Consider the following 144,179-nt stretch of genomic DNA (forward strand, 5'->3'; position numbering starts at 1 on the left):
CAAACCTATAACATCATCGCTATTACATTTTAAACCATCAAAATGTACACATTGACATTGCATTTTACACATTTACACATAATTATTTTATTGCATTTACTGTCATCTCACTACAACATAACATCATCATTACAAACATGTAACATCATTGCTGTTACATCTTCAACCGTCACAATTTACACATAATCGATATTGCATTTTACACATTTACCCATTATTTTATTTGGATTTTCATATCTGTTACATTTGCAAAAAAAAACAAAAAAAAAACATCATTTTTTACACATAATTGACACATATTGCATCTTACACATTTACACATACTTGGTATTTCATTGCATTCCATATTTCCATCATCTCACTACACATTTATTCACAATTATTGGCATTATTAAAATTTAATTATAATATCTTGTTTTTGTGTGTGTTGTATTAGGCCTAGGTGAATAAGAAAGTGCATTGTAGGCTACTGCATTATTAAAAACTGCAGTAAGCCGTGTCTTTAGATACTCTGGAAATCCAGAGTTCTCGCAAAAGCACAATTCTGGCAATAAGTGATGCACGTTACTTTTACCCCTTGCATCGCGAGGAACCAATCACAATCGGTGTATTTGATATAGGCGGGCCATGAGGCGAGCTAAACAGGGCCATGAAGCGAGCTAAACAAACAACTGCAATGAATCATGTCAGTAAACATTGGTCATAGTGTTATCCAATTGTGTGCAGTGAGATTTTCAAATGTATGCTTGGTGTGACCCCTCGAGTTGGGCCATTTTCATTATTCGTGGCCAGACCCTTAATCTAGATTACCAGGGTCTGGATTTTCAGGCTAGTTTTTAGATGTGGCAGGGTGTCAAACTTTAGTCTTTTTAATCAAAATCTTTCATAAGGCGTTGTCTTTGTTGTCCTTAAGCATTTAAACAACACAACACTGGATAACGGTAAAGCTCAAAAGCAGGACAAAAAGACTACTGATCAAGTGCACCCACTATTTGATAGTTTATTTTTAAATTAACAAGGGCAAACATAATTCAAATAATTTGAGATGAGTGGTTAATCAATGACACATATTCTCCTGCTCTGCTGACTAAAGAACACCAAGAACATCAACCTGAGAAACAGCAGCGGTGGAGAAAACACAGGCTGAGACAGGAAAACAGGAAGTTGGTCACCAGCTGCAGCCAGGTGGAGGCGGAAAAAGTATTCGACACAGAGGCTGAGAAATAAGAACAGGCGGAGGCGTTTAAAGTAGTCTACACAGAGGCCAACAAACGACAACATGAATTGGACGAGTGGTTAATAATGACAAAGTACCAAATTGTTATTTTGTGATAGCCAGATTGGGTCCGTATTCTTATTTAGTAGACTGATATACGCAAACTGGAGTGAGTTATTTTTAGCATTCTCCTTTATTTATAAAAAATAAGATAGGATATTGACTACTGCATTATCCCTATAGTGTTTTATTTTTAATCTTAAGTAGATTTTTTTATCATCATCAATTCATCATTAAAATCATTAAAAACCTCAATATCATTAAAAACGTATTGCACTTTCTGACTTCCTTAGTCAATTTGCAAACACCTAGTAGTCTACAGTACCCTACACAAATAGGCAACTACTCCTTAGTTGCTATATTATTTTTTTTTACAAAGGATCAAGGTGTGTATCCTTTAGTCTTCTCAGTGCAGCAAAAACCACTAGCCTACAACACATTTCAATCATTAAAGATACCTTGCAGGGAGTGTGCCACACAAAGGCTTTGGCAAACTAACACATTTCAATTTCACCAGTTTGTAGATTAGAGTCTTGTTCACAGTGACACTACTTCACAGACTTTAATTGTCCACTTATTAGATTAGGCTACTCTTACACGTGCAATAGCACTCTTCTCCGTGCAATAGCACTCTTCTCCAAGTAGCCCTGGCTGGAAGTAGTGTAAAGCCATCCTTTGTACTTTATCATCCATATGATAGAGGGCGCTGTAGCTCTGAACGTTGGCGAATCTAACGTTACTCGAATCGGAGAAGCAGAAACGCAAACATGGCTGCGAACGGTAAAGCTGGCAAACCAGGGAAACCTGGAAAGGAATCCCAGCCGCTGATAATTGCTAAAACTCCTGCAGAGGAGCAACGATTGAAATTGGAAAGACTGATGCGCAATCCTGTAAGATGTTATGTTTTGATTGTGACCTAGAGAATCGTTTTTTCATTGAACGCGTTAGCATAACTAACGTTAGCAACTTGCGTTAACTCACCTCCCCAGTCATAATAATAACCACTGCTTTGTTTCTTTCCTTTCTTCTTTTTGTTTAAGGACAAACCTGCACCTATTCCAGAGAGGCCAAAAGATTGGAATCCTCGTGCTCCTCCAGAGTTTGTTCGGGATGTGATGGGTAAGCGCAACACTGACTAACTGGTGGCCCATAGAACAATCAGAACCTGTTGGATATAACGTCAACATTTGCCCTAACGTTACTTGATTCATTGGTTATCCAGGTCATTGCTTAGCTGGGATAATGTGATGTTAGATGAATAAGCAGTCCAATAAGTCTTTAAGCAGTTCAACACCCTATGCTATGTTGTGTTGTGTTGTGTAGCGTCAATGTTACACGAAAAGCAAAGAACACAGACCTTATTTCGTATCCCATCTGGCGTGATGCTTTGTTAACGTTAGAGCTACCAAAATACAAATTGTTCCTCAGTTCATATATATCTGTGTCTCTGTTGGAACAGTCAACTGTGCAGCGAAATTGGGTTTCTACATCTGATAAAGTGCATTTCGAGTAAAACAATATCAATAAAAAACAACAATGAACAGAACACAGGCAATGACAGTGAAAGTGGTGTTGTAATACATAAATACATACATACAATAGAGAGGGGTAAGACAGGCAGTCAATTGTCATCTGTTGATAGATATCCCATCTGTTTTTTTTTCTAGGCTCCAGTGCTGGTGCTGGCAGTGGAGAGTTTCATGTGTACAGACATTTGCGCCGACGAGAATACCAGCGACAGGATCACCTGGACCGAATGTCTGAACATGTGAGCTCTTTAACACTGTTTCTTTCTCTCAAGATTTTGCTTTTTTTAACATTAAGCATGCTGTAATATCTGATCTGTATGTCAATAAACAACATTCTCACTGTAACATTGCAATAAGGCAATTGAAAGGACATTTTATCTCTCTAATATAAATTATGGATTTTATAGCAAAAACTGGATGAGGACTATCAGGACAAAATAAAGGAAAACCAGCAAGCTGCTGAGGAAAGAACAGCCAAGCGTCGTAAGAAAAGGTATGAAAGGAGTTTCTTTTTTTTCTTTGTTTTTTACCTAGTTACACTAAATTATCAGCAACTTGTTGGTATCAAACATCCGCATCTCACTGCCTCGACACAGGGGTGCCTCAGGGTTTGGTACTGGGGCCCCTTCCCTTTGCCATGTACACCACCTTGCTGGGCCCACTTGCATGGCTTCTCACTGCTATACAGATGATGCCCAACTCTGTCTGTCATTCCCGCCTCCCGATGAGTCCATGGTCTTGACATGGATCTCGGAATGTCTCTCTGACATATTCGCATGGATGAAGGATCATCAACACCTCCAACTTAACCTCTCGAAAACCAAACTGCTGGGCTTCCCAGCCAAACATACTATACATCACAACATTTCGCTTCTGTCGCCCGATCGTGCCACTTTGCGCTATTCCGTTTAAAGAAAAACCAGGTTGCACCTAACCAAACACGCCATCGAGCTTTTGATATAGATCATGGTTATCTCTCATGTTGCGCCCTCCCGGCTTATGCCTTGTAACTGCTACAGATTATCCAGAACGCGGTGGTGAGTCTGGTTTTCAAAAAAAAAGGCCATCTTAGCATCAATTTATGTTACTCCTTGACCGCTACGTTCCTCCATGGATCATTGTCTGGCACTGTCACCTCTACACACAACAATCCAGACTTAATTTGCAGATCCCCGATAGTGGAATAATCCACCAAGTGCTACCAGAGCAGTGGCATTCCTCTTTATCTTTAAGGAGCTCTTGAAGACCCAACTCTTCATAGAGGACCTCCTCCCCTAACACATCTCACGTCCCAACACGCCTAACGTGCACTTCACATGCACTTCTTTTCTTCCACATCCTTCTACCTCCTCTCTCTACCGCTATCTCTTTCAACCACACCTTGACTACTTAAAACGTCTGCATTCCTCTTGTAGTCTCTTGGTGTTTGTAAAGCAGTATTAATTGTTATATAAGGTCTCCTTTGCAATTTAGGTTGAATGTTATTCCTCATTTTGTAAGTCGCTTTGACTAAAAGCATCTGCTCGATGAGCACATGGCTGTCTGTTTGGATGCGTTGAAATGTTTTTCAGCCACTAGAGTGTGCTGTTTAGTACTGTAAATAGTGTTATGCTGAATAACTGCACTGTGTAGGCTAAATGGTATGTTTGTGCATTGGAATAAAAATCCTTAAAATAGGCAAAACATATGTTTTTTTGTTTTGTAGGGAAAAGCTTAAACAGAAGAAACTGATGGCAAAGAAAGCCAAACAAGAGAGCAATAAAACTGAAGGTAAGAGACTTGATACTCTTGAGAGTGAATAATATTAAGTGTGCAGGGCGAGGGTGAGAGTGAGAGCAGCTGCCTTTCCCCTTTTACTTCAAATGGGTATATTATGCAGGCAAATGCTGTTAAACATTTCTAGTGAAAGACCACTTTGTTGAACCACATATTGACTGTAGCGAACCATATAAGAGAAATGTTTTGTTATCTCGTAGGTGTCCTCATTTGCATAAAGACTACTCCTTGCATTTAATTTACAGTTTTGCCTGATCTATACAATTTCACCATAGACTTTTATATAGCTGTCTGGTTCTGTAAAGGTCACTCTGAGTGCTCATGCTGGTGTGTTTTGATACACAGACTCCGAGAGTGAATCCTCCAATGATAATGAAAAGGAAGTGGAGGGGGCTGAGGATGATGCCGAAGTTCCAAGCTTTGTCATGGGGAAGAGGTGATTGGTCCAGACCAGACCACCAGACGGCCCCCACCAAGTCGTAAGCGACATCCCCAACACGATCTACCCACGCAGGACCACAATTCCCTTTTTTGTACCTTTGGTTATGGAAGCTGGTTGTGTTGTTAAATGAAAGATCTGCTTGACTGTTGGAGGTGTAGAATGGTGCATTGTCTTAGCTTTGATACTTTGTCAGGACGGAAATTAATGTTAGCCTGCTGTGGGTTTAAAAGAAAAACGACTCTTCTTTAATTAGGGGGGATTACAGATCTGTTGATGGTGAGGATGAGTGAATGAAATATTGTCTAGGTGTTACTTGCATACAGAAAACTCCCATTTTGATTTGTATTTTTATAGTGATTGTGTGTACATATTTTTTAATAAAATGTAAAGACATAAACTGTTGATTAACTTTCCGTTAATATTTTCACACGGTTAAATTTAACTCATTGTCTTCTTTGCAGGAGGAGCATGTTTGTATGTTTAACATACATAGTTAAAATTCCATATAGAATGCACTGCAGACTTCCTGTAGAACAAGACTGCATAGCAATAGGAGGAATCTGCACTCATATTTCCACTACTTACATGTCTGTTATGACATGAATGTCCTGAATGTTCTGCTATATTAGGCATTGTGCTGCAATCCTATTTTGCTGTTACAGAGCAGTAGGGTATTAAGCCTCCCGTCGTTTAGAGGCTTAATGGATGATGTCATTCTTGTAAAGGTTGTACCAAATGTAAAATTTAAAAACAACTTTCTTCCGGATCTGTTTACTTTTCGTGGGATTTAAGCCTCCAAATGCCCTTTTACCCTTTCCATTATGTGAGCCAGCCAGATTGTGAAGTAATAATCATTTGAGAGAGCATGCAATCTGACACAGTTAACGCTAGTGCCAGAATCAGAGCAGACTCCGAGGATGCTGAAAACAAACGTCACTCAGGCCGTGCAGCATGCCAGGCTTTTGTTCGTTTAGCGCACTGATTGAATGACGCTTTGTGTCTGACTTCCAATGACTCCTCACCTGTTCCAGAAGACCTTAATGGAGCTTGACATTGCACTTGCTGTCATTTTTTGTAGAGAATATTACAAACAGTGTTAGGAAGGTTACTTTTAAAATGTATTCCACTACAGAATACAAAATGTATTTTGTAACATATTCCGATAGATTACTTAAAGTGAGTAACCTATTTTGAATATTTTGGATTACATCAGCATTGTATTATATTTGTTTGCAGTGGATGAATCATGCAGTCATGTGAAGTTTGGTGAAGTCGAGACCCATAGTATCAACAACCTACAACCTGCTTTATAGTGAGGATGGTTTGATATACAGTATAAGCCTGTTTGCTATGAAACACTGTTAATGTCCTTGTGTCAAAGAACCTACAACAGATATGTTTTGTCTGCAAATAGGCTAAAAGGCTACCAAATCCCAACAAGTATACACTTGCTGAAAGCAGCACACTTATTGTTCTTCTTAAGTTTTCTTATTCCTGTAAGCCCAATTTTTCGTCAGCTCCTGCTCCTAGACCTTTTGAGATATCGCCACCGGTCCAACTCTAGAACGTCCGGCCGGAACCGTTGTAGTGTGGAAATTGAAAAGGATGTCACTGACCCTTGTCATTCTTCCGCCATATTGGATTGAATAGAAAGCTAAACTAAAGTTTCACAGGTCACAAATTTGGTCCGAACTTCACGAAACTTGACGTACATGATCCTTGGACCAAGCCTCACAAAAGTTACAGAAAGGATTTTTGATTTTTAGAAGCGTTTGCCCGTCACAGCCAAACAAAATCGGCGGCGAAGCTCCGAAACAGGAAGTCGTCCATATCTCAGGAACACTGTCACATATCGATACCAAATTTTGTATATTAACTCGGGACTCCAATGTGAGGGTGCATAAGCTAAAAAAAAAAAAAGAAATATTCCAAAAGTTTCCATCATTTTGCAAATCACCCACAGGTATTTGGTAACGCACACCATTTACCTTTGCACCATTCACCTTCTATCACAATGCCTTCCAAGTATGCTCAATACCTCTGGGAAGCCACAATGTCTCCGGGCAACCTTGCCCAATCATGAAATCCTTAGCCTCGTGAGACCATCCTGATCTCGCGAGCTTCAGGGTTTCACTCGCAGATCAGTCTGGATACTTTCCGTTAAAGAAAATTTGGAGCAGTTCACCAAACGAACGTCCAATCAGCGTTGGCTTTGAGGCGGGTTGAGGTGTGACGCAACGAACAACATGACGGCATCCACAGAGATGAGCATAGCTATCGCGCAAGTTTTATTCAAATTAGAAAGTATTCCTGGGTAAACTGTGAAGCTATGAGTCTCAGCCATGCAGCTGGGAGGAATGAATGACACAGACATCCTCCACGGCTGATTCCAGTTCATAATGGAGGAATATACTATCTTCAGAAGTGTAGGGCCTACCGTGAAAACTTGATGGGAATTGTCGTTGATTAGGTTCATAAATGGTAAGTTAAAACATCTTAACGTTTGTCACGTTACCTAACTTAATTGTATGTTAAACGGCATAGACCTCTCCAGAATAAGTCCCGCCTCCGTAACTTCCGTATCCATCCAACTAACGGGCGTGGATTGTCTATGGGGAATAACATGGCGTTTCGAAATATCATACCGGTAAAACATCTGTAGGTAGCGAAGTTGAAAAAGCTGGTGGGCAGATTGGCCTACACATTTCTGCGATATAGTTTCCACTGGATTTTTTGATTGTCGGTGCCGTTTAAGTAGTATACTATAGACTATACTACTCAAACGGCACCGAAAATCAAAAAATCCAGTGGAAACTAGATGGCAGAAGTGTGTAGGCCAATCTGCCCAGCAGCTTTTTCTACTTTGTCACCTACAGAGTTTGACAGTACGATCTTTCAAAACGCCATGTTATTTCCCATAGACAATCCACGCCCGGAAGTTGGATGGATACGGAAGTTAGGAGGCGGGATATATTCTGGAGAGGTCTATTAGAAGAATACTTTGTTCATCTAATTGGTTGATTTGGCCCGTCGATAACCAACAAAGGTGGTGATAGACAGATGGTTTATCCAATCAGCTAACCAGTATGTCCGCCCCTTCCCAAAAGTTCTTCAATGAAAAGTTCCCAGATGGATATGCGGAGTCAGGTTATGTGGATATGGCGGAGTCAGGTTATGAAATCCTTGCTCTGCCATGGGATAGTATGCGCCATATGACCTGAAATAGCAAGGCGAACAGTAGCTATAGAGTGGTGACGTCCCGCCCCTTCCGTTTGCCTCCATGGGACCTATCTTTCAAAAAAATTTGAACGGCAGTCTATGGCGAAAAATAAATTATTTTCTGGTCCCGGTTGACTTGTGCCTTGAATTACCCATATGATGTTTGTCCATTTTAAAGACACATTTTCATGTAAAGACATTTGCAGTTTGTTTCGTAACTATTGAATTACAACATTGTGAAAGATCGTAATTCCAATGACTACAAACCCATCAGTCGCGCTAGTGACGTTAGCTCATTCACAGCCACACTAGATTGTACAAGCATACCAGCAACAGGTCTTAATTGGGCTTTCCTTGCCGAAGAAAATACCATGAGTCAGAGGATTAAACTCATCAGGTAAGTTGTATTCGTCCATAGACTGTACATTACATACTGTTAAGTGACATAGCAGGCAGCAAGATGCAACCGTTAACTAGCATAACAGCTCTTATCGTTTCATTACGTTGGTGACGTACATCGTTCGAGACGAGAGATGTAGTCCACTGAGTGGATTCGCACAAAACCAACATAACTTTTGAAGTGTATCGAACAACAGTACTTTCTTGACGTGAAAAATTATCTTTTAAATTCACACACATCATATGTGAAATTTGTGGCACAATTCAAACTGGACCAAAAAATAATTGTTATCTCTCCATTAACTCCCGTTCATAATTTTTTGAAAGATAGGTCCCATGGACCGGAAGTAGAAGGGGCGGGACTTCACCACTCTATATATAGCTTACATAATAGAGTTGTTTTCACATTGATAGTATTCAAATTAAATTTTTCATTATTGTTAAATATCACGATGGGAGAGTATTATTAAAAATGTTACAAGTATGCAAATGCATATGTTTACGGGCATTTAGGTTTTACGGTGTTGTTTTGTTATAAAGACATGCAAGGCATTCTGGGCCGTAATGAACAGTGGTCGGCAGCACTCCATAGGCTACGTATTAATATGAATAGGTATTTCTGTAAACCTAGGGACAATAAACAGCTATCTCTGTTACAAAAACGAGCTGGTAATCGCTCATTGAAGAGGGAACTATGATAAAAAGATTGTTTTCCTAAAAGCCTAGCAACGGAGCGTTCAGAGCAAAGATTCTAGAACAGAGCTTCAGAGAGACACGTTTTGAGTTCGTGGCCAAGTACCTAAAATATCGGTTTCCATGTGTTTTTGCTGGATGGCGTGCTTCCTTTATGAAAGTAAGTGTTTTATAGAGTTACAGACATAATGAGTCATGTTGTAGTGGCCAACATAAATGTGCCCCTTCTGTTATTAGAATGCTAAGCGGAGATTTAAAATCATTAATTTCTTGTGTGGCTAGAAGCTAGCTAGCTATGTCATAGGGAGGAGATGTTGCTTAGCGTAATGCCATGGTCATTTGATATGAGATGCTTGTACTCGTAAATTCGCCACTCATAACTTTAGGACTCCTGTTTTGTTTTACTAAGAGTAATTCAGGAAGCATTTTAGACCTAAAAGTAGCGCCTGAGTCTGTGACAGCTTAAGCGAGAACTCCTAATAAGACCGATTCACAAACAATGTTTTGTGGTGGCATTTCACGTCGCGATGTTTTGAAATGCGTCTAACAATCACGAGGGAACAATTTTGCATTGTAGGCATAACTAAGGGATGCAGTAACACCACCAACAACAACCAAAACTAGCCTACTCATTGTTTACATGTACATTAAATGTAACGTTTCATTGTGAATCAAATTAAAAGATTCTCCTCTTTGCAAACGTTGGCATAGGCATATGGTGACAGATTAATTTAATAATGTTGCTGCGTGAATCACGGTAAGCGCGAATGAAGTGGCCACTTCTTAATGGGACTCACTGTATGGAAGTAGGCTAAGTAAAATAGAGATGTTTAAAATAAGATAAAGTTAGGATATGCCCGAGATAACTGGCCTTTGGCCATAGCAACCATCCATTTAGAACGACTGGCCTTCATAGCAACCAAGGATCTTAGCTGTGATTCATGTAGCTACAGTATGCATGCAATGTGATGCAAAGTATAGAAAGGTGATGAAATATACAGAGACAGGTCAAGAAATATAGTGCAATGTAGACAGTAGTATACAGTTGATTTACAGAAGGTGGTTTAGAATATGAATTAAATATAAATATGTGCAGTGTATTAGCAGTTATCTCATACAATAAGTAGAATAATGTATGTAGACGTAGCAGTAACATTATAATAGTAGAAATAATAATATAGATATATGCAGTGTATTAACAGAATATAATAAAACTGAATAAATATGGATATTCAATATGACAAATATATAACAGATATGTACATAACATACAGCTATGTGCAGTGTGGAAATAGTGTCATTGTAGTGCAGAAACAACATTATAAGAGTAGTAAGAATAAGTCTATGTGCAGGATGAATAGTATAAAGATCAGTAGAATAACTATGTATAAATGTAATTACAGTAGGTCTATGTACATTTGTAAATAAATAGAAAACTATGGGTGAGAGGGATAAATTCATTTTATTTAATCGTAAAAGTAAATTGTATTCAATTAAATTGCAATTAAAAATCTTTCCAGTAGGCTTTAATGTCATGCAAAAAGTACAACCAAAGCTGAGCTTGATCACCTAGAACGTCTAAAGAACCAGAACTTAAGTGTAGTTTTTTGCTGGGTCCCAGGCCATGTTGGTCTGAGGGGAAATGAGAAAGCGGACAGTGCTGCTAAGCAAGCCCTCAATGAAGAAGTCACAGAATGTCAAATCCCTGCCCCAGACCTTAAACCTATACTGAACTCTTACATCTCAGATAAGTGGCAATCTGAATGGGATTAATGTACCAACAACAAGCAAGGAATGTGAATTTTGGCACATTTTCATGATCCACTGGGTCGTTATGGGCCACACAAAATACGGTGGCCTATTCCTATTGTGGCTATTAGAGACATGCGTTCATGAGTATCCAGCTACATTCAATGAGTTAAGTAAAATACATTCACACACACACACAAAACATCACTAATGTTGTGGACATTCCTTTATTCTGAGATACATCAATAGGCTCTCAAAACAATCCCAAACAGACATACGGTCTTTATAGAGCAAATCCATATAGATTATTTGTCAAATAAACCAGTAAAACAGAATTAGGGGATGGAATATATAACATTCACACTCATAGCTCATATTTTTAAAATAAATCAGTGAAAAAGTATCCTGACAAACAAGCAGCATTTTAATGCCTTAGTCATATTTCATAATTTCAAAATTTTCTCTAGGTTACCTGATAGCCCAGTTTGAGAGGTGCAAGACGCGTGACATTATTTATTTTTGCAGCCAATCACACTGTTGTTTTATTTTATTGATTTGATTTTAGTCATAGAAGCTAAATTCAAAGGCAGGCCACAGGTAAAATCCAACGAACCACATTCACCCCGCAAGGCAATAGTTGAATAGAGCTTTTGAGGTATTGCCACTGCTCCAACACTGAAAGGCACTGTTAGAATGCTTGGATCAAGCCAGGTTCAGCATAGCGTATGCCACTGTCTGCTCACGTTGGTGACTGGACCAGGGCAAGCACACTTTCGCAGTTCCCGCCGGAAATGCAGTCTAGTTTTTAATGAAATTCAATAGCACAAGGGGAGTTAACATGCCTTTTTGCAGAACACTCTTAAATAACATGAACCTATGCTAGCCTAAAACATGCTGGCTCAATATTTGCCTAGAATCTATACGAAAACTAATTTTACATTCTACATTCCCTGAGAGGTTTTTCATTTAGGCTATCAATATAAACAGAGGGAAAGAGAAAGCTGAGCAGTACATAGGTTACATGGTGTGGTTAAAGAAAATATTTGAGTTTGATTTGACCTACATGTTATAATGATTTAAAATGTAATCCTTTAAATGTATCAATGTAACTGTATTCCGAATACCACCCTATTTAAGTACAGTTACTCATATTTTGTATTTTATATGTAATCCAGAATACATGTATTCCATTACTTCCCAACACTGATTACAAAAACAAAGGTAGTGGGTTGTCAGAAATCCTTATACAAGGCTTAAATGGTAAATGGGCCTGGAAGAATTATAAAGTAGAATCTGTCTTCTGAGGCATACTCTAGTACAAAAATGTATTTTCAGTATTTCAAAATAATTACTAGGCCTGTGACATTGTCACACATTCCCAGAGTTGAAAAAAAGGAACCAGTTGTTCATCTAACCTGCATGTCTTGGCTTGTTTTGTTTTGTCACTTGCTCATATCTAAGGCATAGCCTATTTTATCGAAAACACAGACATTGCGTAAGTTACACCTGTAGCATCAATAATCAAACTATTGAAGTATGTCTTGTTCTGTGGAGAGGATGAAAATAGTAATGGCATATTTTAAAGGCGGTGTCTCTACAGAAGAAATAAAAAAGGATGATGTATTGTACATGATCTGCTTAAAAGACTGAGGGCTTTCTTTTTAGCCATCCTCATATAAAAGCTGCTTTACCATGTCCTATTTGATGGACATACTCATAGCTTTTCAATGCAAATAGAGATGATGTTATTCAATTTCCTGTCTGTAATGCCATTGGCGTGAAATGCAGTCTCTCAGGCGTCGATAGAATAGAGAACAGTAAAAAGTGTTGTGGCCATTCAGCTCTATCTATTTGATCTATTTCTCTCCCTTTTTGGAAGGGCCAGCAGATCTTTGACACAAAAGTTCACAGTATCCTATACACCATCCTACATAGGATTAGGATATCTACAATGGTTCCCACATAACAGGTTCAGATACACGCCTTTAGATCACACTTCCCACCCTACCCTGGCAATGTGCATGTTGTTTTGATGGGATGGGCTGGGATCTTATACCCACTGTGCAGTTGACTGGTTTGATCACTTTAGCTAGAGCTGAGACTTGTAAAACAGACTGGTATCGAAAGATTGGCTGTACTTTGCAAATAACATGAAGATCAGTTACATAGTGGCAGCCTTCCTAATAACATTCCTTGGACCGGGAAAAAGTAAGTGTTTTTTGTGACAGTGATTTGTCTAGAAATCTATATACTGTAACCTATGTAAGAAAGGAGAAATTTTACTTGAAAATTATGCAGCTCTGGATACAAGGTATTAATTAGTGGACTTTATCATTCTTAAGTAATCAATCTCTTTTTACAAATAAAAATTATAAATAGCGCATACAATTGTTTATTAAACACATGTGAAACTGATTTTTAGATGACATGATGAAACGTTGAGAGTGAGGGACAAGACAGGGCATGCAACACTGTGCACCTGTCCCCACCCAGATATGGCTGGACAAGCTACTAAGCAGCAGCTCAGGAGCAGGATCGAGAGATCTCTTTATGATTTATGAAATTATTTACAAAGACAAGAATTTTACAAGAAGATGAGCCATTAACATACACACAGCTCTGCACCATTTTCCTCATGAATGGATGCTGACAAATTCTTTCAGCATGACACCCTTTCATACATTGTGGTAGGAGAACAGGAGATTTTAATTGTGCAATTGTGATTCCCAAGCACAATATGCTGATATGAATCTTATGTTGTACTGTATGTAAAATGAAATGAACATTTCTGTCTTTTAAGATAGGCCTACATACTGTATGTCACAGTTAGCTCTCCACTTTATAAGCTAAGGGCTTTTCTTTCATGTTTTGGTTGAAACATAAAAATAATGCTGTTTACTCAAACTTCTCGTTCATTTCTTTAAATCATCAATATTTTACAGGTGAGACAGTTGAACATGCCCCCATTGTCACTCCCCTAAACTATGTAGGGAAGATCACCACAGACACAGTCATATTGTCAACACCACAATGCTACTTTGGAATCCCAACCAACTCATCTTGCAACCAGACTGACTGTGAGATCTGGTTGGTGCCTGCACTGAACTCCTGTAAGTTTTCAAATAAACCCAGAGAAGCACTGAGTTTATGTATTTTACAAATAGGCCTATCTATCTCATAACTCTTTTTTTTTTTGTCAGCAATCAACAATTTTGATGCAGATCAAACAAACCCTGATCTTTTGAGCCTGTCCCCTTATCCCACTGCATTCACTGCCAACGGCTCAAAGAACTATTTCCTGACTAAAGTGGGACTCCTGAAAGATTTCCTGTGTTCATCTGCATCTGCTAGAGACTCTGGAAGCACTTATTTCAGAGTGGGATCAGAGGGAAGCTGTACCACTACTAACTGCAATGGAGTGCTACCTGATGGCTCCACTGTGAAGTACAGTATGACACACACACCCTGATTCATTTTGTGTTTGTGATGTGAATATATGTGACACATTTTTGAAACATCTTTGGTGTAACGGTCCTCCTCCACCACCAGGAGACCCTATATATTAAACCAGATATTAAACATCTTTTCTTTCTCATTTCAGTTTTAAGTATCTCGTTCTTGATCCTGCCAACAAGGCGGTTTTATCTGAGACAAAGTGGTCTGATGACATCTCTCTGTACACCTGTAAGAGCCTCTAATGACCCCTTTAGCACTCCCATGCTGCCGTGCAGGGGAATTGAAGGCTTTAAATGAGGCTCTCTCGTTTGGATTTCCAGCGCAGAATCCTGATGCCATCGATGACAGCCTTCCTGGAAGATCCGCTGCAATGGTGGTCATCACAGCAATCCTGTCTATTGCTATGTTTCTCCTCCTGGTGTTACTCGTGACCATGCTCATCTTAGCTTTGTGAGTCATTCCCCTCATGGCATTTGATTTTATACTGGAGACACGACAAATGCAAATAGTTGTCATTCCGATACTGTGATTGAAGTCAGCCTTTGTTTGTTGCCTTTTCAGGTGCTGGGGTGAGAAGGAGCCAATCCAAGCTCTAGGATCCCTGCGCATTCAACAGTATGACACTCATCACTTTAAGGACCCAGCTCCCCATGTTAACCCATCTTATGAGCATGACCAGAGAGGCCACCCTATATTCAACGTGCCCAGTCCCATTAAGCTTCAGGAATTTGATTAATAAATCATGATGTGTAGCCAATAATTCAAGTATGTCGTATGAATAGATCTACAGTATACCACAAGATTATTTTGGTGAGGAGGAGACTTATTAAAGAATGCTTTTGTTAAATGTTAGAACATTCCCTTAGACACTTTTAAACAAATCTACATTTGATGTAAAATGACAAAATAGAGCATGTACTAAAAAATAAAGGCATGACCAAAGAGATTGGACCAGGTAGGCCTACTAACTGTTGTATCTCTTAGTGCATGCCAAAAATCTTTTTTAAAATGACTCTGGTAAATTGCTCAGTTACAGGAATAAATGTATGTTTGGTATGGATTGGATCCCGGTTCAGTATTTTTATGCCACACCCAATTTGCATGTGTATCAGATGTAATGCTTTCCTCACGAAACACTAGACTCATGACTTGCTTTTTCTAACCAGACTGCCTTTTCTGTTTCTGTTTCTGTTTTTTTTTTTTTTTTACCAAAATATTAAACTAAACTCTAAATGATATCCACATGGGATACATAGAATTGTTCCTCTTTGAAACAGTGGCATGACTCAATTGTTATCCCCAAATATTTGACTATGCTCTTCCAATTTATGGTAAATATGAAGCCAGAGTTCCTTACCCTCGATGACTTCATTTCCCGTGAACCTACAGTACCAGATGCGTCATCCTTCAATCTGGCCAATACAATTCCGAACTGTGTGAGGCAGTCAGTCAATCTAGTATAAACATATCCGCGAAGCCCTTTAGCCACGAATTGAGTGTATAGTGGTCTACATAGAGGGGTAGTATTTTCAGAAGCGGAATAGTTGGCAGTGGCACGTAGCCTAAATGTCGTGAGTAGGCTACGGGTTGTCAGGGAAGTTGGTCGAGACCTAAACGCGCCAGAAACAATCAGCAATGAAAACGTCAAAACGTTGTATCAGGGCTGCTACGATTCTCACAGCTGTCAACGCCTGTTGATATCGCATGACAATTTAATTGAACCTTTCCTGAACCTGTGGATTTAGACAATGGCAAAGCGAAGTACTTTATTTATAAGAATTGTGGAGGGCAAAAACTTGCCAATAAAAGACATGTAAGTATTTTTGCTATTTAATTTCTTAAAAGAGAAAAAGCTTTTCTTTAAGTAACATAACTGTCATTTCCCTCTTGAATAATAATTTTGCCATTCAGGTAGCATGAAATGTCAGTACATGTGAAATATTTAAAATTGGCTGACTGATTGCTTGACTCTGACAGTCTTTGACGAAATTCAAAACAATTATATTGAGTCAGGTGTATTATTTTTGTAAATAAGCGCTAACTAAGTTGATGAGCAGCCAGTCAGCTTTTATTAGGCTATTATTGAAACAGTTGAATAATGTTGTAGACCAGTTCATTTGAGTGCAATAACAACAGCACATCAGTCCTCCAAGGTAGGCTACAGTAGTGATTTATTATTATTGTGCTGTCTTTCTTATTTATATTTTCTTAGTATTTTGTTAATACTTGTCTTAGTAGTTTCTTCGTATTATTATCGACTATTCCAGCTATGAGGCATTTAGGTTATGGGTTTGTTTTCCTCTACTATCTGTGCTTTCTATAAACACGCTATATTTCTTACACATCACACAGATGGTTAATCTGAGGGATTTACAGCATGGGGTACCATAATACCTCTGCAAACATGCTATATGTTTTGCGTCTGCCATAATTCTGTTGTGGCATCAATGACGCACGCATGTTCCTACATTCTCCCTTCACGGGTGTGTGAAAAAAAAAAATCCATTTGGGCAATAGTTTTGTTCCCATTCCGTGACAGCTGGAATTCGATTGCAAGATTTGCCTGTTCCAATGCTGCCACCCCATTTTAAAGCCTGTAGGTTAGTTGGGGTGCTACTTCTGTGGAATTTTTATGGTAATGTGCTAATCATGATAGGGACACCTGTCTGCTCATGAAAGAAATGCTCTTGTAAATAATTTTATGGCTGCTGTGATGTGAGCATTGATGTTAAATGAGAGAAACTCCTTCAATCAGGACAGCAGTGTGAGAGTAGTCTAAAATTGATCAAAGATAGATAGATAGGCTACTGGAAATTTCATCACATCTATGCTTATTAATAAATGAAAATGTCTATTATGTGCATACTGATAGGCTCTTCTTTAAAATTTGATGACACATTTCTCCATATTAAATCTCGATTGGGGTGCAGACACCTTCCAGCAGCATCCATGCAAATAAAAAAGGGTCTCCCTTCATTTGCATAATCATCAATTTCTGGGAAATGACATTTGATTAGAGGTAAGTAGGCATGAAAACGCCATCGGACCATGTTGCTTCGTGGAGGCGTGACTCAGTGAGCAGAAGGCACTGCTTCTCAGTCTGAGGAGCAGATTGTTTGCCCTAACAGCCTAGTAACTATGGCAAGCTGCGCAAACACAACATGCTGCCACCATGCACACTTTCACCATGCTAACCCTGGAATTCTGGGCCATTTATGGCCCAGAATTCTGGTTGATGGCACAGCAACTGGAGGATATTGGTGTATTGTCATCTTGAAAGGCTTGTGATAAGGGCCAGAGGCTGAACTCGGATGAGCCAGACTGAGGCTGTGTTTGTAAGCAGGTATAGCCCAGATAATGGCACTCTCTCTGTGCATTTACTTTTTTTTTGTCTTTGTCGTTCGTGCTATCGCCATTCTGCAGGTGGTGTGTGCAGACGAGTACGTGGTTCAACTGCCAAGCCACTACGCTATTTGATGTAGCACCTGATTCTGACAGCCCCAGGTTTCCCTATTACACTGATAACAACAGGCAAAGATGAATCACCCAGAGTCCTACTCTTCTTTTTTTCTTTTTTCCTTTTTTTTTGAACAGACGTGACTAGTAAATGCTGGCACTATGTGTCACTTCTCCTGAGTCTACATGAGGATTTTATTGGAAAAAAATCCCTCCTCCTGTTTTTAATTTGCTGTTATTTTGTTGGTGACTAATGCAAAAGGGTCCATTTTCCTGTCTGATTTGATGGATCGTGAATAAGTCTGAGCATTTGCTGTGCTACGTGATGACAGCCCATAATAAGGGTGTGCATGTTGAACTGAGCTTTAAATAACTTATGAGATGCAAGTTTGTTTGGTTTACCTGGCTTATGCAAAAAAAACCTCTTTAAATTATAATAGAAATGACCTGTCAAGCCTCTGTAAATATTGTCCTTCAATATCTAGTATGGTTTTTCTGATTTTCAATCTTCTAGCAAATTACACTCGCAACACAAGAAAGAGGAAAATGCAATTATGCACATCCTATTGGAATGTGCAAGTAATTTCTAGGTTCATCACAGGCTAAGGAACAAAAGCTTTAGCCCAATGAACAACTATGGGAATTGCTTCTTTTTTTGCCTTTCAGCCAGGCTTCACCAAGGCCATTTGCTGAATACTCTTTTGTGCTGGGCTGGTAGTAATGATTTGTCCTCATGGTTTATATGAAAGATTAGTGTGTGAACAGCAAATAGCCTAGATGCATGTTCCTCTCTCTCTATTGGCAAGTAGACCTTTTCAACAAAGTCGCCGAAGGCCAAACATGTGGGCGGAATAAAGAGAATACACATCAACAGCTGATGGGTGATGCTGAGGTGCTGACTATTTGTTGGCAGTGTGGTTGCGCTTAAAAGGGACACGTGTGATTGGCTCACTGGGGGCCGCCGGTGAGGTCTGCCTTGTGTGTCTGGAGCCTCTGTCCTTTTGAACTGTGGAGTCGCAAAGGCTGCATGAGAGATGCCTTTATCCACAATCTGCCCTTTTGGCGCAGGCTTTGACACCCCAGGAAGAGGCATGCCGATGCCATGGCCTATGGGATGAAAGGGACGGCGCGTTTTTCACCACCAGGGGAAGAAAAGGGAATCTACCCCCTCTTTTTTCACGTTTCATGTGCCTGCCAATGGCAGAGAGCAGCAATGTTAATTAATTGCAGCGGTCCAGTGGTCCGTGGTGTAACCATGGAGTTTTGAATGGAATGGTATCACCACCAGTGATTTGATTGGGACACCTAGAATCCGATTGGAGAATTAGGTGAAGAATAATTAGTTTCATAATGATATTGTCTCTTATAGTCTTATTTTGTATCTATTGTATAATGGCTTTGTTTTTTTGTTTTGTTTTGTTTTTTTCTCATAGAACTGGAAGCAGTGATCCATACTGCATTGTCAGAATTGACAATGAGGCCATTATCAGGTAGGGATGCAGAGTCCTCTCCATGAAAGCATTCTAACTGCCACAAGGTTACATTGTGATAATTCCCTTACTTTAATGACTTGATTATCATAATTCTTTTGGGTATTCTATTTGCTGCACATTGGCTTGGCAAGCCATGTGAAGATTCACTCTGTGTTAAATCAATTGGAACTGAACATAAGCAGAACATTAAGGGTATGTTTAGGAAAGCGGAGATGTTCAGATAATGCAAAGATTTTCAGTGTCGAGACATGCACACACACAGTGAGCACCAGGAAATGCATTGTAAATAGTCTCATACGAAAATTGACACAAACAAGCAGATGTCAATCAGAATAAAATCATGCATTTTAGTATTATAGATCAACTACAACTCTCTGGTGGAGTCCATGTAAAGTATGGGAATAACCTAACTGCATTGACTAGATGTGTGTCTGTTTTTGGAAGCCTTTGTGTGTGCAATACCTGATTGAATGCTGCCTCATGTAGTTAATATTTTCCTGCCTAACTGCCCTGTCTGTGATTCTGACTTGACCTAAAAGCTAACAAGTTGAATAAAGCCCTTCACCTGAAGTCTGTGACAATCTTTCTAGGGTCTGAGGCTGTACTTTGGAGTAAACATGATGCAGCCTTGGTCCCGTAATCCCTCAGACGCTTTGTATTCAATGTAGGCCTCGGGTTAAAAATTAATCTGAAAATGAAAGGAAAATAGGCACTGAACGGACCAGTTTGTTAGACGAACCTCTTAAACAGTTCATTTGAGTTTCCTTCTCAACCATTTCACCTTTTTTGCTATTTCAGGGATGTCATATTTCTTGAGATGCAGTTTGTCAATCTCCACCATAAATAAAAGTGTAGAACAAAAACTTCAGCCATCAGTTAGTCATATGGTATTATTAGTGAAAGGAAGTGGGCTGTGGCAAGACCATTCTCTGTTTTTGCCTGGCCCTAATCTCGTCAGTGACAACGACTCCTGTGACATCCTATTAAAGTGAAATGGATCGTCTAATTTTCTTCTCATTACCCAAAGAGAGTGGCCAATATTCACTATTGGATATTTCCACCCCCCTCTCCCACAGAACAGCAACAATATGGAAGACTCTGTCTCCCTTCTGGGGAGAGGAGTACAATGTTCACCTTCCCCCTTCATTCCACACCGTGTCATTCTATGTGCTTGATGAAGATTCTCTCAGGTAAATATCCATGTTACACTGTATGTTATACTATACCATACTTTACTATAGTATAGTATAGTATACTGTACTCTACAACACAACACAACACAACACAACACAACACAACACTGTAATGTAGGCTATCTTGTGTTATTGATGATTGCTATGATGGTACATGATGTTTAGCCTAGATGAAGAAGAACAAGATGGAGATCAGTTGCATGACTTTGCTGGTCTGGGCTAACCAAGGACATGTTGTGTTTCCTCAGTCGTGATGATGTCATCGGCAAGGTGTCTATTAGCAAGGAGGCCCTCGCTGCAAAACCACAAGGTAGGAGGACACTTCCTGGTTTTGGTTTTGTGTATTACTGAAGTGGATTACATCACATTGCCACAGCTGACATGCCTCTCAACTGATCTCAGCACTGATAGAAAGGGCATGCCAGCCCACAGCAGACAGTATTACTACATTGGGGAATTCCAAAGTTTGTTCAGATGGATATCATCCTTTAAGAATATATCCTGAGGATGTGCTGGAACAGATAACACCTTTTTTGGGAGATTTGTGAGTGCATGCTATTTTCATCCCATGCCCCCCCCCCCCCCCTGGACTGGCCCCTTGGTCCAGTACATCAGATTTGTACTAGCTCCTTGTATCTACTGACCCAGAAAAGTCACTTTTACGCAAAACTGTTAATGTATGACATTGTAATAAACTTCCTCTTTATTTTAGTAGCCTCACATGCTTAGCTTCATCCGGTAACATCGCATGTCAGCTGAGCTTACTCGTGATGGTGACTGGTGGAAAAACTGCAGGCCAGTGACTGGCCAATCAGCTTGCCTGACATGCTCTTTTACCTCCCCGGCCAGCGGGCCATTGCTTATGTTGAACCCTGCCCATCATGCACTTGTGCTGCTCATAGGCAACAAGACCACTCTGTGTGTGCCATTTACACTTGATCCTTTGAGTTCCCTTTGCACCTTGGGTGTTTCTCTTGATAGACTCTGAGTCATACACACACACACACACACACACACACACACACACACACACACACGCACACACACACACACACACACACACACACACACACACACACACACACATGCACAGACAAAAAAAACATGAGTGGGAGCTAATGCAGAGGTTTGGGGTGACAAACCAAAGGGGTTGAGTCAGCCAGCACCATGGCACGTCAATTATGGTGGCGACACGAACGAGCGCAGGGAAAGATCTTACTCCCAGTTGATCCCACGCAGAGATGATAAATGCCCCTCGTGTGTCCAATTTATCGAAGGTTGGCGAAGTCAGGTCACGGTGGAGTGAAATCATGGGGCTGCTCCTGTGGTGTACGTGGGAAGTGCACATGTGGATCGTGTCTGCCCTTTGTGGATAATTGCACTGGAGAGAGTCCAGGGACTTACTCTTGTCAGATGATATTCTCTCATCGTTATCTCTTATGTCTGCTCACACTAAAAAAATAGAATGCAAAGAATTTCCAGGAGGAAAAATGCTATTCTGTGTCATGTCAGGTGATTTAACCATTTGGGCCGTGTGCTTGAAGGAAGTTGGTCCAGTGTGTATTGATTCTGGACTTTGATTGTGGATTATGTTTAATGATATAGAGATCATTGTGGAGTTCAGTTGTCTGACAGGGTATCTTCTTAAGGAAGTCCCGTGTATAAAACAAACAGCACAAGAGTTGCAGGTGTGATCACTGAGACAGGGCAAAGCCTTGTTATTCACTTTCAGACTCAGCAAGCTGCCTGTGTGAGTGTGTGTGTGTGTGTGTGTGTGTGTGTGTGTGTGTGTGTGCGTGTGTGTGTGTATGTGTCTGTGTGTTTGCACCTTTGGGAGCATTGGTGTGTGTGTGTGTGTGTGTGTGTGTGTGTGTGTGTGTGTGTGTGTTAGTGTGTATGTGTGTGTGTGTGTGTGTGTGTGTGTGTGTGTGTGTGCATGTGTCTGTGTTTGGGAGCATTGGTGCGTGTGTGTGTGGGTATGTGCCTCTACTCCACATTTTTTGTCCATACAGTAGATCGATCATGTTTTCCCTGCTTTGTGTCCAGTGTCCTATCATTTGTGTCATTCTTTATTGTTGGTAGATTTGTTTATAAGTCTACAGTTGCTAGTGAGGCTTCTACCCACTTTGGTCCAAAGATGGTTGTTTCCGCAAATTAAATAAAATATCCAAAATGTCCTGTATATCCTGTATGTCCAAATGCAGCAGAATATCTTTGTTTCCTTGTGAGTGAGAGCTTCTCTCTTCAGGCCGTGCCCTGCGGCCTATGATGTCTGGCAGCTGTAGGAACTTAAAATTGTCTAGGGATTGTTTCAGAAATGAAGTCTCAGTCAGCCAGGAGTTAAGTCAGAAATCTCAGAGAGCTTTATTCACGAATCCGGAGGCCTACGTCGTGTTGCTAACAGACGCAGTCTGATGTTACAAACAGGGAAACACTTTTTATACTTCACTGTATCTCTTATGTCTGCTCACGCTAAAAAAATAGAATGCAAAGAATTTCCAGGAGGAAAAATGCTAATCTGTGTCATGTCAGGTGATTTAACCATTTGGGCCGTGTGCTTGAAGGAAGTTGGTCCAGTGTGTATTGATTCTGGACTTTGATTGTGGATTATGTTTAATGATATAGAGATCATTGTGGAGTTCAGTTGTCTGACAGGGTATCTTCTTAAGGAAGTCCCGTGTATAAAACAAACAGCACAAGAGTTGCAGGTGTGATCACTGAGACAGGGCAAAGCCTTGTTATTCACTTTCAGACTCAGCAAGCTGCCTGTGTGAGTGTGTGTGTGTGTGTGTGTGTGTGTGTGTGTGTGTGTGTGCGTGTGTGTGTGTATGTGTCTGTGTGTTTGCACCTTTGGGAGCATTGGTGTGTGTGTGTGTGTGTGTGTGTGTGTGTGTGTGTGTGTGTGTGTTAGTGTGTATGTGTGTGTGTGTGTGTGTGTGTGTGTGTGTGTGTGCATGTGTCTGTGTTTGGGAGCATTGGTGCGTGTGTGTGTGGGTATGTGCCTCTACTCCACATTTTTTGTCCATACAGTAGATCGATCATGTTTTCCCTGCTTTGTGTCCAGTGTCCTATCATTTGTGTCATTCTTTATTGTTGGTAGATTTGTTTATAAGTCTACAGTTGCTAGTGAGGCTTCTACCCACTTTGGTCCAAAGATGGTTGTTTCCGCAAATTAAATAAAATATCCAAAATGTCCTGTATATCCTGTATGTCCAAATGCAGCAGAATATCTTTGTTTCCTTGTGAGTGAGAGCTTCTCTCTTCAGGCCGTGCCCTGCGGCCTATGATGTCTGGCAGCTGTAGGAACTTAAAATTGTCTAGGGATTGTTTCAGAAATGAAGTCTCAGTCAGCCAGGAGTTAAGTCAGAAATCTCAGAGAGCTTTATTCACGAATCCGGAGGCCTACGTCGTGTTGCTAACAGACGCAGTCTGATGTTACAAACAGGGAAACACTTTTTATACTTCACTGTATCTCTTATGTCTGCTCACGCTAAAAAAATAGAATGCAAAGAATTTCCAGGAGGAAAAATGCTAATCTGTGTCATGTCAGGTGATTTAACCATTTGGGCCGTGTGCTTGAAGGAAGTTGGTCCAGTGTGTATTGATTCTGGACTTTGATTGTGGATTATGTTTAATGATATAGAGATCATTGTGGAGTTCAGTTGTCTGACAGGGTATCTTCTTAAGGAAGTCCCGTGTATAAAACAAACAGCACAAGAGTTGCAGGTGTGATCACTGAGACAGGGCAAAGCCTTGTTATTCACTTTCAGACTCAGCTCTAGTTGGCATAGCCCTGTTGTAGGTCTATGGAGTGTGACAGATGGACATGATATCTGTCCTGCTGAGCATACGCTTTCCACCTATGCTTTATGATGCAGTGATTTTGTTTGAGCTTCCTACTTAACTGTCTGTAATGACACTGCTATTGGTTTACTACACCCTGGTCATGTTTTGTGTGTCATCGTACATTGCAATGACACCAAAATCTGAGAAACTTACTCTAATATAGATATTCAGAAACATGATATAAGATTAAATGGGTCAGCCAAGCCATAGTTGCACTGAAATGTTGAAATGTAACAGTGATTTGATGTTGCCACGCACAATCCCAAATGACATTGGTTGGCAGCAAGCTGGTAAAAATCCCTCTCTGGTTTCTAAAACTGCCCTAAGTCAGCCAGACTTTCTTTTTCCATATTAGTTTGTGGGAACACTGGCTTGGCTGGACAGAGTCTATTTTTGGCCTTCACAACAGGGCAATAAAACACAGCGGTCCTCAATAAGATGTACCCTTGAATACTAACCAGAGCGAAAAGTACTCCACTAAAGTTTCTACAACACTACTCTGATACAACCAGCACAACAAGAAATTGTGTATTGGCTACATTAGTAGGGTGTTTAGCTCATGCCCATGGTCAAAAGGAATCTGTATATAGGCTACTTTACATGCATACAGTACCTTATATAATGAATATATTCTAAAATTTCCCTCAGGATGAATAGAGTATCTATCTATCTATCTATCTATCTATCTATCTATCTATCTATCTAAATACAAAATGTATCTGTGTGTTCATCAGCTCTATTAGATGATAATCTAGGTGCTGCTGTCCGTATGGAGATAGACCTGTGTGTAGAGTAAATGTGCAGATTGATCTGAAGATAAGCTGTTGAAAAAGCATCAGAGGAATTAATTCTATTACATTAAGCCACACAAAGCCAGACTTAGAGTCATGGGATATGATAGGGCAGATTTGTCTCATCGATATTCTCTCTCACATACACTGGTGTGTGTGTGTGTGTGTGTGTGTGTATGTTTATGTGTTTGTGGTTTGCATTTCCAGAGTGAGATAGCATTTGTGTTTGTGTGAGAGTGCATGTACCTTTTTATTGACCTCTGCAGTGTCCATGCACATAGCAGGTTACATGTTTGGTGACTAAAGCTGGTGCACTCGTTTGCCTGTGTGCCTCTGGTGCAGGTGTAGACGGCTGGCTGAACCTGACGGAGATTGACCCTGATGAGGAGGTGCAGGGCGAGATACATCTCCACATATCTGTGCTCGGGGACGGAGACGTACCGACAAGACTCCGCTGTCAGGTCATGGAAGCCAGGTGGGTACAATTACCTGTCAAAGAGCCAAAGAATTTACACCATGTTATTTAACTGTATGACATTAGGGGTCTACTCATGGAGGGTTGTTCATTTGGGATTATTCTGTACTTTGGGCTGATACCAGAAAGTAATATGTAACACAAACAATCAGTCATTAATAAGGCTAAAATAATTACTGGCAGTTTTGGGTGGAAATGTTCATAGTCACAGTTAGTCAACAGAATGATTTTAGTCATGCCTTGTGCTTGTGTAGATGTCACATTCCTTCTACATTCCACAGTAAACATTCCTTCTACATTCCACAGTAAACATGCATTGACTCGACCTGTGTCTTGTACTTGGAATGCTTCTCTCTTGCAGAGATCTTGCCAAAAAGGACCGTAATGGGGCCTCAGATCCTTTTGTCCGTGTCAGATACAATGGAAAAACACATGAAAGTGCGGTAAGAGTGTGGTTACCTGCCCAGTGCCCAACCACAGACAGACATACATAGACACACACACAATCACCAATGCACCCAAACGTACACACACCATAAAGACACTCACACCCACACACACACACCCACACACACACACACACACACACACACACCATAATGCTCCCAATTGTGCACACACACTGACACATACAGACACACGCACACACACACACACACACGCACACACACACGCACACACACACCAATGCTCCCAATTGTGCAGACACACACACACACACACATACACACACACACACACACACACACACACAAACACACACACCAATGCTCCCAATTGTGCGCACACACACACACACACACACACACACACACACACACACACACACACACACACACACACACACACACACACACACACACACACACACACATATGGCAAACGTAGCTGAAACATATGCTGTGAAATCTCTCCGTAGGTGGTGAAGAAGACGCGATATCCCCGGTGGAACGAGAGCTTTGAGTTTGAGCTGGAGGATGCCACTGCTGACTCTCCTCTCAGCGTGGAGGTCTGGGACTGGGACCTCGTCAGCAGGAACGACTTCCTGGGGAAGGTGACTCATCAAAAACATCTCCTTTTAGAACAAAGCTGCCTGCGTGAGTGTGTGTGTGTGTGTGTGTGTGTGTGTGTGTGTGTGTGTGTGTGTGTGTGTGTGTGTGTGCGTGTGTGTGTGTATGTGTCTGTGTGTTTGCACCTTTGGGAGCATTGGTGTGTGTGTGTGTGTGTGTGTGTGTGTGTGTGTGTGTGTGTGTGTGTGTGTGTATGTGTGTGTGTGTGTGTGTGTGTGTGTATGTGTGTGTGTGTGTGTGTGTGTGTGTATGTGTGTGTGTGTGTGTGTGTGTGCGTGTGTGTGTGTATGTGTCTGTGTGTTTGCACCTTTGGGAGCATTGGTGTGTGTGTGTGTGTGTGTGTGTGTGTGTGTGTGTGTGTTAGTGTGTATGTGTGTGTGTGTGTGTGTGTGTGTGTGTGTGTGCATGTGTCTGTGTTTGGGAGCATTGGTGCGTGTGTGTGTGGGTATGTGCCTCTACTCCACATTTTTTGTCCATACAGTAGATCATGTTTTCCCTGCTTTGTGTCCAGTGTCCTATCATTTGTGTCATTCTTTATTGTTGGTAGATTTGTTTATAAGTCTACAGTTGCTAGTGAGGCTTCTACCCACTTTGGTCCAAAGATGGTTGTTTCCGCAAATTAAATAAAATATCCAAAATGTCCTGTATATCCTGTATGTCCAAATGCAGCAGAATATCTTTGTTTCCTTGTGAGTGAGAGCTTCTCTCTTCAGGCCGTGCCCTGCGGCCTATGATGTCTGGCAGCTCACGTCCTCGTCATTTATCTGTAATAAGATTGTTTTGACATTTTATTGCAACAATTTAATGTTGTGTATAACTTCTCGCTCAAAGGTTCTGTTCAACATCAACAGACTGCAGTCTGCCCAGCAGGAAGAAGGATGGTTTCGGCTGGGGCCAGACAAACCCAAACACAGCCAGCACGAGTGAGTATCCACGAGTGGGCTCGCAAAAGTGCACCACTAAAGCACCCATTACGCTTCATTAGGAGACGGAAGAGTCCCAGGCTATTTCTCAGGCCATTTTCATTCTTCACAAGCTTACTTAACCTATTTGAGCAGAGAGAGGAGCAAATTTGAAATGGTGATGTGAGAGTGCCATGGGAAACTCTTACATGGAGAGTGGTAGAAATAAAAGGCTTAGTTTCTCTTTGTCGTACTAGGGCTGTCTGTATTCTTCTGTGTTATTTTCTGATCAGAGTGAGAGTGCGCATCGGAAGATTTAACTTTAAATCCCGTTGGAGGATTGGTTAGTGTATAAAATGGAGAACAAAAGACACAAAATGGGATAAAAGATGTTATTCAAGGCTCAGCTCAGAAATGGCAGATAAGTGAGGAAAGTCCAGCCACAGTGAATGCGCAGCTTATCTTGAAACCAAAAAAAGATGCATATCTCTCACAAGCCTCACCTCCATCATGATGTGGGTTAGATGCCAGATCTGCCCCACGTCCCTGGAGCTGGTTGTGGTGGAAGATGACGGCCTGTGGATGGGATGGGATGGATGGCTACCTTAGCCGGGGTTTTTGTGCGTGGACTTGTGTGTGCATCTGTTGTGGCCCATGTGCTGACAGGAAGTGCTAATCCTTTCCCCCATCTAAATCCCTGGATTTTTTTCCCCTCCTCTCTCTCTCTCTCTCTCTCTTTCTCTCTCTCGTCTCTCATAAAAGATAATTTGGCCATGTGGATTCGCAGTGGGGATTAGTGAGGAAAGAGTGAGGAGTGGGATAGAAGGCTTATGTAAATACTCCCAAAGTTCTGACCGGAGGATGGATGGATGGGTGCTGCCGTGGGCTGTGGTGCTATGGCAGGACATGACAAAAGGGTGACTCGCCAGTTGAACTGGATTAAACGAGATGCTGTGGGTCAGTTTGGGTTGGCCCTGAGTAGAATGTGAAGCACTAAACCAAAAGATCATTCATGTTTTTCCGGACGTTGTCATGAAAGAAGACAGTTCTTACTCTCTCTCTCTCTCTCTGTCTCTGGTATAAAAGTAAGTGTCTGTGTCAGCATTTGTTCCCTTTTTTAGTGTAGTGTATGAGCCATGACCCCTAACTGACTGACAACTGATAATGTAAGTTCATTGAATTGAAACAAATATTTCAGATGAAGAGCAAAACATATTCATTATTCGTTATTGTATTTTATCCATTCACGTGGTTTAGCCTCACGGCAAAGAAAAGCTGTGTTTCCCCATAACCATGTTGCTCAGCAAAGGTTGTAGGATTACATTTACAGCATACATTGACACACAAATCCATGTGACGGGGAGATTAAAAAGACCTGTCCTTTTACTTTGACAAACCACCTCATCACTTACCTCTTCTGCCCCTCTGCACCACCCCTGCAAACTGCCTTATTGAAATCTCCAGTGTTTGTGTCATTCAGTCAGTGATTTCCTGACCTTTTTGTGAAACAGCAAGCGTACTTGCAAACAATTGAAAGATTAATTTTCTGTTGAAGTAATGCTATTTGTTTTGGTTATATGCTACTTGTTTTTTGTCAGTTCTATGTTGGAAAGAAATCAAGAACTATAGAAATTAAAATTTAATTAATTAACCTTAGTGAGGATTATAAGGATACTTCTGTATTTTCAGTATAATTCGCCAAAACAAACCGAATGAAAGGTCATAATGGGTTCGTGGAATTCTGGGTGTTTTGAGGGGATCTGTGAGTGACTTAACTTCATTTCTCATTTTGGGGGGGCGCCCACTTTTCCGGTGGCTCATTCAGTAGATCTTGCAAATGAAGCCCCTGTAATCCCACTCCGCATGGGTGATCCCTTCTGTGTGAATGAATCAAGCTGCCGTTGTTTTCGTTTTTTTTCACCCACTCTCATTTCTCCTTTTTTCCCTCCCTTCCTGTTACCGTCTTCTTTTCTGATTGGATTTTTGACGGGCCACCATCTGTCGCTGGAGATTCTGTGGTATTTGCTATTAGTTGCCTCTCTGACCTGAAGACCTGAAGTGCTCCTCTCCCTAAAAGGAGCCAAAAAGATGCATATACTGTAGCATGCAGGGGCTTGTCAGACAAAGGCCAGGGATTCCTTTTAATTCTGGCCCTGAGCACTGAAGTATCAGACAAATGCGAAGCTAAATTGCGAAGGAATATTGGATAGCTCAAATGTAGACGTAATAGCAGGAAATTGATTTACATGATATGCCACACCAAAACAGGAAGTAGATGTAACTTGGTGTTGCTTGCTTTGATCAGCTTTAAATTATGCATGGCTACTAATTAGCCACCCCTGATTGTAATGTCACAGATAACCTAAAATGTGGAATAGGAATGCATCACAACTCACAAATCCAATCTGTGTGCTGTCACTGCACGATGGTCCAGAATCTTAAGTCTTGATATGTGAATTGATGTAATTAGGGTAGTGTAGGTAAGATAGCAAAATAGGTGTGGTAGTTCTGCCTAACGCATCAAACCATGAATTTCAATCGTCACAGTGCACTGACCATAAGGCTGCCTGCATGTGAATAATGTGTGCATCTTTCAGCATCATCTGGTCAACACAAAAACACAAAAACAACACTTCCAACCTCTGCAAGCTCAAGGCATTTTGGGAATACATAAAATGTAAGTGCATTTAGCACAAACATCAGATGAGTATGCTTTGCTTGATGTCAAAATGTCATCATGGGTTGCAGAACAGCAAGTGCAAGGACCCATTAACGGGGCTTGCGAGTATACTATTTTATATTGTTGTAAAGCTACAGGAAGAGACTGGTTTATTTAGACACTGGGGAGTAATGTCTGAGGTTTGAGTTTATAGATCTCTTGCCTGCGCACATATTTTAATGAAATGAATGTGAGGGCGAAGGAACTTTCCTACCGTCACGCAGAGACCACATTAAGGGGGTGTTTTGGTCTTGGGTTGTGTGCCTCCGCGCGACTGCCCCTGCTGTCATTTTGTTTGTTCCATTATATGAGCCCAATAAAACGGGCCGACCCACCCAGCCTAATGAAGCCGTTGGTGCCATTTGGATTTTATGAGGCATTTGCACAGGATGGTGGCTAGAGTGGAGCCATCCGAGCGGAACTGGTGGTCAGCCACTGTGTGCTGACTGGACGGAATAGTGCGGCAGCATTTTTGCTCAAGTTATTTTCTGGAGAAAAAAGGCGGCTTCTCTAAACAGCCATAGTCAGAAGGCCTCAGTTTACAGTGTCCTAGAAAGGGTTGTTTGTCATTGTGAATTCCAGTGTATTGTGTGTTAGATTTCTCAGTAGTAATGACAGTCAGTATTGTTTTTTTTGTGTCTGCCCTAAAAATGTGCGGGTAAACCAGTGTTAATGCATTCCCTTCCTGTTAGTAAGTTAGTAAGGCTGATAAGCATCTTTACACAGGGTGACTCTCTGTTATGGGATTTGGAATGAAGATCCAAAGCACAAGTCACATGCTCAGAGGTTCCTTCAGTGTGTGTTTTTCCCAATGAGGGTTAGTATGGCTTCCTCATGATGATGAAGCATGATTAAAAAACGCCTTGCGCATTGAGTCTGGGACTGCTGGCTTGAGTCTGGTGATGTTGGCATCTGGTGTCATCCTCTCTGCCCCAGGGGGACGCTAGGCTCTTTGCGGCTGCAGCTCCGACTCAGAGATGAAACGGTCCTGCCCTCCAGCCATTACCAGCCACTCACAGAGCTATTGTGTCAGTCCGTGGGCTCCCATGTTAATGTGAGTCTAGCTTTAATTTTAATTAATGTAAAATAAACGTAAAACTAATATATAAACTCATTATTTTCATTATTTATATTTGATATTGTTATTGATATTATTGTTATTATTACTATTATGCTTAATGTAGACTTTTTCAGCTTAAGAAAACTGTTCATTTTAACTTTTGTAATACTAATACTTTAACTTTTGTAATACTTTTGTCCAAAGCGACTTACATATTCTGTAAGTCGCTTTGGACAAAAGCATCTGCAAACTACTGTAAGCAGAACCATAATTAGATCTAAGTGAAGATTTTGACTTGCTTTGGGGACATTCCAGGGCAACTGGCCAGACTTGATCATGCTCATCGATGAGACCACCACAGCTGAGAGTCGACAGGAAGTGGCCAACAATTTGGTCAAGCTCTTCCTGGGTCAGGGCCTGCTGAAGGAGTTCTTGGATGTTCTCTTTAAACTCGAGCTGGACAAGACCAGTAAGTAAGCAAGTACAGAATACTCACCCTCCCTTGTCTTGAGAATCTTCTCCAATGATCATGAGGATGTCAGAGGTATCTGTGACCAAAGGCTTGCCAGATTCTTCTCTATTCATTTGTTGATAAATGGTTGAGAGTCATTGGATATGCATGACATGCAACCTTATTATCATGCTCTATGCGACCACTGATGGCACCCTTCACTTCACTCATTAAAACGGCCTTAACATTCCTGATGTTCGCAGTCCTAGCCGCCAGTAATTGTGAAATATTTCAATCCACTCACATCAACTCTCCATGGGCCCTAATGTATTTGGCGGGCAAAGTGCAAAGTCTGACAGCAAGTAAAGTTCTCGTGCTTGAAATACAGCTAGTAAGTAAGGAAATAAGTAAGTAATTTTAATTTCTATAGCACATTTACATCCAAAGTGCTTCGCAATAAAAGAAAAAGACTCCAACACCAACTACAACTGACATCTCCAGACAAAAAAAAACAAAACATAACGTACCTCCAGACAGAAACAGACATAATACAAACAGGATCGCCATCTGCAGTTCCCACAGGCTCAAAGGCCGTGTGGCATATGGGACTATTGAGCTGAATCAGTGTTTACACTTCAGTGCCTCACACCATGATGTCAAACTAGCTGATTAGCTGATTAACTAGCTAACTAACTGATTTTGTGTAGACGTTTATTTAGACTTGTTAAGACTGTGCACTTTGCCCATCATTCAAATGAGGACCCCATATGTTTCTGATGTATGATGCTACACAGGTGTTGTGAAAGTGGCTTTATTTGTTCCTTTGATCCTCATTATTCTCCCTGATGAGCATGTTGATGCAACCCTTTCTCAATCAAAACTCAATCAGAATGCAACTCGTTTTTACTTTCCCATCTCTTCTCTCCCAGCTGAGCCAAACACATTATTTCGGAGCAACTCCTTGGCATCCAAGTCCATGGAGTCCTTTTTAAAGGTTGGTATTATTCATCACGATCAAGTGTGTTTTTCAGAGCTGGTTTTACTTGGCTGAGCTCACGGGTGGCTCATAATTCTCCTTGCTTGCTTCTCATAGGTAGCAGGCATGCAGTATTTGCACAGACTCCTGGGCCCCACTATAAACAGGATTTTTGAGGAGAAGAAATATGTGGAGCTCGACCCCAACAAAGTGGAACTAAGGGAAGCTGGGTAGGAGTGGGACTCTCAGTCGTGCATGCGGCATGATTGAATATTGCATGCGGCTGCGGAGGTTTTTGTACTTCTTGAGGTTTTTGTCGAAGTTTGCGAAGTTCTGGTGCTAAAGAGCAAAAACATTAAAGGCGGAATTGGGTGTTTTTCATCTTTCTAGGGCAGATAGCTGGCACTGAAAGCTTTGTTACTGAGAAACTTGTCAGTCTTTGGCAGCTGCTCAGTGGTATTGTTTGCAGTCTCAAACTCCCTCCAAACAGTGCCAAAATAACAGACATATACTATCAGTTTGGAGTGTATATTTTGAACGAGCAGCATTTTTTGGGAGCAGGGCATTGGGATTGTTGGGCTTTAAATGGATGTGTCATTGAACCTCATTCAGTTCCATTAAGAACCTGCTAATGTGTCTTAAGATTCTCAGCAGTGCAGTTATCCGCTCCATTATACCATGAATGACTGTAGATTATGGGGGGTTACTGTATAGATTGAGAACACTGACCTGCTGATGTAATGCAGTGGGATTAAATGTGGGACTAAAATCCAATTTTTTATAACTTATAGTTATGGCATAGGATATTTTTCTGAAAAGAAACTTGACTAATGTGTTTGTGTGTGTGTGTGTGTGCTTGAAATGTGTGTGTGTGTGTGTGTGTGTGTTTTTGCATCTACATGTATGCATTTTACAGGTGCACAGGGCTTCACCGAACGCAGACTGAGGCTGATATTATCCAGCAGAGCACCACACACCTGCAGTCCTACCTCTCGGAGCTCCTGAACGCCATCTTACAGTCAGCCACGTACTGTCCCCTGGTCCTTTGCCAGGTTTTCAGGCAGCTTTACCAGCGTGTGCAAGCTCGCTTCCCTGACCCAGAGTACAGGGTGAGGAGCTCTTTACCCGACAGCTCAGATTTCATTTCAGTTGAAATAATGGAATATATGCTCTGTATGCCTAGTTATGACACTATAAAACTGTAATGTATCACTTTAATGATATAATATATAACATCATGTAATATAGTACTATAATAATAAAACAAAGGTCTTGTGTAAATCCACAGTGTTTTTGTCGTGCCACCATAAAGAGTGTCACGTTTAACAATAACATCCTTTGACACGCGCTTGTGAGCTTCCTGCTCTGAGCTCTTGGTGTGTCTGCGTTTGCAGAAGGTGAAGTTCATCGCTGTGACGAGCTTCCTGTGTCTGCGCTTCATCTCGCCGGCCATCATGTCGCCGAAGCTCTTCCACCTCCGGGACAAGCACGCCGACGCTCGGACCAGCCGCACCCTCCTCCTCCTGGCCAAAGTAGCCACTTCTCCTACATTCATCCTTTTATTACAATGGTCATTTACCAGACAGTTTGATTTTGGCATGTAGTATTTTAATTTTGCAGTAAAGTTGTAGTAGTACACAGTTTTAGCAGTAGTAGTAGTAGTCTAGTTTTTCTTCCTCTTAAATGTACCTTCTCAAATCAGACAAACTCTCAGAGCCCACAAAAAAAAAACACTTCTTTTTTTCATTTCTCTGCTGCACAGGCCATTCAGATGATTGCGAACCTGGACACCCTGGCCTGCTGCTCCAAAGAGCCGTGGATGAACCCCCTGCAGCCAACGGTCCAGCAGGGCATTGCCCAGCTCAAGGACTTCATCACCAGGCTAGTCAGCTGTGATGATGCTGAGGGTGAGTCACAGGCTCCGCACCGGAACAGCTTTATGATATATCACATCAGGCCTCTGATTGGCTCCCGTGGGAGAGGTGCCAACTCCCTCACGACCTTAGAATCCATTTCATGCGTGTGTACATGTCTGACACACCTCCTTCGCTCAGTAAATATTTAACTTTCGTCAACCTCAGCAGCCGCTCTGGAAAGGTGGGAAAAATAAACCTGCTCACAGCAGCTGGTGGTGATTCGGTTGTTTGTGGGTGTTTCAGACCTTGGTCTGCAGGAGAGGATGAGTCTCCAGTGCGGCACCATGGAGAAGGAGGGCTACCTGCTGCTGCACAGGACCAAAGACAAGTGCATGCCCATGACGTCGCCTTTCAAGAAATACTTTGTGACGCTCAGCAAAGACACCCTGTCTTACGCCAGGACCCAGCACTCCAAGGTGGCCATGTGGTTGAAAAGATGCACCAAAACTCACTGAACTCCCTGCACAAATATACAATTTGATCTTACATATAAAATATTAAAATGCATCTCCATTCATATTTATGTAATTATACTGTATAATCTGTTCCCGAAAATATCCAAAAATGTCTCATAATTATGTTCATTCTTGTATGTGGGTCAGCACTAAGATATTTATAAGGCAATGCTGCAACAATATTATCATATTACACAAACGTTGGAGCCTAATTTGTCACTGAAGACCTCCTTCTCTCCTGTTTGGATGGTGCAGAAGAGCTCGTTCATCTCTCTGCCCAAGATCAGAGCTGTGGAGAAGGTGGAGGAGAAGAGCTTCGGGAGCGCCAATGTCATGCAGATCATCTCCTCAGATGACACTGGCCAGCTGGAGACTCTCTACCTGGACTGCAAGGTGAGATACACCTTCAACAATTAAGGAGCAAGGAGATTGATGCTGTTATAGACCCTGTTGTAAATCTCTCTCTCTCTCTCTCTCTCTCTCCTTCTAGAGTGTGAATGAACTGAATCACTGGCTCTCTGCCTTGAGGAAAGCCTGCAGTCACAACACGGACACTATGAGCTCTTACCACCCTGGGGTCTACAAGGCAGACAGATGGAGCTGCTGCCACCAAAAGGACAAAGCTGGTACTACAAGTTGGATAATACAATGCTGATGCTGCTTTCTCAGAACTATTGATTTGTCCTTCTCAGTTCACCCCCTCTGTCTTTCTCACACACCTACACACACACACACACACACACACACACACACACACACACACACACACACACACACACACACACACTAGCCTGGACACGTCTACCTAGATATCTTTTCAGGGAGATACTAGTCTGAAACACCATAGTTCACTAACGTTTCCATTGGTCGGCAGATTACAGTTTCGAAATGGAAAGTGTAAACGCCTGCAAACATCACAAATTACAGTCGGAAGAATGTGTACATTTATTTACAGCAAAAGTAGGCCCACATACATTGTTTCCTGACTGCCAATACTGTTTAGTGTCAGTTTGTAAAGTTTAGGCAAAGTAGGAAGTAATGTTATGAATCCCCGAATAATGTGATTGGTTAGGCTGGACTAATGATTTTAAAGTTAGGTCCTGATGCAAGTGTTTGAAAGGAATCCCTATCGTGAGTGACCACACTCTATTCACTTCAAGAATGAGTTTTGTTTACCAGGCTACACACACACACACACACACACACACACACACACACAGAGAGAGAGAGAGAGATACAACTTGTATGCATACACACATATAGTATATGTATGAGAAGGCAGGTTTGTGAGGGTTATAAGTGAAGATGAAATGACTGCTGTTATCAGAGAATACATTATAAATGTCATAATATAAATGAAATATGAATGTCTTTACAGACACAGGTTGTGACAAAACAAAACACGGAGTCACACTACAGGAGTGGTACGACCCTTTGGATCCAGATTTGGAGTCTCAGCTTATTTACAGACATCTGCTTGGGGTTCAACAAGTCATGAAGTAAGGCACGAGTTTTGTCCTCATGGAAATATTATTAGTCATTTTAGAGTCATATATGGAAAGAATTGTAATTCATGTTGCACTGTATCTGCATTTTGTTTTTGTCTCTCAGGGAAAAATATTTAGAACTAAATAAGTTACATGAAAATGAAGAGGAGCAACCTGAAAAAGGTAAACTATAAAAAATCTTCCACTATGTATGTCATGACATCCCATGTGAACAACTGTATGTGTTTGTTACTACAATAATGCCACTGCACATTTTTCTGATGTCATCTGGTTGCTGAGTCACATTCAAATGAGTTAACGGTCATATTCAAAATTAAAAGACCACTGCAAATTTGAACATGACCGTCAACTCATTTGAATGACACTGAGCAACTGTAGGATGACATCAGAAAATGTTGGTCTGAGTGGTCTCTTCATTTTTTCCAGAGCTGTATTTCAGGATTTGCAAAGAGGGCCGTTGTTGGACATGATCATCTTGCTCTCTGTTTCAGGCCAGAAGAAAACAGATGGAGTAATGCGATTCTTCAGTGTTCTTCAGGACCTACATAACTCACATTTGGCAGTGGAGGAGGAGGAACGCTCAAAGAATAAGAACAATTTCCTTTTAGAATTGCAGACATAAGAAAGACCCCACACTGCAGAGATGCATTCACACACAGGGCAGACCTCACCTAATCGTCACAATACTTCTAAAAGGGGCATGTAGCTTCATTTTGAAGGTGCATTTTGACATAATGGTATCGTGGTTTGGTTGCAGGCAGAGTAAGTTATTATCAGTTTTAATCTGATTCTAATAATGTTATGCTTCATCATCTCCATGTAATCACCAAAAGAGTGTTTGAAATACTATATGCAGGATCCCTTTAATAGAAGCAGCAGTGTTGGTACTTGGTGCATTAAGCAGTATTTATGAAGGATGATGTTTTGTTTCATTATAAAGACTAAGGTGTAGAGCACATTAATAATATCCAGTGCAATCGCCAGTTTAAATTGCCAATTAGAAAAAACTTTATTTTTATAGTTACGTTATTTGATGGCAGCTCTTATTTTCATTTTTATTCCATTATCACATGAGGCTAATTCTTTCTATGGAAGATGTAGATGTTATCATTTTTACTTGTGTATAAATGTGTCTCAAGTAAGTTTGTAGATGTCTTATGTTGTGTTTAGTTTTTGTGTTTCAATTCAATTTAATTGTATCATTTGTTATTTTTATATTTATTATGCTAAAAGCATTGTCCAAGTAAACATTTGATTCTTTGACATGTTTGCCATTAAACACTGATGTTTACAGATTGTGGAAGCAATGAATAACAGTCATTTTGTTGTGTTATTCTGTGTAGATAATGTCCGCAGCTTAAGTATTATCATAGTATTGATGATACCAACAACATGTTGATGATTCTTGGACCTTTAAACATTTTGAAAGATGTACTCAACCCATTGTCTTTGTCATTCTCTGTGACAAGTCTGTTTTCTGTTCTTTTTTATGTCCAAATATTATATGTATAAAGATTTGTATTGTGGACTTCTTAATAGTAAACAGTGTGAGCATTTTCTATCATTGATTTGTCATATGGCTGTATAATACTGAAAACAATAAAAAAAGTAGTTTGGTGCATGTGGATAGTTCTTTCTTCATCCTGCCACTAGGTGTCGCTGTAGCTTTCTCTTGCAGTGTAACATTGGGAACAGGGGCAAAGAAGTTTGGACTGATTAAACAGATTAGTAGGATTGAGTTCCACTCTAAGTAAACTGAGACCACCCACAGTTTATCACATATGGTCATGCTCACTGCCCTGTCATTGAATCCCTTACATACCAGTACTTTGGCTTAAGCCTTTATTCTCTATTATCTAGGCTACTATTTAGAGTTGGGGGATCAGAGTGTGAAGTTAACACTACACTATACAATGGCTCAAACAGTAAAAATGGAACACATACTCAGAGAAGAGGGTCAGCATTTTTGAGATAATTTGATTTAACTCAGAAATGTAATTATGGGGTATCAAATGACTAAGCACAGTTTTCCTTGACAGTAAATCGTTATAAAATTAACGCCATACCAGTGGTACAATGGATTCTTATAGCACAACATATGAGAAATGTTTTTATAGTGTATATAACATTGTGAATAGTGTAGATAACATTGTGAAGAAGATTGGTTGGATTTATAGTTCAAATGTCTTTCTGCCTGTTTAGCGCCTGGGAAGATTCCAGTTTCCTGTTTTGTTTTAAACGCTCCCTGAAATATGAGAAGCCCACACTTTCCCAAAGTCCTTTCCAAGTTTCTGTCCAGATCTTTGTTCACATTAAATTGTCTGTCTAATAACAAACTTTTTTTCAGAACAGCATAGCTAGCAGTGGTATCCTTTCCACTTATGTGTTACATTCTAATGTCACATTATATTGTCACTATCATTAGGAAATAAAACATTCTCTTCACACACATTCATACACACACACGCACACATTTAGCCTAACTTTGAGACATTAACTTTCAGATCTTTCTTTCAGATATGGTAGGCTTTTAGTGCAGCTGCATCATAATAGTGATAGCTGAGGCACTTGTTCCCAGTCACTGACTGCCATGATAACAGAGTCATAATTAGACTATCTGCATCACCTTTTCTGCATGCTTTGCTGATATCCACAGCCTGGCAACCCTTACCTATTCTCATGTCCATGTTAACCAACACACATTTAACAGCTCTTGTGCTTCATAGTGGCCATAACCATCCAGGAACTAAGCCTCCTGCCATAATTTGCCATTTGTTGTATCATTCCCTTGAATTAAACGCCTCAAATCTTTGAAATCCTCTGAACATCCCCTTATAGAATGAAGTGTGGACTCAGAACAGTTCAAAGTACAAGTCTCTGCCCAGAGTGCTGATATTTTTCATGGGACTATCATCCACAGCATAATGTTTGCACTTTCTCCTTGGGTAAATAGAAAAAATCATAACTGTCTGCTCTAGACATCAGGTCACTAGGATATAGCCCAATTTCTTTGACAAAATAATGGTTTCATTGGTATCTATTATTTTATCAAAACCGAACCTTGCCTGGGCTAGGCCTACTCTCAAAATCCACAATAGGCGTCTTTATTTGGCAGTCTAACGTTCTTTACGCATCAGATATTAAACTAAAAGTGTCATTGGCAGGAATATGCATATAGCCTACATTTCAAGGCAACTAGGCCTATACAGGAAGTCTTCCCCCAAAGCGTCGGAAAGTTGCCAGTGATTTCCTCTGCCGCTCCCCCGCACAGTCCTCGTTGCTCTCGCTGTCTTTTGTCTGGTTATGCTGAGCCCTGGGAAAGGGGCCGAGTATCGTTGCGCTTTAGGCAAAAAATAGGGTACCTCCTCCCCCTCTATTCAGTAAACCACATGCTAGCAGTAGTGAAAGCGCTCTAAATCCAAGGTAACATGGCCCTACACTGCCGAAATGCTTTAACGGAAATCAGCACACCCTAAGAAAACAGAGGACGTGGCCTTAGGAATGGTAGACATCAGTTTAGTACAATCGCATCTAGACCAGACCCCTAGACGACATTTATCTAGACCGCGTTCCTAAAATGACCCGGCATCTCCGTCGCCTTTCTACTGCGGCTCGCATCCTGCTCCACTCCTCCTCTCAGTTATAGCTCAGCATCCATATTTTTCGCATCCCTGTGTGTGAATGTAGGGAGTGGCAGACCACATCTATCTCAAGCCCGGGGATTCAGGGGACTATTTCATTTTGGAAGATTAAAGTTAGTCGGCGACTACCTTTTACATTACCGAACGTGGACTTTGTAAGGTAAGAATGCTTTTGTTGTATCTCCATCGCAGGCTATTTGAGACATCTGTCAGGGCCAAGTAAAAACGAAGACCACGCTGCAGTACATAGCTAAAACAATAGAACAAGATTTGCGATGTAGAAAGGGTTACTTCTATACGTAACTGTGTCGTGTAGAGACATGATAATGATTTTTGTTAAATGATTTTTGTCATATTTGATCAAATCTGAATCTCGGTTTGATGAAAGGGTCGTTTTGAGGTCTCTAAGCAAGTAACGTTCGCCAGACGGCGTAACACAACAGACATCTCCAACCTTAATGTAAACTGTAACAAGTTTCACGGCATAAGATAGAATTGCATCAAAGTCATTCACATTAACCACTTGAACAATAATTCCAACAAGGCTCGTGTTTTGTTTTTGCCTATAAAGATGACAGACGGTCATGTCCTAAATACGCTTTAAATGAAAGCTTATGATAGCATACATTTTCCTCAAGCCCACCAGAAGAAAGCTTTCACTATTTCATCCAGCTGTAGTGTAGGGTATGATCTTATGGGCGTGAGTCATAATATGAGTCATTTATTCACATCCGTTAGCTACTCTTGTTTGTTTTGTCTCCTGATGCTTCATCACAATTAGGTAGGCTACTGCTGGTGTTATCCTCCAGTGGGGGTTTTAGTGCCCCGTATTGTGCAATGAGCTTTTGGAAGTCCAGTGTTTGTGGTCATTCTGATCATGGTCAGGCTTTCCCATATACATTAATACAAACCCAGGGGAATTAAAAAATGTAGTGTGTGTTAAAGTATGAAACAAATAAATATGTATGCATAAAATTTCCTTCAAGTCCAACATCAGTGGCCTTCCATAACCAATATGGTGAAGAAGAGGGTGTTTGTGTATCTTAAATAACCAACCATTCTGTATCAGCTGAACTTGCTTAATGAAACACACCTTCTCAGTCCTGCAGGTATAATGGGGACACTCCATTGCTATACCCGCATCTAGTGCCTCAGCAAAAGCCTTTGGTTTTTGGGAATTTGCTGCCTATCAGCCAAGCACCATGAACATGTTGAAGTCAAGTGGACTGAAGATTCCTGGCAGGGGTCCAAAGCACTCCAGCCCTGTGGGACGAACCACTGCTGGGTCCTCTTCCGGTCCTGCTGCACAAAAAGACAGTAAGTCTGTTTTCCCCACAGGCGCCTAGAAAGGAGTGTTTTTCCAACATAGTTACCATGATTCAGCTAATCCAGCAGTGGTCCTCTTGCATGTTTCCATTGCATGGAAGGTTTCAAATGTGCCTGCTGTGTAAGAACAACAACACACACGTGAAAGTATTAAGAGTGAGACAGTTGGTTCTGTGCCTGTTGTTCTACTTGTTTATTTGGACGCATCAAGAGATTAGGAATCCTAATTCCACCAAAATATAGATAAAAAAACAATGTTTCATGTGGAGTAGACCAGAGGACTTTGTGGATTATCACATTACTGTAATTTCTGAGTGCCTCTTAGGAAAAGCCAGTTGCCAGTTATTTTGGGCAAACTTTTATGTGGGCATGTATTCCAGTTCATGCACCATGCATCATTAAATTCTTAGTTAGCCTAATACCTATACCCTTCCAAGCAATAAAAAGCACCCTAAAAGCAGTAATTAAGGAATTCCCATTCCAATGTGTATGGACTTAGCAGGCAGAGTGTATAAAGTGCACAGCAGCTTATTTAATGCCCTAGTCTTAGATTTCTGACCCCAGGACACAGACACGTGTTAAACTACCACAGGACAGGGTAATCTCCACTGGGCTTGCAGTGCTCTGCTCACGGCCAGCAGCAGTAAGAGTCAGACTGTAGTTTGTTATTTGCATTAGTTTGTGTGTCAACCAGAAGGGTGTTATGGTTCAAGCTGTCTGTGGAATGCACTGAGGGAAAAAAGGAACTCAGGAAGTGAAGTCACACTAAGTGAAAAGCAAGCAGTGCAAGAATGCTTGGAGCTTTATGCAGCCAGTTAAATGAGCGTAACCCTTGTTGTTGATTAAGATATCTTAGGTCCACAATCTACAGAATACATCTGTGGGGAGCTGAGTACTTGATATAAGTATGTGGTTGGTTAGTATACATTATGTAGATATTGCAATGCAGAAACTTCAGAATTTGAATGTCTTGCCTAATGAAGTGTCCTTTGGAACCAAGATAGATCTGCACACTGTAATGCTATGGAAATTCACACTGTGTAAATACTACACTATTCTATTGAGATTATTAAGTAATAACTAGTCTACTATCTAATGCACCTTATTTGGAAGATACTGAACTACTGCTGAATGCAACCACTTACCAAAGTTGCATTGTTTTTGCATATTGTAACGGAGAAAAAAGACTCCGGGTCATAGAGGAACACTGCAAGAAAGAAAGAAGAGACAGAGAGGGTAGAAAGGAAGTGTACTGAGTGTTTGTTTGAGTGAGTGTCCTTTTGCAGAAGGGAGGCGGCATTAAGAGCTGTGCTGGGGTCATTGTGCTGGTGCTGGTGAATAGTGGAATTCTGATGGGTGGGAGGTGGCGACGAGGCACAATTGTGAAGTGAGGCCTGTGTTCTTCTCCTTCCTCCTGCCTCCCTCTCTCTCCCTCGCTCGCTCCCTTTACCCAGATCTGCTGTTGCCCTGGTAACGCGGCCACTTGGGCAAGCAACACGGCAGGCCTTCGGTTCTCGCTCGTCACTGGGCCGGGACATCTCGAATGGGGCTTCTCTTGTAGTGGCTCAGTGACGTGGCCGCGAGCCAGACTGACCCCAGCTCACACACGAGTTGCAGGAATGCAAACATACTACACATCTAGTTGTAAACATACATTTTATAGCTTTCTGGTTGTCCTTTTAATGGGTGTGGCAGATTAGAAAGGGAGGAAGTGGTTTACGTTCTCTGAGGATAGCATATACAGAAATGTATAGGATGTGTAAATACATGTCTTTCCAGGATCAAGATGAGTTGTCTGAATTTATGAAATGTGTCAGTCAAAGCTTGACATCTCCAATCCTTTCAGTGATCTTATCATTATGAACACAGTGTCCCCATCATATGCCCCAACCACGCTTTATCATCCATCTGTCCCTTTCCAATAATGACCTACATTAGACAATTTCTACCTGAAGTTTTTATGGCCCTGCTTGTGAGTACAGCTCTTGGAAGGTTAACAAGCTCCACGTGTTTTGATAGAGTTGCAGCCATCAAGATGAGCCTGGGTTCTTTTGTCTGTGGTTTTGTTTGCATCTACAATGCTGTCTATCGGCCGCAGAACATATGGGAGCAATTGGGGCACAAAAGCTGTCCTTAGTCCCCCTCCCCCAGTCCTGGCCAACCCTGGCACCAACCACATCAACCCACACACTGAGCTGTGAGGGCAGCAGACCACATGCTAATTCAGCTGTGTTGCTCTCGCACTTTGCTGGGGAAAAAACTCGCCGTGAAATAGTGTCATATGTCATACACATAGTATTAAGCTGTGTAGTCAATGTTTGACACATGTGTCTGTTATCCTGAATTTCCCCTCGGGGATCAATAAAGTATCTATCTATCTATCTATGTGTCTGTTATAGAATCAACATGATTTGGATATGAATCCTCCTATATAATTGAGTTTTTGAGGATGTTTTGCAGGTGTCAGCTTCATTGCAACTGTTCTAGTTTTGATACAGGATTTGAATTGTTTGAATTGTATACACACACATCCACACATTTGTGTTATATGGTTAAGTTGGAAAGTAGTTTTAGTTTTTTTTTTGTTGGCAAATTTGTTATACTATGCCTTCCTCTCTCATTCTCTATGTCCTCACTTGACTCTTTGTAGATGTGTGGGTGGTGGTAGATTTTTAATGTAGAACAGCACTAAATGAGAAACTAGGTGAAGTTCATTTTAGTCCTCAAATGTAACTTTTTTACCAGTTCTGAACATTATATCTGAACTCATTAGATGTGTGTTCCACCTCATCTGCGTGCCGTCTGTGCTGAAGTTTGGCAGTTTGGCTGACCCATGTCCCTCTCTCTGCAGACCCCCCCCACAAGCCCACCACACCGACACCCAGCAACGCCTCAGACAAGTCCAGCTCCAAAGCCTCGGAGGTCGGCGACGACGTCTTGGGGGACTTTGTGGTCGGCGAACGGGTGTGGGTCAATGGCGTCAAGCCTGGCGTCATCGCGTACCTCGGCGAGACGCAGTTTGCGCCGGGCCAGTGGGCCGGGGTGGTCCTAAACGATCTGGTCGGCAAGAACGACGGCTCTGTCGGTGGCGTGCGCTACTTCGAATGCCAGGCCCTGCAGGGCATCTTCACCCGGCCCTCTAAGCTCACACGGCAGCCGACGGGCGACGGGGGCGATGGCCATGCCGGGGACGCCCTCACGGCCCAGAACCTCCAGAATCTCCACGGCGCCGTGGTCAACGCTGCCGGCCGGCCGGTCATGCCCCTGAGAGAGGGCGTGCTCAACAGCAAGACGGGCAACGAGTCCGGCTCCAATATGTCCGACAGCGGCTCGGTCAAGAAAGGGGGTGACAAGGATCTCAGAGTGGGAGACCGTGTGCTGGTAAGTACTGTGGGTATTGTAGATTAATTACCAAAATAGATCATGTCGCTTATATAGTCAATATTTACCGTGCCAGCACCATGATTAATGGTAGTGAGGACACTGACGTTCTAACTACGTCCTGGATTTCTCGCTCTGGCAAAGGAATTTCATTAAGTATGTCTGCTCCACCATATACCCTGATTGGCCTTGGGTCAAATTGCTTTCCATTTAGTACAGCACTGGCTAAAAGCTTTCCAAGCAGTCAATATTGTAAATCAAAGTGGATTACCGTCACAGACCTCCAACCAGTGTCAGTCCATGGAACAACAGTGTCCAAGGCCCCATCCTTCTCTTCAAGTACTTGCAGTGCCCTTTAGTGATCATAAATATGTAAAATGCATCAGTATACAGTTAGTTCCCAAGGCTGCACCAGTGGTCGTACAGAATGACCCTGCAGGAACTTTTTTAGTAGAACTATTTGTTATGCATTGCATGCTCATGAATTTGACATGCTTCCAAAATGTGAGTTTATTTAATGCCACAACAATGCCACAAAGGTTTTTTTCTGTTTTTTTTTTACCATTATAGGTATAATTTTGCAGGGAAATTCAGCTCAATGAAAACATCTAATCAGAGGACCTCTGATGCAGTTTTACTTTTCAAATATTCACATTTCACAAGTAGAAACATTTTAGATCATTAAAAAAAACAGTTCCCTTGTAATCATTAGTGTCCTGTGCATTGCAATCACTAGGGTTACCAGAGCTGCATTAGTAATCAATCCGTGAAGCTGTGTTCCAACAGTGCCACAAGAAGGTGGTTTGTTTATCTCACATAGCAGCACAAACATTGGCCCAGTCCCACACAACGCCCTGACAAGGTGTCACTTAAATATCACCAATCCACCATTAGGTGTTTGTAATTAATGTGTCTTTTTTCCTGTGTTTTGTGCTGCCACTCATGTGAGATATAGATTTGGTGCTGGGAGAGAGAGGGATGGAGGGAGAGAGAGGGATGGAGGGAGAGAGAGGGGTGGAGGGAGAGGGGTACCATGCCAGAGGAGAATGCTGTTCAGCCCCATTAGGGGGGATTTTTTCCCCTTGGCCAATTCCCCATTGCTTCTGTCTTCTACCAGTATCCTATTACCATGAGCATGCTGTCAGATACGAAGGACTCCTCAATGTCATCGAGCTCCATGTAGTCGAAATCCAGAGTATTGCTTTTTCCATCTGTCCACCACCACATAACATAATCTCACTGGAGAGAGAGAGAGAGAGCTAGCTGTGGCAGCCCTAGGAAAGCAAGTATCTGCGAAAGCATTGCCCTTCTGCAGATTGAGATGAAGTCATTTTAAAGATGCTTTCTCAGACAGATGCTTTGTCACCTCCTGCACAGACCTCAGTAGAGTGATCTGAACAAAGTAGAGTTTCACATCTTACTAGCATCCTCACTAGTCTTCATCACTGTCCATCTGCACTATAAAGCTGTAAAAAAGAGGTTGTATAGACCCCCCCAATAAAACAGCCAGCTGAGCTGATGCTCCACATTTTCCACCTGGGTTATGTGTGCATGGCCATAGGCTCTACAGGCTGTTAGCTCGGTATTGAGCCCCTGTCTTGGCCAGCAAGGCCTCTGGATTTCCCTCAGCCACCCCTCAGTCATGCAGACAGCCAGTCAGCTGGATTGAGTGCGAGCCAAATGAGAGAGAGAGAGAGAGAGAAAAGGAGAGAGAGAGAGGGGGAGGGAGGGAGCAAGGGAGGGAGGGAGAGAGAAAGACAGAGAAAGGGAGAGAGACAGGGAGAGAGAGAGACAGAGAGAGAGGGAGAGATAAAAAGAGAGAGAGCAAGAGATGATGGGCGGCAAATCCCCTGTGTGGCAGCAGCAGCAGCCATGTGAGGGGAGAGGCGTCTGACTCAGCCCTCTCTCTCGCCCACAGGAGCCGGCCTGCTAGCTCAGAGGCTACACGACCACTGGGAGATAAGGCAGGAGGGGGGGGGGGGGGTGTAGTGTGTGTGTGGTTTTGGTGGGGGAGTTGTGAAGGCATGGTTGGGAAAAGATAAATGACAGTCAGTCATTTAGAATTATCAGCGCATGAAACCGCGAGATTCACTTTCTCCACTTCCTTGACTTCCTGGTTTCTCTAGACCTTCTGTTTATGGAAGACTGTCTGGTCTGTCTGTGTGTAGCGTTAAGTGGGGACAGGCGGAGTGAGGTCAGCAACTGTGAGGCGCCAAGGCTGAGCGTCCTCCTCACGCCTGTTTTTCTTATCGCCACTCTCTGGAGTTAGCGTGCGCGGGAGAATGGTCTGCCACGTCGGACGAGTCCCACGCTCTTGCTCGCCGGCAGGCAGGCAGGGAGGCAGGCAGGCCGGCAGATGTAGCTGTTGTGTCAGCGCCTCGGCACTGAGGCACACGCGTCTGTCGTCTCGAGGCCAGACAGCGGCGCGGCGCGTGGAATGGAACGGATCATCTCTGTGCAGACATTTACAGCCTTCCACATCAACAAACTCCCTTGGCCGGGCGCGAGGAAGGGAGGAAGGGAGGGAGGGAGGGAAGGAGATGGGAAGGAGATGGGATGTCTTTGCTCAAGGCCGATTGTGAACGGGCGGGACTTTTAAGGGCAGAGTTCTCCTGCTCATGACTCGCGGGTCCGCCCAATGAAAAGCGCATCTGTGTGGACTCCTCCACACACACACACACACACACACACACACACACACACACACACACACACACACACACACACAGAGCCTCAGTCTCAGATGAGCAGCGCAGTGCAGGCGCTGCAGGGGCTGAAGGCCCCCTCACAAAAGGGCCACTGTTTCAGGGCCCCGTCCGGAGGATATGACACCGGGCACAGTGTGTGACGGCAACCGTGAGCCTCATGTAATGAGAGAAGTGCACAGAATGGCGTTTGTTTGGCGGGTAAGAAAAAGACGAAGTGACAAGGATGGATTCTCTAGGTAATGGGCTTCCCACTGATCCCCGTTCAGTTGTTTGATGAATGAGCATGGCGTCTGATGAATGCGCTCAGGTTCAGAGTATGCCCCTGGGACGCACGACGCCTTTTCATTATTCCCCTGTCTTTTGTACTTCTGTCTCATATGACCTGTGAACACCATTGTTTTCACACATTACCGCAGGTGAGCATAACAGTCCCATCTGAGGGTTAGATGTAATACACATCTGCATTTTTAATTCTATTGGAATGTCACTGTCAGTATTGAATTTGGTCCTGGATGTTTAAATGCACATCTGCCATGATGTACTTTTGTCTTTGATGTCATATCTCCCTGAGCTCTGGAACTACTAATAATGACTTTGGAAATGTAGTTATTATAATATAGACCACAGAACACATTTTTGATCATTATCAACCAGCAATTACTGCTTCACAAACTCTGCCAACAGAGTACAATGCCTATCATATCACAGCAGTGTTCCATGACTAAGTATTTTGCAACTTCTACAAACCTTACAGCATAGCATGTAGTGCCGCTTCATCAATCAAAAGATTGGCTCGATCTGGACCAGAGGTTATCCTTCCCCTCCGAGATCAAAGTAGACTATGGAGTTTCATTCCATACAGCCAGAGTTTGGATTGCTATCGGAATAGCAGTCTCTGGTTTGATGCAATGCATTATTTAGTAGCGCAGTCATTCATGTGATCTCCTCGGAAACCACGCACTTTGCGCATGGAAAAAAAAACCCGCACCCGACCCCCTTAACTGCTTCAAGGTGGTCTTTTGTGTGTACGTGTGCCCTCAAACCTGCTTCCAATCTGTCTGATCTCGCTAGTGTAACTGGCAATGACCTCCATTCCCTGAGTATGTAGGCCACGTCTGCCGTCGCAGTCACGCACAATTAGATGAGTGACAATGCGGTGGACTCCAATGCCACAGTGGTGGGTCGAGAGGGTGGTCGCCCTCATGCTCATTCCAAACATCTCCTCTCCTCTCGCCCCTCTCACTGTCCTCTAACCATCAATCAGCAGTTCTCACCTCCGCTCGCCAAGTCCCGCTTTTGTGCTTTTGTGTGTTAGTCACGCAACCCACATCATAGTACAAAATTAGCATTGATCTACTTCTTCCATTGATACACTATCTATATCCTAACTATAGAGAGGTGTCTGGATTAGTCATATGCACTGACAGATAGGCTGATTTGGAGGTAATTACGCAGATAACCCCCCCCCCCCTCTCCCCGTGTTCAGGTCGGAGGCACTAAAACCGGAGTGGTGCGCTACGTGGGGGAGACTGACTTTGCCAAGGGCGAATGGTGCGGCGTGGAGCTGGACGAGCCACTGGGGAAGAACGATGGAGCCGTGGCAGGGACCAGGTAGGCAGCCGCTTCCTCTCGGTGCCACGGCACAAATGACTGCAGTGTCCTGGTGTATTTTTAAACCCATCTCCTACATGTGTGTCATCATCCAAATGGGCTCCGATTAAACTAGCTTCTTTAATGTAGTTGGTGCGAAAGGTTATTCAACGCTCAAACGTTGCTGTTTTCAAATTTCATGAAAAATATAAGAGCAGTCTGTTTTCACAGTTGAATTGATTTCAATTCAGGTCATTGTTTCAAAGCTTTGATGGCACCTAAAAGTGAACCAAACATAATTGCACAGAGAGTGTTTCTAAATGTTTTCTGAACAAATGCAGTAGGATTTAGCACTCCAGGTCAGGCACTTTGAATTGCCCACAACAAAGACCTTCACTGTCTTCATTGAAACAATAACAACAGTGGTTTTCTTTTTTACTACAGTACATCTTTGTGAATTTGGGTCTTCTCCCCCCCAATCTGACGCAGGTATTTCCAGTGCCAGGCTAAGTTCGGGCTCTTCGCTCCCATCCACAAGGTGATCCGCATTGGCTTCCCCTCCACGAGCCCGGCCAAGGCCAAGAAGAGCAAGCGCGTGGCCATGGGCGTGTCGTCGCTGGCGCACAGCCCCAGCAGCTCGTCCATCAGCTCCGTCAGTTCGGTGGCCTCCTCTGTGGGCAGGCCCAGTCGCACCGGCCTGGTGAGAGAGACGTGCGCGCGCGCTCGCTCGCTGAGCTCCCTTACGAGACCAGTGGCGACCGTTCGGCCCGAGACGTGGGGGAAGGAGGGAGGGGAGGGAGCTTGGGGGGGGGGGGGGGGGTCCTTTGGCTGGACTGTCAGTCAGAGCTGTTCTTGAAGTAGTGATTAAATGTTGTGCCGTAAGGTCTTCAGCGGTTCTCCTTAAGGACCTGTCTGGGTACAAGACTTCACTACAGTCAACTTCAGTCAAAGTTTTACATTATGTCTAATTGAGCTGTGAAATATGCCATTGGGTACTTTGTTCTCACTGTTGCCAGGATTTGTATGGATACGTTTGAATATACATACAACAATGGGCACGAGTGAGGTATCGTTAATCTAATATACACTGAGTGCAAATGCGAATACAAATACCCCAAAGGAAAGCTCAATTGTACATAATAGCACTTGCTTGGACATTGATGCTGTACCGAGGTCCTTCAGGAGGAATGCAGCTTGTAGCATAAGCTGTCTTCGTGAGCCTTAAGTGAACTATCACAGCGCTGACACACAAGTGCTGTTGATCTGATTTGTCTGGGCTGTGTCCTCAGCTGACAGAGACGTCGTCACGCTACGCCCGCAAGATCTCGGGCACCACGGCTCTCCAGGAGGCGCTGAAGGAGAAGCAGCAGCACATCGAGCAGCTCCTGGCCGAGAGGGACCTGGAGCGGGCCGAGGTCGCCAAGGCAACCAGCCACATCTGCGAGGTGGAGAAGGAGCTGAGCGCGCTCAAAGCCCAGCACCTGCAGGTGTGTCACTCGTCGACCTGTCACAAGCTGTGCACATCATCTCTCTCTCTCTCTCTCTCTCTCTCTCTCTCTCTCTCTCTCTCTCTCTCTCTCACACACACAGACACACACACACACACACACACACACACACAGAGTTTTTATACGGAGCAGGATGTGAGGAACAGGAGGGGAGATGGGAGAGGGTAAAGGGGGTTAGAGAGGTACTGTTTGAAGTCGCATTGCAGTGTTAACCATCGTCACTATCTGTTTTGAATACAGGTTTTGCCTAGAATGTGTAAAATGAATGATGTGTGTCAGATTTGATAAGGTCATTGTGTTTTGTATTCTCAGTACGCTGCTGAGGTAGAGGGTAATCTGCAACAAGTGAGAACATTACTGGCCACCACTCAAAAGGACAAACTAGAACTCGCTAATCAGCTGGAAGAAGAAAAAAGGTAACAGTAGCCCATTTCATGCCTTTACATGAATAATCCGTCTTAGTATTTTGCCAAGATACATCTGTTAGTATACATTATTGCCGCTAGAGGAGACATATGTCCCTTTTCCAGAGCATAGCCTGAAGATGGTTAAAAAAGCTCAAATATTTGTGGGCTCTGGTAGGCTTCAGTGGTCTGTCTGGAATGGAATGATTTAAAAACACATTTAACCAGGAAGTGTGCGTTTCAAAATGACACTGACACTGGTTCTAGAGTTTGAATTGTAGACTATATTTGGGGAAGATGAGATACATTTTTAATGCAGAGACCAACATTAAGAGTAATACATTTGTCCTTATTAAATTACTGCTCTACCAGACGTTGGAACTCTAAAACTATTTTTTTGCATCCCTGAAGAGTGCAATACTAGCATTCATCAGCCAGACAATTACTTTATGTTACAGTGAGGTTGGTTTTGGAGGTGTTTTCCTGGCACCTAGTGGTGTGTTTGTCTTACTACAGGAAAGTTGAAGATCTCCAGTTCAGAGTGGAAGAGGAATCCATAACCAAAGGAGACCTAGAGGTATTTTTTTTTTTTTGAAGAATGATATTCTGACATGACGCATGCTTTTTAAACAGACTAATAGAGTTTAATTTAGTGCAAGACCTCTAATGCATTAAGTACTGTTCATTTAGTGCTAGTTCATCAGTGCGTTTGATGAAAGAGACATCTGTCGAGGAACTTCTCTCAACAGGTATTCTGAAAATGGCCACATGAAAGGCAGGCAACAGGGTTGAGGTTTTTCACATCTTTTCAATGTTTTTTCATCTCTCTCTTTCAAGTCAGCCTCTCTCAAACTGTCTGCCGAATGCTTTAAAGACACTGCAGAGAATCTCTGAAATTTAATTGAGTTACATTTCCCCTTTCTGTATGTGTGTGTGTCTCTCTCTCTCTTCCTTTCTCTCTCTCTCTCTCTTTCTCTCCTGTCCCCCTTTTCCCCTGTCCCTGTCTCTCTCGTCTCTTAGACACAGACGAAACTGGAGCATGCCCGTATACGGCAGCTCGAGCAGAGTCTGCTGTTTGAAAAGTCAAAAGCAGAGAAGCTGCAGAAAGAGTTAGAGGAGACAATGGTAACATAGGAAGCCACTCGAGAGCCCCCCCCCCCCCCCCCCGTCTGCCTGTGGTCATCACCCCTCCGCACCCTCCCTCTCACTTAGCTGTGGCCTCCTCTCTGAAAAACACTAGTCCTGCTTGCACCTGACTGGTACCGAGTTTGAGGTCTCCATACTTCAGTTCCAATCTTTCACCCTAACTGCTAAGAGGAGTGACAGGTTCAGAGCACCTCCAAGATGTCAAATCAGATGTTCTCTTTACATGTCCTGTGATTTGATGCTTTTTGCTCAGTATTCTGCACCCCAAGAAGAAAGATATCTTTTAACGCCTCTTACAACAGTATGTTCAAACCAGTATATCTGTCTGTATAGTAAGAACGAAAACCTTGATGCATCAGTAGATACGAATATAACAGTAACTGCAGTATTGGAGACCTCTCTGAACTCTGACCCCACTTAGAATGCCACATTCAACTAGGGTTGAGTTGCACTCTTCATCTGCAGAGCCATTTCTTCGTTCTTTTTGTTTTTAATCATTACATTTGAACGCTAGTCCATGTAGACCACTGGAGCTGTTTGCCTGTTTGTAGCCACTGTGTCCTCTCTCCCTCCTTCCTTCCCCTCTGTCCCGTGTCATCCAACATACCCTCCCCCAGTGAGCCTGTGTGTCAGCTTGAGTTATCCTCAGTGCCCCTCCACACAGCAAGTGTTTCAGGCACAAAAGAAGCCTTCACGGGGTGGATTTCGCACCACATTAGCTTATTAGTGCTGTGCTAAACCAGAGCAAAGCATACCAACACAAAGAGATAAGTGTGTGCTCCAATGGGTGCTAATAAGAGAAACTGAACTTTAGATCAGAGGCACCACTGTCTAGAAGGCCTGATCTGATCGTTGTAAGTGAGTGGGTTTTTGCATTGTAAGGCTTAAGGCCTGGTTAGAGAAACAAGCTCTTGAAGGTATGCCATTTGTCAACAGGGCAGATGCAGACTCCCATCACCCTTGAGGTTGGGTAAGAGAATCCAGGTGAAACGAGAATCACTCTCTAATCTTCTCCAAAACTTCAGTGTGTTCTGTGCTTTCTTGATGGCCACTGGGTCATTTCTGACTAAGTGCCTTTTCCCCCCTGTCTAAAGTAGCATAGCCTCTGAATGCCTCTTGAGGATCTTCTGATTTGGTATGCTGTCAAACAGAAACTGTCAAATACAGCAATCAAACAATCAATCCAGAGAGCGCACATTTGTGTGGATGCTCAATGGGATCTTTCTAACTAACAAAGTGTGTCTTCGATCTTCTCTGACAAGAGTGCAATCCTGTGTTTTTCCAAATGGTGTGTAATGATTCTACTTCATGGCTTCGGTATGCTTATAGTGGTTTGTGTGTGTTTCTGTCCTCTGGACTCCCTAAGAGCTGTGACATCTCATATTGCCTGGCTGCTTGTAGAGGAAAACAATGTAGATGAATGGCTGCCTTGTTTTCCCATCTGCCATCTCTCATAGGTTGCTTTATGTCTGCTGACTGAAGGAATGCGTTCTCTTTCACTTTATAATAAGAGCATCTCTTCCAGACTGCTCTATTTTGGGAGTAGACTCTTCCTAGCTCTAGGGGGGCTACCCTCTCACCTTATTAACCAGTTAGTTAATAGTTAAATAATGAAACAGGACAATAAAATGTGTCCAGAGTGGATAGTAGCCCCCCTCAGCCAGGAAGTTGGGTCTGGGTCCGGCTGTTTGTGACCACAAGGCACTGATGTATGGTTTTTTTTTGGCGAGTATGGGTGACCTCTGTGTCCTTCTCAGCAAACCACAGTGGAGGAGAAGACTCGGGTGGGGCAGCTGGAGGAGGAGCTGGCTCTGCGCAAGGCCGAGGTGGAGGAGCTGAGGGCGCGGCTGCAGAGAAGCGTGGAGGAGGCGTCCGGCCTGGCCGGGACCGAGGTGTCCTCCTCCCTCTCGGACGGCGGGGCGGGCCTGAGCACCGAGGCGCTGGTCCTGCGCGAGCAGCTGCTGTCGGCGGGCCGCGAGCACCGCGAGGAGAGCAGCCAGCTGCGCGAGCGCTACGAGGTGGCGCTGACCGCCAGCCAGCGCGAGGCCGAGCGCCTCAAGTCCACCGGCGAGCGGCAGGCGCAGGAGATCGCCGAGCTGCGCCAGCGGCTCCAGCAGGCCACGCGCGAGAACATGGAGATGATGGACGGCTGGAAGGCCAAGCTGGACGGGCTGGTGGGCGACCACCAGCGGGCGCTGGAGGAGCTCAAGGCCTCGGTGACGGGGGAGCGGCGCGACGGGGCAGCCGAGGGTCAGGGCGAGGGCGGCGTGGGCGGTCCCACCGCCGCACCTGAGGTGAGGCTGGCCATGGAGAGCCTGCGCATGGAGCAGCAGCTGGAGATGGAGAACCTGAAGGCCAAGCACGAGATCGAAGTGGCCGTGCTGGCCAAGGAGCGCGAGGACTTCCGCACGCGCCTCCAGGAGCTCCGCGACCAGCTGGACGAGAGCGACGAGAACTGGAGGATCCAGGCGGACGCTAAGAGCGGCCAGCACGCGCTGGAGCTCAAGGAGGCCGCCGAGAAGCAACAGAAGGCCGAGCAGAGGCTCAACGAGCTGGAGAAGGCCCACGAGGAGCAGGCCCGTGCCAGCCAACTCCTGAAGGAGAGGCTGGAGCTGGCTGAGAAGAAGATGGTGGACTACGAGGCTCTGCAGAAAGCAGAAGCTCAGAGCCGCGCTGAGCTGCTGACCCTTGAGGAGAAGCTAAGAGTGAGCGAAAACAGACTGCAAGCCATAGAGGCTGACCGCACCACCCAAGACGCCAATGTGAGTAACATACCCTCAGTACCTTACACCCCTTACTGTGCACCCCTTACTGTGTACCCCTTATTGGACCCTGGTGTGTACAGTGTGTGGTATGGATATCCCATACAGCTTAAGTATCAGCGGAAAATAGAGAATATAATGACTGATTTTGCTCGCTTTTCTCTTCCCAGGTGATAGAGGAGACTGATAATGCAGAGGAGAAGATTAAATTAAAGCAGACTATGGAAGGTAACACGGGGCTCCAGTTAATGAATGCATCACCACAGTCCTCTAAAGCGTCTGTAGATAATGTATTCCGAGACAGTAATATATGGATGGGAAGATTAAAAGAGACATCCAAGACTTATGTTTATATCGTTATCCCTTCTGAACCACTGGGGTTTGGAGGGAATAAAAGTCTTGATGAAACTAATGGTTTTGTAATGAAATTGTTTTTGTATCAAGCGTTGTTTGTTTTTAACCACTTCTCACAGAAACCGTGGAGAAACTTACAAAAAGAGAAAAAGAAGTCTCAACTCTTTCGACCCAAGTGGATGCTCTTCAGTCACAAATTACTGGTAACTGATTCATTGGTAATTTCTTTGTGAGCGAGAGTTTTCGGTTAAGAAATTTTAGAGAGAACGAAACTGTCTGTGACAACGTACAACTACAACTCTTGCTCACATCTGCATTGTGTTTCTTTGCAACAGCCTTGGAAAGCAAAGTCCGTTTAGGGGAGAAGAAGGTCGACGCAGTTCTCAAAGACAAGTTGCGTGTGGAGGCTGAGCTGGAGTCGATGACCAAGAAGTCCCATGATGCTTCAGGACAGCTTGTCATCATTAGCCAGGAGCTCCTGAAGAAAGAGAGGTGGAGGACACTAAAAAACAGCGATGACTTGTTGGCTGACTCCTCAATCCATCTCTTTGGAACATGTTAGCTGTCCAGAATGGAATTCACAATATATGCAATGTCAGCAACCTTGATAGAGAGCTCAGCCTAATAACATGCACTTACACTGGTCCATTCATTTGATCAGTTTCAATCCACTTTGTGTGAAAGCAGATTAAGGTAATGAGAGCAATTAGACTGATTAGAACTGAGTCTAAAAGCTCTTTAACCACTCAGGCCAGTGCAGTGTCTTAGCTGAGGTGGCCTCTCCCTCTGGTAATGGGCCTGGACATGCCCTTCTTGCTAACAGTAAAACTCCATCAGAACAGTGGCAGTATAGAATATTCAGGAAAGCATTTGGGGGTGAGATGGAATACTACTAATGTGAATAAAAAGGATACCTTTAGGACAGTATTTACACCTTTTATTTGGTGTACTCAACTAAAGTTACAGTCCATGATGTTGACACAAAAAGTTCTTGATATTTGAGCTCAATAGCCAATCAAAGAGCAACCCTCAACACTTACAATCTGTGATGCTGACAAAAAGTTCTTGATATTTGAGCTCAACAGCGAATCAAAGAGCAACCTTCAACACTTACAATCTACGATGCTGATAAAAAGTTCTTGATATTTGAGCTCAGTAACCAAACAAAGTGCAACCCTCCATAGCCAATCAAAGTGCAAACAACATTTGTCCCTTTGCATCAGGAGCCTGAATGAGCTGCGAGTGTTACTGCTGGAGTCCCCCCGCCACTCGCCCGGAGTGGACCGCGACCTGAGCAGGGAGGTGCACAAAGCCGAGTGGAAAGTGAAGGAGCAGAAGCTACAGGACGACATCAAGACCCTGCGGGAAAAACTGCTGCTGCTGGTGAGATGGGTCACTTGTGTTGTGATCCCCACACCTTTTCTCCACACTCTGCATTCTCTACACAAATAGAGGAAAAGTTCTCATACAAAGTACAGTACAGGAAGGAATTAAGTAAATAGGTTAAAGGGACACCAGGCAACGTTTTCATGTTAATTACTCATCTTCGTAAGTCGGTATATGGTTAAATGACTCATTACAGGGCGAATGAAGACTCTCTCGCCCGCCCCTACTGCCTGTAGGAAGAATATCCCGCTTGCAAGTTCAGTGTATTGCACCCGCCGACCGAAGCAGGATCAGTTTACATCCTGCATCCACAGCACAGAGGCAGGCTAACGAAACGCTAGAGATTGTTGCAAACGTGTGTATAATGGCAGATCCGGCGAAGAAGCAGCGAAAACCCTTGACGGAAGATGCAAAGAAAAGGAAAAGAGCTTCAGACCGAGCGAGGGGGACTTTCGTAGAGAAAAAGCATTAGGCTTGCCTGGTGTCCCTTTAAGTGTGACATTTCTGTGAATAGACAAACATATTTGTATTATACGTGTGTTTAAATGTGATGTACATGTTAGGGGTTAGAGGATGAAAAACAAACATGGCGATGTATGATTTCTAACACACCTGCCGTTGTATTATTAACTTGCGTACACTCACCTGTCTCTTGTTGCCAGGGTCGAGAGAAGGCGTCCCCAGATCACCGCAGGTACTCCATGATGGACCCGTCGCAGTCGGAGACGGAGGTGGCCCGTCTGCGGCAGAGGCTGCTGAGCACGGAGGATGCCCTGAGGAACGCCCTGGACCACAACCAGCAGGTGGACCAGCTCGTGGAGGCCATGCGCACACGCCCAGACAAGGGCCAGGTAACATATACAGCACAATCACATCACACAATCACCGGCACAGTGACAAAACAGACATGTAATATGTTTCTCTATATTGTTGTTACATCATGTAATATATTTCCTCATATTGTTGTTATAGTTATGCATTTGCGTATTGCACATTGCATTGGTATGACCATTCTTGTGTATTCATTTCCAATAGGCCTATGGTGGTGCAAATTCAGCCAATGGTATTCATCAACAAGACACATCTCTCTCACCAGAGGTAAGGCACACACTATCAATCTGATATAAGTGACTCATAGATTGATCCAATGTGTATAATGCATTCTGGAAATAAGTTTAGGAAATGCTTAATGTCTTTGTATTTGAATCTCTTCTTCCTATGCAGTTTTCCTGATCTGTTGTATATCAACATTGAATATGATGCCAAGACTGTTTTTTTCCCTCAGGATCAACACTGATAAAGGAGGAAAGGAGGCCAAACTGATTGTTTTGGAAACTGAGGAGGTACATTGTAAAGAAGAAGCAGCCAGTTTGAAGCCTAGACTTCGTACTAACGCTCCACTGGACACATGATTTTTGTTTTCAGTTTACAGTTAACACCAAATCGACGACTAGCTGTCTCAATAAACAATCCAAAGCATCGTAATGAACACCTAATATGCCCCTTGAGAGACGAGACAGAGGTGATGCGGTCACGGTACGATCCTGCTGTTACCTGTAGACTACCTCCTACATGGACAATGTTGATGTTTTAAAGTGAAAGAAATTGGTCAAAATATGACAAGAGCTGTTGACAAAATATGCCAGAGACAGACCTTGGTTTGGCTTCAACAGAAAGAACACATGTGTAACCGGGATGATTGATAATTAGCCTCTATTGAAACTTGTTTAATTTATTGGCAATGTTTTTGTATGAGACCGATTACAAAGAAAGTTACATTAGAGCAAAGAAGGGAGCCCTGTTACATATAGTTTCAAGGAACTGAGGTACATGTTTATCACTTAAGTAGCATACACATGAATACAAATAAAAACAGTCTGCAGGATTTGGTCAAGGCTAGAGTTGTGCTTTCCCAGTATTTGGATCTGTGTTAAAAACTGTATCTACACAATTCAACTCAACATCTGTGTGCAGAAATGCCAAATATATGCTACTCATTCAAGTCACAGTAATCTAGCTGTAATGAACTCCATGGACATACTTCAGTGGGTGTACGTATGGCTACAGTTATAAGTTTCATATAAATGGGAAAATATTGAGACCAATTTTACATTACAGAAGGGAGATAAACTGTAGAAGTACTTTCTTTCTTACTGTAACTGCTATGACAAGAGGATGTGGGCATCAGTGTCATAGTCAGGTATCTGGTATAATCTGGTATGAAATGTATAGGCTGAAGTAGAAAACCATCCGCCATCTGGCTCTGTTTGCAACCTCCAACCCAAATATACAGAATCTATGTATTCAGTCTTCCAAATGTTAGTATCTCAAATTCAGCAAGAGTCCATAGCTTTCAGACCATTACTATATTTACAGTCAACAATTAGTGGGTATTTGGTCTTTGGAGAACTTTCTATAGGCACTGTATGGGCAGAGCTATTACGACTGGGGAAAATTCTCTGAAGATGATAGGGCTGGCCCCAGGCTTTGGAATTGAAGAATCAAAATGTCATTGAACTTGAAATATTGCCTTTTCTCAGTTGGGGAAAAAAATCTTCATACTCTTGATTGCTGTAATGTCATTAAATATTAACAATATGGACGTAAGGTTGTGTTTATTGTATTATTTATTATTATTATTATTATTATTATTTTATTATTTGTTTAAATTGGCAGCCAGATTGGTATTTATTATCCCATTCGTTGGCTTTTTCCACAGGACTGGAGAAGCCAATAAGCATCTTAAGGGAATACAAAACGGAGTCTCTTTCCCAATTGCAATTCTGTACACTGATAAACTGCTGAAGTACAACATGAGTGCAAAGGAGTAGCATACAAAAGTGCAAAAATGAACCCAACTACAATAGAATCAATAAAGAATATAAGTTAAAGCAAACTCTTTGTGCATTGCCACACATACTCACACACCACAACAACATTTTACCCAAAGAAATTGAGTAAAGGGCTAAACTACTAAAATAGACATATTAGTTGCTTACTCTGCTAGTCTGTCTGTGCTTGTTATGGTTGGTCACAGGGCTAAAGAAAGATTTCTGGCAGCTTTTTTCCATTTATTTGAAGTCTGGAGAGTTAACTGAGGCTACCATATATATATATATATATATATATATGTGTGTGTGTGGGAGGTCACACACCTGTTGTCTGGAACAATGAAAATAATTATTTTCAATCAACTAGAACAAGATTTGAAGTGGTGGGCTGGTTATGCCACTCAAGTTTAGTAAGTAGGCTAGGCCTAGTGGATATCTGTGATGTGCATCCGGTCACTGACTTTCTTAGGGGAACATTTCTGAGAGGAGATTGGATTCTAAGTTTAGAGTGAAATGTCACAGGAATTAATCTAGCTGTGTCAGGCAATGAAGTACCTACCTTTATTGTGAGCCTTTTTGCCTAACCTGTAGGCTACAGCCTAAATTGGATACATGCAATTCACCTATTATAGTAATTAAAAAATAGCCTAATGTGCACATCACCTAGCCTACATTTTGAAAGAAGACCATTGTGTGGAAACTGGATCATGAGGTACTCAACCAATTTGCTGACAATATACTCATAATAATGCATCTTTTTTTTTGTTGGCCCATAAGGAAGGCTGAGTCCATAGAGGTGGCTATGGACTATCATCATATGTTTAAATCAAACAATATGTTATTCACAATCTTCATCAATGTTTATCACTTACCATGTCTTTTTTCTAACAGCAAGTTTCCCTCTGGATTTCCAGAGGTTCCTAATCCTATATGTAAATTACAGCCAATAGATGCTGTTGTTGAGTTGGGCTGGGATTAGCAGAGGCGAATGAGTTTCAATTTTACTGGATTACAGAACAAAGAAAGGGGAAAGGGGACACAGTCCACTGTTAAAGAAAAGAGAAAGAAACGGGAAAAGAGGAAATATAGGCGTATCGATATTATTACCTTAAACGTATACATAATGCATCGAAATCAGAAGATATATGAACTCGTGAACGATATTTTATAGATGGGAGTTTCACCCAGCAGCTACCATTGGATTAAACGGAGAATAAACCTATTCCGGGATTGACGGCATAAGGAAATTATAACGATAACTGAAGGTAAGAAATGAGTAATGCTTTCATTTTGAAGTTGTTTAATCTTTTATGCAAACATATATTCCTTGACACGTGACTTTTTGTGGATTGTCGAATTTTGAAATTACAGATTATAATTCTAGGGGGAGGCGTGTTGCTATTTGCTAAGTAGCTAGCCAGCTAATATTTGTGGGTTAGCTTGCAACCGAGCTGGCTAATTTAGGAATTAACGTTAACTTCACAGGCTCATCTGTCAAAACGCCTCTTGTAGAAACCATTCAGTTAGTTAATTGTGTTGCAGAATAGGTCAAATTGAAAATTAATTATTTATTTAACATTTTATCGCTGTCAAGAGTTTTCTACACTCCAACGCTTGACCAATGACTGTCTTTTCGTAATGCAGGAAACAACGCAATATAATTTGCACTTAGCCAGTTACGTTTCACTGTAACGTTACCAGGAGTGGGCTACTACAATTTATAACTCGAGACTCGGACACCGTAGTCTATACAGTATAAACTGTGTACACCACTGTAATAGTTTACGAGACTTTTGGTCAGCCTTAGAAGGTCATGTTTACAATGTCAAATGAAGCTAGCTGATTGCTAGGTTAGCTATCATTCCTTCGGTGGTCGACTGCTAACCATTGACAAATTACAGCAAACACATAGAGTCTAGAAGCTAAACATCGCAAGCCAGGGCTATCTCTTTTATAGCCAGAACAGAAGTAACGTTGCCGAATATCCCAGACGCTGTAAACAGATGTAGACAGCTAAGTACCTAGATATACCTAGAGTCTTCTGAAATGAAACACTTTCATTTGTTAAATGGACAAAGCAAGATCATTAGCTTGATTGATGAAACAATGCAACATGTTATTATCTGGTTGCAAAGCAAGTAGAATCTAGCTACTGCACAAACGTTCCAAACCATATCCAGATTAAGATCAGGGACACCTCAGTAATTTGACATTTTGTCCGACCAGCTGTGTGAAGTAGGGTACATATGCCCGTCGTGCTTTGTGCTGCCTTACAATATTACATGTCTTCAAACTGGGGAATGCTGTGCTAAACTTGTTGAATATGGTTGTAATTTGATATTCTTTCCCACCTGAAAGTATCAAGTAAAATAATTTTGCTGAAACATGACTTTGAGGGCATTGCCCCTGTGTAATTGGCTCGAGGACAGATTTAGATTGATTTATGCTGATGTAGGAAATTGAGGTAAAGGCTGTCAAATTGAAAAACAGTCAGAGGCCTTCTTTGATAAATCTAAAGAAATAAAAAGATTAAACATGCATTTATTTTGCATGCTATAAGTCATCTATAATGATAATGATACACAGAGAATTATCTGTGCAATAAGACGGTGCAGAAATGGGGCTGTCTGGGCAATATACAGTTGTGATGCATTGTAGGCTATGAAACATGACTTATGCATTACGACCCAGCAATTAAAAGTCAATGATCAGCTTTTCAGGAAACGATTTAGATACAGTTTTGTTGTTCAAGGGCTCTTAGGCCGGCATCTGTTGTGGAAGGTATTAACAAAGTATTGTGTATCAGAGGCAGTGAGAGCTGCAAGCCTCTTAGCTAGAAAAACCGCTCAGAAATGTATGATATCCTCTTTGAGATCACTGTAATATGTCTAAGTACCATATGGCCAATTATTGTGAAGAGAAGGAGCGGTTACAGTAGCCTGTGCTGCCATCATTATGAAGAAATATACTGAAGAACGTAACATTGCCTGCTGAGGGGAAATCTAAATGGCTGGAAGCCTTTACTAAGACACTTTAAGCACACAAACCTGAACAGTGTCTTATGTTGTGAAACTAAATATAAAACAAAACCAAATTACCAAATTGCATCTCATCTTCAAGGTACCACCACTTCAAAGGAAAGACTAGCCTACTAGTTGTTGTATTGGTTTGAAAAAGAGCTGTGGTGGCTTTTGAGATGATGCAGAGACAAAACCATAAAGTTACTCTTTTGTGAATAACGTTTACCCATAGTGACATTATGCCATTTGGATATGTCAAGAAAGATGGAATGATGTCGAGACCTGTTGCGCAGTGTTACGACTGAAGGACTGTCTGATAGGCCTGATAATTTGCCTCCTGCTTTTGCCTTTAGTTTAGCAATTCTCTTTACATGGGCTGTGTGACAACCCAAGTCTGATCTTAGCCCTGCCCGGGCCTTATATGATATGCAAGTGTTTAAAGATGGTGTGTATTATGCAGCAGAGAAATCAGAGCAGCCTCTCTGCTTTGTTTTTACTCAAGGCACATTATTCTGTTTGTCTTAAAGATATGATCAAAAGAGGCCGTCTAGGTCTCGTAGCTGCGCTAGTTTGCTGGTTGTGTGTAGCCCATTTGCCAGCAGGGCGAGGGGTTCTGTTTGCTATCTGCTCTTGAGGGGCAGATTCAGACAAGTAATTGTTTGGCTTAGTGTGTTTGGCTCCCCCCACTGTGGAGACTGTGGTTTGGGCTTGCCTGGAGGCAAGGATAATGGCTCTCAGTGTCTGGAGAGATTAAAGGCCAGAGCTGCATTGTTCAAATGCCTCGAGATTAGTTTCCAAGGAGACGGATTGTGGTTGCCATGAGAACTCCAGGCCTGGAATTAGGATTGCGATTTTTTTTTCCATACCCCTTATTCCTTCTCATTACCTTTTCATTATATAATTGCCTTATAGTTTTTCCGTTCATTTTCATGTGCTTTTTATACCCCATTTGTTTGTAACATGTCTGCAGCCATGACTTGATAGCATTCTAACTTATCCTAGGTTAGGTTAGTGGAGAGGACAGATGCCACTGACACTGGAATTGAATGTGCTTTACATTTCACTGAGATTTGATGGTGCTGGCCATTCTGTGGCACTAGAGGAGAGCAATTTGGATAAAGGGCTTTAAGGCAATAATCAGAGTCAGCTTTAATTGGCTGACAAAAGCTTATCGTAATTATCTGATTTCACATGGGTGTGACGGATTTTGGTTTTATCCTAGCGCATTGCACGGAGGGTATTACTATCACTTTTTAAGCTCACAACTTTCTTTCCCTCTGTGCTATACAGCAGCATCTTAGGCTTGTTTAGTCAAGTCCATAACAAACTATTAGCCATGTAGCATGTTGGTAGGTAATCTGTATGCTTATTCTGGAACTCTGCTTTTTGTCCCTACTCATTATGTTTTGAAGCTGTATTATTTTTTCAGTCAGAATTAGTTCTCAAAGTTGCAAGGTGTGCTTATATTTTTAGGCTGTGATATTGCCGTCATGTGCCATTAGGATTAGCTAACGAAAAATTAATTTAAAATACTATAAAGTGTTATATCTATCTTATAGGAGTGTTAAACTGGAATGTTTAGAAAGACTATATAGCCACATGGACGATCCCTTTTGCCTTCAGACCTGCGTTAATTCTTGATGGCATAGATTTAATAAGGTGCTGGAAACATTCACTCTCATTCCACCACATCCCAAAGATGCTCTATTGAATTGAGATCTAGTAACTGTGAAGGTCATTTGAGTACAGTTAGCTCATTGTCATGTTCAAAGAAACATGGACAGCTACAATACTCGGATAGGCCGTGGCATTTAAACAATACTCAGTTGGTAGTAAGGGAGAAAATATACCCCATACCATTACACCACCACCAACAACCTGAACCCTTCAAACAAAGCAGGATGGATCCATGCTTCCATGTTACACCAAATTCTGATCCTACCATCCGAACATCGTAGCACAAAATCTAGATTCATCAAACCAGGCAACATTTTTCCAATCTTCTATTATCCAATTTGGGTGAGCACGTGCAAATTGTCCCCTCAGTGTCCTGTTGTTAGCTGACAGGAGGGCCATCTGATGTAGTCTTCTGATGCTGTAGCAGCCCATCACCCTCAAGCTTCTTTGTGTTGTGCGTCAGAGATACTTTTATACACCTTGCTTGTAAAGAGAGGTTATTAGAGTTACCGTCACCTTTCTATCAGCTCGAACCAGTCTGGCTATTCTTATATGGCCTCTGGCACCAACAAGGGATTTTCACCCACAGAAAAGCTGCTCGTAAACCTTAGAGATTGTAGATCAGTAGTTTATGAAATACTTAGACCAAGTCGTCTGGCACCAACAATCATGCCACATTCACAGTCAACTTGAAATCAACTTTCTTTCCCATTCTGATGCTCAATTTGAACTTCAGCAGTCTTGACCATACCTAATACCTAAATCCATTGAGTTGCTGCCATGTAATATTTGTGTTAATGAGCAATTGACAGGCACAGTATGTTAGAAATATTGTGGTAGACTATTGTTTGAGTCACAGCTTTGTGAAGGACCTTTCGTTTTTTATTTTTCGTCAGCAATGTACTACGGTAAAGCACTCACCAATGTTGAGCACAACTTACAGTTCCATATACTAATATATGAACAAGCAAAAACACCATATTGAGGTAGCGATAAGCCCATATCACAGTGACCAGATGTCCTGCCTTGTTGATGTTAATGATACCTTAATTTGCAGGGTGAAACGTCTTCCTGTTTCTGTTTTTCCTGTGGACTGGGTTTGTTCCAGAGGAAGTTAGTTTACACAGTGGCGAAATCTTGTGAAATGGACTGATTGAGAAAAGTTATATTGGAAACTGACTATTGTGATCTTGGTCACTTTTGGCAGGTGAGTTCCTCTTTCGCCTGGAAAAGAATGGCACAGATCGGGAAGGCAGGATGTGATGCTGTTCGACCAAATTCACGGGTGGATATCCGAGTACCCCAGGTGTCCGTGAGGCAAGAGATTCTGACCAGTTTGGTCTCTGCACTGGATTCTGTGGTAAGACCACTGAGCATACACTAGTCAACTGAATGTATGAGAACAGCATGTACCTTAACACATGCTACATGCAACAGTTCAATTGAATTTATTGTTATTTATAGTGCAGCATTCACCATCGACACAGGTCTAATTACACCTTACAGTTAAAAATAAATAATCGGCATACAAATGAATTGAAGATGAAAAGATGATGAAAACGATTCTCAGTAGATTGTATATTCAATTTGAAAAATTGTAAGGAACATAAATGCTCATTCTGTCAACCGTGTCAGAGGAAATTTACTGACTTCTGCTTTAAAAAGTGTCTGTTTCTCTTTCCAGTGCACAGCCATGTCCAAGCTGAATGCGGAGGTGGCTTGTGTCACAGTTCATGAGGACAGTGTAATCGCCATGGGGACAGAAAAAGGAAGAGTCTTCCTGAACTCCAGGAAGGAAATTCAGACTGACTTTCAGAAATTCTGCCGTGAGCATCTTTTTTCTCTCTCTTTCTTTCTCTGTCTCTCTCTTTATCTGTTTTTCTATCTTTCTGTATTTCTCTCTCTTTCTCTGTCTTTCTCATATTCTCTCTCTCACACACAGACACAGACATACAGGGAATGTGTGCATTTTGCCCTCAGTGCTGCAGTGCTAAAACATACTTTCTTTCACAGGAGTGCCCTGTCTGCAGGCTTTGGCCACCGTTAATTCCCACAGTAAAGCCCGAGATGGAGAGTCGAGCAATGCACTGAAAGATGCTGGGCAAGGGAAACAGAGAGCCTTAACGGATGCTCACTCCAACATCTTTGTCTTAAGAAAAATGGTGGAGGAGGTGTTCAGCGTGCTTTACAGTAGGAACACTTGATCTTCAGAGTCACTCCCTTAAACAAGCAGTCAGGGTGAACGTATTTCATTCAGTGATTTAACAATAATCACATACTTTCTTGATAAGTGACATACCTTTAACTTTGAAACAGTAGGCTTTTTGAGGCTCATGAAGTCATTGAATCTATTTGATTCAATGTGGCAAGAAATTTACACATATATTAAACATTTTTGGTATAATAAATAGATGGAGTTTAAAAATGACAAAAGTGCATTTGTATACGGGTAGATTAATTCTATGCAACAACTCACTCCATAGTTTCTATATGATAATAGCACTAAATTCTTACTTCTCCTAAGGTGAGGCTGTTGGGAAAAGCAGCCTGGTCCCTGTGCCTTATGATCTGATCTCGAAGGACCCCAGCTCAGTAGTTGTCCATGGTTTGCCTGATGGAATCACACTACGGAAACCTGCTGAGTATGACACCAAGACCTTAATGAAAATACTGGAGCAAAGCAACCGTATCCGTTTTACACTCAAAAGGTATGTTGGAGGGTGTTTTAATTACAGGACCATTTGTGGTCCATATTATGATGTGTAGATATAAGTACATGACAAGGGGAGTAACCATGTCAGAATAACAGTATGTTTAAATACCATTATCACAGTCCAGATGAATCTGTGATGTACAATGTATTACAAATGTATTATGTTGTAATAATATGATCCATCATCCCATGGTTCATGTCCTTTAGTGTGTGTAAAATCATGATGTTCCATTGTGTGATGACTTACACTTACTTACATAACATTTCAGAAAAGTTGCAATACAAAAAATATTGAAATAAGTAAGTTCAAGGGTATGAAGCGATAAGGATACTGTTGTTGGCAAGATATCTGAGATGGGAGATGCACTGTCAGAAGATCACTGTCAGAGAATCCCAACTTTTTCTCTTGTCTGACTCATTGAGAGTGCTAACTTTTTAAAATGTATTTATTTATTTATTTGGTCACAGAACGATAGAGGAGGTGGTGCGAGATCCCAAACCCAGTGCCGATATCAGCCATCATGCGGGCACAAAGAATGTCAGCGGCCATTCTACCGCCAAGCCCTCTGGACAGGACGTCTCCGTCAGCAACTCTATGCTGTCCAGTTTTGTTTACGGGATGCCCGTGTCCTCGCAGCCTCACCCCGACAGCAAGGAAATCAAACCCATCTCCCTTCACAACCTTGGAAAAGAGTGCCTTGGCATGTGGATGTCTGCGCACGAGAAAGCATCGCCTGCCAAGGACTGTGCTGACAATGGTAGGAATGACCTGCAGCCTAATGGCAATATTAGAGATAACTTTCAAATAGGGAATATTCACAACAGTCTGGTATATGTACTGCAGGCTGCCATCACTGTTATGTGTATGGTGGGGCATGAAGTCATATTTCAATATGATTTCATATCTGATGTTGTTTTATGTGTTCAGGTGATCAGATTGTCATAGCTGGAGAACTTGGTCAGTGCCCACCGAGTATTCACATCTCTAAGCGTCTTCTGTTCTCTATTGTGCATGAGAAATCAGGTGGGTGTATTTGGTTCCTCTGGAAGTACAACATTCTCTGTTCTGTCAGGGCAAGATGTGAAGTTGTTTTTCCTCACGCTATCAAATTAGTGTGAGAAAAACAACTTCACATCTTGTGCTGACAGATCAGAGAACCTTATTCTATGGCTTCTACCCTGTACTCATTTTTAATGATGGACTGTATATCTGTCTCAACACAGAAAAATGGGACTCATTTATAAGAGAAACTGAGGACATAAACACACTACGGGAATGTGTCCAGATTCTCTTCAACAGTCGTTATGGTAAGGCAGTCAAGATTTAAAGCCTGCTATATATTTCATGTCCCAGCTAGCTATTTATTCCCACATTAGATTGCCTCTCTCATCTTACCCAACACATTGTATAGCAATAGCATTTTCAAGCTACATTGCTAATATTGAAACAAAGGTAGAGTTACTTGTATTTGAACATCTTATTGATTAGACTTAAGACTGCTTTCATATGCATTCATATCTGTTCTGAAGATCGTTTCAGACAAGATTTATAAGCTTTAGCTTAAGCAAGTTTATTTTGTAAGTCCTTTTTATATATATGAATCCAAATGTTGAACATCTGAATCCAGTATAGCAAAATGATCAATTTTTTGTGGTGCTCTTCAGCCGAGGCATTAGGTTTGGATCACATGGTTCCTGTTCCATATCGGAAGATCGCCTGTGATCCCGAGGCGGTGGAGATCATTGGCATTCCGGACAAGATTCCCTTCAAAAGACCCTGCACCTACGGGGTGCCCAAGCTCAAGCGCATCCTGGAGGAGCGGCACAGAGTCCGCTTTGTGGTCAAACGGTAACAGCAGTCCCGGCCCCCATCCCCATCCCCACTCCCACCCCTACACACACACACACACACACACTCTCTCTCTCTCTCTCTCTCTCTCTCTCTCTCTCTCTCACAAACACACACACACACACACACTCTCTCTCTCTCTCTCTCTCTCTCACAAACACACACACACACACACACACACACACACACACACACACACACACACACACACACATACATACAATTCTAGCTTTTAACACCTACATGAGAGCCACAGACAGGAAAGCAGTGATAATTACTCATGTGGCATGTTAAGTTCCTGACTGTGAGACAGTCAAGAATGTGTGCCTTTGATTTGTGAAAACCTTCTCACTGGTACTGATCTGTGCTTATGGAGATGAAAAGAGCTTTACATCTGTACAGAGGACAGAGACCAAGGCTTCTAGTGTGGCATCTCAGCACTTGCAATATGGTTCCCTCTCAGAGTGAAGCTCACTCACAGCAGGCCTGGCCATCTGGCGCTGTTACGCCCTGCACCCAAACTAAAGTGAAATGCGTTGTGGCTGCTGGTAATCACTGCCATACATGATGCACTATGATACCACTCATTTGGCCTAATTAGGAGGTCTCCAGCTGTAATGCATACCACATGTTTTAGCAGGTTTAGATGATTTAAGGCTTTTGGCAACTTTGTAGAGTAGATACTGTATGATGCTTATTATATTACTGCTGACCTTACAGACCTCCCTTAATCCCATTAGAATCAACAGGACTTCTCTGTTAACATGAAGAATGTCAAATCTTGTTTGAAAATTTTCTTTTTTTGCAGAATGTTTGATGAAAGGATTTTTACAGGTAAGGCTTTAATTACTATAACAACTTATCTATAACAACCAAATCTGTGGTGATCTGCACCCCATTGTTTGTAATATTGTGTGTCTTGTTATCTTCTCAATATAATGCTTGAGTATTTTCCCTCATGGTATTTTACTTTTTAGATAGAGTAATGGATGGATGGATAGATGGATGGATACTTTATTAATCCAGAAGGAAATTTAGGAATGTATTGCATAATACATTACTGAGTGTCGTAGCACATACATAACACAAACAGAAGGAAAGTTATAGTTAGATACTGTTATAGGGGATTAGAAATTAATGTCCGTGTGTCGCCTGATCTTCACTGGTCCTCCCCTCAGCTGCTGGCAAGGTCTCGAAAGAGGAAGGGAAGCCAGACATCGGATGCGTTCTGGAGGACGGCTTCTCGGAGAACCTGAGAGTGCCCCCTGCTGCCCTAGAGCTGCCCGACAACGCCCCGAGCAGCAGGTGATTCCAGGCCGCAATGTCCCGTCCAGGATGCCATTATTGTGTAGTGCCATCGGCACAGTGGTGCTGCTCATTATCCAGAGTGAGGAAATAGCTGATCTTTGTGTTCTGTTGTGTTTAGACCCACAAGCTCCTGTGTGAGTCCCTTGGCAGACTGCGAAGCAGGTTTGTATAAATTATAGGGTGTATATTTATAACCGATATTGCCTGATACTCACAGGACTTTTGCTTTAATCAGCAGGGAAAGTGCTCACTTCTGCTAGATTTACCTGTTTGCAGTATTTTGTGCTGTCTGCAGATCTACTTTTAGGTCGACTGTTTTGCATGTTTTAACTTGAAACATGATGGCAATAAACATTTCAGACATGTAGACCATATTTCATCAGCCAAATAAATAATATGTGGCTATTCTGCCAAATATATGTGAAATAATGCTTCATTATTTCTTAGGACCTTCAGGTGACTGCGTCCCCTTGAAGAAAATAAAGACTGAACCACCAGATGGGGATATAATTCAGGTTACAGTACCAGGTAAGACACATCAATCATTTTGTGCTGTTTAAAATGAAGAGACGTTCCCTCACCCTTTCGCTGAAGAGATTTCGTAATTTCTCATTAACCGTATTATGTGAATTGAGTTTTTTGAAGGATAGTAGCAGAATTTGAAAGGTGACATTGGAGGGACAAAGCACTCACATACAGTCGCTGGATCTCTAAAGTAATATCTGAAAACTTAATTTTGGTCTTACAATTATGGAACATTTTTGAGATATTCTTGTTATCTTAGTCATGGGGTGTCATTTTGAGTTCAGAATAATGCCATGTTTTGTGATGTGACCTAGAGCAAACCTCCCTCTCAGCTGAAAAGCCCTAAATGCAAAGAGAGGAAACTCAGAGCCCAGTCATTTCCTGTTTGCTCTCTTGTGAGCGGCGTGGAAGTGGTAACAGATGAGCTGATGCAAAAAAGGCTCTTTCCAAAGCTGTCTAAGCTCAGTGGGGACAGTGGTCATCTCAATAAAGCTTAATCAGCCAACATGATGTGCTCATATTATTGGCCAAACTGTTTGGTTGGTTGGTCAGTTGGTGCAAAAGCACGTCACTTGCTCAAAATGGATAGTCCATCCTCAAAAGCAAGTATTTATGTCAATGAAACGGCCAGTGTTATCAAAATGAGAAGTCTTGACACCATTGTTTATGAACAAAATAGTCAAATGGCTTTGTCATGTTTTCAGTTGACAGTTTATGCTCTCAGTGTTTTCCCTTGCAAAAAAAGGTCAGAACTCGGTGACACTACCTGAAAATGCTCAAGACAGCACTATACAGTACTTGTACAGCCATTTGAAAACTACAGTAAAGTTACAAATTGCTGTAGTTAGGGGAGTAAGTGAGTACAAGTCACTGAATATGTACGTTTCACAGTTTTACTGTATATGCTCTTTGCAATTTTACAGCATTGTGACAGAATTTGATAACTAGTTCACCAATTTTGTATGTAATGACTCAAGCAATGAAATTACTATTAGACTAAAGACTATTAGTTTTATTGGGAACGACTATTCAGCATCCATAAGTATAGTTAATTTTGACTGACATGATAAAGCAACTGATACATGTTCAAAAGCATTTGCAATTTGTTCAGAGGAAGGAGAAATTGCTACTATGATGTGCACAAATGACTAAATGTTGTGGAGGTTGAACTTATAGTTATGAGACTTTTCATTCTGATCTGAGAAAAGCACCAGAAAAACTGTAATTCTAGGACCGCATTTTACCTTGTTTGTGTTGTTGAACACTTTATCAAGCAACATACCGGTACACACATTCTAGACCCCCTGTTGTTTTCCTTGTTCAATTCGTTTATTGTCAGTAATGATTTGCCTGCCAGCGATTTTTCTGGCTCTGATTTTCAATCTGTTCTCACAACAACATAATTATGAGGCAATATTACAAAAGTGCCATTTTATAATGCCAGACAATCATTCCCCCGTGATTTAATTTCCCAGAAACCACTCCGTCTGCGGAGGAGCCGAGTGAGTCTCCGGCTGACCCGGTGACCCCTGACCTGCGCTGCCCTCCGGAGCCTCACGCAGGTAACTGCTGCCCCTCTCCCCCACCTCTCTGTCCACCCCACCACCAGGACTGCACCGCCACGGGGTATCTGCCAGCTGCCTGTCTCTCTCTCTTTCCATTAGAGAGATTTTAAATCCAGACCACAAACGTATGGACTCTTTTTTTAACAGATACTTCTCCCGTCTGCCCCCCTTGCAACTTACTAGTGCCCCTGAAGCCCCACTCCCTCTTACTAGTGCCCCTGAAGCCCCACTCCCTCTTACTAGTGCCCCTGAAGCCCCACTCCCTCTTACTAGTGCCCCTGAAGCCCCACTCCCTCTTACTAGTGCCCCTGAAGCCCCACTCCCTCTTCCCTTAACTCCCCGATTCAAAATTCCTCAGTCCTGAGGGCTTGGAATCTCAGTGTTGTATGTTTATTAGTTTAGACAGTGTTAGTCAGACAGTGTAGGTGTTAGTATTAGTCAGTGTCTTGATCAAGTATGTTAACCTGCCAATATTTATTTGATATCATCCAAAACTCTTACAATGAATGCATGACCCTTCTGTGTAGAAGCATAATGAAGGAGAGCATGCAGAGTTTTCCCAGGAACTTAGAAACTGGAACTCCCCTATCCTGGAAATCAATGACCTTGGAGTTTGTAAACCCTTTGGGAACGTGTTGCCTACACGAAAGAGCTCAGAACAACTCAGCTAATCAATCTCAATTTTTTTTTTTATAAACACTCTCTGGTCTCTGGTCCACTGTGTTCATGTGACCAGAAAGGTCCGCTGGGTGATCATGCATTTCCAGACAAAAGTTAAGAGTTGCACAGAGATTTTGTGTACTGAAGAGGGTTGTTTTAAAGGTCCTGTTGTACCATGCACACCTTATTCCAGCCCATGTTCTGCAGCCTTGTTCCCAAAAGCCTTCATATTAGAAGACTTTGATAGATGTATAGCCTTTACCTCTATTGCTAGTGCGTGTGTGTGTGTAGAAGACTCCCCTTTACAACTAACCCACACCCACTAGTCTAGTTTCCCCTACCATAGAGACCCAGTGCCCAGACCCTAAGCTTAAGCCTCATACATGAAGTTAACACGAACACTTGAATTGTGTATTTCTGGCTTAGCAAAAACACTGTGGCAGTGCTTTGGAATCTTAATCGGCATCATTAAAATTGGAGCACCAAGGTCCGGGCTACACTGAAAAGCACAACTGAAGCGGAAAGTACACACCCTAGCGCACAAAAATCAAATAGAAGACCAAACTATTTTTTTTCCGAATGTTGGCGTTGCATATGCACTGCTGTCATGGCTGGTGTTGCCAGTTCCACTGATCATAGTGGAAGATGATTTCTGCTGCATATGTGCCACAAACCCTCTGCTGCAGTTGTGAGTCTGGTGAAGCCCGGCCGTAAAAAGTGCAGGTGTGATGTACAGTACGCCTATGAAAGTGTTCATGTTAACTTAAAGTCTATTGAAAACTGCAATTAATGTTAATTAATGTGTTATGTTGACGTTTGCCCGTCTCAATTGATCAGTGGAGTAAACAACAGCAGGTAAGAGCAAAAGAGATCCGCACCAATTGCAATGTCATTTGAAATGCAAAAAGCACAGATAAACAATGTATTTCATAGTGTTGGAGAGGAAACCTTTTTTTTACTGTCTGTTATGTTATATTGTGTTATGATATACTAAAACAAATAACAATTGTAATTTGTTCTTTCAGGCGAAGCATTATCCCAGAAATCACCAGGCGAAGCACTTAAAAGGGTAGTTGAAGGTAGAACCCGCTCTTGAAATTTTTGATTTTCTTTTCTTTTTATGTTATCGTATCATAACTACACTGCAGTAGGCTTCATGTTAAGTCTTTCTTCTTCAGAAGACCTCGGTGAAATGATCCTTCAACTTCGAAAGCAAGTGGAGAATCTCTTCAGCTCGAAATACAGTATGTACAAATGATACTAGTTTTTGTCTGAGTGAGGGGTCCAGAGAGAGGGATGTGTTTAAAGCCTGACTCATATCTAAACAATGGGTCATTCATCTCCTCTTACTCCTTTTGCAAAAACTGTTGTAGTCTGTTAGTTAAAGGGTATAGTTTTATGTCCCCTGTCTTTTTTTCTTTTCTCGTTTGCAGCTGAGGCTCTTGGCCTACCTGAAATCACTAAAGTGCCCTACTCCAAGTTTCAGATGTATCCAGAGGACTTGTATGTCACAGGGCTGCCGGACGGAATGGCTTTCCGAAGGCCAAATTGTTTTGGAGCAGCAAAACTTAAAAGGATACTGGCAGCAGGGAGCCAAATCCAGTTTGTTATCAAAAGGTGCTCTGTCACATATGTGGATGAAAATAAATGCATGAGAATATACCACAAGATATTGTATTGATGGGCAAATCCATGGGAGCTATTTAAGGAAGTGGTTTAAATGGAGCAGCAGGGTCCCAAATACTGATCCCTGAGGTACACCTGTGGTGAGGTTGTGATACCTGTGCTTGCCAAGACCAAAGATCTTAGAGCGTAGTGCTCTAGTATCTTTGGCCAAGACACTGAATGAACGTCCTTCAGCTTTTCCTAGCGCAGATAATATAGATAGAATGTCATGGTTCACTGTGTCAAAGGCTGAAAACTGAGCAGAGGCTTCAGCCACTTTCAATGGTAAATGATACAATTTACAGTATGTAGCATTTCTCTAGTCCTCTGAGCACCTCAAAGTGCTTTACAGATTAATGCCTCACATTCACCTGTTCACACACACCTTCATACACTGATTGCGGAGGCTGCTATGCACTTCGACAGGGTCAGCAGGGGTTGGGATCGGATGATGACTACCTTGAGGTTTCAGTAGAAAGGCCGCTTGAAACCAGACTGCTTAGAGTGTAGTAGTTTTTCTGAGATAAGAAATCAGAAACTTGCTTGAACACCACTTTCTCCAGAACCCTTGACAAAAAGGAAGACTGGTCCATAGTTCTTCACATCAGCTGAATTGATTGTACTTTTCTTGAGCAAAGGTGTAACACTTGCTTGTTTGAAAGAAAAAGGAACTTCTCCAGAACTGAGTGATGAATGATAATAAATAATAAGTAAAGGAAACAAACCTAAACTTTTCTGTATTTTGCAGACCAGATTTGTTAACTGACCCAGTTAAGCATGAGCCCCCGAGTCAACAACCATGTGAGATAGGTAAGTGTCTATACTACCATGTTTGCTCTGTGTTTGTCATTTAATGCTTTGTGACATTAAAGCTGCAGTTGGCAAGATTTTTTTGATCATATTCACTGAAACCGACACTATGCTCCGACAGAACAACATAAATCTTTTGGAAAAAAACCCGCACTGCTACCTCCACCTAGTGCCTGTTATTTGTTTTGCAAAAATCCACAGCTCCCGGTTCTTCTGGTCCAATCAGAGCAGGGCTGCGTGAGATCTGACTGTCAATCACAGTCTGGTGCAGTCTGGTGCGCACAGATGTGCACAAACTCAATGAGAGGGTGCTCGGTGGTAGTGGGGGAGGGGCATGAGAGTTGTAAACATTCAAAATGTTGGCTAAGTCCCCTCAATCTGTCAGACTTGCCAACTGCAGCTTTAATTATAGTGCAAAATACACTTCATTCATACACTGGATCGGTACTCTGTCACTGTTTGGTTCTGAGCACAAGTAAAACTTTTGAGGCAATTTTGCTGTCAGACATTCTGTTAATATAGTTTGAGAATGGACAAAAAGGGAGGAAGGTTTCAACAAATGTGTTTTAGCAATTGTGACATAATGCCTTAATTTTTTGGAGCAGTGTATATACCTAATGACCATGATGCAATCATTATCTTTCTAGTGTTTCCGATTTTCAAAATGTTGTCAATGTCTATGATGTGATATTTTCGTTTCAATTGCAATGTCCAGCTCCTGACTCCAAAGATAATGTGACAGAAGACCCTGGACCAGCTAATAAGAGGCCCGCATTTACTGGTGAGATGTCCAGCAAATATGTATCTTCTATCCACTTGCATGTTATTGAAAGATACCACTTAAATAAACGTGTAAACATTTTAGTTATTTCTTTAAGCCTGAAGAATTGACATTTGGTGTCTCTGCTCCTGACAGACAGCTTAGAGGCAAAGCTGTCCCGGATTGACTTGGCCAACACTCTAAGAGAACAAGTCCAGGACCTCTTCAACAGAAAGTATGGCGAGGCGCTGGGCATTAAGTATCCTGTCCAAGTGCCTTATAAGAGGATCAAGAGTAACCCCGGGTCCGTCATTATTGAAGGCCTCCCACCTGGCATTCCATTCCGCAAACCCTGCACCTTTGGGTCCCAGAATCTTGAGAGGATTCTGGCCGTAGCTGACAAGATTAGATTCACCATCACCAGGTAAAAAACAACCTTCTGCATATTTCAGCATATAGAGTGTGCCCATATTTAAGAGTTTGGTTCATCAGGTCCACAATGCTAATATCTCGGTTTCTATATATCAGGCCTTTCCAGGGATTAATCCCCAAACCAGGTAATGTATAGATAACATAGTATTTTAAACGGTTTCAATTGTTTGGATCTGTTTTTGCATGCCTTCTGTAAGCATACACAGATCTGACACTCATATAATAAAAAATCTATACCCAATTACTCCATTTTCTGTTTGGGAAAGCCTTATTTAATTGATCCATACTCTCTGCCAACTGCTCTTGTAGCTCCACGGAGGATCACTTTATTGAAGAAAGCGTATGCCTCAATAAGTGGTAAGCCAACATGAATATCTTTAAGGGAACAAAATAATTTTGCAAGCACAATGATGTTAGATGATGACTAAATAACTATGGTGCAACTCTCTAGTGTCCAAAATAAAAAGTGTTTTGGGTGTCTTCTAAATATATCAGAAATACAAAAGAGAAGTGTATTGTGATGGTCTGTCAGCATTCTCAGTTGAATTGATGTCCCACATAGTAAAACGATCGTTTCTTACTGTCATACCTGAAATAGATGATGAGGAAGTTAACCGCATGGGCGAGAAGGTGATCCTACGAGAACAAGTGAAGGAGCTCTTCAACAAGAAATATGGTATACCCTTTTTTATTATTATTTTCAATCCACATCTTAGTGCTGATACTTACCTATACTTATTCAAGAGAATTATGTTCTTATTTTAAGGTGAAGCTCTGGGTTTGGATCGGTCTGTACTAGTACCATACAAACTCATCAGGGCCAGCCCAGACTCTGTGGATGTGTCCGGTCTCCCGGACGACATCCCCTTCAGGAATCCTAACACCTATGACATCATCCGCTTGGAGAAGATTTTACAAGCAAGGGAAGAAATCAGCATTACAATCAAAAGCCAGCTCCAGTAAGTCACTCTGTAAATCTGGAGCCAATGAGCCAGGATCTGGGGGCTATGGGATAAGTGGATGTATTGAGCTACATTTAATATGTATTGTTGTTGCTCATGTAGATATTTTGCTTTTCAGGCCATTTGCAGAAATCTGTACGCAAACTGGTAATACAGGTAAGGGTTATCCCATATCCCATTTTAAGATGACGAGAAACAAACATATATATTTTAAAGAGATCTGAAAATCTCTTTTATTTCTTTGTCATTTCCAGAAGGGAAAGAAGTGTCCACCAATCGACGGAAGCGCAAAAGAGTCTTGGATAACAGCCGTGTGTCTGTTCCTTCAGGTGGGGGATCCACAGCATCAGCCAATCAGATACCTGTGATGGTGAGCTGCGTTATGGTTACATTTTGTAAAACAATACAGTAAATTAAGTTTGGTTTGTTGTTTAAATTGTTTTGAAATTATTTGACATTTTCTCTTTCTTTCTTTTTCTTTCTTTCTTTCTTTCTTTCTCTAGCAATGGCCTATGTACATGGTGGATTACAGTGGTGTGAATGTACAAGTCCCAGGAAAAGTGAAGTACTGACGATGGACCTTTTTGATAATTACAACAATAAACATAACTCCCAATATCAGCTTTACTAGAGTGCTGTGGCTTATGAAAAAGTACATTTTGCCCGTATTGAGTGTTTTAAAGGCTGGCAATCATTGGTGGCATTTGTATGATGTCAGAAAGGAATATTACATGAAGTTGCACAGTGGTTTGCAGGACAAATGCTTGTTTTCTTGTATTTTATTTGTCAGAAGGTTTCTGTGTGCTTCACTAATTGCAAAGGGATTTTGTTAGGTGATACAGCTGTTAAACAGATATGTATAGATCAATCCATAAGGGATAGAGATGCGGTCTCTGTCAAATCATGGAGCTGTTTTTTCTGAAAAATTCCCCAATGTTATTACTAATCTATCAAGTTCCCATGCAGTGCTAATATGTTTAATATTGTTATGGTAGGGATGTTTTTCTACCCTCACACTAAGTCACAGGTAATTGTGGACAAATCCTTTATTGGTGCTAAAAGATTCACATTATTGACAGTCCAGTCTCACAGCAGTCAGATATTGGTGATATTATTTATTTATTTATTTGCAACTGATGCTTATACACAGGGAATGTAAAACAACACATTCAGTATAACAGTACTTGGTGAAATGACTGAACATATTACAACATTAGCTACTGTAGGTATACTGTATGTATATTCACCAAGATCATTTTTAATTTGGGTGTGCAGATACCCACTGTGGAGTATTCCAAGGTGATAACACTATTCAAAGTAACATTTTGAGGTTTTTAATTAAAATGTTCATAGAACGTAAAAGCAAAATACAGTTAAAGTGTTTCATTATATAAAAAAGTAAATATGAATGTAATGTAATGTAAAGGAAAGAGTGGCATATGTTAATCCCCTAACAACTGTCTCTCTGGACTCACCAGTATTTATATGCTGTACCTTAATGCCATTTAGGCCTTTGAAATAAAATGTGTTGCCTTGCATTTTATTTCCTGCTGTGATCCTGACTCTTTCTACATTAACCATGTCATTTTCAGAAATTGCTTTCTCACACCTACAACATATGGTAGAAGAATGAAAATATGGCACAACATGGTAGTGTCAAAAATGCGTCATGTCTGTGAACAAAATATTGGGCATGCCTGGGGCTTTTAAATTTCATAAGCACTCACACTTCCGACTATATTCATATTTCCTAAATAAAGGTTCGAAGTTACGTTTGCATTTAGAAATATGGTTGTCATAATTCCCAACCAGCTTTAGATTTCGGTGTGTTCATTTGATTTATCAAAGACTTAGAGATGGGAATCTAAATATGTTAAATTGCAAAGCCCTCTGCGGACTCTGTACTGATGGCTTTTATTTTGAAGTGTTGTATCAGCTGCTTGTCTGTTGCCACAGTCACTGTGGACATCAAGGATCATCACTGCCAGTGTCTGTGGCTTGTAACCAGAGGGAAAAAAACTGAAGTAGCATGTAGCATTTGGGGTGTAGAGGAATTTATCTAATGCGTAGTATCGCCGGTATACTGTTGTTCACCTGTGTACCTTACTAGGTAACATTTCTAACTAGTTCATATAATCTTAATAATAGTGCTAGTCATGTTAGCCACCTGACAGATCTGATCTGCCGACTGTTGTGTCGGATTCTAAAGGAAAACAGGCAGTTGGCCAACTAGCATGACAGCGATGGTAAACGAGATGGATTAGCTAACGTCAGGTCTCGTTTTGGTGGAAGATATAGATTATCACGCATCTTCGAAATCATCGGCAAACTGGCTTTGGTAACGCGAAGGTCTATGCAGTTAAATTACTTCATGAATGGGATATCATACCCATCTATCGCGCTAGTAACGTTAAATGCATGTTAGCTAGCTATGCTAGCAATAGAAGAATTGCATTGCGAACATAGATAGCCATCTCTAGTTATGATTTCTTAATTCAGCTCGATAGCCAGCTAATGTTGGCGGCTGGTTGGATATTCAGTAAATTGTAACGTTTGACAGTAGGGCGTCTAAAATCATTATTGATTGGTATAACATTAATTAGTGTGTTCTGTTAATAAGTTTGTTAGCTTGCGAGCCCACTGTCTGAAGATAACGTTAGCTTCTAGCTGAGCTAACGTTATTCGAGATGGCTACTGCCTCAGGTCTCCCCCCTGGTATGAGCGGATCCAGGAGTGGACCATCGGTAACCACGTCGTCTTCTGGAATTCCAGGACAGGCGCAACCTATGGTGGTTGTGTGGGAATGGCAAGATGATTTCGGCTACTGGCGACCTTATAGTGGCCAGGTGAGCTGTTATATTGAACAATGCCTGCTACATCAAAGAGGATCAAGAGGTGGACCAGCTTCAACTAGCATCTCGCTTGGACAGTCGGATCCTAGCCTGGCTGCTTATATAATTGACATCCCAAATTTGAAGCAATTTCGGCAGGATACTGGTAAGTTCATGTACAGTACAGGTCACTTTGTGTTAGGTATCTGCCAGTATTTTCCTGTAACGTTAAGCAAAACTTGGTCCTGTGTTATGGCTAGCTTGGCTAACGATTCACTAAATGGAGATGTCAAAACTAACGTTAGCGAATGTTAGCTAACGTTAAGGTTAGTCGCTTTTATGCTAATGCTAACCAGGCGAGTTAAGGCTGATCCCGTAACTTGTTTTGTGTAACGATTTGCCAGAATGTTTGTTTACACTTGGTAAGCTGTTTCACGTCAAGCTATCAATGGTTATAAAGCTATATCATTTAACTGTTAGGTGATGTTACGTTAGCTAGCTTGTTGGGTATCCCAACCTAGCTTAATAGATAAGGTTACATAAATCCAGTCAGAAATGGCTTAACGTAAACATTAACTAGTACACCTTGTTAGCTGTTAGGTTGCTCTTCCTTCTTATTTTCTCGTTTGACCAATTCAAGTTGTTATTTCGATTAGACTAATTGATAACAGTTTAGTTGAGTTCATCAAAACTGTTTTGCTCTGTGGTGACACTAAGTACTGATAACTGGTGATCATGTCAGTGAAACGTGTTATTGTTAACTAATGTTAATGCAGTAAGTCGAGATAATTTTTTTGAAAAGCACTTTAATGAAGCTCCCCTTTTATACAAATAACCTTAATTATTGTCAGGATGGCTCGTAATTTGCTGTCTCTGTTAGGGGAAGGAATATTCTTGAGGATTAAGCGCTAAAATCTCACTAATGTGCCTTTCAGTAGTGTTTATTTGTTCAAATGTTAATGTTAGTGATGTCAACTCAGTGTACTTATACGAGATAGTATACATAACTTAAAATCATGTATTAATGGCTTTCTTAATTTGATACCCGCTGCAGGAAAACTGCGCTGCGTGCGCCGAAGCTTGTTCCCCCAGTCCTCAGCTTTGAGCAGCGGTGTCTTCTGGGAGTGGGCCAATGATGAAGGAGGGTGGACTGCATATGAGATACGCACCTCCATTTTGCTTGAGCACAGCTACCAGGCTGGACAGGCCACTGCTGACCTCGGGCCCCACGGGTACAACTACATTGTGGACCTAACCGCACTGGCTCAAGTGAACAAGACCTCGGGCTTCAGACGCCAGGTCCGCCGCCAGGCCACTGTGCCGTACTCGCTGGCCACGAGCTCCGTGATCCACTCCGGTCCGGCGTGCACCTGTCAGCAGTGTCTGAGCCACAGCAGTACCACTGGTCCCATGCCCAGTCGATCCCGGCACTCCTTCTCCGCTGGTCAGGCCAACAGGCCCAGCTTCCAGGGCCACGGACGCGCTGCCGGGAGCGTCCCCTCCTCGGTGTACTCCCCCTACCCCAGGAGGCCCCTGTCAGTGGGGAACATGTCTTGGGGTGGCCCCTGGAGCCCTGCGTCTTCCACGGCTCAGCCGTCAGGAGCAGGGCCCGTAAGTGGAGCTGGACTGTCATATGCTCCCAGCACGAATGGATTAAGGTAGGATTACCACTCAAAATCGTGTCTTACTCAAAATCAAAGAAAAAGATATATCAATGTTGATAAAGGTCATGGAAGCAGTCACCCCCATCAGGTGCTTATGGGTTAATCAATGGTCTTTTTTTGTTTTTATGGGACTAAGGTAATATAGAAGTTAGCATGACTGACATCTGCCTTTTGGCATGTGAAACAATGAGATACTTTGACCTGAAGCAACCTTTGCTCCATTGTTTTTTTATGCTGCACTATTCTATGTAAGTGTGAGCTATTAAGCTTCTTGCATTCACTGTAATGCAATAGGATGTAATAACCGTGTGTTATGGCCATTTGCCAGTGCCATTCATTTCTGTAGTGGCCACCTGTTTTGTACCTAAGCACTGCTGTGGTCAAAGCCCTGCTATTTCCTGTAGGTTCAAAGCCAAACATGGAATTCACTGGTGATAAAAATGATAAATAGCCCCTTGCTTGCTGTTGTCCTGTGCTTCAGTGGAGTTTAATGTTTCCACACATTGTTGCCCCATCCCTGTTATGAAGAAGATTTATAGATTTAAACAAGCAGTCATGTAGCATTTTTCATCCTGAAGTGTTTGCACCTCCTTGCTTCCTTTTTCACATTACTTTGGTTTAGTAGATTTTTTTTCCGTCTACTCATATCCGGTCGCTATGCTAGATCACTGTGGATGGCTCGTCGACTGATTTACAGAAACATGACTTACCCCGTGATTCATAACTAGCTGTTCTATCTAGACTTTCTATCTTGGGTTTTGTCCACCCACATCTGTGGAAAAGACTTGCGCCCTTTGTCAGGACAGTGGAAATGGAGGCGCGGCGGGGAGCGCTTTGTCTCTGTCCCTTATGTTCACCTCGTGCTCGCACCAGGCCGGGCCGGCTGCTGTGAAGGGCTGACCACACCAGGAAATGCGGAGGAGTGACCGAGATAGAGAGAGAGGTTCTCTGGGCCTTCAGCTCATTGTTGTGATGTGAAAGAGGAAACCCCAAATTTAGAGCGCTATTGTTACGCACCCCCCATTAGTCGGGTTGAACTGTGAACCTGGAAGAGCCTGTTTTTGGCCAGGCTGCTCCGACATCACATCAATCATGCGGCCCAGAGGAGGGTCATGTCCGCTGCAAACTTGTTAAAAATGCAGAGGGAAGTTTCTAGCTAGTGATTTTGGCAAGAGGATACTCTTTAAAAAGAAGGAGTAGCCTACTCTTGCTCATAGTAGAATTAACAAAGCCATCATTTTAATTGTAGAATAGGTCCCTGAATTTAGAGAGAAGGTTCTGATGGTGACGACTTTAAAATGCTTATAATGGTATGACCCTGTCCAACTTAAAAGCTTGAGATGCCACAGTCTTGAGATGAAAACAAGGGTGAAATCATTTAGATATTTTAGACATTTAGATATTTATATATCAAGGGTGAAATCATGTTTAGATATTTAGATGTAGTAGGCCTACGACATTTAAAACTTGTTGACCAGCATGCAAACGCAGTGAAATTGTAACATTAATGATCTGAGCAAGGTAGTTCCCTTGATTATTACTATCACAGGTCATGTGAAGAGTGAATGCATGTGCATATATTAACAGAGGCAGACAACAATCAGTGGCCCTGCTGTTTGACACCACATTATCTTAGTGGTTGGATTGTAATTGTAAAGCACTCAAAGGGCATTCCCATGGCCGCTCCACTCATGGCCATATGCATCCCCCTGAAGCCAAAAGCACACTGACAGTGGGCTCGCCATCCGCGGTGCACTCGTGTTCATATTTGAGTAACTTGGTGTCAGCCTGCATCTCTCCTGGTGGTGTAAAGCAGAAAAGGGCCTTGGTATTAATGTGTATGTGTTGTTTTCCCCCAGCGTCCCGACCATCCCTGTCCACCTGAATGGGTCCAGCAGCGTGAGCTCGGCCCTGGCAGGTAATGTTGACATAGAGTCGAGTACCGCTAAAGGTCTTCAAAGGACTCCTTGAAATGTCGCTATTTAAACACAATTGTGTCACTCAGTGGTTCTTGTGAGTGTCAGTCTGTCCTAACAAGGTTAAGAGCACTTATTTGTCAGGACCAACCAAATTTTTTTTACTGCATTGAGATGACCTTTAGTAGAATCCCTCATTTTCTTGATGAAAATACTAATCTAATTCTTCCTGTATTATTTCTTATTTATGGCATGATGGAAGATGTGGTCGATGAACAGACCAAGATGCATTAAACAAAAGTACCAGTAACAGTAGACATTTTTTGTTAAAAGTGCATGATATTTTCCCCACAGTTTTACTGCTTTAAAGGGATTTCAGGAATAAGATGTAACGGCATTTATTTTCCTTTTCACTTTTCAGCTGTTGTGAAAGTGATGTGATCTCTGGGACTTGGCTCACAGTACAGTTGGAAATGACGTAGATGTGTTTATTTATTTATTTTCTATTGTCAATGAGGTCATTTGCTCCCTCTTAGTGCTCTGGGTGGCATCCACACACATCCGACCCCATCACTTCCAGCTATCACACATTTTGCATTCACTCTGATCCCCCCCGAGAGAACACGTTTGGTTTGTCTAGTGTCCACCTCCATTGATTTATGTAGCATGTTTATGATGTCTGTGATGTGAATCAGTTCCATTGCAGAGGGACTTTGGATGGGGCCATCTGTTGACTCACTCTGAGGGGATTGGGGGGTAAGGAGTCGGGTACAGATGAGGCAGATGAAGGATAATGTGTGTTTGTAGTCGGGGGAGATCGGCCAGAGCAGGCTAGCTAGCGTCTGTACCCTCAGAAAGAGAACCTCTCATCAAGGATAGTCTCATTCTAGGTCCTCTGGTTCCCAAAGATTCACGTAGACAAGAGGCCAGATTTGTTGGGGGGGGTTTTGTAGGAACTGTCTCCGGCCATAGTTTCCTCCTCAGAACAACTGATAAGGTAGTGGTCCAGAGCGAGAGCAAGCTGGACGCTGGAGAGAGGAGGGGGGGGGGGTGCTATTTAAGAAGCGTTCTGATCTCCAGTCGACGCTGTGACCCTACCCCCACCTCTCATCACTTCTCCTCTCCTCCTCCACCACCCCTCCTCTCCTCCTCCTCCTCCTCCCCCCTTTGCATGTGTCCACCGGCATGGGGGTCCGCTCCAGGCATGGCTTCCATTTTGATGTCAGCAGCCGGACTCGGAGTTGGCTTCACGCGCGCCCCCCACTGTCAGCGTGGCGCGGGCAGGTCCTCCAAAAGCCAGGACGGGGGCGCCGTTAGGAGGGCAAAGAGGCAGCCCAGGACAGGTAGCGCCGCCGCTCATGCCCCTATACCCCCCTCCAAGCCCCCCCGCCCCCCGCACTGAGCTCACGCTTCCCCTGCCAGACGCTTCAATCCTGCATGTGGGTCATTTGCTTCTGTTTTCTGTTCACCTCTGAGAGGTTTCAATCATTTTTAGCACTACAATCAGGGAGAGGTAAGCTAATCTCCAAAGAGTCTCATTTGGGTGTATTGTTTTGTTTGTTTGTTTGTGTTATTGACACTTTTGGTTTTGCTTTGAGCCATCCCCACAAAATTCCCATATTTGCTTGTGTTCATCTGTTTCTTGGCTTTGTGTCATGGCACCACTCACGCTATTTGTGTTTTTTTGTTTTGTTTTTCATTTGTCCATCTGACGTTTTTATTTGTCCATTTTTTTATCATGTGCATGATGCATTTCATGTTTTTGTTTTAGTTTTGCTACTTGGCAAGTGCTCCTCTCATGCAGACTCTAATCAAAGTGCTGACCATCGTGTATACATTAATAACAGACCATATCAGGCTCATCTGTTGGATACTCAGAAGCTCAGTAAAGACAGTGACCGAGAGGGTACTTAAAAACAATTCATCTGACCATTTCAACCCATCTCAATCCAAAACCATGCCATACCAAACATCAAGTAGACTTAAGTGTCTGTCTCATCCTCTCTGGTTTTAATCTGAAAGAATGCAGCCTCAGTGTGCTAAAGGCACTTGTTGCAGACTGACACTCACAAGCCTAATCAATTTGGTTGTCATCTAACAAAGAGGACGAGCATGACGTTCCTCTGCAGACAGTGGTGGCTAACGGTTGCATTATTCACACTAATGTGTTGTGCTGCTCTAAAACCATTCATCAGGCTGGTACAAGTAGTCAGGACAGTGTTTTATGTGCAGAAGGCTTTGACGTGTTCATTAGGCTATGGTGAGTGGGCTTAAATTCAACAGTCTGTTCCTATTCTATGCAGATTTAAAAGGGTTCTTTTGAGGAGTTCTGTATGTGCTTAATACTTTGTTATTTGCTTTTTTATTTCACAATGTGGGCACTGTTATCAACAACAAGGCTAGAGCACAATAGATCATGAATCTTAAAACCTGTTTCAAATGTGAGGGTTTTAAAAAAAAAAAAAAAAATTTCTTTGCCTTTAGGTGGAGCTCAAAAACCAGAGGATGTCATTCAGAGGTACATGGAGGAGGTGGCACCACCTGCTGACGAGGTATGCTAGCAGCAGTTGTCTTCATCACTTTTCTCTTCTGTGGAGTTCCCTTGACATCTTGATGGTTGTCAAATCTTCTATTACTATTACCCTTTGAATGCTTTAGTTGTTAGCAGCTGTGCCGTTATGTGATGTCTTCTTCCGACTGAATCTCATTCATGGAAGTGGATGTTGTTGTTTTCCCCAGGATTGCATCATTTGTATGGAGCGCCTGATGTCTCCCTCTGGCTATGACGGCGCTCCTGAGGGGGGACGGTCGATACAGCCCAGCGCCGTGGGAAAGCTGACCAAATGTGGACACACTCTACACATGCTGTGCATGCTGGCCATGTACAACAATGGAAACAAGGTGAAACAGCTGCTTTGTTTGTAAAACAGAATGCCATCGCATCAGCACTGATCAGTTTCCCAGCAGGGACGCTTGCAAACTGGTATGCTTGCACCAGGTGTTATGTGTCGACCATAAGGGAGAGCTTTCTGTGCAGTGGCTTTTGTAAACAACATGGTTGGTTTATTGCATTGAGATGTTGAAAGTACTTTTTGCGTTCTGATTGCAGGACGGCAGCCTTCAGTGTCCTTCTTGCAAGACAATCTACGGGCAGAAAACAGGAACCCAGCCGAAGGGCAAGATGGAGATCTACAGTGTGTCTCAATCGCTTCCTGGACATGCAGACTGTGGAACAATTCAAATAGTGTACAACATCTTACCAGGGATCCAGGTAGAAAAGCATGTAAATGTATGGTCTTTGTTTTCCCCATGACTTCTCCTGAAGCGGTGTGATTAATGAAGCCCACGGTCTGTTCGCAGGGCCCAGAGCATCCCAACCCAGGCCAGCCGTACACCTGCAGAGGCTTCCCACGCTTCTGCTTCCTGCCCGACAATGAGAAGGGCAGAAAGGTACGTTGGTGGCAGCAGCTTATCTCCGACTTATTGAGTCGACTGCATAGAGCCGGAATGTGAGATGACGCTGATGTGCTGAGTTGGTTTTTGAGTGATGATATTTGTGCTTACATTTTGTAGACTTTTAGGATGGTATTAGGGTTTAAATGCGATGTCTAGACTTTTAGGATGGCATTAGGGTTTAAATGCGATGTCGTTTTGATTTAGTAACAAAGTTCATGGCGACTACCTGCAGGTGTTGGAACTGTTGAAAATCGCATGGACTCGACGGCTCATTTTCACTGTGGGCACGTCGAGTACCACGGGGGAGCCTGACACGGTGGTGTGGAACGAGATCCACCACAAGACCGAGATGATGTCCAACATCTCTGGCCACGGCTACCCAGACCCCAACTACTTGGACAACGTGCTGGCCGAGTTGGCATCACAGGGGGTGACAGAAGAGTGCCTAAAACAGGAGCGACGGAATCAGGGAACACCAAGCCCCAGCCACTGATTGGCCCCCCTCATCCACATACCATCTCTAAGCAATCATTGATTAATTAATGATTAATACAGAAGGGAGTTTAGCCTTATGTAGTGTTCTGTGTGGGACTCTGGTGTGTGAACGTGGATTGTATGGTGCCAAAGGCATGCGTTAATCGATTGCTCCATCTAGCCTTGTCTGTTTTAATCCTGCACTCCACCTGCGTCCATACAAGCTCAAGAGCCTTGAGTGGAAAGCAACAGAGACAAAATGTCAGACTAACCCAAGGGTACATGTTTTGTTTTCTTCTTCCATTATGGCGAGAATTAGAATTATTTTGTCCTGTTGCAAAGCCTGTTTCAGAAACAAAAACTTCAACATGTAGCATAAAATTATTTCACACTTTTTTCCGTGCTATCTGTTTTTTATCTTGAAAAAGACAAAGCAGAGATTGGCTTTCAGGCACCCTGGAGTGCAGTGAGATCATCCAAAAGGGGCGGGCTGAGAGAAAAAATAAGGCGTTAAACGCTTTTGATGATTGGAGGCCTTAAGAAGGATCAAAGTCGTGTTTCTGTTGAATATACGTTATGTGGCTGGCAGCTACAGTCGGAAACATACACACATTTCTGTGGCACTTTAGTTTTTACAGTGCATTTAATCATGAAATAATTCCAAGGGTGACGTTCCACGTGCGTGCTGATCTGTGCAGCATCATTTCAATTGAACAGCTCTGTCATTTGCCGTTTGGATTTGTATCATTTGCAGCATTAGAGACAGTACGAGAGCTCCTCTGTGGCACTGTCAACGTATACCCTATGAAATGAGCTGCCAGTGTGTCTTGAACGTGGCATGTACTATTCCACAGAGTGCAGAATGTGAATACCGTGAAAGTTTTTATTTGTTTATAGACAGGATTGGGGTCAGTGCAAGGTAGTGTTTTTTTATTTCCCCGCAAGTACTGTTAAGTTTATTTTTAATTCAGGTTTCTATGACAAACACTGTCAGCAACTTAAATAGAAGTGCAACCACAATCAGACATGAGATGTGTTCAGTTCCAGTGAATTCACCTGCTGCATTTCAGTTCAGGAAGCACAAGGGACATAAGGAACATAAACATAATGGTATTGTTTGTATTCCTTAGTAGGCTCTCACAATGCATAAAGCATTCCTCTTCTAAAAATACTTTTTAGTTGGCACTAATCTCTAGTGCCACCTCAACCAGTAAGCCACCATTTTTTCTGCTTAATTTGGTTTAAGCTTCATGTACTGTATGTGTTTTGAGTGAATAGGAAAACATACTGGGAAGATTACTCTGATAGTGCAAGGCAAACAAGTTGCCATTTTGAAACCTTGTCACTTAAAACTCTTTAATTCTAAGTCTCTTGGCTATTTCATCCTAACTTTCACAGTCTGGTCAACCTTATGCACTTCATAGGATCCATTTGGTGGAGTGTACAGTTGTATGCAAGCATATATTTAACATTATACTGCAATAAATGAACAATTCATACAAATTATGTTTCATTGCTCTGGGTATTAAATGCATTCAAAATGTTGGATAGTAGAAACATATTCTGGCAGAATATTACCCTCTGAGTGTTTTACTTTGTTGCTTAAGATCTCGGACACAAAGATGATTCACGGAGAGAGAATCAGACTCTTCCTCAAACAAAAATAAATAATACAAGAATGAAGAACAACTACCACAGGGTCTTATGGATCCTAACATGAGTTAAAACTTGTAGGAGTTATGATAATGTCCGTAACTTTTGACACATTGTTAATAACTTATGACAGATTTTGTACAAATGGTTCTCAAGAATCACTTCTAGGTACAGCTGTTGATAATGCAAGAGATTGTCTCATTATTTAAAGTGTTTAACATGCTCAATTGTACCTTATTCAGAATCTAACACTTTTAAATGACAGGAGAGTTTTATTTGTTTTACACTTCCTTTTGTGCTTTAATACAAAAACAAAATTACAAAGCAATCAAAAATAAATGCTTTATTTCATTAGACAACCTTTTTATATATTGTTGTAAGTGCCACTAATAAGCTTCAACACATGTCAATGCACAGACTCATGTAGGTTTTCCTGGGGTTTGCACACAACTAGTTTGAGAAACCACACACTTCACTCACAGAGGCAGCTGATGTAAAAATGTCAATGATCACTGATGATGTCAATGACTACAAAGTTTAGTCTGACCATAGACCCTCTATACTGAGTTCCAGAGGCCAATGGAATTTGACAGATAAATGTTACTCTGACAATTGATAAAATCTCAATTATCAATTGAAAGAGCAATAAATAAAAGAGCCTAAATGTATAAAACAGCAGGAGTTTCAGAGGTATTTGAACTAACAAAATGCAGAAGTTGCAGTAAACTTGTTTTTGCCAACTCAAAAGTGTCAACTGATTACAGTGCATTTTCAGGAATAATGGCTGTAGGCCTACACTGAAACCCAGAACGCACGTTTCTTCACATTCTCACCCACAGGCCCCTGCAGACAGCAAAGAACAGTTGCCTACTATATTAGCCTGACTTTAAAGTCACCCTTTACGGAGTCACAAATGGGCTTTACATGCTACTCAAGGTCTCTCTCACACACACACACATTTTACAGTCAGTTCTCTACCAAATCAAACAAACACAGAGACTTTTTCTGTTCACTTGTCATATCATAGGAACACAGTGAAATGTGTGAACACGTATTTACAGTTGCAGGTCTTTGATGGCTCCGCTGAAGAGGAACAAAACAAGGTAGACCTATTTACAAATTGCTTTCTTTGAAGTATAAATGATTGTGTCTGACCTGTTGGCTCTCTCCCATAACAGTACTCTTAACCCCTCTGTTGGGCCATGTTTTCTCCTGTGATATCGTAGGCAGAAACAGCAAAAACTGGTCAGAAGGCAGGTGAGGAGAATATGAGTGTTATTTACCTGCAGTGACTACTGTCTCTCTGCAGGGGGCAGTATTGCATTTTCAGATTAATGGACATTACTTGAAGAAGAATTGCTGTATACCCTGTAATTATAGGCATAAAACTTACAGTTTTTAAGTAAATCTTCTACTTCCATCTTCTGAAACCAGTATTGAGACCCTCTCTGATACCATCTCGTTAGGAGACATCTATGCTTTCTGTTGTCCGTAATTAAAATGATGAGTGGAGTCATGATAAACTTACTCCAGTAAAGTGTGTCCCATTTGTACCCTGCAGACATAGCTCTCCATAAAATTAGTTTTAGTCTCAAATAATTTCCCCCCTCAGACGGAAGTATCCTGTGGAACATAATTTTACTGCTCTGATTTAATGTCTGCTCTCACAAGTGTGAACTGCTGACAGAGAAAAAAATGTGTCCCGTTAAAGTTAGCCTAATTAATATAATAATATAATGCTTATATTACGGCATCAACTAACGTACAGGCCAAACCCTTTTACAATTTTGTATGGTGATAGTAATGGTACCAGGTACCAGGGAATTCTACTGGAGGGAAGGCAACTGTGGAGATAACATTGAAATCTGCTGTGTGTGTAAGCTCCTATGGATATAAAATCCTCCAAAAATGTGAGATGTCATGTCAAGCAGAAGCCATGAAAGGCACGTTGTACTGCGAGCCAATGATGTGAAGTCTCAAGGGCCCAGACAATGGGCCGTCTATTCCATGAGCCTCCTCAGAAGCTATGCCAAAATGTAATTAATCAGAGTGTCAGATTTCATCAGAAAGTGTTGACATACAGTGTTCTGCCAAACGGCTTATCACACAGTGTGTTCACAACTCCCTGGAGCTAATTGGTCTTCGTAGTGCTTCGTATCAGAATAAAATCAATTTGCTCCTTTTTTATGTCACTCAGCGTTTGTTACCACCGTCATTCAGCGAGTCTTTACACACGTTCCCAAAAAAACATCTGCCCCACTTCCAAACCAGGTGAGGTATGGGGAATGTGTTATTTTCCTCTTAAACATTTGACAGGTTGTATTTTATATCAAAATGGTACTGAAGAAGAAAATTATAGATTTTCCCAGCTAATGCTCAAGTTCAACATTTCTAGGAATGTCCCCTGAGGAATAGGCCACACGACATGAAACTGAGCAACATTCTAAGATACAAAAAGAGCACAAAAAAAAGAACAACCACCATGGCATTTTGAAGACGAAGCAATATGCAAGAGTTTTATTCCCAGTAGATATGCAGCAGCATCTGTTGTTTTTAATTCTTAGCTTTCCAGACTCACTGTTTTATATAACAATATTATTTGCTTTTGAGTCATGTGGTTATTTTTGCACACAGAAGATGATACCAAATTGCTAACTTCCTTCTCGTTCCTTGCTTTGCAATTACACATCCCAAACATTATATCATGCACCAGTGAATGATGGCACAGGAGGTGGTAACTGTGTTAGGCTGGCTTGATTTACAGACACTCTCCTCCTACTGAGTGGAAAGCCCCTTCCAAGTAATAATCCAGAGCTTCCTCCTTGTGCTATCCATCAAATTATCTATCGATCCCTGGCATCCGAAAATTGTTCAAAACTTCTGTTCCACTCTGCCTTTCTGGCTGTGACATAAACTCGTCTGTCTGCTCTGATGGGTAAATTGACATATTGCGTTTGCAAGATTGGATGCAGAACCAAGTGCAGACCAGTGATAATTATCTGTGTTTCACTATTATTGAATTGTCATAAAAAATGTATATCTTCATTGAAAAGTTATACAGATAAGTGAAACCATAACTATTGTTAAACTATGGGGCTTATTACAACATAAAGTAAGCTTCAACTTAAACTTTATACAGTTGGATCACCTTTGATGCAATCAGGGAGTAGAGCTAAAGTACAATTTATGTTTATGATAGGCCTACTTCACCAACAGATTTTTCTCTCGTGATCTGGGTGTGCATAACTGAAACATTTCTCAGTGGTAATTTATTACAGTAATGTGGTATTTAGTGATTTTTAAACATGCAGCTTTAAAGTCAATCCTGTGACTTATTGGAAGCCAGTGTAAGGACTTAAGTATTGCTGTAATGTGGTCAGCTTCAATTTGTACAATTCAGAGCTATTTTGATGGCCTTTTGGAAGACCTGTGAAAAGACCATTGCAATAGTCAAGTCTGCTGGGTTTTTCTTAATCATGTTTTGTTGGATTTTGTTTCCATGGTGCTTTCTATTTCTCAGTGATTTAACTTTGACTGAAGCAATGTCATGGATAATATTGGCCATTTTAATTATTCCACCAATCGTCTACAAAGTCTGACATTTGTCTCTAAGTCCTTGAAAGTGTCTGCTCAAAGAGAACACTCTTGTGATCATCTGTGCCTCTCTCTCACAGTCATAGATCTGTTCTGAATGAGTTGGGACATAAAAACATCAAAGAACACACAGACAATGATCAGATATGGCCTGATAAGTCTGACAATTATGGAGATATTGAGACAAGGTCCAGTGTATGACCAAGAGAGTGAATCGGCCCCTGTAGTGTTTGCCTGAGGGTGTCCCGTAGTGCAGTCAGTTCCTTAGCATAACCGTTTTCTGGATTATCTACAGTGGATGGCTTATAAGAACAGAAAGTCAATACTGTGTCTTTGAAGCATGTGTGAGTAAATAAGAGCAAAGCTCTCGACAAAGACTCATGCTCAATTTGGGGGCAAACAAAGACATTTTGACTGCTACTGTGCAGAACAGGCTGTTTTTTAAAGGACTTTTGGTGCTCAGAGAAGATTGGGAGTACATTAAGTATTGACTACATTAAAAGAGTTCCTTGAAAATAGTACACAAAGAAGATGGTATCTCCTTCGGGTCACTAATGGCCTGTGGTCAATGACCCTCTTGATTACATTTGGTACCAAACAGAACAGCACAAGAGTGCACTTGGTAAGCACTGAACCCTCTTGAAAAAAAATGTAATCCTTTACCTTTTGCTCATGTCTGCATTAATAATACCTTAAGTGCTTCTAAAGTGGGCCTCGGAATTATTTTCAGTTACCGTCCTGCCTATGAGTTTGATGTCTCGTATCCATTTATAGAATAACACTGCCGCCGTCTTCTTACATGTTGTCAGTGTAAGGGAAAGCAAAAAAGTACCATCTACAATCCTTGAAGTTTGTCTTCAGAGTAGGCTACCTTTGACCTTTTTTATGGTTGGATGCTTAGCCCTTGGTGAGCACAAACAAGATGAAGAGATATCCTCTCACTGTGTGCCAATAGACAGGGCTCCTGCCAAGAGATGGCAAATCAACAGTGGATAGTAGGGTGAGGTCACGGGCCCTCGCTCAAACAACTGTGGCTCTCCGTTTTTTTGGCCAAGGCAACACAACAGGGTCACCGTAGGACAAGGCTGACAAGACACAGCCAGGGACATTAGGCGGTCCTTCGGGCCAGTTTGTTTTTTCACACACAGACAAGATCCTCTCCCCTGTTTCCATTTGGGAAAGGAAAATAGTATTAATAAAATATCAGTCATTAATCAAACATGCCGGCTTCCTCTTCCTCCTGTGCTGTGCTGTTAGTGAGTTGACTGCAGAGCAGTGGTTTCCTACGCCGTACTCGCTTTGTTCTTTTGGATTTAACAAGCTTTCACAATTTAAATGGAGTAATTGACTTATGCTCCCCAGGCTGTGCATTGCAATAATTGATGGCTTGGACACTTACTAAGCATCCCAACCCCATAACAAAAATGCTTATTTACGGCGTATGCCTCAGTTGTTCCTCAGTGGCAGAGTTAATGTGATGTGTGTGTGTGTGTGTGTGTGTGTGTGTGTGTGTGTGTGTGTGTGTGTGTGTGTGTGTGTGTGTGTGTGTGTGTGTGTGTGTGTGTGTGTGTGTGTGTGTGTGTGTGTGTGTGTGTGTGTGTGTGTGTGTGTGTGTGTGTGTGTGTGTGTGTGAGTGATTTATTCAGCATGCAAACACAGTATGGGGACAGGTAGGGTAGTTGGGTCTGCTCTACAGAAACCTAATTAAGACTTGTGAGGAGAGGACTGGCGGCTCCATCCATTGTTCACCTGGTGCCTTCGTTTACTCACGCTTTTCCTCTGTGCTTTGGTCCACTGCCACATCTCCATTTACGCTTAAGCGATTCTTTCAGAGTGCAGGTCACATGCCAGTTGCTCATGGATGGTCTCTGAATCTCATCGCAGCTCCACAACTGGAAATGTTGCAGTGAGTTATGACATCCATACAAGTTCTCACTGAAAAGTCAACACCCACACTACACTCATGTAGAATATGTCTCCCACAAGCTCTAAACAACGGCTAGAAAGGTGTTTTTTATGAGCAAATTTTTATTAGGTAACTCCTTACACTCCAATCAGTTGTAAGCCACAGTGCCTAAGCTGTGGTCAGATATTTTATGAGTAGGATTAGACTGACTGAGTTGTCTGATAGAGTGACGAGTGGGTGACGTTGGCTAAGAACACTGCATGCAGAACAGAACTAAGAGCGGATTAAAACAGCAAACAGAGAAAATGGCTGTTTTTCTCCACCTTGTGAAGAAAGCAAATTAGCACAGATTCTTTAAAGGTGAGGTGTGTAGGATGGATTTAGGATGCTCTATCAACAGAAATTAAATTTAGTATTCAATGAATTATATATTCATTAGCACAATGACCTGTTTGTCTACATAGAGAGTGAGTCTTCTTCCAAGGAGTTTGCCACATTGCACCATCATGGTTCTAGCATAGAATGGACAAACAAAAACAAAGTGTCCTTTTGCATTTGTGTAACACATAATTTCTCCGGGAAAGGGGGGCGTATTCAGTCAGTTGCATTCTGCAGCACACAAGATACTTCTAAATTCTTCTCACTGCACCTTTAACCAGGCCACAGATGATATGATCAAATGGAAAAGCAGTTAAGCTATAAAGAATAAAGAATTGTATTCAAATTCACATAAACTTTACTTTACTTTATGTGAGATTTAGATTTAGTTGTAAAAATGGACATAGAAAAAAGTGGATATGCACTCTATGATGCTATGGTCCTAAAAGGCAATCACACGCTAAACCACATCTTTCCCTAAATTTCAGCATCATAATTATCATTTCAAACACCTCTTCAAAAAAAACTGAGGAAAACAGATAAGAAGCTTAAGCCTGTCTGTGCCCTTTTGCGATAAGCATGAAAGTACTGTATGCCATCAGTGATGGATAGAAAGTAACGACCCATACCACAAAGCACCTCCGGTCAACACCGTACACACTGAACAATCTTGGCTCTGGGTCTCATTCATAGTGACCATTGGGTCCATGGTTACCTGTCTGATGAAGGCCCTTCGTCTCGGATTAGTCAGTTTGGCTGAGCAGCCAGATCTAAAAAAAAGACTTTTCCATTTGAGAATGATGGAGGCTATCATGCTCTTGGGCACTTTCAATGCTGCAGAAATGTTCTTGTATTCGTCCCCAGATCTGTGTCTTGACACAACCCTGTCTCGCAGATCTACGAACTATTCTCTCAAACTCGTTGCTTGATTTTCAGTCTGACCTACACCATCAACTGTGAGACTTTATATAGACAGATGTGCCTCTTTTAATAATGTCTAGTGAACTCATTTAGGACTCCAATCAAGTTCTAGGAGCATCTCAATGACTATTGATAGAAGTAGGAGGCACCAGAGCTCAATTGCAAGCGTCATAACAGGTCTGAATACTAATACAATACAATACTAGTAAATGGTATATTTTATATTTTTTTGTCTTTTATTTTTTTACATTTACAAAACACTCCAAACACCTGTTTTTATTTTGTGGAGTATTGGAGTATTACAGTATATGTAGATTGATGAGAAAACAAACTGAATTGAATCCATTTCAAGATGAGTCTGAAACATAACAAAATGTTGATAGGGTCTGAAACCTTTCCGGTTTGCACTGTAATTCTGCTTTAGTCATTCCTATATTTGCACGTTGTGTTCCTATTGGTCTTATTTATGGAACACACCTTGAATTTTCTTTGTGTATGAAATGTGTTATATAAATAAACCTACCTTGCCTTACTGCACACAGTGAAACAACACCTTGTAACAGACAATAGACTCTTTCGCTGTCAGAATTGCTACTCTACCAACAGTAGTTTTATCGAACACTGCAATATCACACAGATCTGGAAGTCGGTTGCTTTTCGCTAAAGTTAATTTGTTCAGGTAGTTTTTCGCGATCTTTTGTGCTTAATTTCCCTTTGCGTAGCAGCAGCTTGGTCAACTAATGAACTCTGCCAACATTGCCAAAATGCGCGCACATCCATACCAACATCATCACTGTTTACAAACTGTAAAAGGATCTTTAGGCTCGATCTGATTGGTTTCTGAACTGTGAACCATTTCTTCCTTCCATTCTGAACATACTGTCACAGACATGAGAACATACACACTCATACTCATACTCATACTTGCACAAGCATAAGCACACACACACACACACACACACACACACACACACACTATCATTGATAGGATTGTCTAGCAGGGACTGATTAATGGGGTCTCAATTCTCCAAAATCACTTGTGCTTCAACATCAGTTCACCCTCTAATCAGCCTCCGCATTTGAGGTTGAATAATGAGCCACGGCAATCAGCGATGGAGCTCAAACACATGTCTATTCATAGTCTAATTTGTCCTATGCTCATCCAAGCAACATCAGTGAAGTAAGAGGCTCCTTATCATTGACCCTTTATGACACTGCCAAAACTCTACATGGTTGACTTCATAAACACAGTATCATCTTAAATTATCTTTTGCATTTCCTGAAATAGAAATTAATCTGATTTCATAGAGCTACCTGTCAAAGTCCCTTACTTCTCTAGAGACTGCTCTTTTTAGGACTTTCACTTTTAATAAAATCATTCTCTTATCTCTTGATTTGGTCGTTCAACAGAAGGTTTTTTTTCTCAATCAGACGGCCTCTTTGAGGGTGGGTTGACTCTCATGAGATTGCTTTTAGAAAAGGATTTGACTTTTTTCAGATGTGTGTCTATAAAATGACCACTTTAAAGCAGTCTATGAATTTTTTGGGGTCTAGAGCTGAATATGCATTGAATAACAGTTACTTTTTGGTCAGTTCTTAATGCTTCAAGGGGAAAAAAACGGACTGATGAGGAGTGATGCACTCATCGTCAAGTGTAGTATTGATGATACGGGTCATTGAGAGGGTGTAGTGGCTCCTTTTTCTTCTTCTTCTTCTTCTACTTCTTCTACTTCTTCTTCTTCCTCTTCCTCTGCTTCTTCTCAAGTGTAACTTCCTGTAATCTCAGACCTGAGTGATTCCTATCACGTCCCTGCCAGTGCTCTGGCCCTCAGCTGCGGTGACTCTTGCCTCTTTATTACACCTCTCTAAGCACCACTCTCCCCAGCCAGCACCCCAGACTGAGCACCTCTGCACTTAAGAGCCTCTAAAGCCGACTCCTCTCTCTGCTCCTCTCTTTGCCTGGCTCTCTCCGCCGCGGCGTTACATGTCATTGCTATGAGGTATGCTATGAGGCACCAGAGAAAATGGTGGCTGTTTTTGGATGCGTAACATTTCTGTCCACATTCAGATGGAAATATAGATACCATAGAATGCTTTGCGCAAACAAATAAAATGCAAACATTTTAAGAAAGCACCAGTCAATATTTTGAACTAAACAATGGCTTAATTGTCATTACGGCAAAATCAGATCCCTTTTACATATATGTGATTGGCTGCCTTAGAAAAAGAATGAACGTTCAGAAAGAGTTTGAACTCTGTAATGATAATGAATATTGAATGATACAGTATGTACATCATAGATGTCTGATAATGAAATGATAATGTCATACATACACATGGGTATCGTTCCATTATTCCATTACATGTTAAAGGGAAACCATATCCACTAAGGAGTCAGTAATCTAATGAGTAAGGCCATTTAATAGACCTTTACAAGAACAGTATACTCTCTCTCCTCCCCCTTTCTTTATGAAAAAGTGTGTCTGTTAGTTTCGTAGACATAGTTATCATTTCGAACAATGACAGCAGTGAAAAACACTTGGCTGTCAAAGAAACCAAGGTAGCTTCAAATGTGGTCATTGTAATCACTGCCCTACTGTAGTTCAAGGTAAAACATTTGAAGATATACATAGTCAAAGAACACAATGCAGCATTTTATTAATTGTAAAACAACATTTGTGATTTATAAACTGGAATGTCCCCTCTGTAATGTTTTTTACATCGGCAGAACCAAACGAAGGTTACAAGATAGAGTCTCAGAGCACAAATATGCGATAAGAACAAAAAATGAGAACTATCCAATGGCTCGTCATTTCAAAGACAAGCACATAGTGACCCTGCTATTTTAAGAGCTATAGGTATAGATCATATACCACAAACAATGAAAGGGGGTGATAGATTGAAACAATTAAACCAGTGAGAGAGCTACTGGATTTTTAATTAAATGATGAGTTGGAATATTGCCATTTCCTGTAAACACAAATGCTCTATTGTTGTATATATGTATTGCACGCATGTTCTTTTTTGTTCTCTAAATACTCTTTTATGTCTGTAGAGACTGTGGAATGACGCCCCCTGCTGACTACCATCAATAGCCTACCTGTTTGTTTTTCTGTTTTTCTGTGGGTTTACCTTTGTAAATGAGGGGTTTGCCATTAGCTAATTGGTCCCACCCACACACCTGAGAACACTCATGAAATTTATGTCTTTTATTTCAGTGTGCCACACAAGAGACTGCTCACTTCCTGACGAAGGCTTCATGCCGAAACGCGTCGAAGTGTTTTAATTATGTTGTGCCCATTAAAATAAAGGCATTTTAACTACAAAGAAGATGAGTGCCTTGGTATTCTAGCCCTATAGGATGGCCCGCCAGGCTATTGGTATTCTACAACTTTTCTAAAATGACAGCAGTGAAGTTGCTCACAGTAACACTGTATCTTGGGAGACTGAAGGTGTCTCAAGGTTGTTTTTTTATGCATCTGATAAAAATTGTTGCTGTTACGGAATGCATTTTTGTATCCCTCAAGTCTGGACTTTGTCCCACCAATAGAATGACATGAACTTCCCAGGTCTGTGTTGAACGGAAAAAGGGAATGCAATATTGATGTGTGAATGTGTCGCCAGCCAAACCATAAGAGCACTCTAAAAGCAGACAAGAAGGCCCAGGTGGAGAATTGCAATGATGAATTCATGAGCGAAGACAAATGGAGACTCTGCACCATCAATAAAGTGCCTCAGCGCGGAGACGGCTGATCCACAGGCTTAGTGGCTCGCCAAGTCGCTGAAAGGGTGGCTGTGTGCTTCCCCAGCTGAAGGAGCCAGGCATGAATGCAGAGAGTGCATGTGACAAAGACAGAGAGAGGGAGAGAGAGAGAGAGAGAGAGCCCGCTAAGCATGGCATGCCTGTCACATGTTCTTTCCATATCAGATTTTGATGTAAATCTTTGGTGTTCCGGGGGCTATGACATGAAAAGCATGCAGAGCAGGTTGTCACTAGATGCTGTCACTCTGAATTTTTGATAAGCAAAATATTGTAGAAAGATTAACTTTAACTTAATTTGTGATGTACCACCAACACAAACACTATGGGCTCTATCTTCCGTCCCGGCGCAATTGACTTTGTATACTCGCGCGTTTGTCTTTCCTATTTTGCAGTCAGCGCATATTGGAATTTTCCCTCCACAGGTACATGCCTGTAAATTAGGGAATTCGATTGCGCCCACGGGGGCGGTTCAGCGAAAAGACGGGGCGTGTTCCGGCGCAAACGGTCACTGTTGATATTTTGCAGTTTCAGAAAACAATTCCGCCACAGACCAGGAACTCCCTGGTCTAAAGTCTGTGGCGAAAATGCAGATGCTATTTTAAGGGCGCATGCATGACCACAGCCCTGCATGAATGAATGCGTTGCACACCAATCTACAGACACCCCCGTGCACAGACGGAAACATTCAAAGCCTTGATAATATTTGTCCATTTCCCGGTTTTGTTCGTGCATTGGTGACCTAAATATTTAGTAGCCTATAAAGTACCACATCTACATGCAATATCTTTACAACAACGCCTAATTACGACCTATTAATCTGGACAACTTTATAGGCTACAGCCCTATAAAGGCTAAAGTTACTTTTAGTTTTGTTCCAATTTACCGTTGTGTAAGGTTTTAAGCACCATAATTTTGCCTACCTTGTTGTAGCCCATCTGAAATAACTCCAAGCTTTGCTATGTTCCCTCCATCCTTTCGTTATTTTCAAAAACCGTTTTATATCCATGATGGCCTTGAAGTCTTGAGTTAGTGAATTAGCTTAAATCAGCTTTTCATGTGCTGTTAACCAGCAACAGATAGTACAAGAAAGCAGCAAGTATGGTTACAATTTCTGTACATTTTCTGTAGTTGCTGCATCCATTCATTGTTATTCTCTCTCCTGCTCAAATAAATGTTGTGCGTGAATTAAGTTGATGATAATGTGTTTACAAACTCTGCTTTACAGAAAATATTGTAAATAGTCTACTGTCACGCAGTTAATGGGATACTGTGCAGAGTTGAAAGTTAGGTCAACTTAAACGAAGCCCTTGCTTGGCCGCCTGTGCTGTGCAACGCACACTTAGCTCCTCTCATCTATACAATGTAGTTCCCATTTCTGTAAACCATACATAATTTCAAAGAAAAATATTACCACTCGAGGGAAATCAGTGTGGTGTCCATGTGAAAAAATAGGCATAAATCTAGCGTACACATTTTCACGAATCACTGATGTGTTGATGACATAAATTAGGAAATGTTAGAGGACTTAAGGAGACGTGATGTTGAACTGCATGCCGATGCCATTTAACCCAAATGCCCCAGTGGCAGCACGGGAGAGAAGAGATTAACTGACGGAAGATATGCATTGTCTATAGAGAGGTAATGTTAGATTACATTGAACATTGCAAATATATTACCATGCATTCATAACCTCGTGATTCAGTGAGAATGATCCCAAAACATCGGAAAGTATGTCTTTGTGACAATTCTGTATTACATTTTGTCAAGATGAAAAATCAATAGCTAACTGTTCCCAACTGAACAGTGATTATAGCGCTGTGAACGCTCCTGGCTGCGCCTGGCAAATACGCCACCATAATAGCAATCAGCTATGGAACAAGCGTGCCTATTGTTAAAGGGAATGTGTGATGACGCTCTGATTGGTTTATTGCACGTTCCGCCCAAACCACACCCATGATTAATGTAGCTACTTCAGACCACCCCATTTTAGATTTGCGTCGGGCGCAACAGTCAATATCCCGCCGGTAAAATAGCATCAGCGCCTAAGATCCGCCCACAAAGTCACTTGCGTTTTGCGCGAAGACACTTCCGTTTCAGACCAATAAAATAGGGCCCTATATGTTCAGGATCAGGAAAGAACTTTGCATGCATGCTAGATTTTAGAATTAATTAGTTTAGTATTAATTAAAAAGGTCTATTTACTTTGTAATTTGTTTTCCTTTTTATTATTCAATTTGTTCACTGTTTTGCAATTGCTTTTCTGTTTTTCTTGCACTTTGACCGTGACTTCAATGAAACTGAGCCCGCGAGTGGTGAGTAAACCTATCAACATCTCCCAATGCTAAATATTAATCTTGCTCCTGTGCAAAATAATGATAAATTTGATTGCTTCAAGGCTTTTACACATCCAAGACAGTGAGTCAATTCACCTTCATCCGTGATTGAGTCTGGAACCTGCATATGATATCCTGGCAGAATAGGCCTTGCTGAAATCGCAGCCACTTTGAACTTGACATCTAGTCATGGTTCACTGATCCTTGTAATTGTGGCTTGAGCCTCTGAGCAGCAGTGGCCCACATGAAAGCCTGGTCCTGCGGCGCATCACAGCGCAATATAGACACAGACAGATAGCTGAAACTGAAGAAAGAACAAATCTACAGGAAAGAATTACATCTTATTTAATCACTTAGTCATTTGTTTATATCAGTTATTTGTGGACTTCTTTTTTTTTTTAATCTTAATTGCTTGAAGTTGTTTTAACTGAAGTTTGAAATTGGAATACATTCAAACAAGGAGTCCCAAAAAGACCAAATCACTATAGGTTTTTACAAAACACATCCTGTCTGCTAAAATAAGTTGTTTCAAATTCGATTATATTTCTGGAGTTCCTAAAAGACTAAATCACTCACTATATTTTTTTAAAACACATCCTCTCCTTTGCACTTAGCAAAGGAACACTTTTCCATTTTTCCACTTTTGCTAATTCAGTATGCAATTAAATAATCAGGACAGCCTGCTTGCTATGACAGAATGAGGCCAGCTAGTAGAAAAGTGTATTAAAGCGTGAGGTTAAATGATCACTTCTCTAAACTGACAAGTGAGGCAATCGACTAACACAGAGTGAGTGAGTGAGTGAGTCTGCGCTGAATCACCTGCAGCCTGCATGCCAGCACGTGCAGCGTGGACTCCTCCCAGGCGGCTCCATGGGCAAGGAAAGTCATGGAATCTCCAGTGGCGAGGGACACATCTGTCCTTGTCTAAACACATTAGGCTTTAGCGCTGGGCGCATCCTATTGGGGTGTCATTGAGCCGCGGCACAGTTCGCAGTGACAGCCCCAAGACCTTGACTTGGAGCTCCTTCTAATACCCTGCCCTTATTGCCTCGCACTGCCCGTGCGGTCCAGCTCCCTCAGCACTGTGTTGTGTGTCCACCCGGACTCAAGAGCGTCACAGCCAAATCTCCATCTTAAATACCGTCCCTCCACATAGTAGCCTGTGGGCAGGGGAACTCCAGGCTGCAAGGGGAGTTAACAACAGTGCCAAGGCTGGAAGATCTCAACCCCATGGAGGGGAAACTTAATTTGACCGCCATGGATCTCCTGAGAGACACTTAAAATTGACAAAATATGATTGAGGAACGGCTAAAAGGTAACATACATTTACCTGGATTTGTGTAAATTACAACTAAGGTAGAACTTCAGATTAGACAGAGAATTGTGTCTTTTTTCAGTATTGCTTGTCAACATAGATTTACAGAAGGAATATTAAAACATCCCAACCCCACTGCAAATGGCCATCTTTACAGACAGATTAAAAGAGAGCTCCAGACAATTGGTCGCCTTCCAAAATATGGACAGTTCTGATGTTGTTATCATAGATGGTAGCTTCCACAATATGGGGAAGAATTACATTATGCGTCTATGACCTGGGGTTAGCAGCCATCCAAATACATTTTGAAACTCACATCAAATTAGCTGCACAAAAGGTAATGATAGAGATCCATAAAAATAACTGAAGTTGTCAGGCAGAATAAAATATGTCTCATGGTCTTGTCATGGCTTTTTCTTTCTTTAATTTCTTTTTTTCTATCTCAAACCAATTACAACAAGGAAACAACTTTCCCCCTGTTTATTTCGCACAGGGCTGGAAACTAGTCTGGAAGTCCGATATCTAATTTCCATGTCCAAATGGTCAAAAAAGAAAGAGGAAAATGGACGACATCACTTAGTCCGCATTAGCCTCCACAGTAATTCTGACTTACTCCGAATCCAGATCAATAAACCTGACTGGCACCAGTGAAAATGAATCAAATCTATATCTGGACATACACTTACACCCCTGAAGAGTACAACACTGTCGGTTGCCAAATTGTGGTCTGACCCCAACCACGTCAGACAGGATGGGGGCTTGCCTCACTGAAGCAGCTGCTGCCATGGATATCACTCCTGCCCAGCCGTTAACACCTTGAGCTGTGTGCGGGGAATGAAATTAACTTATTGATTCTTGCTTTAATGAAGCTATTAGGCATAGACGAATGAAGGAGCCAGAGAGAGAGAGAGAGAGAGAGAGAGAGAGAGAGAGAAAGAAAGTGGGAGAGCAAGAGCAAGAGAATTCTCATAGGCCTGCCCATTTTGAAACGAGTGGCTTAAGTGGCCATGCATTAAAAGCAAAACGTCACAGCCTTTTTCGAAATGGAACCTTGCGGTGCGGCAATCTTTGAGGCCCTCTTTAGGAGGGCACTCTCCCATGAACAGAGGGTCTGAGAGCTTCTTGATTATTTCTCAACTCCCATTAAATGTGGCTGGCCCTTCGCTCCTGAGCACATCTATCACTTAATCTTCCTCCGCAGCTAATGCTGCCATTGGTAAACAGAGTCCAATGCACGGGGTAATGCATGTGATGAGAAATAAATAGATTTTTTTTCTCAGAAGGTTGGAGTCTTTTTATTTGACTCCCTGAGGCCCACTTGGTTTTGCTTTGGCCACACTGGAAATTCCACCATTATAGTGGCGAGCCATCGGTCACAGCTCTTAATCCACTCTTTTTCACCCAACCACTTCTTACCCCAGTTGCCATTATTGTTATAACTTCAATCTCTCTTTATTTCCTTCATTCTCTGTATTATTCTGTCTCTTGCTTGCTCTCTCTCTCCTTCTGTGTGTGTGTGTGTGTGTGTGTGTGTGTGTGTGTGTGTGTGTGTGTGTGTGTGTGTGTGTGTGTTTGAGAGAGTGAGAGAGAGCTCATGGTGGTAGCTTCCAGGTAATTTAATGGGTAAAAGGATTGATGTGTGTTTAATGTGGCCATCTGTCTGCATGCAGCACTTTAGGAGAGTGTTTGGAAATACCAACGGCCTGCCTGCCTGCTGAGATTAACATATGTGAAAGAGCGATGAGGAGCTGGCCATGGAGCACAAGCACTGCTACATCTGGACTGTACAACCTGTTTATGTGAGAACCATGGAAGAGCATATTAAAAGTAAAATTCCCTTTTTTGTCGTATTTCTAAAATAAAAGGCCATGTTATATTTTGTCAAGTAGACATCATGATTTAGATTATGCTAAACTAAGGCATACACTAATATGTTTGCTTTATATTCAAATTAATTTGGATACGGTTTAAGTTTTATCTTTAACAGTGCTGAGAGGAGAGAGGTGTACTTCCCTGAGCTTTAACACTTGACTGCTTATAGAAACACAACAGGCAACTTAAAGTTTGCTTTTACAGCTGTCTAATTAGAAAGTTTACTGTAAAGTTTAAGTGTAAACAAACAGACAAAAATAAAATTGGCACAGCGACTCCTGCTCTTTGACCGCAAATCCTCCATTTTCCTGAATGTTAATGGCACCAGTGCACCTGTACAGCCCATCAAGATTAGGCCACAAGCTCCTCAATTGGGTCAGTGCTCAAAAAAAAGGGAAAAAATCAATTACTCCCCTCTTCTCCATAGAGAAAGAGTGCTTATAATTTTGACCTCTATTATGGGTAGCCTTTAGAGAGACTAAGTTTTGACCATGCCTGTCCCCTGAACAGTAATTGCATCTCTTGACTCAGAAGGGCTGAAATAAGCATAAACAGAATGAGGCAAGCCTAATGTATATGGATACTTGAACTACAGAGCTGAATATTTCCCTATTCATATATGCTGTATGAATCGTGTAGCACTTAAGCGAGCCGATAGTCTCACCAATACATAGAATGCAAATGAAAAACAGGAGCAAACCGAGTAGCATAAAAAAAAGGTTGTCTGGGTAACAAAAGTATTGGGGTGAATAAAGAAGCCTCTGGACTGCCCCAGATGCAGCCCTTTGAGCTACCTGGAAGATCGTTGTTCTGCAGATGTGTGTGACAGGGCAACGTTCCCTTGCCCTCCCACGTGATCCCCTTCGGGCAGGTGCTATAGACTAGCTGTCAATCAACCTGTCACTTTGACTCTCGTAGATAAGGTCAATGCCTAATTTGGAAAAATGTCAACACTTGTGCAGATTCCAATATGATCGGATTTATCTATTCAACATGGCACCATCCTCTTGTGGTCTCGACCAAGCCTTCCATAAATCAAGTTGCATGCCAGTCCCCTCTTCTGTTGAGAAGGACGAGCGACGAGACTTATACCGAGGCCCACATAGTCCATTAGCCACAGGCCCAAAAAGGGGCGTGTCACTATCACTTGGGGGGGGGGGGTAAATTCTCACTATATTTTTCTGAAAGCTACATATCTCTTACAGTAATTTCCTGTGTATTAGCCGTATTGTGTATAAGCCACAGGACAGTGTTTTATGCAAAAGTTAAAAGAAACAAAACCATATTAACTGCCCCCGTGTATTAACCTCATAGCTGAAGAAATTTTGCAAAATCAATGTATAAGCTGCAGCTAATAGTTGGGAAGTTATGGTAATTGCATTACAGGTGCTAAAATGATCTACATTATACATTTCAGTTGTACTTTTGACTAGTAAGATTGTGGGAATGAGATGTAGATGAACTGGTTGGTGAAAATATTCATACTTTACACATTGTTATCATTATGTACAATTATTATTATTATTATTATTATTATTATCATACTTAAAATTGTCTTTCATCTGATGTTAAAATCATTTCCATTGAAAAGAAATAATAACTATTTTCCAAGACTTGATCTACAAGCACATACATTTACAACAGTTTTAAAAATTCTACACAGTTAGATCTGATGAGACAGAAACTGAAATTGGATCAATCCATTTTCAGAGGAACATGAGTTCATTTGCATACCTACAGCAGGCAAAGCAACACAAGAGGTTAGGGATGATCTGATCCAGGCTCATACTACAGGCAAAGATCATGACATAGAGGCTGGAGTCAGGTACACCTAAGCACAAATTCCATGATACATTGACAAAGCAAAAATTAAAGACATTTACGAGCATGAGTCAAATAAGAAAATACCGGCACATGGCAAGACCATAATGTTAAAGACTGGACATGAGAGAAGTCTTTTGTCACCCTCTTGGACCTTGGCGACACCTGAGGGGACCCCAAGGAAAACCTCTAAAGCAGCAAAGCATTTGCAGAAACTTGCATCACTATCAGATAATCTTCCAGATGAATATAATACAGCAACAATCATTGATGGAATGTCTCTGGTCCAGAAGGTCAATAACAATGTCTCACCTTATGCAAACATTTCTGCTACTATAGCATGATCCATAAAGAGGCAAAGCAGAGGCAGATAATTTTTTAGATTAAATTAGATTAGATTTATTGTCATTGTGCAGAGAACAAGTACAGAGACAACGAAATGCAGTTTGCATCTAACCAGAAGTGCAAAAAAGCAGAAAAGTGCAATGTGATATACACAGTATAGGCAGGTGGTGCATAGACAAGAAATATAGTGCAGTGTAGACAGTAGTATACAGTTGTTTTGCAGAAGGTGGTTTAGAGTAGCATAAATTAAATATAAATATGTGCAGTGTATTAGCAGTTACTTATAAGAGCAGAATAAATATGGCTATGTACTGTAATATGAACAATGTATGAACAACATGTACAGGTATGTGCAATGTAGTGGCGGTACCATTATAGTAGTAAGAACAATATAGATATATGCAGTGTATTAACAGAATATATTACAGAAAAACTGAATAAATATGGATATTTAGTATGAACCATATAGACAGATATGTACAGTATGTATTACTATGTGCAGTGTGGTAACAGTACCTTTGTAGTGCAGAAACAGTAACATTACAGTAGTATTAATAATAAGTGTATGTACAGGATGAAAAGCAGTAGAATATGGCTATGTACAGTATAAGTGTAATTACAGTATGCACATTTGTAAATAAATAGATGGATGGGATAGATGGGTGGGATAGGGTAGTGCAGTTGTGGGGGGGGGGGGGGGGCTAGGGGATGTCCGCCTCCTTGTAGTCCCTGTCAAGGTTGCCATGGTCTTGGACACCTCAACAGGCACAGGCAAGGAGGCATCAGGCGGGGGCGGGGCGGGGGGTGATGGGGGCTTAGTTTGTTGGATGTCACCGGGATGCAGAGCTAGAGTTCAGTAGGGTGACAGCCGCAGGAAAGAAGCTTCCTCTGAACCTGCTGGTTCGGATGCGAAGAGATCTGTGACGCCTCCCGGAGGGGAGTGGGGTGAACAGTCTGTGGTTGGGGAGAGAACAGTCTTTGATGATGATGTGCGCCTTACGCAAGCATCGCTTGTTCTGGATGGCCTCGATGGAGGGGAGTGAGGAACCGGTGATGTGTTGGGCAGTTTTCACCACCCTCTGCAGTGCTTTCCGGTGTGGGCAGAGCAGTTGCCATACCAAACTGTGACACAGTTGGTGAGGATGCTCTCGATGGTGCAGCGGTAGACGTTCACCAGGATCTGAGGAGACAGATGGACCTCAGAAAGAAGAGACGCTGGTGAGCCTTTAAGGCTCACCAGCGTCTCTTCTTTCTGAGGTCCATCTGTCTCCTCAGATCCTGGTGTTGAGGGTCCAAGAGAGGTCCTCAGAGATGTGGACACCCAGAAACTTGAAGCTGGTGACATGCTCCACCTCAGTCCTGTTGATGAGAATTGGTGTGTGTGTGCTAGCTTTAGACTTCCTGAAGTCCACAATGAGCTCTTTGGTCTTCTTGGTGTTGAGAGCCAGGTTGTTATCAGTGCACCACGATGTTAGGTGCTGGACCTCCTCCCTGTAGGCCGTCTCATCGTTATTGCTGATGAGCCCAATCACCGTAGTGTCATCTGCAAACATGACAATGGTGTTAGAGCCATGTACAGGTGTGCAGTCGTAGGTGAAGAGGGAGTAGAGGAGAGGGCTCAGCACACATCCCTGTGGTACACTGGTGTTCGATGGTTGAGGAGGTGCGATTATCTAACAGACTGAGGTCTGTTGGTTAGGAAGTCCAGAATCCATAAGTTTGTAGTAAGTAAAGAAAAAAAATCTACCAATATATGTGTATGTGATATAAGAAAAACCAAACTTATTTATCTCAAGTGTAGACACAATGAATCCAATACAAGTAGTCCAGAATCAGGTTACAGAGGGAGGTATTGATGCCCAGTTCACTGAGTTTGGTGATCAGTTTGGAGGGGATGATGGTGTTGAACGCTGAGCTGAAGTCAATGAACAGCATTCTTACATAGGTGTTGCTATTGTCAAGGTGGGACAGGGCAGAGTGAAGTGCCATAGAGATGGCATCCTCTGTGCTCCTGTTCTGACGATGATGAATTCAATGAATAGATTAAAGATCCTTTGTACTCGTTTCAGCTACAATTTAAAAAAAAAATTGCACTGCAGACCTATGTATGTCATCATTTAACATTAATTTCAACTCACAATTGAAAGTAAGGAAGGTAGAATAGTAATGATCAATAAGGGCTGCATTCAGATATTGCCATAACATGCTGCTCTGAAAACTCAAATTAGCTTTTTTTGCACATAAATCTTGAATTTTATCAACCAAAATGAAGAGCAAAATCACATAATGAGTCAAAATATGTATGCCAACATCAAACACCACATATGCATCAGTAATAATAAGATTTTGATTATTTTCTGGGCTCTTATGAGTGTTTTAACAAAAAAAGCCAATAGGCGGAATTTCCTTTTTTTTTCAAATCAGAGGTCTTTGAATTTGAAGGCCTAGCCACAAAGCTACAAGATCCAACTTGCTATCATACCATTTTATACTCCAGAGATATGTAGCTTTCAGAAAAATATAGTGAGAATTTGCCCCCCCAAGTGGTAGTGACGACCCCCTGTGGCTCATGGACTAACATTGTATAATGGAAAAAATCCTGTTGCCATAATGAACATTATGAATCAGCAAGCTTTTCTGTGCACTTGTATGTGATGTGTAATCGTTAGATGTGTTGGAAACAATATGTCATGGAAGTCTTCACAGTCAGATGCTATTATTTGTCCTGTTAATGGTTTTCATTGACTTAAAGACAACAGCAGCTGTTTCACAACCCCACACTTACAGTCAGATGATCCATTATCTTTCACTTTTGCCACCAATATCATTGCCATTTTTTATTGATACTACCTACAGCACTGATGCTGTATTCATTTCAATGACACTTTCAATATTCTCAGTCTGACTGCACAGGCAAATCTACATATCTAATGAAAACATATCAAATAATCTTGACAATAAAATCCCCCATTTGAAAGAAAAATCCAATTAAATCACTAAAAATATGTGCTAGGCTCATATATCCGTGGTTAATATAGACTACACCTGAAGAATGCAACATTGATTTGAATTTTCTCCCCATCTGATATCACATATTTCTGTCATTTAGAGGCAATAACACTGTTTATGGGCACAAGATAAGACACAGAACTAAACAGCTGCAAGAAAGACAGTCAGCCGTTTTCTCCATTCCCCCGCAGACATGAGCAAGAAACGTTCACACTCATCTGTGATAGTGGCTTCAATGTACTTCTCTTAATGATGAGCTAATACATAGCCCTGGATGAAATATGAAGTTCCTGGAAAAGCTAAACAAACTCTCCTGAAGTGTGCAGTGATAAATGTTTACAAAGGAACATTACCCCCACATAACACATCGGGTTTACATCAAGAGGCGCTGGATGATGAATTCATTCAGACTATGTTGTGTTGCTCCACTGCAAAATATATAGATGTGTATTCTAATGTGTAAGGAAAACCTGCAAAATGCATGAATTTGCATATATTAAATATACACTTGCATATATGAAACATACATACACACACACACACTCACACACACACACACATACACACACACACACAAACATAGAGGGGGGGGGGGGGGATTTGTGTTTGTGACGGTCAAGCCCAGAAAGATCATGTGTTGATAATGATGTCATTTAGCATAAACAAACTCTGGTGTAATAACTAGCAAATTACAAATACTGTACATGCACGTGTACACACACATTCTACTCATTCTACTCACTGTAGACACAACATAACACTGCTATCTGATTTAGATGATGACAGATTTACGATGTGCTTCCATGCAGCTTATGTAAAATGAAGGTCTGCTCAAGTATTGATTACTTATGCAAAACACAACATGGCGTCTGTTTGCTGATTCACAATCATTTCCCCATTGGCTCCATTAAGAAGAAGAATCTCTGGAGAGTCTGAACCAGAATGACAGAGAATAATCTAAACTCTGCCATGAGCTCTGGAGGTCCTGGTAACACATTTGGTTATATTTGTCATATGAGTTAGTTTTTGTCTCTTCTCATGAAGACTAATTCTAAAGTTGCCATGCACAGTCCTGTGTGTGTGGTGTCGGCCCACATGTTTGTCTTGACATTTAATGAACACTGCGCAGACCCTCTCACTGTGCCCACCCTCAAGGGATATATGTCTCTGCTTCATTGTTTGAAGTTGAAGCCTTTTGTCTTTGTGACATCTTATTTAGTGAGCTTAGTGTGTGTGTGTGTGTGTGTGTGTGTGTGTGTGTGTGTGTGTGTGTGTGTGTGTGTGTGTGTGTGTGTGAGCTGAGCTCAGCTCAGCTCAAAATCTGGACTTAAGGCCTATAACAAAAACCCTATCTAAAGAGATCTAAAGGTAGCAACAATGACCATTAAGCATAAGGGGAGTTTATGGGATGATACCTTCCAACTCATGCAGCCTCTCATGCCAGAGTGTTCCAGTGATATACCTTTTCAACCTGATATTATATGATGATGATCCAAATCCTTCTCTCCAAGTAAAGCCTCCTACTCGTCAGTTTTCTCCCCCTAATCCCATCTCTGTGTCTCCTTATTCTCCTCAGTAGGCTCCTTGGATGTCTCTGTGTAATGACTCCTGCATTGAGACACACAGAAGCCCCCATAAGACTAGTCAGGTCAGGCCGCGTTACAACCCCATACCGCTCCCATCCACCGGGAGGGACTGCACTGCCATGAAACGACGTCTCAAATTCTCTCTCGCTCCAGATCCCATTGAGCGACTCTGTGTTGTGCTGCGCTTGCATGACCTGGTGGTGTTATGCAGAGGGGAGTTCCATATCTGTAGTGAGCACTTCTGGCCTTCTGCTACTGCAACCAGGCCGTGTCCCCTGTGTGCACGTCTCGACAGTGAGAGGAGATTCACTGTGTGGTGTGCGGCGTTGAAGAAATGTGTGTGTGTGTGTGTGTGTGTGTGTGTGTGTGTGTGAGGCAAGGTGGGAAATCCCTCTGATCCTCTAAGGTGGAGGAGGGTAAATGAAACCTCAGATGTTGTCTCCCATTTTAATAATCTATGTCCATGCGGGAGCCATCTAGGGATGTTCTCGAGTGATGAATTTCTATGAGGAATATAAAAAGTGCAGTGACTGGAGTGAGACTTAGAGAAGGCGGAATGGTATATTTCTTACATCTGCCTGCTTTCCCCCGTTTGTTTTTCCTTAATCTTTGCAGAAATTACGGCAAAGTAATCAAGGACTCAGTCAGGAAGGGGGCCATATATCTTTTCAGCCAGATAAGATATTCAGACCGCGCCAGGACAAGGTTGAATGATAGAGGCAATCCCACAGATGTGTGCGTTTGATAGAGTTGGTGTCAGCGTGCCGGCAGTAAAGAGAAACAAATAATAGCAAGGGCAGGGGAAGAGCCCCAGAGCCCCAGAGCTCTGGCTACAGTGCAGTGCAGCGCAGCGCGGTGTGGTGTGGTGTGGTGTGGTGCGGGGAGCGAGTAAGTCACGTGCACTTCATCATTACTTTTCCCAAAGATTCACACTCGAGATCTATGCATTCCCTCCCCACTCAGCTATTCCTCACATAATAAATGTCACCTTCCTGCCGCCTGTGGATTACATCTATCCACTGTCCTCCTCCCATTGGATGAATAAGTCTCATTCTAAAAAACAGTAATTACTATTTTTTTCCCACACGTTCAGCACATTTAATTCCCTTTGATCTGGCATTAGAGGAATGAGTGGCTCGAGCTTGCTGCTTGGTCCCCTTCAGCATGAATGCCTTTGTCTCAAGGCTCATTAACCAACGACTTTCCAATGCCATGACTTGCAGTGATGTCGTTTTATCAGCACTAACTAATTGTGTCTAGACGTGGCCTGTAGGTTGTTCCACTCGGGCTGGCGTCTGTGTATGTCCATCAATTGAACAGGAAGTCGTTTCCCCTCATACACCAGGAGTGGCGGGTCGATGTATGGATGGAAGCCCTTCATGAGCATGCCACACTTATGTGGAGGAGCACCTGGAGTGTACAGACACAAGTGGAGGCGCTAGCAACTGAATCATTAGGCATGTCATTAATATGCAAAAGAGGAGACACTTGGTAACGATATGCGTGTGTAATGACGTGTAATGATGTGATAGACCTGTCAGGCGGTGTGAGAAATGCTTGTTAACAAACAATAGCGATGTTTGCATGCAGTGGATGGATTTTTTTTTACACAGTTACTGATGAACTTTAGGCTAATGACACTGCAAATTGCCAGCATTTTACTCCTGGATTTATGCAAGAACTTATAAGTGGCCCTTTCAGGCTTTCCATCTTTGAGCTCTAAATGCACCACATTAGCACGACTTATGTTGACTGGCAGGTGACACACTCCATAATTGTGGATTGATTAATGTGTTTGCTTGTTAAATTAAATCTGCGGCTCACGGGATATTGAATAAAAGTACATGCCTTGAATTTTTATTCAACCAAACCCTGGAAAATATCTGCGTTGAGCATACTCTTCTGTGTCAGACAGAAGCATGTGATGGTCTCATATTCACTCTCACTTGCCATTTGTATTCAGTTCATGAATGTACCTTTGTCATTAGATCAATATTTTCAATTTCTTCTCAAATTCTTTCATCCGTTTGAGTCACTCACTTCACTTGTAGGAAGTACAGTGCATAATACAATAATAATAAAACTTTTCCAGTTTTGAGAACGCTACTCTAAAGAGCTGATTAACAGTGATGTATTATTTATGGCTAACTGATAAGATCAGAAGACAGACCTGTCACATAGTATTAATAGCATTGGGAGCTGTGCTTACAAATAATTCCCAATGCGCGATAAATCACTTAGGGGAAAAGAAAATATTTTTCCTCCTTTTTATCTGTTTCAGCTAAGTCTAGCCTCATATTAATGACTTCCCAAAACCTCATACATCATCTCTGTTGGCCATTTATTCTCAAAAAACACTGAATCCAAGCAGCTTTAAACTATGTTTTCTATTGCTCTCTCTTCCTGTGCTTAACAATAAAGGATTATAAGGATGGATTTTGCTCTCCTCACTACACTCTTTGATGAAAATATGTAAAAGTCATTGTGATGTGATAATTTATCACTATGTTCATCTCATTCTATGCTAATATGTTGGCCTATACTAGGTTCATCTCACTCTGAGCTAATATGTAGGCCTACACTACTGTATGTTCATCTCACTCTATGCCAATATGTAGGCCTATACTATGTTCATCTCACTCTATGCCATGTAGGCCTATACTATGTTTATCTCACTCTATGCCATGTAGGCCTATACTATGTTCATCTCACTCTATGCCATGTAGGCCTATACTATGTTCATCTCACTCTATGCCATGTAGGCCTATACTATGTTCATCTCACTCTGCCATGTAGGCCTATACTATGTTCATCTCACTCTATGCCATGTAGGCCTATACTATGTTGCAGGTAAACTGATGTAGACAAAGGGCACGTTGGATGTTATAAATGCCTTGGATGTTCTATGTTATTTCTTCCCTGAGTTTAGGGGGTAACTTAAAAGAGTTTCTTTTTGGAAGTCGACGTCGATGGGGGTTAGTAAAAACATTGTGACAATGTCAACTTTGGGAACTAAAAAATACAAAATAAAACCAATATTTCTACTTTTGGGGACCCAACATTTGGCACCCAACTTTCCTTATTCACCATTAATGCATTGAGGCTAGAGCAGTGAAAATGAAATCTCTTTCTAGCCCAGAGGTGGTCTGAACTGTCTGCCTAGTGCCTGATGGAAGCAGCTGAAAGGAATAGTGGAGAGGGTGTGAAGGACCCTTTATCATGGAGTCTGCCTGTCTTTCTACTGCAGAACCATAAAGACCTGGGAGTTGGCTCTGAGAGACACCGATGATTTTGGTTGTGTGCTTGATGACTGAGTTTTTCCTTGCTTCTCTTTGTAAGGAAGTTGTAGGCTACTAGGAGGCAATATTGAATTTGAGGACTGGTTCCTTCTTGGGAACAGAGATTATAGTTGTCTCCTTCCACACCCACGGAACAAAGTCGTTATTCAGGAACAGCTGAAAAAAATGCTCATGAAGGTTGCTCTGTTGGTGATTTGTTTTTCCCTTTTGTCCTTCATACAAGACTATGGCTGTAAACTGTAGGGGTCACCATAGCAACATCCATCCTCCAACAGTCTCTAATCTGCACCTAAGGATGTGTATGGCCCGAGGGTTCAGTAAACAACTGGAAGGAAAGGATGCCCATAAGGGTGACCACGGAGTGTTTGTCTGGTGCTGAAACAGAGAGAAGTTTTGGATGCTTGAAGTTTTTGGATGTGATGGGTGCTTTGTACACAAAAAAGACACATAGCCTATTCACCCTTATACAAAAATATTACAATAACAAAATAACATAATTTTGCCATGACAACCCATCTAATTAATCTGACAGTACTAAGGAACAACAAGCCAACCAAAAAAGGAGAGGTGTTGAGCTACAGAGAATGGCCTATTCCTAACTCTGCGTGTCCACATGTCGCCATGGTGAGCTTGCAGGAAACTTGCTTGCTGACTGCACTGCACAGGCTGGAAAAAGTAAACTCATTTCAGGCTGCCAGTCATCTTAACATACCTCCCTGAGAGATTATGCAAACCGTACGTTTTACAGGAGAGTTTGGCTACTCATCAGTACTCATCAACACCACTCCCAGTCGTGTCATGTTGCTTAATTATTTACTTCACTGCTCATAGCATTACCACTGTGTATTATATATTTAATACATGTTACGTTAACTTATCTGAATTGCTAAGTTGCATGTATGATAGTTGAAAATGACAGATTATTCAGAGAAGTATGTACTGAAATAATTAGCTTTAGGATCATAACCCTGGAAACCAAATATACTGTCTAAATGTCTCTGGACATTTTAAGAGCCCTGTAGCACAGGAAAAGTGTTCAGTGAGTATGACACGGTCAGGTGCTCCTGGCTTATTGCAGACACAATGGGTTATGCACCCCAGTGTGAAACTATTAGAGCCGTCACAGTACTGACATCAGTGCACGGCCTTCCTGCCCAGAGTGAGTGTGTGCTGAGATTCAGCAACAGCACAATTACTAAAGACATCTCACTCTGGACAAGCTTTTTTTTGGGAGGGAGATTTCTTTTGTGATTATGACAAGGTACAAGGCATGGTTTAGTGGACAGTGTGTCCTTTGGGATTACTGCTGTAGCTGCCGTGTGGATTCCCACAGGAAACACATGCTGTTACTGCACAAAGCAGACATAGATAGGAGACCCCCTGTGCTTATGTCATATGCCGCTGCCAATCACGCTAAGCTGTAAGAGTTTCTTTACTGAATTTGGTCCATTACTCACAGCACGGTATGAATTTTGTGAGTTACCACTTGCTAATGGCACTTATTCTCAAAAAATGTTTTTCAGTTAACACATTTATATTATTTAATAAAGATGTATGGCAGACACCAATACTTTTTGGCTTCTACCTCCTACTGTTTTGCCATTGTGCTTTCTTGAAGGACAGACAAATGTATTATTGTGTCTATTCATGTGTAAAGTATGTCAACATAATATCACACCTATGTTTATTTCTGAGCTCAATTTCAACAATATCCTCTCATCTGTCCTTTTGTTGATATTGCCAATACATTTTCAGTAAATCAAAGACTCTTTTTATGTGTCTAACTAGTATGTGTCATCTATACTGCGCTAGTCTATATCTTAAAAGATGGCAACATGCAAATGCATGTTCTCCCAGTCTTCATATCATCTGCCCGCCCTCATCAATAATAGAAGCCTCCATATTCATTCAAAGTCCCTTTGATTATGCCTTTGGTTAGACCTCTTCTAACTGATTTCTTTTGGAAGTGGCTGTTGAGTGCAGACAAGGACATGTTGCAGAAGTCTGGGTGTTAATGAGTTTTGTCTGTGGTAAACAGAATGGCATTGTATTACTGCGACGCGTACATTATTGCAGCATAAGTCTTAATCAGGACAGGAGCAGGAACTAGCAACAACGATCATTTCAGAAGTCCTATCAGGTGCAAATTGATTGATGTGCCAAAGCAGGGCATGGGTATGTGGGAGGAGAGTGGCTAGCACTACAGAACGTATTAAATCTGCTTTCCCTGGACCAACCTCCTACGCTTTTATGGAGTCCTCATGGGTTTGAAACTGTAAGATGGACTCTCAGCGGTGGTGTTTGGATCTGTTGGTTCCTACAAAGCCATGCTTCAGTGGGAACAGTTGCAAGGAAAAGTCAGGGGTAAAAAAAAATAAATCTTAAGTGAACTCGAAACCAAGTTGTAAGCGATACCTCAAAAACCTTGATGACTTCATGAAAATGGTCAAGAGGTATGGTGGCAAAAAAGAAAATGGCTCCAGCTTCTGATTGCCTTGTCAAATCCCTCACCAGTACTGACATCCTCTTAGTTCTCATTTGGCACCTTGTCAAAACCGTGTCTCTGTTGGAAATTCTCTGGAAACACAAAAGCTGAGTGGCCAGAGTACTTTGGACATCCTGTAGTACAGTATGTTCTTTCTTTCCTGGAGTGGAAGCAGAGGGAAATGCCACAGTGCAGTGTTGTTTTACTGCACTGGTCACTGTCAATACATTTACTCTCTAAATCAAATGTAGTGATAAAATAGAATCTGTGTGAGAGCGGAATCTCTACTGTACATTCACCTGAGCAACTGCGATTAACCAGGGCCTACAGTTAAACAGACCTGAAACCTACACATTGTACTAACAACTTGGTAATTCAAGAGAAAGAACCTCTCCTAATGATGCATTACTGACAAGACATCAAATGACAGTTAAGATTGAGACCACCATTTTCAACAGGCCACAGGAAGCAGTTGTTTGTGTGACACTACGTGCTTTGTGTGAAAAAAACTGTGGTGGGCTGTGTAAACAGAACTGCATAAGGTTTTTAGAGCTCTTCCAAACCCACACAAGGCTTCATCAAGCTCTACATAGAAAATAGCACCATCAATCAGCCCCCAAACAGATTTCTATCACCATTTCACAGGAGATGGCAGAAATGTGAGGCCACTAGGCTCCTGCAGGCGTTCAGACCGAGGGTAATTTATGCCCACTGGCTTGACTTAAAGGAAAGGAGCATTTTCTCAAATCATTTTTTTCCTGTGAGCCAGAAGCACCATTGCTATACAGAGGAGCTACACACACTCGCTGCATTGTTAGGATTTACCATCAAGTTCCATCACTTTCACTGTCTGCAAAGCTGTTGTGATCATTGTAGTTTTGTCAGTAAAGCAAGTCCACACACTCACTATAGAGATATTCTGGAAACACTTTAAGTAAACCCTTCTTCATACAGTAAATCTAACATATTATGTGATAAACATATCATGGCCAATGCCATAAACTGTGACACATTTTTATGACAGATTTCTACAGAGTCAGTACAGTATTACAGTGTCATATTGAGATTGTCAGTCATTATCCTGGCAGCTCTCAGATTTTATTCTATGATGTCGAGTTATGACAGCAGTCAGGCCCATTACTGATAATGAAGACATGGTACTGTAATATTACTGGACGTTAGTATTAATTGTACTTCACTAAGAGGTCATGGCATATGCAATTAGTGTGATGTCAAAGCTACAAATTAGAGTTCATTTTACAGGTTTCCAATATTGCAGCAGTTTAGATGTTGTATATTTTTAAGCCCACCGTGTTCTGATGATTTGAAATTCAATTAACAAAACAAAACAAAAACAACAACAACACAAAACAATTTAGAATTCTTCTTTCTGTTTTTTTTTCTTTCTTTGCCTGTTAGTGGAACTAATATTAATGAGGGCCTGTGCTTGGAAGCGAAGTATTCCAAGCTCTTTGTTAGAACAGCAAGCATTCTATTCCCAGTCTTGGCCCTGGTCTCCATTGCCCTCCACAGAGTCCAAAGCCTTTGTTGTGTTCTATGCATAGGGGATGGTAATGTAATGAGAGGCTGTAAACCCACCATTGCCAGTTCAAAGCAAGTCCTCGGAGATTACGCTGGGCCTCGGCGCGGCGAAGATGATGAATCTCAGTTTGATCTCGCGTCTGCTGGAAGAACTACATGCGAAACGCTAAAAACTCAAAATATTCCAGTGGAGTAACTTCTGGCAGGAGAGACGGAAGGGAATCCGTTATCACACAGACAAAATACTTCTACGCAAAGGTTCTGACGTGTTTGAAAAGACTTGGGAAATAAATAATGGTGGAGTTGATAGATAAGTTATAAATGTGGTAATAATAATAGTCACAGCACAGTATGACACACACACAAAAAGAATATTAAGTGGAAATATTTCAGGTGACACTGACCACATGGAAACAGGTGAATAAATGTTGTGAATGGAAATAGGTGGATAAATGTGCTTAAAGCCCAAAGCACCTCAAAACAAGCTTGACAGCTGACAGCTTAACATGCTTGTGAAACAACAACAATATATTTGACAGAGGCTTGGGAGTCAATGGGAATTCTGTCACTTTTGATGCATATTTGTAACTAACAGCCCTTTACTGACCAGCCGTAGACTTCTGTTGCACTGTGTGAGCTCTGCTGTCAGATGTCCAAACTGAGCCTTTTGCTCTCCATATTATTTCTCATTTCTCATTTTTCTCAATTATGAACTTGTGCTAGGCTATCCATGAAACCCTGCCAGGTATGCATATCCATTATTATGACCGCCGCGCAGCGAAGCGGCGGTCATATAGGTTTAGTCAGAATTTTATTTATTTTTTTCCTGCATGCCCAAATTTCCGTCAATGAGTCCCGGGACACTGAAAGACCGGGGTACACGAAACTTGGTGGGCATGTAACCCCACATGGATAGCATGGAACCATCGTTTTTCGTTTTGATCTGTAGCCCCCCCGCTGGACTGGACCCCCCGAAAGGAGGGTAGGGCAGACACAGTTTTCTGTGAATATCTCGAGAACCGTAGGGCCTAGGAGGTCCACCTTTTTTATGTATGTTGGTCTTAAGGGGGCATGTCAACCCATTCCATAACCACTCATTTCATGTATAGCGCCACCTAGTTAAACACAAAAAAGTAAAAATGAGGTGTTGTAATTGAAGGTATCTGTGACCTAACACGCCAAATTTTGTGGAATTCCGTTCATGGGGGGCCACACAATAAATTAATTTATGTTACTATACACCAACTGGCCTGTAGGTGGCCGGAGACAGTTTTCTGTGAATATCTCGAGAACCGTAGGGCCTAGGAGGTCCACCTTTTTTATGTATGTTGGTCTTAAGGGGGCATGTCAACCCATCCCATTACCACTTACTTCATGTATAGCGCCACCTAGTTAAAAATTAAAAAGCAAAAAATTAGGTGTTTTCATCACAATATCTCTGGCTGACAAGGTCAAAACTGCACGAAATTAAAAGTGTAGGATCATTATGACACCCTCCGAATGCATGCCAAGTTTTGTGAACTTTCGTTCATGGGGGGCCTTACAATAAAATAATTTATGTGTACATTTAGTGACGTACACCAACAAGGATTCCCGGGACACTGAAAGACCGGGGTACACAAAACTTGGTGGGCCTGTACCCCCACATGGATAGCATGGAACCGTCATTTTTCGTTTTGATCTGTAGCCCCCCCGCTGGACTGGACCCCCCGAAAGGAGGGTAGGGCAGACACAGTTCTCTGTGAATATCTTGAGAACTGTAGGGCCTAGGATGACCATTTTTTTCCGTATGTTTGCCTCCAGGGGTCATGTTAACCCATTTCATGTGCACACATGTGCACAAACAGATACACACACACACACACATACATTCACAGTAATCATACGTATGACACATACTCACACAGTAGACATATGTACGCTTGCATGCACAGGCACATACGCAGGCACACACACAAGCACGCACACACACACACACCCACACACATAACATAAACATACTGTAACACAAACAATCAAGAATTTCTCAGAATTATGAACAGGCAAGATGGAGGTGGGGTTGTATAAAATTAATTTTACATGTAAAATCTATGAACTAATCATGTTTTGGTACTTGTTGTCTAGCAGATACCAGTGAGAATTGAGTGTGGATAATGCAATTTAGTGAGACAGTTAGAATCATATAGGCCTTTCAGCGTGATTTTTTTTGTGAAAAAAATGTGCTGGACTGAGTCATATTTTGTACCACTCTGCGGTACATCTAGTTTTGAACAGTTATTGTCACTTCATTGTATTGAATATATAATCTCTTACACTATCTTCATTGCTTTGAGGCTAAGCGATGAAAGGAGCAGTCTATAGTTTTTCAAGCTGAAAGCTGAAATGGATTCAAGATTTTTGAACGAGGGAATATTCTCTGAATGTCCTAAACTTAGAGTCTTCACATGAAGATATTTACTGTCCTGTCAAAAGTTATTACTACACAAACCTGTCAGGAGCAGTAAGTTGGAATGGGAAGTGATTGTGGGGTATACCAGGGGCTCTCACCGAATGATCTCTGAGTCTAAAAGCCTGGTGTTCAAATCATATGATGATACTCTTCCTCTGGTGCTGAACAAGGAGCTACACTTGCTGCTCAATAAATTGGTACCTCCAGTTCCTGATTCAGGGGCCAGGAATTTACAGACATAAATACTTGATCTGTTCACTGTGATCAGTTTAAACTTTAAAGGTACTTTAACTGTCTGTGCTGATATGCTTAAAGCAAACTTAGACATCTTTTTGTGGGTAAAATTTGAGCTAAAATGTCATACATAAAGTATACAAGTGTAGAAAATCTATCAAATGATGATTATATTCACTGTGTGCACTCCCTACACCCAGTGTGCCTGCTGTGAACGAGCCTTGCGGAGCTCTCCTACCCTGCAAGACCTCTCATAACAATTCTGTCATAATGATTTGTTTTCCTCCCGGCAGCTAATTACTCGGGTTGGAGTGAACACTAAGTGAATCAAATCCCTTTCAGTCAGGGCCCATGTTCCTAAATGGTTAATCATTTCATGACATCTGGAAAGGGGGTGGAAATGCTCTGAAGATGCACAACCAGGTGCAGACCCATTTCATCGCCACAGCGAAGTCGATACGCAAGACGTCAACTGTTCAGTGCTACCGAATGCACGCACGCACGCGGCCTGGCCAGCTCCACATCTCCGAGATGGATGTGCTGCTATATCAATGAATAATTCATTGGCAAACTGAGCCCCTGAAATGTGGCGGATTACGCCAGCTACGGCGAGAAACAATGAAATCACACACACTTACATTCATTCCCCCAGCAGCTCAAATGGAGGAGGAATGTTATTGTGGGTAATCTGGCCCTTGGAGATTTCCTTGGTGACAGCAAAGCCTCAGCATTGTCAAGATGGCACCATAATGATGACAGCCTTACGAAGTCAACTCACAAAACGAGAGCTCTATTGGTTCAGAGTTGCCACCCCGAAACAAAAACCATTCAAACTAACACATCTGTTTCATTGCGCGCCAAACTTGGACCCCGTTTGCGATTTAGAGTGCAAAGCTTCTTATCAACATTTTGCCAGGTTTGTGTGTGATACAATAAAGGTGTTCGTTTGCCCTTTCCCAATTGGAGCGTGAAAGCCAAATGCCGCCGTGTTGCGCTGTGCGCAATAGCTGCTCATTAGCCACATATGAAAGACAACTAGCATGAATACTGACATTACACCTGCAGATTATGTAGACGAATGCATACTTTCCCTATCCACATAGACAGACAGATACACACACACACACACACACACACAAATTAGCATAACGTTTGTAGATCACTCGGAGCAAAGGGGAAGCGAATATAAAAATAGAAGGAGAGAAGACTTCTGGGTGTTTTGAATAGCTCGGGATGGCGACGGGATCTTGATGAGGTGTCACAGTGCAACCTTGACTAAGTGACAGAGTAATGATGTATGGGCTCGGGCTTTGCCCCACAGCCACAGCTCGCATTAATGTAAGAGCAGGACTTTTGACCTGTCACAATCTCAGGGATGGAACCATCAAAGTTGCAGACTTTCCCGGTGATTAATGGCACCTGAATTATCAACATTGACCCGTGTTAGCGCTCTTCGCTAACTCCAGCCAACATAATAAGGCCAGCTTTCAAAACACTTCGCGAAAGGCGAAGGCCAGAAATGGGTGGGATGTTTGGCAAGTCAATCTGAAGCTGAATTTTAAGTTAGCCTTGCCCGGCCCTGTCCAATCAGATTGTATGCTGACAGTGAAGATATAAATGGTGTCTGGACTTCAAACGAACACGGGCCAACCTCAAAGAGGTGCTGGAGCGGTACCAGACTGATAAGCACTATGCCGAGGACCGGATCAGAACCGGAGGCAGCTGATGTGTTGACGTGCAACTAAAAAAGTCAGCAAACGTTGAAATACTTCATAGCTGGCTGCTTTTCAGCAAGTAATGCATAACTTTGAAGTTTTGAATGTGTTGGCTAATTTCTGCTGAGTTGCAACTTCTATGATCTACTTTACCTTTTCACTCCTGTTTATGTAGAGACAATGCTGGGGGAAGAAAGGCTAATTAATGGATAATATATATTGCTTCCCTCTTACATTCAAACCAATACCATTTATTATCATAACATTAACTGCTATTATAACACTGGGTTATTTAATTAATTTACAGTTCATAAATTGTATGGAAAAGAGTAGATAATAAAATCAATAATTACTGTCTTAGGGGGAAACACATTACAGGTTATGCTTTATACAACACTTAGGTGTCTATCAACCCTTTGTATTTTGTTAGGAATAGGTTCAGTGTCATATATCCTCCTGTCACTGCTGAACATTCTGCAAATGATTTGTGATCTCTGAACGTCTTAGTCAGCACCACTTAACATTTGGAAGCCAAAAATGTGACCCTCATTTCATTACATAACATGCATTAGTGCATTAGTGAAGAGGTTTTAGGGATCTGTTATTGCTCTACTTTGCCGGTTGTCAAGATGTAAAATTGCATGTAGCAACATAAAAGTGACCCTTTATGAAGATGAGGAGCTCAGGGTGAAACCAAAGGTTTGGTGGAGTTTCAGACTGGAGGTGTGTCACATTTCTAATACACAGAACACAGGAAGAGAAGTGCAGCAAGGTGACTGCAGATCCCTCTGTATCCTCACCCCTTTCTCACCATGCTCATGATAGATCCAGATGATGATGTGGGAGGACTGAGATATGTTCATCAGCCAGTAGTCTTTAAGTTATATGAACTGAGGCACACACACACACACACACGCGCGCGCACGCACGCACGCACGCACGCACGCACGCACGCACGCACGCACAAACACACACACACACTGATGGACCTGATTACAATACGCTCCTGTTGGGAGTAAGGATATAGAAAAGTCTCTTATCTGATCTCCCATGCCACTTCTTCCATTAGTTCCTTTGCATCAAAGCCACTTCCCCTGTCACTCTCATCAGTTCTGAGTTCTCTCTCCTCTCCTTCTGATCTCCATACAATAGCCTACCAGGGGATAGGAACACAGGGCCCAAGCAAACCCTAAAGCAGTCTCTGCATCTCATCACAAAGGCATTTGGAAATATGGAATTGAAATAAAAGGTTGTTGTTGCATGCAGTGAATAATTAGAAAAATGACATCCATTGTTTTGTTTTTTCAGCACAGTTTTAGGACTGCATTGTTTTGGCAACATTTGTATGTCTTGTATGATATTGTTTGACTCAAGCCTGTAGTTATGTGCCTGACAGCGATGTACCTATGAACTCTTAATGAGATTCTTGCTTTCCTTCTTTCTTTCTTCGCATAGGCAATGCAATGTCTATGGAACAATGGAACAATTTTCATTCGGCCTAACATCTTTCACGAATTGTAAAAAAAAGAAAAGAAAGAAAAAAGAAAAAAAAGAAAAAGAAAAGAACAAGTCTACAGGATTACCACTGACTGATGGATCTCCTCATACCAGTCAGACACTTCCTTTCCATCGAACTCCTCGCTGTGAAAACAAGCCAATAAACGTCCGGAGTGACAAACCTCAGTCCTCGCCGCTGCCTCTCCATCCCTGTCCAGCTTGCTTGGCCTTCATGACCCTGACGCAGGGTAATGAGTCATGGAAATGAAACCAGACAGGGTGCAGAGGCGTTCGCCTGCTGATAATAAAGAACGACAGGGCCCTATTCGGAGCTCCCTGCCTTCAAAATCTTCCCTCCTCACCTCCCGCACTAACCCCCCCTTTCTCCCCCCCCCCCTTTCTCACTTTCACCTTGCTCAAGAGGTGAGGGTGAGGGAGAGAGAGAGAAAGAGAGAGAGGGAGCACGTACTGAGAGATTTCTCTGTGCCCATGGGCCCGTGTTCGTGCGCTGGTTTACTCACAGGGCGGGTAAAGGCAGAAAGTGGGAGAGTGGAGCGCCACGCTCCCATTTTACTGTAGAGCCCCCTGCTGAACAGACTAACCCACACTGTACAGCCTGCACAGGGCAGCCACATGTTCTAATGGAGCGGAACACGGCACCACTCAACAGCAAAGGAAGAGCTCCACAAGAGAGCTGCAATGACTGCCTGCAGGCAGTTCTAAAGTGTGGAGGAAGTGAAGAAGAAAATATGGATACTAGATGATGATAGAACTATACTGGACATACTGTATACTAGTATGCCATTTTATATTATTGTGAGGATGCTTTGTACATATTTACTAATAATATTGTCTAAAGACAGACATTCAAAACAATTAAGCTAAAGGCATTTTAGAGCTAATCATGATTGGTTGAAAATGGTTAAAGAATTACAGATAGTAATAAAGGAAGATAATAATTAAGGACTATGATGGTTGGGCATGATTAGTAGTTGTTGTATGTATGAAAAACCCCTAGTGAACATGTCAGGTTATCTGATCTCTGATGATGATCTCTTGAGTCCTATTCAACTGTTCCCAGGGCTGATGAATGACTCTCCTTCTCTCCTTCACACACATCTGTCTTGGCGAGGTGATGGCAGCTGTAACAGAGGCATCTACTTTTCAGACCTTTAATATTGTTCTGACAGAATCTGACTCTGATGGAGTGTTGACATTGACAAGTTGTAATGTAAGAGCCACTCTTCTTGTTGTTGAATGAGCATGAGATGATATCCAAAATATTCGATGTTCTTTTATTCCAGACATACACAGGAAGGATGTTACATTCCATGTGCTATTGTTTGGGGACTTTCCACAGTGGGCGATCAACAAACACACCAAATTAATACCATACAACATGACGTAGGATACAACAGCGATGCACAACTGACATGAAACAGCCGTAGCACACACCTTAGACACTCCTTCACAATACAGATTGCGCTGTCTGTACCAAACCAACAACCTCGATTAGTCACATGGTGCATGCTGCATCAGTATCTGTAATTCAATTGGAAAGGATGATTTTTATCTGTGTTTTCTTAATGATCAAATTAATTGATGTAGCCCTTTCTTCCAAAACATTTGATTTGAAGGCCTCAATGATTTGTTTAATTGCAGTGTTTAATGCTTAGAATGTAATAGACAATGAAATGCTATTTTGCTTGTGCTGAGTCACTGATCAATGTCATATTTCCACTGTTTGCCATTGATTGTTGCTTGAAGTTCAAAAGAATTCATGAGAAATTATTCTGAAAGAAGCAATAAAATACAGAATGCGCTCTCCATACAAGGGCAACTAATTCAACTTCTGATCTATGGAAACATATAAACAATTTCCAACTCAAAGCATTTGTATATTTCAAGTAGTATCTGCAGTCTTTGCTCATATCCAAGCCATTGCAATAAGAGTCATTCATTTGACAACTACAGTCCTTTGAACTTGCTTTGATATTATGTGACATGTAAAAAGGAAATTAGTATGTATATTTTACCATTTTTTTGCACTAATACTATGAGAGCTTTGATGCTTGTTAATTAAAGGTCTTTATCCTGGCCTCAAAGCATATTTAGATGTCAACAGTGTATAGAACTGAACATGAGAAACCCTTTGCTGGTCATTCTTCCATGAAACCATCGTCGTTCAGCTCTGTGTTGCTTAAAACCTGCCCATTTCCTATCTGATGTACTTAACCTCTGCATGAGTGGGTCCAATTAGGAATGGAAATTACTGCTGCAGTTTAGAGGAAGCCAGTGGAGTACAACCACAAGCAAAAAAGAAGTAAAAATGACAGAAAAGTCATGAAATGTGAAACTTCAGGAAATACATGATGAGGATGGAGAGTGAGGTAACTGCATCTTCACTCCTGTGAGTGTTTTCACCTCATTATGCCGCTGATGGAAACATGAACATGACTGGAACACATCATGCAAGCAGTCTAGAGCTAGTTGATTCAGTTGTGGAGCTGTTTTAGCCTCTAGCTTAAAGTGTATTTTCAAGCTTTTACACAAATTCACAAATGACACAGTGTTGCAAATGCAAATTCATAAGTTCATGGTGAAAAACAGACACTCCTTAATGCCCAATGCAGCTAGATGTTCCAGGTAACATGACATGTACAGCCTGGTTCTTGTTCATTTAATCTTATATGAGATGTTGTCTGCATGTTAGGGATGCTACTGTACCATGGTACCAGACATCAAAGTTTTTTTTTTTTTTGTCAAAACAGAAACTTTGTGAAGGGGAACTCTGTATATCAATATCAAAGAAAAACTTCTTAAAAGAATACTTAAGATGAATTCACGAAGAAAACAAGTTAATCACAATGTTATCAAAGCCACTCCTTACTTATGCTAAACTGATAGTTATCTCCAAGTTTTTGAAAAGGAGTGAGATTTATGTGTGTAAATCATAATAGGAAAACTGACCTAAAAACTCTATATTTCTCTGACGTGGAAGATGTAGGATGCCATTAGAACTCCTTTCTCATATGAGCCATAAACTGATGGAAGTGACACAGGAACTGTAGAAAGTAATGCTTGAGTGATCTTAGGCTAGTTCTACAGCTGTGAAAATGGCTAAAATGACACTGTGGTCACTCAGCACGGATGTCATTAAGCACTGAGAATCATTCTTTCATTTTTCCTTTCTAACAATCTAGTCGACTAGATTTGGACTGATTTATGTAGCAAGTGTCAAACAGCATAACACTCACCAATTAAAAACCTACACGTATTTCCAGTTTCTCATACATAGACATAAAAAAAATCAAATAATGAGGGAGGATATCACAGGTAAAGGATACTGAGGTGTCAGGGTGTCATTCTCTTACATGTGAGAGAATCCTGGGAGAAGTGCACCGCACTAATGAGCACTTACTCGATCCCTGACTCAAGGACTCATGTTAAGACCATGGCTTTTCATACAGAAGCTCTGATAGGGCATCTATTAGCAAAAACAATTTTTGAGTATAATAAGCATAAAAATAAAAAATGTTTAAAGCAGCATTGTGCAGCTGCATCTTCAGACAAATGCAAGCAGAGATCAACCAGATTGTGGGTTTAGATTGCATTGTCTTTTCCGGTTGTTAACCTGTCCTGTGGCGTAGTTCAACAATTCAATTCAATTCAACTTTATTTCGCCATGTATACAGAGATACTAGGAATTTGAGTTGGTCTTCTCCATGCTGGCAACACAAAGTGCAACAGAAAGACAATAATAAAGACAAAAAAAAAGACAATACAAGGACAGACAGGACCATTATGAGCAATACATTAATAGGAATGTAAATAGTGCTGTGTTAAATACAAATAAAGTGCAATGAAGTCCAAGTTTAAGAGTTATTTAGGAGGGCTATTGCCTGGGGGAAAAAACTGTGGCGGTGGCGTGATGTTTTGGGCAGAAAATCCCTGTACCGCTTTCCAGAGGGGAGAAGATTAAACAGACTATTGGCAGGATGAGAGGGGTCGGCCACAATCTTCGCAGATCTGTTAATCGGAGCTGTACATGTCCATGATGGGGGGCAGGGGGCAGCCGATGATGCGCTCTGCTGCCCGGACGACTCTTTGTAGCCTGGCCTTTGCACGGGCTGACGCAGAGGCAAACCAGACCGTGAGGGAGGATGTTAGCACACTCTCAATGACCGCTCTGTAGAACTGTACCAAGATGGGGGGACTGACCTGTAGTCCTTTTAGGCAGCGGAGGAAAAACAGGCGCTGCTGGCCTTTCTTCACTAGTTGGGAGATGTTATTGTCCCATTTGAGTGTGTTGGTGATGGTTGTGCCCAGGAACTTAAAGTCCTCTACCACAGTAACAGATGAGTTGTTAATGACCAGAGGAGGATGAGTCGGGGGCTTTTTGCGGAAGTCCACTATCATCTCCACTGTTTTGTTGATGTTAAGCTCCAGGTTACTGACTGCACACCAGGACTCCAGGAGACTGACCTCTCTGTGGTAGGCTGACTCGTCGTTGTTGGAGATGAGGCCTATTATGGTGGTGTCGTCCGCATATTTGATGGTTTTGACAGAAGGGTCTCCAGAGGTGCAGTCATTGGTGTACAGGGAGAAGAGCATGGGGGGACAGCACACAGCCCTGGGGGGCACCGGTGTTAACTGTGCGGGGCTGTGAGAGATGTGGGCCCAGCCTGACATACTGAGTCCTGTTGGTGAGGAAGTCTGTAATCCATGAGCAGAGGAGGGGGTGAATGTTCAGATGGGTCAGTTTGCTGTGGAGGAGGTCAGGGATGATGGTGTTAAAGGCAGAGCTGTAATCCACAAACAGGAGTCTTCCGTAGGTATTCCGACTGTCCAGGTGTTGTAGAATGAAGTGAAGTGCAATGTTGATTGCATCGTCAACTGAGCGGTTGGGTCTGTATGCAAATTGAAGGGGGTCCATGAGGTGGTCGGTGGATGCTTTGAGATAAGAGAGGACCAAGCGTTCAAATGCTTTCATGACTACAGAGGTGAGGGCGACTGGTCTGTAGTCATTCAAGCAGGTGATCTTTTTCGGCACCGGAATGATGACAGCAGATTTGAAGCAGGCAGGTACTCGGCATAGTTCTAATGACTGATTAAAAATGTCCGTAAACACTGGGGTCAGCTCGCTGGCACAGTGCTTGAGGGTAGCAGGGGACACCATGTCTGGTCCCCGCGCTTTCCTGATGTTCTGACCTTTGAAGAGCCTCCGAACCTCATGCTCCGAGATGACCAGTGGAGCAGGTGAGGTGGAGAACATCAAAGATTCCAAAAATCTCCAAGGGTCTGATGTTTTTGGGGGTGTACCAGTGAAAGCTATTTGTTGGGTACACAGGTAGCTCTGGCTTCTAGCCACGAGATGCTGTGCAAGCGGCTCTCACTGGCTTGGACCGGTTCTCACCACTTCTCTTTTGAGCGTTCAAGGTCTGTATAGCAAAGTAAATTCTATTCTGCTGTAAATAATAAATGTCAGCCTCGTGCTGCCATATGCAATTTGCCATTTGATAGAAGGACATTTAAGACCATTATAAATGTGATCTTTACCTAGAACAGAGTGTAGCACAGAATATCAAAATGCTATGGAAAGTCTAAGTGAACAAGTGCTATGTAGAATCTAAACAGATTTCATTATGTATCAGTGCGACAGAGATAACATTTGATCACCTTTACAGGCCATGTGTGTAAGAGATGTCTCTATATAAGTTATATCACCATCATATGTTTGTAACTATATATAAAGTTATATCACCATCATATGTTTGTAACTATATATAAAGTTATATCACCATCATATGTTTGTAACGGCTATATTGCTTCAAACATTATGAGCCACTTACTGTAAGAAAAGAGAAGAGAAAGAAGGTCTGCAAATCAGAGTGTAATTCATTATTTTGAAACTTCTGTGACATTTTGGTGTCTAAACTGTTTTCTATATCAATATCATCTCTATTATAGTCTGTGTTATTATGTAGGGGTTACCTATGAGTTTACAATGAAGAGCATCAAAAGCTATTACTCAGTGTCATATGTGGACAGGGACAACAAACCCTTGAGCTATCTCCTTGAGATTACTGCCATTGACCTAAGACCTGATGTTTGATAGAGGTCCATAATTCTTCCTTAACAATTGATGTACCCTAGACTGTACAACGTGAATGGAATATAATATAAAATCATTCTCCAGGGCAGGAAGGACAAAATCTTGCTCAGCTATTTCACATCAGTTTTCATTCATGTACGTTCCTTATGTTAAGCACCAGTGGTGGAATGTAACGAAGTACAAATACTTCGTTACTGTACTTAAGTAAATTTTCCACGTATTTGTACTTTACTTAAGTAGAATTTATAGTGCATACTTTTGAGTTTTACATTTTACAGCAAATATCTGTACTTTTACTCCGCTACATTTCTACAACACCATCGTTCCTTTTTTTACGATACATTTTATGATCATTTTTTTCTCTCTCTGACAAATACGTTTGTTTTACCAGGGGGCGGGGTTGCTACCAAGGAGACTGGAGCGCTACATGCCCAGCTTCTAAATCTTTGAAACATAAGCTTCTAGTCTAGACCAGGCAATGTGTGGCTTGTAGCCATCTGGTGTCTATATTCACCAGACCCATGGCTACACTGGACATGCAACTGTGTTCTGTGCCTTTCTCTGTCTGTTATCTGCAGCGTTAGGGCCTCCTCTCCGATGAGATTGCTATCCGCGGATCAGCGAAGTTACAGGCTATGACCATGCTTCTGTCACACGTCTGATCATTTGCGGCACAAATTAATGGTAGACTATTATAGAACCTCTGGCTGAAAAAAACGTAACATTTTCCAGATTAAGAAATATTTCTTAATTGTGTGTGATCAAATAAAGAGGCATAGCCTACAATTGGGGGGTAGTAATGTGAGCGCTCATTCAAATATGTGCGTCTGCGCAAGTGAAACTGAACCTAAGACACCTTTCTCAGCAACTTTTCTGTTCAATCAGCAGAACTGGCATTATGATCCACCCGACGTTTCCCTTGTCTACCCCGTTAAACTTCAGGCTCTCGTGTTTTGCTGAATGATATTTTACTCAGCAGATCACCCTAGTAGATAACCAGAATTACAGTCTTTAGAATTGTAGGTCAGAATGTAAACTGGGCCACAGATGGTAAGCACAATTGCATTAGCTTAAAACTAGTCGAGTATAACCTAAAACTAGCTTAATTAAAATGCCACAGCCCATACTGATTTTTCTTTTAGAATATAGATATTAAGAGAATAAATCATTATGCGAATACTTTTACTTTTAATACTTAAAGTACATTTAAAAGCAGGTACTTTTTACTTTTACTTAAGTAGGGTTGCCATTGTGGTACTTTTAAATATGTATCGGTGTATTTGTACTTTTACTTAAGTACTGAGTTTCAGTACTTCCTCCACCACTGTTAAGCACTGACTATATCATGTTTCATCTGATCACTGTATTACCTAGGAGATTGGAAAAAAGAGACCCTTACACAATAGGTTGTACTGAATTAAATGTTTGGGGTCCAGACACTAAATGATTAAGATTTGCTTCCTGTCTGTGAAGCAAATTGTCTATGTTATTCTTTCAGCTCGAGTTGACTTTCATTATCTTTTCATGACATTTTAGGATTAAAAACATATCCTCTGACATTAAATGCTGTCTTTTCCCTCAACAGTAAAAGATGGTTAATTTTAAAATATTTATATACCTCAACTAAAGTGATTCACTGAGGTTGTGCAAGCGAGCACAGATAACTCTTCATTTTCTCAGTAGAGAGAATGCAGTGACAAATAGCCAGATTTTAAAACTGAAATGGGCACCATTTTTTTCCCTTCTTTCTTTTGTCTGCTGTGCAGGAGAGGCAGTTCCCATGGCAGTAACCCATTCACTGCCATGCCGCTGCATGGATGGGTGATGATGGCAGAAATGAAAACCGTTTTTCTTCCCCCTCCCGTCTCAAAAAGTGCTGCCACTTGACATGCAGGGGAGGGAGGGGAGCTTGTGTTATTGCTAAAGAGGTCAGCCATGAAGGAAAGCGTTAGAGGGCATGGTGCGATTTGTCTCCTGCGGCCGGCGCTTAAGATGGAGAGGGCTCCTCCTGGGTCGCAAGCCCGTTATCCACACCAAAGATACTTTTGTTTATCAACCGTCTCTGTCCCCACGTCCCTGGGAAGCTTTAAAGAAAGGAGTGCCGGTTCAATTAAGTCTGGCAAGATGCAGCAAAATTACTAAATTTATTTAGACACTATGTAAAATGATAGAGTGGACAGAACTTTGGTTGTGTCAATAGTAATTACAGCATTCTTTAGCTAAAATCTGTGTGCACTATTGCGTTTTAGTTTTTAAGGTTTTTAGTACCAAAATTATTTGAATTTATTTGAAATCCCACTCATACAGAGCACCGTTAATCTCAATAATGCCACAGAGACAAGGTTATACAGAGCCAACACTGAAAGCGTTGCCAAATTTTGCAGGGATCCACCATCTGTCAGCAAGAACTGCCTGTCTGAATCAATGTATACTGTTTTCTACTTTTGCAACATCCCTTTGAATGAAGATGAGCTTCATTTGCAACACACTCAATATATCATGTTGATTTAAGGGTCATGCACAAAAACAAGTTGATATAGTAGAGCATGCTTTGTTATTCATCTTTAACATTTAGCAAAGCCTTTGTCTGCCGAAAAAGCTTATAAGAAAACCTTTCCAAATGTGACCAAACGTGGCTCTGCTTGTCGGGATGTAAGGGGGTAGACCTTGAAGTGACTTATTATTTGTTCCTTTCTGTGCCGAAACAGTGACAGGGCTGTCTTGGGCTTTCGACCTGGCGTCGCTCCAGCTGCTTGTCCTTTCACTGGCATTCTCCTGAAGGTACGCAGTGGCGGCAGCGGCAGCAGCTCTCGCAGAAGCAGAGGGCGGGGAAGGCTTTGAATGTTAATGAAATATGTCATTGTGAGTCGTCCCAGTAATTAATTGTTCACATCACATATTTGAAAGGCCACCAGGAAGCTGTCCCAGTTGCCACCACAATGCCGCCCCATTTGTCAAAAGGCTTTTCCTTCAAGGCCAGGCCGGACTATGTCCACCGTGCAGTATTGACAATGGAATATTAACTCTGCCAGGCATTGCATCGGACAAGCATTGATATGATAATAAATGCAGACACAGGCAACATGTGGATGGACACAATAAAACTATTACTGCTGCAACATTTCTAAAAGAGAGTAAAAATAAACCCTCCACATCCAACCCTGCCCACAGTCATTCCACGACTATTCATAGTCAAGAAAAGATAAACAGATGGCCTGATACTGGGTAATTCAGGTGGAATGATTAGCAAGATGACCCCACACATCTCATAAATACACATATTATTTAGCTGTAGATGTTGTCGGTGTCGGTGCTGCTTGTAACATTATATCAAATCAAAGCGCAATACCTAACCCAAGGACAGAGGCACACATGGGGAAAAGACACCCTCCATGATCCCCATTATTTACGGTGGAGTCACAATCACCGCCATCAATCCTAACAAAACAATACAGGATTTGGCAGTAGCCGTAGGTGGTGCCAGTAACATTGGTGTGTAACTGAATATGCACTTTGAGCTTAAAGGCAATCAATAGCACTCTGCGAAAATACAATTATGAGACTGGGGGAAGATTGGAGCGCCATGCTTTTTAGATCCCTGTCCGAGGTACGCGTGCCATTTTGAATCAATAGTCATTCTCAAATATAATAATCCTTTTTAAAACTTTTCAGCCAGGATGATAAATTAAACAAGGTTAAATAACTACTCTCAGTGGGTGACAACCGCTCAATCTGATTCCAACCTCCTCCTAATGTGTTTTGCTCAGACAGGACCACATGGGCAACATTTCCTGCCTCTCTCGTTTTATCAATGAAACTTCAAAACGAATTATCAGGACTCTAGAGAAATGTCTTAATTGTCTGCTTGCGAATAATAACAGTCGGAGCGAGGCGTCTGAGCCTCCCTGCCTCTTGGACCCCATAGCCAAATTTAGATACTCTCTCTCTCTCTTTCTCTCTCTCTCCCTCTCTCTCTCTCTCTCTCTCTCTTGGCTGCTCTGGCTACTGTTGATTAAAGTGCCGTCTCATGTTTTTCAAGCATATTTCTCAGCAGTTTTTTTTTTTAAAAAGCTTCAGAGAAGAGAGCTAAGCACACACACACATACAGAGAGAGAGAGAGAGAGAGAGAGAGAGAGAAGGAGGGACAGAGAGAGGGAGTGTGTGTGTGAGAAAGAAAGACTCATGGCTTATTTATTTTTTCTTTCACAATTTTGGTGGACGAGTTCTCCGTTTTATTTTAATTTTATTTTTTTTACCCTGGTGCCTGATTTCTGTGGGGAGGGAGGGGAATGCTATTGCCTCGCGTCCCTCTGTAGTCACACCCGGTATTGCAGTGCAGTGATAACGATGGGAACGCAATTAAGGCTCTCATGAGGAGACTCCACAGAGTGGAGCGGGAGAAAGCAGGAAAATGAGTCAGCCACTGCTGCAAGTGAAAAAAGGCAAACGAGATAATGTGCCTATTATGCCCTGTCATGGTAAAGTAAAATATGAGCCACGCGGCCTTCATTTATAGTCGCTGAAACACATCATTTTTGACCTACATTGCCCTGGCCCATGCTGGAGGTTGCCCACTTCTGCATTAGAATCTTTTACGACACTTTATTGTTCTATTCAAAGAATAGGAAGTTCTTTTTTGCTGAAAGTCTAATTGCTGTGGAAAGTGCCTGATAAATGCATTGACCTCTTGAATGATATGCTTTGTTGCCACAACATGTGCAAGTAATCTAATTACAAAGGTTGTTGCGCTTGCTTATTAGTATTCTAATGCTGGAGGGGGTTTTCTTTCTTGTCTTTCAGAGCAGTTCAATTTGTATATGATCTCTGTCTTCTAACAAACAGATGACTGTAGAGTATTCCTCCTAAAATCAAACCATGGCTATGTAAAGCAGCCGGCATATGTGATATCCATAATGTCTCTTTCAAGAATGTCAATCTTCCTCTGCTGTCGACGGTATTGCCTTGAAGTGCCTTGAAGGAGCTTTTATATGAATATGGCATCCTCCATCCCATTTGACAGTGACAACACAATGTGACAGGATTTCATAGCACTTACATTTTGCTTTTGAATCTTTGACATCCTTTTGGACACTGCAATGCATGCGGCAGAAATAGCCATTTTTTGATCTGTGGCAGGTGAAACCTTTCAAATCACTGAATGTAAAGTAATCAGCTGCCTATTTAACGTTCAAAGAAAGCTGCATTTTGTTCCACCTACAGTATATTGCTGTTGCTAAGAATAACATTCTTTACCATTTGAATAATGACAATTTTCTTTCTCTTTTTCCAGGCTAAACTAAATCAGTGCAATTAAGTAATTGTCTTCATCTTGTGGGCTTGTGCATACTTGTAGACTGGATGAAGTCCAGAGGCTTTCAGAAGATGACAGTACTTTTAAAGGCTCATATAAAAACACTACCACCACAAGTCTGATAGATAAGAGAGACCATGGTTATCACCTCTCAAAGCTGGTCGAATAGCTGGGACCTGCGACACACACACACACTCACACACACACTCACACACACACACACACACACACACACACACACACACACACACACACACACTCAAAAAGGTGAGGACCTTGGGAGAGCTCCTGTTTTCACACAGAGGTGCGATGGAGTACCATTTGACTCTAAAGAGGGTCCCATTTTCAAGAGGCTTTTTGTTGCTCACTTTGCACCTCCATGCGCACAGAGCGCCACTGACAGCTGCCTGCGTGGAGCTCTCCATGGTGCTGAATTCAGTTGTTGGGGTGCTGAGGGGACAGCTCCGGTACAGGATGGGCTAGGCTATTGCCTTCAGTGTCCAAAAGCTCTCAGCTCCTCACATTAACACCTGGAACCTAATTGCAGTGCGGCATGCACACTTGAGGAGAGAGTTAAATGTGAGTTTTGCACTGTGGTACAGCAATGTAGCCTCTGCTGATGCCTAGCAAAACACATAGCAATTCTGTGTGCAGGTTTCATGGTATGTAATCCCAAATCAACATTATGGAATGAAGCTAAGTCATAAATGTATGGCAGATAAAGTCGTCGGAGTTGGTACTATTGCATTCTGTGTTATGTTGTATAACACATACAACAATGATGCCAAACTAGAGGCTTTCAAATACAAGCCTTACGGTAGTCTGTGTCATGTTTCATTATTGCCCTTCCCATCCCATAAGAAATTGGTGCTATTGTGGGAGTACCTTGGAGAAAATACACATGGTATTGCAGGCTCTTACCAAAGGATCAGGCCTTCCTCCATTAGAACACAGGGAACTACAAGACACAACGAGTTCTCAGTTAAAGCTGGATCTATACAGAGGGCTGTTCAGAGGTGGCACATTTATGTCTATTGAAACGACAGGGTTTGGCAGCCACACCCTCATCAAAAACTGCATTTAACAAATTAGCTCAAGATGTTTGACTGTTTACAATACAAACTAACAAACAAACAAGAGGACAAGAACACACTGAAGAGACAAAGAGTAGAAAGCTTAGACATGTTTACATTTCCACATCTTTCATAGCAAACTGCAGAATACGAAAGGTGACATAAAAGGAAAGTTTATACAAAAAGAAGAACATGTTTGTTGTAAATGTGACCCTAGAACTGCAATGAAAAATTTTCTGATATCTTCGAAATCAGTGACATTGACACGTGCATGTTAAAGTTTGAGTTTTTAAAAGGAGTGTGAGCACATTCAAAGAGGTCACCAGCAGGTTACTCTGAGAGGTTTTTTTTCTCATCTCAACCGAATTCCCTGACAGACTTTAAAGCAATCTGTCATCTGACTTTGGCCTCTGAAGAATGTAAACCAGTGCAGCTGTCAATGTGAGAGGACATAAAAGCAAACAAAAATCCTCGGTGTCCAAAAAAATTAAAACAGAATTCGCCTTTCATGTGTGTTTTGGTGATCAGTTGGCAAGATTACCCAAGACTCACTGCATTGTCTCACTGACAAATGGACTACCAAATACCTAGATTTCATTTCCTCTTATGATATATTCAGTTTGTGGTAGATGGATATCTGGGTCATTCTACAGAAAAGGTGGAATTTGGGTGATGAAAATCCTGAAAATGTTATTTCTTTAAACATACCCAAAACTTGTTTAATATCATTAATTAACTTGTAAAATTGATGAATCCACAAAAAGTAGAGCTTAATTCATTTATATCATTTTTTGTATTATTTTCTAATTAGGCTACCGATCAGAAAGTAACACCAATGACGGTAACACCAATGACAAAAAAGATTTTTTTACAAAAATGGCTGCCATGTGACAGACCTCCTGTCATCAGAAATATAAAAATCACTTAATTATTAAACATACTTTTTTAATATATATTTTTTCACACCCACACAGATATAGAATGAGTAACACCAATGACGTCTTTAAAAGCCACGCTTAAAATTCTAAAACAAATCATGATATTTTAAACAAATTAAGTAAGGCATCTCACAAACATTATGCCTTTGTCCACTGCACTTCTTCAACTGACCTCTTGACCCAAGAGAAACTTCAAAGAGTCTGTGCATTATGTCAAAATAAAAGTGTTTTGTGTAGAGTAACACCAATGACGGAATTTTGTGGGACAAAAAATAATTTAATATTATTCACATTTATAATTTATCTTTTACCATTTCAGTGTTCTATTGATTTTATGCTGTGTTAAAGTTAAATGTATGTGAAATTTGATTTAAGAAAAAAATATTTTTAAATGAAAAGTACACAGCTAAACTTCCCTGTATGATCAAAGGGACAGCCATTTTCAGGACCAGCCATTTTTTTAAAAATGTTAAAAATAATAAAAAGAGAAGATTAAATAAATCAACTTTTTCTTATCACCCCAAGGACAGTCTATATTTATTGAATATATATAATTATGTGATCATTGGGTCAAATTAAATGATTTAAGGGTCTGCAAAAGTAAGGGACAAGCATTTCCACCTTTTTTGTAGAATGACCCATCTATTTACAGAACCTGAGCCTCAGAAAGCTGCAATGACAGCTTCAATGACGGCTCCAGGGGCGTAGATTTGCGTGGGGACCGAAGGACGTGTCCACACCAATGTCAAATTACTGAAATGTCCCCACCAATATTCAGGTTGAAATGGGGAAAAAAGCGCTCACATGCGCTACACAAAGAGTTAAATCATTTTTCACTTCAGTGCTGCGGATCATCTCGTACATCTTGTAATGTGCAGTAGCCTATAAGGGTAAATCGCGCTGATTTGAAGTTACCTAATAACTACCAGTGAGCTGCAGCATGCAGCGCTTCAGCTTTACTTCACTACAAGCATGAAGTGCGTCCAAATTCACCCATTCTTCTCTGTTGAACTCTTCGAGAAGTAGGCTACTCATCACACATGTGTCACATGAAAGAGCCTTTTCTCAGCTTTTAAACGGTGCTAGCTAGCCACTGTTTGCTGTGATAAACAGTTTGTGAGAAAAATAACTTCAAGAGATTTAATAATTATTCTCTGCGCCCATCTCCACATCCATTCGTCTCGGTGGAAGATCGTAGGCCTACACACTCTTCACGCAACACATGACAAACCATATATCAGAATAAACAGCAGACCTTACCGAACACAAAGGTGTAATGCATTCCCGTGTATAGTTAGCTGTTCCAGAGTAATCCGGTTTTGAAATAAATTATAGCAAAATTCAACATGGTCTTTCGGCTGCATTTCTTAAAACTGAGCTGTGCATCGCCTAGATATCTCTAAATATTAGAATCAGAGAATATACAGGCAGCTCACGGTTAAGAGTTTGTCAATGTAGCCTTAATGATTTCTTTTTACAAAATGCTAAGCATGCATGTATTTAAGTTTCTTAAAACTGAGCTGTGTTTAAATGGGCATGATTTCATAACAGACCAAATAGAAAATAAATGTTAAATATAGCCTACATATCTGTAGCCTACATATTAAAATCAGATTATGTAGGCTACACAGTGTAGTTAGATCAAGTTGGACAGCAGCACATTTTAATCATGGATAGTAGTTGGACAGTATCACATTTTAATAATTTTATATATCTATAGTGGCTGGTGAAAGAGTTGAGTGTTTTTTTTTTTTTGGGGGGGGGGGGGGGTTAGTGGGTAGTGTCCCCACCAAAGCTCAGACCAAACCATGGACAACTCATATTTACCGCCAAGCAAGTGCAGTGCAATGTTATTCACTTTGGCTAGGGCTACGGCTGATGTTGATGACAGCATGTTTATTCAGATGTCCTCAAATATAGAATTATAGAGTTCAATTTGGTGCTCAACAGAGGTATTGAATCAACAAAGTTTTACCAAAGCACCTTCAGGAAATTTCAGTGGAAAGACTGTAAAATCTCCTCTTTATTACATTGTAAGAGGACTTCATGGAAAAGCATGTCTATATAATCAACAATTTAGTTATTCATGGTCATTCAAACTGCTTATGATTGTGAAGTAGGGATTTGATATTATTGTGATGAGTTGATTGATAGATGAATGGATGCACTGGCTGAACCTCTATATCTGAAGGTATGATGACAGTGCATGTGCCCTTCAGTGCATGTGGATGCCAGATTTCTGCAGTGAAAAGTCAGCTTAAAGCAGTATTTTCTCTCAACGTAATTGACCCAACGATGAACCCTCTACCTAAAACATCATAGGCTCTAGTCCCAATCTTTCTGTATTGTTTTTAATTGGTCAACAGACACAAATAACCCACATGTGTACAGTAAAAGGGGGATGGGCCCACATGTGTACAATAAAAGGGTGAAATGAATGGAGGTTTTGTTAATTCCTTTTGGATTTTTTTGAAAAATGAAGGATGATGTCACCAATTACCTTCAATGAGAGGAGTTCCATTGCTAGGTAAGGACTTAAAGAACATAGGGAACTAAACAGAAATGCAAGACTACAAACTAATCAAGCATCACTTTTTATTGTTTACGTTTTAAAATACTCACCATCCCAGAAAATGGGTCTTTTTATAAATCTTTGTTTTTCAATAAGTCCCGTGGACATGTCAGTCATGAGCTCATGAAAATGCACTGCTTCTTTAAACATTAATCTTACCCCCAAATGTTGATGACAGACAGTGCTGTTTTGCTGAACGGCTTATTTGGTTCTTATGAAGCAAATCAAATAGTTGCCGCCGGATTTATCCAAGGTTTTAGTTGCATTTTTCCCCTCACATGAAAAACAAAAACAAACCTGTTGTGCATAAAAATGATACTGTGACTAACTTTAACCTGGTGATCCAGATTAGTCCACATGCACCTACAGTGCAATCATAAAAAACATGACAATGGCACAATAATTCTAATTCCAATATGTATGTATTTCAACATGATGCAAAGTTCTGAAAGTTTGCTACAATGTGAAATAGTTTGATATAACTATGGCATGAACCCAAACAATTATTTCTCTCTTTCTTACAACACTCAGTTTGATGACGCTGTAGACTCCAGAAAAACTCCCTTTGAGTCAATAACATTTTCAATCTATATCCCCTGAGAATGTCCTCGTTAGGAACGTCATCGCCCTGCTCTCCCCCCAAAAACTCTTCTCTCTCTGCAGAGAGTCTGTGATTAATGTGCTCTTAAACCGTTGGGGTTTCCAATTAATTCCCCTAATGATAGCAGACAGTAATAATGGTGGAGGAGCCAGAAACATATAAGGTAATTTGGTCTCTTATTAAGGTGAACGGCCTAGCTGTAGCCAGTGCATGGTGCTTTAATTACCGCAGACAATCATGACAACAAATGGGAAGGCGTAAAAGCGCTGTGTTCAAAGATATTTTATTTTTTAGGTCATAACCGCAAATTCCCCAAACAGCCCTTGTTCTTGCAGGACCTAAAACCATTTCTATGTCCCTCTTCATCACCACAGGATTTTACACTTAAAATGTGTCTGCTATAAGAGAATGCCGCATCCAGAAAGCACTAATGTGGCCATATTTTTACTCCTTTTAAAAAAAAAGAGAATATCTAAGGAGTATTAAGATGCACTGACTGCACTACTACCTAATTTCATCTGTTCTGCTAGACTGGTGTTATCGAAGTCATTCATATACTCGCATAATTGGAGATGAGTCAAATGGTAACATGGTTGTGTACAATCAACGACCTTAACCGGAAAATGTTTGAAGTAGCAGGTTTTGGAATTAGTAGGTCATTTTTTAATATTTCATGTTGAGCATTTGTTGAGCAGTAAGAGTCTTTTTCTGTTTTACAGTGTCAGAGCCAGAAAGGGAACAAGGGAATATTTGTGGGGCGAGGAAGAGAGAGAGAGAGACAGAGAGACAGAGAGAGAGAGTCATTCTACATAGGTTGTAGCAGAATGATGAGTGATTACCGGGGCGTCCTTCGCACACGATCACGGTATTGCCCATGTCTTGGGCTGTTACTCCAGCCCCCCACCCCCACGTCAGCTCCATGTCATCCATCTCTCTTCATGCAGAGCAGGGGGTGCCTGAAGGTGCCTGTGTTCTCCACATTGACCTTTGGCCACGCCAGGATACCATCCCATCCGCTCTCGGCTCATTCAGTGTGAAATTAGAGGAGACAAAGAGAGCTGGGTTGCAGCGCTTAGACACACTGCCTTTTCCGTTCAAACGTATTCAATTTTTAAACCGGAGGGTCATTCATATTTATTTTTATTGGAATAATATATCACGAATACTATGTTGTTGTAGCTGATAGATGGCTGGAATTCTTCGGAAAGGGGCTTGTGGGATCTCACCCCGCAAAATATGTCCTCACATACCATTGTTATGCAAAATAATCAGACCAAATGGCCTTGCCGGGTTCACAGAGAGAGGGAGAGAGAGAGTGCATTTACTTTCGGGTAGAGGAATATAATGGGCCATTAGTTAAGCTAGAGGCTTCTTGTTGCAGTTACATCACCAATCATATTAAACCCCAGGCGCTCAAGGATTCAGAAGTTTTGTATTAAGCTGCTAATGGTATAATATTAATCATTACACATTAAAACATAATTTAAAGAAAACAGTATTAAAAGAGAATTAAGCACTAAGGGCCTCTCACAGCGGTCTCGCAGCCTGACAGGTTGTTTTCCTGGGAAAAGGGGAACAGGAGTGATTCATTACCTGTGGGACAGGTTATTTTCATTCATTCTTGCATCACAGTTTGTTTGTTAGAAAAACAAAAACACAGTCAGTCCAACCAACTCAC

At 41.7% G+C, this 144,179-nt stretch overlaps 6 protein-coding genes across 11 annotated transcripts; all 6 read left to right on the forward strand.

Moving 5' to 3' along the window:
* Window positions 1-2,016: 2,016 nt before the first annotated feature.
* On the forward strand, window positions 2,017-5,425 carry prkrip1 (PRKR interacting protein 1). Its single transcript, XM_076274290.1, has 6 exons — window positions 2,017-2,166; window positions 2,317-2,395; window positions 2,944-3,044; window positions 3,213-3,298; window positions 4,511-4,575; window positions 4,927-5,425. The coding sequence occupies exons 1-6, from the start codon at window positions 2,044-2,046 to the stop codon at window positions 5,019-5,021; spliced, it is 549 nt and encodes a 182-aa protein (XP_076130405.1). The 5' UTR covers window positions 2,017-2,043; the 3' UTR covers window positions 5,022-5,425.
* Window positions 5,426-13,117: 7,692 nt separating this feature from the next.
* Window positions 13,118-15,599, forward strand: upk3b (uroplakin 3b). The gene is made up of 6 exons (XM_076273678.1): window positions 13,118-13,291; window positions 14,026-14,193; window positions 14,284-14,527; window positions 14,685-14,767; window positions 14,860-14,989; window positions 15,101-15,599. Exons 1-6 carry the CDS (start codon window positions 13,234-13,236, stop codon window positions 15,273-15,275), a joined length of 858 nt encoding a protein of 285 aa, XP_076129793.1. The 5' UTR covers window positions 13,118-13,233; the 3' UTR covers window positions 15,276-15,599.
* Window positions 15,600-15,972: 373 nt separating this feature from the next.
* Window positions 15,973-38,469, forward strand: rasa4 (RAS p21 protein activator 4). 2 transcript variants are annotated; one of them, XM_076274060.1, is made up of 21 exons: window positions 15,973-16,352; window positions 19,429-19,485; window positions 20,565-20,678; window positions 20,930-20,991; window positions 25,661-25,793; window positions 26,155-26,236; window positions 26,713-26,847; window positions 27,695-27,786; window positions 31,421-31,538; window positions 31,860-32,013; window positions 32,925-32,989; window positions 33,089-33,201; window positions 33,888-34,080; window positions 34,366-34,503; window positions 34,734-34,878; window positions 35,131-35,303; window positions 35,598-35,735; window positions 35,833-35,968; window positions 36,721-36,841; window positions 36,954-37,012; window positions 37,342-38,469. In XM_076274060.1, the coding sequence occupies exons 1-21, from the start codon at window positions 16,288-16,290 to the stop codon at window positions 37,470-37,472; spliced, it is 2,424 nt and encodes an 807-aa protein (XP_076130175.1). In that variant the 5' UTR covers window positions 15,973-16,287; the 3' UTR covers window positions 37,473-38,469. The 2 variants fall into 2 exon arrangements, with proteins under 2 accessions (XP_076130175.1, XP_076130176.1); XM_076274061.1 differs by having other exon boundaries at window positions 37,277-37,347.
* A 1,695-nt stretch (window positions 38,470-40,164) lies between these two features.
* clip2 (CAP-GLY domain containing linker protein 2) lies at window positions 40,165-58,941 on the forward strand. 3 transcript variants are annotated; one of them, XM_076274123.1, is made up of 17 exons: window positions 40,165-40,651; window positions 41,593-41,808; window positions 44,669-45,198; window positions 49,393-49,517; window positions 49,986-50,196; window positions 50,786-50,983; window positions 51,317-51,420; window positions 51,925-51,985; window positions 52,429-52,533; window positions 54,312-55,316; window positions 55,487-55,544; window positions 55,790-55,873; window positions 56,006-56,162; window positions 56,894-57,053; window positions 57,719-57,907; window positions 58,092-58,154; window positions 58,342-58,941. In XM_076274123.1, the coding sequence occupies exons 2-17, from the start codon at window positions 41,694-41,696 to the stop codon at window positions 58,351-58,353; spliced, it is 3,177 nt and encodes a 1,058-aa protein (XP_076130238.1). In that variant the 5' UTR covers window positions 40,165-40,651; window positions 41,593-41,693; the 3' UTR covers window positions 58,354-58,941. The 3 variants fall into 3 exon arrangements, with proteins under 3 accessions (XP_076130238.1, XP_076130236.1, XP_076130237.1); XM_076274121.1 differs by lacking the exon at window positions 52,429-52,533 and adding an exon at window positions 53,491-53,538; XM_076274122.1 differs by lacking the exon at window positions 52,429-52,533.
* A 1,936-nt stretch (window positions 58,942-60,877) lies between these two features.
* On the forward strand, window positions 60,878-79,376 carry gtf2ird1 (GTF2I repeat domain containing 1). Of its 2 annotated transcripts, none has more exons than XM_076275390.1 (27): window positions 60,878-61,152; window positions 65,792-65,944; window positions 66,269-66,410; window positions 66,598-66,774; window positions 67,109-67,292; window positions 67,766-68,055; window positions 68,226-68,321; window positions 68,522-68,605; window positions 68,963-69,146; window positions 69,955-69,980; window positions 70,325-70,451; window positions 70,573-70,616; window positions 70,902-70,982; window positions 72,455-72,541; window positions 74,230-74,283; window positions 74,383-74,448; window positions 74,638-74,821; window positions 75,618-75,679; window positions 76,395-76,460; window positions 76,596-76,863; window positions 76,968-76,996; window positions 77,181-77,228; window positions 77,470-77,547; window positions 77,638-77,830; window positions 77,952-77,989; window positions 78,088-78,203; window positions 78,337-79,376. In XM_076275390.1, exons 2-27 carry the CDS (start codon window positions 65,819-65,821, stop codon window positions 78,403-78,405), a joined length of 2,919 nt encoding a protein of 972 aa, XP_076131505.1. In that variant the 5' UTR covers window positions 60,878-61,152; window positions 65,792-65,818; the 3' UTR covers window positions 78,406-79,376. The 2 variants fall into 2 exon arrangements, with proteins under 2 accessions (XP_076131505.1, XP_076131506.1); XM_076275391.1 differs by having other exon boundaries at window positions 74,386-74,448.
* Window positions 79,377-79,802: 426 nt separating this feature from the next.
* Window positions 79,803-89,680, forward strand: dtx2 (deltex 2, E3 ubiquitin ligase). 2 transcript variants are annotated; one of them, XM_076275313.1, is made up of 9 exons: window positions 79,803-80,830; window positions 81,719-82,322; window positions 84,188-84,246; window positions 85,447-85,587; window positions 86,729-86,796; window positions 86,984-87,145; window positions 87,354-87,515; window positions 87,605-87,694; window positions 87,933-89,680. In XM_076275313.1, exons 1-9 carry the CDS (start codon window positions 80,521-80,523, stop codon window positions 88,191-88,193), a joined length of 1,857 nt encoding a protein of 618 aa, XP_076131428.1. In that variant the 5' UTR covers window positions 79,803-80,520; the 3' UTR covers window positions 88,194-89,680. The 2 variants fall into 2 exon arrangements, with proteins under 2 accessions (XP_076131428.1, XP_076131429.1); XM_076275314.1 differs by lacking the exon at window positions 85,447-85,587.
* Window positions 89,681-144,179: the final 54,499 nt, after the last annotated feature.

Source organism: Alosa pseudoharengus, unplaced genomic scaffold (assembly GCF_046254945.1).
Source record: "Alosa pseudoharengus isolate Yale_2024_CS ecotype anadromous, Long Island Sound unplaced genomic scaffold, YU_APseudo_1.1 YU_APseudo_1.1_scf_8, whole genome shotgun sequence".
NCBI classification, from domain to species: Eukaryota; Metazoa; Chordata; class Actinopteri; order Clupeiformes; family Clupeidae; genus Alosa; species Alosa pseudoharengus.

Coding starts and splice junctions, on each gene's coding strand:
- upk3b (XM_076273678.1), top strand. CDS start 13,234: ATGAAGATCAGTTACATAGTGGCAGCCTTCCTAATAACATTCCTTGGA. Junction 14,194..14,283: donor GGTGCCTGCACTGAACTCCT/GTAAGTTTTCAA, acceptor TTTTTTTGTCAG/CAATCAACAATTTTGATGCA. Junction 14,528..14,684: donor CCTGATGGCTCCACTGTGAA/GTACAGTATGAC, acceptor TTCTCATTTCAG/TTTTAAGTATCTCGTTCTTG.
- rasa4 (XM_076274060.1), top strand. CDS start 16,288: ATGGCAAAGCGAAGTACTTTATTTATAAGAATTGTGGAGGGCAAAAAC. Junction 25,794..26,154: donor TGTCAGGTCATGGAAGCCAG/GTGGGTACAATT, acceptor TCTCTCTTGCAG/AGATCTTGCCAAAAAGGACC. Junction 26,848..27,694: donor GGAACGACTTCCTGGGGAAG/GTGACTCATCAA, acceptor TCTCGCTCAAAG/GTTCTGTTCAACATCAACAG.
- prkrip1 (XM_076274290.1), top strand. CDS start 2,044: ATGGCTGCGAACGGTAAAGCTGGCAAACCAGGGAAACCTGGAAAGGAA. Junction 2,167..2,316: donor AAAGACTGATGCGCAATCCT/GTAAGATGTTAT, acceptor TTTTTGTTTAAG/GACAAACCTGCACCTATTCC. Junction 3,045..3,212: donor TGGACCGAATGTCTGAACAT/GTGAGCTCTTTA, acceptor TGGATTTTATAG/CAAAAACTGGATGAGGACTA.
- clip2 (XM_076274123.1), top strand. CDS start 41,694: ATGAACATGTTGAAGTCAAGTGGACTGAAGATTCCTGGCAGGGGTCCA. Junction 50,984..51,316: donor TCAAAGCCCAGCACCTGCAG/GTGTGTCACTCG, acceptor TTGTATTCTCAG/TACGCTGCTGAGGTAGAGGG. Junction 57,908..58,091: donor CACGCCCAGACAAGGGCCAG/GTAACATATACA, acceptor CATTTCCAATAG/GCCTATGGTGGTGCAAATTC.
- gtf2ird1 (XM_076275390.1), top strand. CDS start 65,819: ATGGCACAGATCGGGAAGGCAGGATGTGATGCTGTTCGACCAAATTCA. Junction 67,293..67,765: donor ATCCGTTTTACACTCAAAAG/GTATGTTGGAGG, acceptor ATTTGGTCACAG/AACGATAGAGGAGGTGGTGC. Junction 72,542..74,229: donor CCCTCCGGAGCCTCACGCAG/GTAACTGCTGCC, acceptor TTGTTCTTTCAG/GCGAAGCATTATCCCAGAAA.
- dtx2 (XM_076275313.1), top strand. CDS start 80,521: ATGGCTACTGCCTCAGGTCTCCCCCCTGGTATGAGCGGATCCAGGAGT. Junction 85,588..86,728: donor AAAGAGGCAGCCCAGGACAG/GTAGCGCCGCCG, acceptor CTTTGCCTTTAG/GTGGAGCTCAAAAACCAGAG. Junction 86,797..86,983: donor TGGCACCACCTGCTGACGAG/GTATGCTAGCAG, acceptor TGTTTTCCCCAG/GATTGCATCATTTGTATGGA.